The 115,516-nt window shown below is 36.1% G+C and overlaps 7 protein-coding genes and 1 pseudogene across 18 annotated transcripts; 4 read left to right on the top strand and 4 right to left on the bottom strand.

Moving 5' to 3' along the window:
- Positions 1 to 39,954: 39,954 nt before the first annotated feature.
- LOC131942837 (DNA polymerase epsilon subunit 3-like) lies at positions 39,955 to 40,834 on the bottom strand (annotated as a pseudogene).
- Positions 40,835 to 41,420: 586 nt separating this feature from the next.
- LOC131942838 (maestro heat-like repeat-containing protein family member 1) lies at positions 41,421 to 72,396 on the top strand. Of its 3 annotated transcripts, XM_059302778.1 has the most exons (42): positions 41,421 to 41,613; positions 49,057 to 49,202; positions 49,679 to 49,810; positions 50,030 to 50,192; positions 51,580 to 51,678; positions 51,872 to 52,023; positions 52,279 to 52,419; positions 52,704 to 52,796; positions 52,890 to 52,968; positions 53,461 to 53,574; positions 53,931 to 54,004; positions 54,089 to 54,211; positions 54,519 to 54,623; positions 55,105 to 55,249; positions 55,542 to 55,582; positions 55,838 to 55,979; positions 56,725 to 56,757; positions 57,907 to 57,998; positions 58,308 to 58,415; positions 58,562 to 58,681; positions 61,013 to 61,135; positions 61,718 to 61,867; positions 62,305 to 62,427; positions 62,843 to 62,922; positions 63,345 to 63,582; positions 63,904 to 64,008; positions 64,102 to 64,237; positions 64,365 to 64,477; positions 64,571 to 64,723; positions 65,003 to 65,157; positions 65,334 to 65,499; positions 65,777 to 65,911; positions 66,367 to 66,449; positions 66,769 to 66,906; positions 67,005 to 67,122; positions 67,743 to 67,889; positions 68,282 to 68,470; positions 68,858 to 69,013; positions 69,124 to 69,258; positions 69,364 to 69,466; positions 70,004 to 70,069; positions 70,831 to 72,396. In XM_059302778.1, the coding sequence occupies exons 1-42, from the start codon at positions 41,556 to 41,558 to the stop codon at positions 70,911 to 70,913; spliced, it is 5,055 nt and encodes a 1,684-aa protein (XP_059158761.1). In that variant the 5' UTR covers positions 41,421 to 41,555; the 3' UTR covers positions 70,914 to 72,396. The 3 variants fall into 3 exon arrangements, with proteins under 3 accessions (XP_059158761.1, XP_059158762.1, XP_059158763.1); XM_059302779.1 differs by lacking the exon at positions 56,725 to 56,757; XM_059302780.1 differs by lacking the exons at positions 41,421 to 41,613; positions 49,057 to 49,202; positions 49,679 to 49,810; positions 50,030 to 50,192 and adding an exon at positions 51,121 to 51,171.
- A 437-nt stretch (positions 72,397 to 72,833) lies between these two features.
- LOC131942855 (uncharacterized protein C18orf63) lies at positions 72,834 to 77,466 on the bottom strand. 2 transcript variants are annotated; one of them, XM_059302811.1, is made up of 13 exons: positions 77,329 to 77,466; positions 77,034 to 77,112; positions 76,808 to 76,864; positions 76,373 to 76,484; positions 75,903 to 75,944; positions 75,699 to 75,775; positions 75,436 to 75,545; positions 75,153 to 75,249; positions 74,810 to 74,895; positions 74,354 to 74,534; positions 73,449 to 74,216; positions 73,098 to 73,178; positions 72,834 to 72,968 (listed from the first exon to the last, which is right to left on the bottom strand). In XM_059302811.1, exons 1-13 carry the CDS (start codon positions 77,457 to 77,459, stop codon positions 72,834 to 72,836), a joined length of 1,956 nt encoding a protein of 651 aa, XP_059158794.1. In that variant the 5' UTR covers positions 77,460 to 77,466. The 2 variants fall into 2 exon arrangements, with proteins under 2 accessions (XP_059158794.1, XP_059158795.1); XM_059302812.1 differs by having other exon boundaries at positions 77,034 to 77,095; positions 77,329 to 77,420.
- Positions 77,467 to 78,627: 1,161 nt separating this feature from the next.
- Positions 78,628 to 85,981, top strand: LOC131942849 (HEAT repeat-containing protein 3-like). Its single transcript, XM_059302797.1, has 16 exons — positions 78,628 to 78,868; positions 80,564 to 80,736; positions 81,448 to 81,535; positions 81,685 to 81,779; positions 81,884 to 81,993; positions 82,180 to 82,323; positions 82,542 to 82,678; positions 82,987 to 83,089; positions 83,224 to 83,324; positions 83,442 to 83,504; positions 83,628 to 83,710; positions 83,864 to 83,997; positions 84,210 to 84,295; positions 84,529 to 84,672; positions 84,860 to 85,033; positions 85,365 to 85,981. Exons 1-16 carry the CDS (start codon positions 78,725 to 78,727, stop codon positions 85,464 to 85,466), a joined length of 1,881 nt encoding a protein of 626 aa, XP_059158780.1. The 5' UTR covers positions 78,628 to 78,724; the 3' UTR covers positions 85,467 to 85,981.
- A 363-nt stretch (positions 85,982 to 86,344) lies between these two features.
- Positions 86,345 to 99,272, bottom strand: LOC131942850 (valacyclovir hydrolase). 6 transcript variants are annotated; one of them, XM_059302802.1, is made up of 9 exons: positions 91,369 to 91,456; positions 90,814 to 90,857; positions 89,325 to 89,425; positions 88,434 to 88,597; positions 88,110 to 88,263; positions 87,389 to 87,520; positions 87,112 to 87,235; positions 86,413 to 86,744; positions 86,345 to 86,380 (listed from the first exon to the last, which is right to left on the bottom strand). In XM_059302802.1, exons 1-8 carry the CDS (start codon positions 91,429 to 91,431, stop codon positions 86,636 to 86,638), a joined length of 891 nt encoding a protein of 296 aa, XP_059158785.1. In that variant the 5' UTR covers positions 91,432 to 91,456; the 3' UTR covers positions 86,345 to 86,380; positions 86,413 to 86,635. The 6 variants fall into 6 exon arrangements, with proteins under 6 accessions (XP_059158785.1, XP_059158784.1, XP_059158786.1 ...); XM_059302803.1 differs by lacking the exon at positions 91,369 to 91,456 and adding an exon at positions 99,237 to 99,272 and having other exon boundaries at positions 86,346 to 86,380; XM_059302801.1 differs by having other exon boundaries at positions 86,593 to 86,744; positions 90,814 to 91,375.
- On the top strand, positions 91,317 to 97,019 carry LOC131942851 (uncharacterized). 2 transcript variants are annotated; one of them, XM_059302806.1, is made up of 6 exons: positions 91,317 to 91,419; positions 92,816 to 93,324; positions 94,462 to 94,659; positions 94,884 to 95,066; positions 95,147 to 95,279; positions 96,844 to 97,019. In XM_059302806.1, the coding sequence occupies exons 2-6, from the start codon at positions 93,205 to 93,207 to the stop codon at positions 97,017 to 97,019; spliced, it is 810 nt and encodes a 269-aa protein (XP_059158789.1). In that variant the 5' UTR covers positions 91,317 to 91,419; positions 92,816 to 93,204. The 2 variants fall into 2 exon arrangements, with proteins under 2 accessions (XP_059158789.1, XP_059158788.1); XM_059302805.1 differs by having other exon boundaries at positions 91,347 to 91,485.
- A 709-nt stretch (positions 99,273 to 99,981) lies between the features above and the next one.
- LOC131942842 (uncharacterized) lies at positions 99,982 to 107,610 on the top strand. Of its 2 annotated transcripts, XM_059302786.1 has the most exons (7): positions 99,982 to 100,236; positions 101,270 to 101,481; positions 104,505 to 104,606; positions 104,786 to 105,001; positions 105,292 to 105,531; positions 106,747 to 106,893; positions 107,140 to 107,610. In XM_059302786.1, exons 1-7 carry the CDS (start codon positions 100,161 to 100,163, stop codon positions 107,275 to 107,277), a joined length of 1,131 nt encoding a protein of 376 aa, XP_059158769.1. In that variant the 5' UTR covers positions 99,982 to 100,160; the 3' UTR covers positions 107,278 to 107,610. The 2 variants fall into 2 exon arrangements, with proteins under 2 accessions (XP_059158769.1, XP_059158770.1); XM_059302787.1 differs by lacking the exons at positions 106,747 to 106,893; positions 107,140 to 107,610 and adding an exon at positions 106,483 to 106,690.
- An 11-nt stretch (positions 107,611 to 107,621) lies between these two features.
- On the bottom strand, positions 107,622 to 112,830 carry LOC131942843 (type 2 phosphatidylinositol 4,5-bisphosphate 4-phosphatase). 2 transcript variants are annotated; one of them, XM_059302788.1, is made up of 9 exons: positions 112,716 to 112,830; positions 112,477 to 112,552; positions 111,509 to 111,687; positions 111,125 to 111,231; positions 110,646 to 110,739; positions 110,447 to 110,493; positions 110,204 to 110,294; positions 109,981 to 110,035; positions 107,622 to 109,779 (listed from the first exon to the last, which is right to left on the bottom strand). In XM_059302788.1, the coding sequence occupies exons 1-9, from the start codon at positions 112,749 to 112,751 to the stop codon at positions 109,700 to 109,702; spliced, it is 765 nt and encodes a 254-aa protein (XP_059158771.1). In that variant the 5' UTR covers positions 112,752 to 112,830; the 3' UTR covers positions 107,622 to 109,699. The 2 variants fall into 2 exon arrangements, with proteins under 2 accessions (XP_059158771.1, XP_059158772.1); XM_059302789.1 differs by having other exon boundaries at positions 112,789 to 112,810.
- Positions 112,831 to 115,516: the final 2,686 nt, after the last annotated feature.

The raw sequence follows: 115,516 nt of genomic DNA, 5'->3' as shown, positions 1-115,516 counted from the left end.
CAGGCGATTCCGCCCCGGGCTAGACTCTGAGCACTGTGACTTTTATGTTCGCGTTAGTGTTTTCTTTGTGTTTAGGTTGGGTTTGCGTTAGTGGTTGCGTTTTGATTTGGTTCGTTTTTGTTCTTTCTTTTTTCGTTTTCGTTTGTGTTTTATTTTCTTTGCGTTTGTGTTTGTATTTGTGTTTGTGTTTGTGGTTGGTTTTGCGTTTGTATTTGGTTTGTTTTCGTTTGTTTTTTCGTTTGTGTTTTTTTCTTTGGGTTTGTGGTTGGTTTTGCATTTGGATTTGGTTTGTTTTCGTTTGCTTTTTCGTTTGTTTTTTTCTTTGTGTTCGTATTGGGTGTTTGTGGTTGTGGTTGGGTTAGTTGTTAGGTTTTTGTTTTCGTTTGTATTTGTAATTGTTTTAGCGTTATGTTTGCGTTTTGTTGTTTTGGTTTTGGTTTGGGTGTGCAATGCCGGGTTATGATGATTACTAAACACACAGGTAATGGTCTTTAACAGAAAGGTTTTTCACAGAAGCCAGAGCAGGGCCTGGCCGGGACGGCTAGTATATATATGTATCGCAAAGTTAAAGTACGCACTCTACTACTTACCTTTCTAGTCGGACATGCCTGAATGAACTAACCTACTTAAGACGGAATGAATCTAACAACCACGCACTGAAATAAAGCCAGGCTATAGAAGCGCGCCGTGTGGTCGGTCCTATAGGGCCAGGCTTGCAACAGCTATTTTAACTGGTGTCATGATCTCGGTCGTTAGACTAAACAGTCTAGTGACTAGTGTATCAGCTGACAGTGGGCAGTTTTTGGTCCGCGTCCACTATTTTGTTTAGAAGGCGTTGTTTGTACCTATGTGTTAGGCAGAGTTTCTTTCAGGCATTTCTTCGGGGGTACGACACCCCCCCAGAAGCACGTCTACCACCCCTATCCCCACCCTCAATGAAATATATATATATATATATAATATATATATATATATATATATATATATATATATATATATATATATATATATATATATATATATATATATATATATATATATATACCGTGCGGCGTCAATTCGGCCAATGACGAAACGGCCCCGTCAAAACGACCCCGACAAAACGACCCCCGTCAAAACGACCCCGTCAAATCGGCCCCGTCAAAAGGGCCAGCGACATATGGACCCCGTCATATAGGCTCCCGACAAATAGGCTCCCGTCATTTAGACTACCGACAAATAGGCTCCCGTTATATAGGCTCCCGACAAAAGGGCTCCAGTCAATAGGCTCCTGACAAATAGGCTCCCGTCATTTTGGCTCCCGACATATAGTCTCCCGTCATTTAGTTTTTTCCACAAAACGGCCCCCCGTCATTACAACTCCCGACAAATAGGCTCCCGCCATTTAGTTTCTCCACAAAACGGCCCCCGTCATTACGACTCCCGACAAATAGGCTAGCGTCATTTTGGCTCCCGACAAAAAGGCTCCTGTCAATTTGGCTCCAGACAAAAGGACCACTGACACAGTGGCGTAGCTACCGTAAAGCTAGCGTAAGCAAGGCATGGGGGCCCAAGGCACATAGGGGCCCTTTTCCCTCATGAAAATTAAAACTTTTACAATGGAATTTTAATATTTGTTACATATAAATAATTTTAAAAAAGAAAAAGGTTAAAAGTTCCAAAAAGCCCCCCCCCCCCCCACCGTTTCGGCAGTGGGATTCAGTGTTTGTGGGTCAAACAGAGCCCAATCGTTATAATAACACTACAGGCTATATCACTTTGTCGTGCAAGACATTGAGAGAATCAGCCTATAAATAAACTTTTTAGCAGTAGTAGGCAAGCATAATAAATAGTATAAATACAAAATCAGGACATATAAAATACAAAAATGTTGCCTTCAGAATAATTATATATTAAAAAATATCCATCGTAAGTAGAAGTTGATCTCTTCGTTTAACTCCTCTGTAGCCTAACGCAGAGGCGTAGCGAAGGCGAGGCGGGGGGTGCGGACCGCAACGGGTGACACCATTTAGGGGGGGGTGACACCAACGGCAAAAAATTGTAAAATTTATAGCATGAAATGCCATTTTCCAGATCCATTAGTTAAAGTTAAATAGTCTTCTAAGTACAAATCGAAAATTATATCAAGAGGGGGGGGGGGGGGGGGGGGGTGACACCACGACGTAAACGTAAACTATAAAGAAAACAATGCTACATCCAACTGTATTATAAACAGACTGTAGATACACATCGTTACTATTAAGTCAGCAGTGATTAAAGCTTAAACACGTACGTGTACCAGTATGTGGCATATATATAAATTTTAGGCCTATGTAGGCCGACACACACACACACACACACACACACATATATATATATATATATATATATATATATATATATATATATATATTATATATATATATATATATATATATATATATATATATGCTTTGTTTCCTGGGAGGGGGTGACAATACGAAGTGCCGCACCGGGTGAGACCCGACCTAGCGACGCCACTGGCCTAACGGCTGACGAAGGGGCCCACTGATAATTTTTGCATAGGGGCCCAAAAATCCTAGCTACGCCACTGCACTGACAATACCGTTTCTGTAGAGACTAAGTCTCCCGGCAAAGCGGTCTCATTGAATATGACATCTGCCAGTGGGACCCCTTCATCAATATTCTTTAGAGTTAGCTTATCCAACACTCTTATGTAATACAACGTGTGCATCTCTTGTTCGGCAGGTCTTATTTTTATATTAGTTTATCTATTATAAAATATAGTATGTTTTAATTTAAGGGTCATCTATCTATGACATCCATAATTGAGTCGGTTATAGGCTGTTCCAACTCATTGTGTGGGGGAGAAGGGTCCACGCTGTACCTTCCTAACTGCAATATGCTTGTACAGGGGCGTAGCGAGGGGGGGGGGGGGCGGGGGGGTGCGGACCGCACTAGATGACACCATTTAGGGGGGGGGGGTGACACCGAGGCAAAAAATAGCAAAATATATAGAGAAAAAGTTGAGGGGGTGGGGGTGCAAATCGAAAGTTTGGGGGGGGGGGGGGTGCAAATCGAAAACTTGAAAGTTTGTCCCCGGGAATGGTCGCAACGCCTCTGGGGGGGTGACACCATTAAGTGCCGCACCGGGTAACACCCGACCTCACTACGCCACTGTGCTTGTAGGTTATCAAAACAAAATGCTGTTATGTTAACATCATGTATATCATACATTTACACTTCTGTGCTCGCTTTTAAGCAACAGATCTTTTCTGTTGTAAATTAAACATTATCAAAACTTTAGAATTGGTGGAATTTAGCTGTTAAGGGCTCGATTTGTTTGTGAATTAATGTTGGTTCATGAAAAAATAATTTCATTCGGGCATTAAAAAGAGGTTATGGTGGTATTGGAGGTAGGACACAATGGTTACTTTTATGCCAATAGTGGTCATATCATTCATTTTTCTGGAGCCAATATGTCGGGAGTCATTTTGTCAAAAGCCAATATGTCGGGAGCCCAATTGCCGGGAGCCAATATGTCGGGAGCCCATTTGTCGGTAGCCAAAATGTCGTGAGCCCATTTGCCGGGAGCCCATTTGTCTTGAGCCCTTATGTCGGGAGCCAATATGTCGGGAGCCGCTTTGTCGGGAGCCAATATGTCCTGAGCCTATTTGTCAGGGGTTAATATGTCGGGAGTCCATTTGTCGGGAGCCTAAATATCGGGAGCCCATTTGTCGGGAGCCTATATGTCGCAAGTCAATATGACGGGAGCCCATTTGACGGGAGCCAATAAGTCGGGGCCCTTTTGACGGGGCTATTTTGACGGGGTCGATTTGTCGGGAGTCGATTTGACGGGGTCGTATTAACGGGGCCGTTTTGACGGGGCCGATTTGTCCCGGGCCGTTTTGACAGGGCACCATATATACACACAATACTTCAACTTATACTTCAACCAATGACCACCCAGTCCGGAAATTTAAGTCCACCACTAGAAAGTTTCAAGTCCCCCACCCACCTCCCGGAGAAAAATGTCTGAAAGAAACACTTGTGTTAGGCAAGTTGGGGCGGCTTTTGTATCGAAGTACCGCGCGTGATTGTGTGTATGTGGTGAATGTATTTCCTTGTGGGGGGGGGGGGGGGGGGTTAGATAAGTGACTAAGCCTTTTGTGTTTCTTACAACATAACAATTGCGATAAGCTTGTTAGCATACGTTAAAATTGTTGTTATATGGAGAAGGGAGAGAAAATGTGTAATAGGGAAGGATATTTGTAATCGTGTGTGGAAAACGTTGCACTGATGGGTAAGAATTCGCTTAAATAGTGTGATACAGTGGCGTAGCCAGGATTGTCTCAAGGGTGGGGGGGGGGTCCAATTTTTACCCGGGGACAAACTTTTGATTTGCACCCCTCCCCCTCAAACTTTCGATTTGCACCCCCCTCAAACTTTTGATTTGCACCCCCCCCCCTCATACTTTTTATATATATACCGAGGGGTCTATGGGGGGGGGGGGGTTATGACCCCCTAGCCCCCCTGCATACGCCACTGGTGTGATATCAATTAGCTTGTCTAGATAAACATTAGACCACTAGTTGTTGTAGGCTGTATGTAGTCAGTGGTTTGAAGTAAAATTGTAAAAAAAAAATTCTGTAAAGTTGAAATTTTAATCTCACATGTGCAATGCAAATCAGAATTGTTTTCCAAATAATAAAATCAATTTTGTTTAGAGAACGCTTGTAGTAGCTTCAATTTTTTTAAATTCAACAATGCCAGAACATTCTTGTTGTTGGGGGGGGATGGGGGGTGGGGGGGGAAGTGCTGTCGGACGTCTAACCCAGTTCTTATGGGTACCTGTCTAGAGTTAGGGGGGTTAAAGACGGATGGTCATAAAACTGACCACACTAACTCTTCGTACGCACTGGCAACAAACTAGACTAAATCTACTGTATCGGCGCAACTGATTTTAAAAAAAAATTTTTTTTTTTACTTTCTCTTATACTAAAATACAGAGTTTTATAATCGTGCACAAAAATCACATGAAATTTTGACAGTTTTCATCGTTTTACACCTCAGTACTTCATCATATAGGGAGTATAGGGGACCTATTTTAATTGGGCAAAAATTATAAATGCAGATTTTTCAAAATGTCAGCGTTCTATGCGTAATCGAGTCGGAAAAACTGGGCTTTGTAATTCTGTCGGTGTATGTGTGTGTGTGTGTATGTCAGTGTGTCTGTGAACACGATAACTTGAGTACCGTTACAGCTAGGTTGATGAAATTTTATATACAAGTATAATATCAAATTTGTAGTTATGTATCAACTTTTCAGCGATTTCCGGTAACTGGAAGTGGAACTTATTCTACTTTTGGTTTTTCAAAAGTCTATAACTTGTCTACTATTTCAGATAGATAAACGAAATATCACAAATAAGTAAAAGATTTAATTCTCCGTCTTCTTTCAAATTTTGAGTAATTTCAGTTGACCGGAAGTAGTAATTTTCGCTATTTTTCCGATTTCTCAAAAAAACGCATGTGAATTTATTAAGTACTAGTAATATTCTATTATACAAAGATTGTTTGGCGCTCACTTGGTGCGCAATTCTTTTTTCTACGAGATTCTATTCTATTTTTTAATGTTTAAGTAATTAAAAATCGATTAAAAATCATGCCTATATCCCGAGTTGCCATCCCCCGTAGTGTTATAAAAGAATATTCGAGAACGTTTAGGGGAGATCACTCCCGTTTTTTAAAAAGGAGGAGTGATCACTGTGGGTATTACCATACATGGGTCTTGTATTTCACAGGGGCGAGGACGCCAAACTTTTTCCAAGGTTATCTGCTGGCCAACAATAACCTCATTTCCTGAACTCATTGATCATGGTTATTTACATCTATTGTTTCGTTTTTGAGCTTGTCCCTTCTTAAAGGGATCCAAAATTTAAATTTCGACTACTACATGTATCCTAGCATCATAAAATGAAGGAATTAATATATATCCTGGCTTTTAGCTTAACAATTTAATGTGAATAAATTTTTAAATAAATCTAATATTAAATTGTATTATAAAAATATAAATATCACAGTATTTTAATACAATAAAAGATATTATTTGTTATATTTTTATAGACATTTTCATAAATTTTATTCTTATATTTTTAGGTATTCTTTTTTTTTCTTACTATATATTTTTTTAACTTTTAGTTTGAAATTGTTCCCCTTTGCTAATATGTTAGTTTTAATTTTTTTTAAATGGGAGATAATTAATTCCAATGTTCTCGGTTGTGGAGAAACTAAATCATCAGCTGACAAACCCTGCTAACATTGAATTACTTAAGGGTGATGCACGAAATACAAAAAAGGAGAGTGGGTAGGTGATTGCTGACTATTTGGGTTGCGGTCAAGTCTTTTTCAAATACAAACGTTCTGTTTTAACAATGTTTTCTTCCTAGGTCAGCATGTTCGTATATCTGTCTCTGGGTGCTTTTACGGGCACTCTTTGGTGACAATTAAATATTAAAAAAACATTTAATCTAAGATTTACGTGTAAATGTCGTTAACCGTGAACTATAACTTAAATAACTTAAAATGTCTATATCCCGAGTTGCCATCCCCCGTAGTGTTATAAAAGAATATTCGAGAACGTTTAGGGGAGATCACTCCCGTTTTTTAAAAAGGAGGAGTGATCACTGTGGGTATTACCATACATGGGTCTTGTATTTCACAGGGGCGAGGACGCCAAACTTTTTCCAAGGTTATCTGCTGGCCCACAATCAGGGGCGTAACGAGGGGGGGTGCGGACCGCACCATTTAGGGGGGTGACACCAAGGCAAAAAATAGCAAAAATTATATAGAGAAAAACTTGAGGGGGGCGTGCAAATCGAAAGTTTGAAAGGGGGGGGGGGGGTGCAAATCGAAAACTTGAGGGGGGTGTGCAAATCGAAAGTTTGAAGGGGGGGGATGCAAATCGAAGGCGCCTCTGAGGGGTGACACCATTAAGTGCCGCACCGGGTGACACCGGACCTCGCTACGCCACTGCCCACAATAACATCATTTCGTGAACTCATTCGTTTGATCATGGTTAATTACATCTATTGTTTTGTTTTTGAACTTGTCCCTTCAAAAGTGAATTTTTACTTTCACGTATCGAAAATAAAAAGAAGGAATTAATAATATTGTAGCTTTTCGCTTAACAATTTAATGTGCAGATATTTTTAAATAAATCTAATATTAAATTGTATTATAAAACTATAATTCTAACAGTATTTTAAAACAATAAAAAATATTATTTTTTTTATTTTAATAGAAATTTTTATAAATTTTATTCTTATATTTTCAGGTATTCGTTTTTTTTTACTATATATTTTTTTAACTTTTAGTTTGAAATTGTTCCCCTTTGCTAATATGTTAGTTTTAATTTTTTTTAAAGGGAGATAATAAATTCCACAATATTTTCTTCCTAGGTCAGCATGTTTGTATATCTGTCTCTGGGTGCTTTTACTCTTTGGTGACAATTAAATATTAAAAAAACATTTTGAATCTAATTTATATTAAAAGATTTACGTGTAAATGTCGTTAACCGTGAACTATAACTTAGATAACAACAAGTAAGAGACGTCTTAGTGATCGTCCCTGTGATGCGGGAATGTTTTATGTATAGTACTGTTTCTAGATTTGTGGGGAATCTTTACCCTCCTATTTAGAATCATCTACAGATACCCCAGTTTGAAATATAGGAACACTCGCACAATTCCAACTTCAAGGATATAGCGTCTTTTTTAAATTATTATATGCACAAGTTCAAATATCCTACTCCTAACTATACTGGCATCTGTTATCCTATGCTAATACTTTCTAAAACCTTTTCAACTATTTGACCCTATGCTTCAAATATTATAAACTTTAAACCCTTAGATGTAACCTCAATAGCTTATCCCCGATCTATGTTCTTGTTTTAAAACATTTTTCATTTCAATTATTAAAACAAATACAACATTAACACCCGTGTTTCTTTCAGACTTTTTTACTTTCTCGTATACGAAGTATAGAGGAATTATTGTAATCGTGCAAAAAACAATTGAGATTTTGACGTTTTACATCTCGCTGAGTCGAAATAAACCGGGAGTGATCTCCCCTAAACTTTCTCGAATATTCTTATATAAAACAACAGGGGATGGGAACTCGGAATATAGTTATGATTTTTAATCCATTTTAAATACATAAACTTTTTAAAATAAAATAGAATCTCATAGACAAAAGTATTGCACACCAAGCGAACGCCGAATAAAGATGTTCATAATGGTGCGCAATATTATTACTACTATATAAATTTAGATGCGTTTTTGAGAAATCGGAAATAGCGTAAATTAGTACTTCCCGTCATTGGAAATTACTCACAATTTAACAGAAGGTAGAGAATTGGATCTTTTACTTACATGTGAAATTTCATTTATCTATCTGAAATAGTACTCAAGTTATAGGCTTTTGAAAAATTCAAAGTAGAAAAAGTACCACTTCCGGTTATCGGAAATCGCTCAAAAGTTAATCAGGATCTACGATTTTGATAAAATACTTATATATGAAATTTCATCAACCTAGCTGTAACGGTACTCAAGTAATCGTGTTTACACACACACACAGACACACACACACACAGACACACAGACATACGGACAAGATTGCAGAATTATGTTTTTCCGTATCAGTGAGGTGTAAAACGTCGAGATTTGTAAAAATCTCGATTTTTTTTGCACGATTACAATACTTTCTCTATACTACGAATATACGAGAAAGTAAAAACATAGTTTTGCAATTTTGTCCGTATGTCTGTGTGTGTATGTGTGTATGTCTGTAAACACGATAACTTGAGTACCGTTACAGCTAGGTTGATGAAAATTTATTTACATGTATTATATCAAATTTGTAGTTCTGTATCAACTTTTCAGGGATTTCCGGTAAACGGAAGTGGAGCTTATTCTACTTTCAATTTTTAAAAAGCCTATAACTTTTGACAAGGAAAATGCACATCGAAAAACTGATCACAAAAATGTCCGCAAAGAAATGTATTTTCTTTCAATCAAACATGCATAGATATTAGAAAAGAATGACTACATGTACATTGTAGCATAATAAAACTTTTTTTTTTTACAAAATATGACCATATTAACGTGTGTTATTAAAGTTTGTTTTTGCGAATTTTTCTGCGTGCGCAGTTTTCGGTTGCGCTTTTTTGTTAGCGCATTTTCTGGAAAGCTGTCTCTTTATTTTAAACTTATCATATGCTATAATCTGTAGGACCAGGGGGGGCGGGGGGGGGGGGGGGGCGGGGGGTGCGGACCGCACCGGGTGACACCATTTAGGGGGGTGACACCAAGGCAAAAAATAGCAAAATATATAGAGAAAAACTCGAAAAAATCGAAAGTTTGAGGGGGGGTGCAAATCGAAAACTTGAGGGGGGGGGGGGGGTGCAAATCGAAAGTTTGAGGGGGGGGGGGGTGCAAATCGAAAACTCGAGGGGGGGGGGTGCAAATCGAAAGTTTCTGGGGGGGGGGGGGCGTGCAAATCGAAAATTTGAAAGTTTGTCCCTGGGAAGGGTCTCTATGCCTCTGGGGGGGGGGGTGACACCATTAAGTGCCGCACCGGGTGACACCCGACCTCGCTACGCCACTGTGTAGGACACCCTTACCGACCCAACTTTGATCGGTATCTAAGTAAGAATATTGCGCCATATAGCAAGTTTAGTGTTTGCTATTGGGGATTATCCGGTAATGGGGATGCTAACCTTAACTATCAATTTGTTGGAATTGTAAAAACAAGTCACATGAGAGGTAATTATTTTATGTACCTAGAGAATTCAAGCATTTAAAACTTAAATTTATGCTATATAGATTAATTCAACGTAGTTTATCAAAATCGTAAATCCGTATCAACTAATAATATTCTATTATACACAGATTGTTTGGCGTTCACTTGGTGCGCAATTCTTTTTTCTACGAGATTCTATTCTATTTTTTAAAGTTTAAGTAAATTAAAAATTGATTAAAAATCATGTCTATATCCCGAGTTGCCATCCCCCGTAGTGTTATAAAAGAATATTCGAGAACGTTTAGGGGAGATCACTCCCGTTTTTAAAAAAGGAGGAGTGATCACTGTGAATATTACCATACATGAGTCTTGTATTTCACAAGGGCGAGGACGCCAAGCTTTTTCCAAGGTTTCCTGCTGGCCCACAATCAGGGGCGTAACAAGGGGGGGGGGGGGGTGCGGACCGCACCGGGTGACACCATTTAGGGGGGTGACACCAAGGCAAAAAATAGCAAAAATTATATAGAGAAAAACTTGAGGGGGGCGTGCAAATCGAAAGTTTGAAAGGGGGGGGGGTGCAAATCAAAAACTTGAGGGGGGGTGTGCAAATCGAAGGCGCCTCTGAGGGGTGACACCATTAAGTGCCGCACCGGGTGACACCGGACCTCGCTACGCCACTGCCCACAATAACATTATTTCGTGAACTCATTCGTTTGATCATGGTTAATTACATCTATTGCAGGGGTCGGCAACCTGCGGCTCGCGAGCCGCATGCGGCTCTTTTGATATCAAGATGCGGCTCTCCAGCTCCTTGAACAAATACTAATAATCTTAATAAAAAAATAACATATTTGAAATAAAATAAATGTTAGTGGCTCTTTAAAACCAGGAAAATTTTGAAAATTGTAACTTTTGGCTCTTCCGCTTCAAAAGGTTGCCGACCCCTGATCTATTGTTTTGTTTTTGAACTTTTTTTTTTTCCTTTTTTTTTTTTTTTTAACTTGAAAAGGGATCCAAAAGTAGAAATCAATTTTCATGTATCGTAAAATAAAAGAAGGAATTAATATATATTCTAGCTTTTCGCTTAACAATTTAATGTGCAGATATTTTTAAATAAATCTAATATTAAATTGTATTATAAGATTATAATTGTAACAGTATTTTAAAACAATAAAAAATATTCTTTTTTATTTTTATAGAAATTTTTATAAATTTTATTCTTATATTTTCAGGTATTCTTTTTTTTTTTTACTATATATTTTTTTTAACTTTTAGTTTGAAATTGTTCCCCTTTGCTAATATGTTAGTTTTAATTTTTTTTAAAGGGAGATAATAAATGCCACTGGTCTCGGTTGCGGGGAAACCAACTCAACCGCTGACAAACCTTGCGTACATTGACTTACTGAAGGGTAATGCACGAAATACAAAAAAAGGAAAGTTGGTGAGTGATGGCTGAGAAATTGTGTTTAACATGACAAGTACTGTTTGGGTAATTATCAAGTGTTTTTCAAATACAAACGTTTCGTTTTCACAATATTTTCTTCCTAGGTCAGCATGTTTGTATATCTGTCTCTGGGTGCTTTTACTCTTTGGTGACAATTAAATATTAAAAAAACATTTTGAATCTAATTTATATTAAAAGATTTACGTGTAAATGTCGTTAACCGTGAACTATAACTTAAATAACAACAAGTAAGAGACGTCTTAGTGATCGCCCCTGTGATGCGGGGATGTTTTATGTATCGTACTGTTTCTAGGCTTGTAGGGGATCTTTACCCACCTGTTTAAAATCATGTACAGATACCCCAGTTTGAAATATAGCAACACTCGCACAATTCCAACTTCAAGGATGTAGCGTCTTTTTTAAATTGTATGCACAAGTTCAAATATCCTACTCCTAACTATACTGGCATCTGTTATCCTATGCTAATACTTTCTAAAACCTTTTCAACTATTTGACCCTATGCTTCAAATATTATAAACTTTAAACCCTTAGATGTAACCTCAATAGCTTATCCCCGATCTATGTTCTTGTTTTAAAACATTTTTCATTTCAATTATTAAAACAAATACAACATTAACACCCGTGTTTCTTTCAGACTTTTTTACTTTCTCGTATACGAAGTATAGAGGAATTATTGTAATCGTGCAAAAAACAATTGAGATTTTGACGTTTTACATCTCGCTGAGTCGAAATAAACCGGGAGTGATCTCCCCTAAACTTTCTCGAATATTCTTATATAAAACAACAGGGGATGGGAACTCGGAATATAGTTATGATTTTTAATCCATTTTAAATACATAAACTTTTTAAAATAAAATAGAATCTCATAGACAAAAGTATTGCACACCAAGCGAACGCCGAATAAAGATGTTCATAATGGTGCGCAATATTATTACTACTATATAAATTTAGATGCGTTTTTGAGAAATCGGAAATAGCGTAAATTAGTACTTCCCGTCATTGGAAATTACTCACAATTTAACAGAAGGTAGAGAATTGGATCTTTTACTTACATGTGAAATTTCATTTATCTATCTGAAATAGTACTCAAGTTATAGGCTTTTGAAAAATTCAAAGTAGAAAAAGTACCACTTCCGGTTATCGGAAATCGCTCAAAAGTTAATCAGGATCTACGATTTTGATAAAATACTTATATATGAAATTTCATCAACCTAGCTGTAACGGTACTCAAGTAATCGTGTTTACACACACACACAGACACACACACACAGACACACAGACATACGGACAAGATTGCAGAATTATGTTTTTCCGTATCAGTGAGGTGTAAAACGTCGAGATTTGTAAAAATCTCGATTTTTTTTGCACGATTACAATACTTTCTCTATACTACGAATATACGAGAAAGTAAAAACATAGTTTTGCAATTTTGTCCGTATGTCTGTGTGTGTATGTGTGTATGTCTGTAAACACGATAACTTGAGTACCGTTACAGCTAGGTTGATGAAAATTTATTTACATGTATTATATCAAATGTGTAGTTCTGTATCAACTTTTCAGGGATTTCCGGTAAACGGAAGTGGAGCTTATTCTACTTTCAATTTTTAAAAAGCCTATAACTTTTGACAAGGAAAATGCACATCGAAAAACTGATCACAAAAATGTCCGCAAAGAAATGTATTTTCTTTCAATCAAACATGCATAGATATTAGAAAAGAATGACTACATGTACATTGTAGCATAATAAAACTTTTTTTTTTTACAAAATATGACCATATTAACGTGTGTTATTAAAGTTTGTTTTTGCGAATTTTTCTGCGTGCGCAGTTTTCGGTTGCGCTTTTTTGTTAGCGCATTTTCTGGAAAGCTGTCTCTTTATTTTAAACTTATCATATGCTATAATCTGTAGGACCAGGGGGGGGCGGGGGGGCGGGGGGTGCGGACCGCACCGGGTGACACCATTTAGGGGGGTGACACCAAGGCAAAAAATAGCAAAATATATAGAGAAAAACTCGAAAAAATCGAAAGTTTGAGGGGGGGTGCAAATCGAAAACTTGAGGGGGGGGGTGCAAATCGAAAGTTTGAGGGGGGGGGTGCAAATCGAAAACTCGAGGGGGGGGGTGCAAATCGAAAGTTTCTGGGGGGGGGGGGGGGCGTGCAAATCGAAAATTTGAAAGTTTGTCCCTGGGAAGGGTCTCTATGCCTCTGGGGGGGGGGGGGTGACACCATTAAGTGCCGCACCGGGTGACACCCGACCTCGCTACGCCACTGTGTAGGACACCCTTACCGACCCAACTTTGATCGGTATCTAAGTAAGAATATTGCGCCATATAGCAAGTTTAGTGTTTGCTATTGGGGATTATCCGGTAATGGGGATGCTAACCTTAACTATCAATTTGTTGGAATTGTAAAAACAAGTCACATGAGAGGTAATTATTTTATGTACCTAGAGAATTCAAGCATTTAAAACTTAAATTTATGCTATATAGATTAATTCAACGTAGTTTATCAAAATCGTAAATCCGTATCAACTAATAATATTCTATTATACACAGATTGTTTGGCGTTCACTTGGTGCGCAATTCTTTTTTCTACGAGATTCTATTCTATTTTTTAAAGTTTAAGTAAATTAAAAATTGATTAAAAATCATGTCTATATCCCGAGTTGCCATCCCCCGTAGTGTTATAAAAGAATATTCGAGAACGTTTAGGGGAGATCACTCCCGTTTTTTAAAAAGGAGGAGTGATCACTGTGGGTATTACCATACATGGGTCTTGTATTTCACAAGGGCGAGGACGCCAAGCTTTTTCCAAGGTTTCCTGCTGGCCCACAATCAGGGGCGTAACAAGGGGGGGGGGGGTGCGGACCGCACCGGGTGACACCATTTAGGGGGGTGACACCAAGGCAAAAAATAGCAAAAATTATATAGAGAAAAACTTGAGGGGGGCGTGCAAATCGAAAGTTTGAAAGGGGGGGGGGGTGCAAATCAAAAACTTGAGGGGGGTGTGCAAATCGAAGGCGCCTCTGAGGGGTGACACCATTAAGTGCCGCACCGGGTGACACCGGACCTCGCTACGCCACTGCCCACAATAACATTATTTCGTGAACTCATTCGTTTGATCATGGTTAATTACATCTATTGCAGGGGTCGGCAACCTGCGGCTCGCGAGCCGCATGCGGCTCTTTTGATATCAAGATGCGGCTCTCCAGCTCCTTGAACAAATACTAATAATCTTAATAAAAAAATAACATATTTGAAATAAAATAAATGTTAGTGGCTCTTTAAAACCAGGAAAATTTTGAAAATTGTAACTTTTGGCTCTTCCGCTTCAAAAGGTTGCCGACCCCTGATCTATTGTTTTGTTTTTGAACTTTTTTTTTTTTTCCTTTTTTTTTTTTTTTAACTTGAAAAGGGATCCAAAAGTAGAAATCAATTTTCATGTATCGTAAAATAAAAGAAGGAATTAATATATATTCTAGCTTTTCGCTTAACAATTTAATGTGCAGATATTTTTAAATAAATCTAATATTAAATTGTATTATAAGATTATAATTGTAACAGTATTTTAAAACAATAAAAAATATTCTTTTTTATTTTTATAGAAATTTTTATAAATTTTATTCTTATATTTTCAGGTATTCTTTTTTTTTTTACTATATATTTTTTTTAACTTTTAGTTTGAAATTGTTCCCCTTTGCTAATATGTTAGTTTTAATTTTTTTTAAAGGGAGATAATAAATGCCACTGGTCTCGGTTGCGGGGAAACCAACTCAACCGCTGACAAACCTTGCGTACATTGACTTACTGAAGGGTAATGCACGAAATACAAAAAAAGGAAAGTTGGTGAGTGATGGCTGAGAAATTGTGTTAAACATGACAAGTACTGTTTGGGTAATTATCAAGTGTTTTTCAAATACAAACGTTTCGTTTTCACAATATTTTCTTCCTAGGTCAGCATGTTTGTATATCTGTCTCTGGGTGCTTTTACTCTTTGGTGACAATTAAATATTAAAAAAACATTTTGAATCTAATTTATATTAAAAGATTTACGTGTAAATGTCGTTAACCGTGAACTATAACTTAGATAACAACAAGTAAGAGACGTCTTAGTGATCGCCCCTGTGATGCGGGGATGTTTTATGTATCGTACTGTTTCTAGGCTTGTAGGGGATCTTTACCCTCCTATTTAGAATCATCTACAGATACCCCAGTTTGAAATATAGGAACACTCGCACAATTCCAACTTCAAGGATATAGCGTCTTTTTTAAATTATTATATGCACAAGTTCAAATATCCTACTCCTAACTATACTGGCATCTGTTATCCTATGCTAATACTTTCTAAAACCTTTTCAACTATTTGACCCTATGCTTCAAATATTATAAACTTTAAACCCTTAGATGTAACCTCAATAGCTTATCCCCGATCTATGTTCTTGTTTTAAAACATTTTTCATTTCAATTATTAAAAAAAATTCAACATTAACACCCGTGTTTCTTTCAGACTTTTTTACTTTCTCGTATACGAAGTATAGAGGAATTATTGTAATCGTGCAAAAAACAATTGAGATTTTGACGTTTTACATCTCGCTGAGTCGAAATAAACCGGGAGTGATCTCCCCTAAACTTTCTCGAATATTCTTATATAAAACAACAGGGGATGGGAACTCGGGATATAGATCTAGTTATGATTTTTAATCCATTTTAAATACTTAAACTTTTTAAAATAGAATAGAATCTCATAGAAAAAAGTATTGCGCACCAATCGAACGCCGAATAAAGATGTTCATAATGGTGCGCAATATTATTAGTACATTATAAATTTAGATGCGTTTTTGAGAAATCGGAAATAGCGTAAATTAGTACTTCCCGTCAACGGAAATTACTCAAAATTTAACAGAAGGTAGAGAATTAGATCTTTTACTTACATGTGAAATTTCATTTATCTATCTGAAATAGTACTCAAGTTATAGGCTTTTGAAAAATTCAAAGTAGAAAAAGTTCCACTTCCGGTTATCGGAAATCGCTCAAAAGTTGATACGGATCTACGATTTTGATAAAATACTTATATATGAAATTTCATCAACCTAGCTGTAACGGTACTCAAGTAATCGTGTTTACACACACACACACAGACACACACACACACACACACACAGACACACAGACATACGGACAAGATTGCAGAATTATGTTTTTCCGTATCAGTGAGGAGTAAAACGTCGAGATTTGTAAAAATCTCGATTTTTTTTTTTTTGCACGATTACAATACTTTCTCTATACTACGTAGATCTATATACGAGAAAGTAAAAACATAGTTTTGCAATTTTGTCCGTATGTATGTGTGTGTATGTGTGTATGTCTGTAAACACGATAACTTGAGTACCGTTACAGCTAGGTTGAAAGTTTGAGGGGGGATGCAAATCGAGGGCGCCTCTGAGGGGTGACACCATTGGGTGCCGCACCGGGTGACACAGGACCTCGCTACGCCACTGCCCACAATAACATCATTTCGTGAACTCATTCGTTTGATCATGGTTAATTGCATCTATTGTTTCGTTTTTGAACTTGTCCCTTCTTAAAGCATGGCTTCTTAAAGGGATCCAAAATTTCAAGAGTCTACTTTTTTTTTCACGTAACGAAGTAAAAAGAAGGAGTTAATATATATTCTAGCTTTTCGCTTAACAATTTAATGTGCAGATATTTTTAAATAAATCTAATATTAAATTGTATTATAAGATTATAATTGTAACAGTATTTTAAAACAATAAAAAATATTATTTTTTATTTTTATAGAAATTTTTATAAATTTTATTCTTATATTTTCAGGTATTCCTTTTCTTTTTTTACTAAATATTTTTTTAACTTTTAGTTTGAAATTGTTCCCCTTTGCTAATATGCTAGTTTTAATTTTTTTTTAAAGGGAGATAATAAATGCCACTGGTCTCGGTTGCCGAGAAACCAACTCAACCGCTGACAAACCCTGCTTACATTGACTTACTGAAGGGTAATGCACGAAATACAAAAAAAGGAAAGTTGGTGTGTGATGGCTGAGAAATTTGTTAAACATGACAAGTACTATTTGGGTTGCGGTCAAGTCATTTTCAACTACAAACGTTTCGTTTTAACAATGTTTTCTTCCTAGGTCAGCATGTTCGTATATCTGTCTCTGGGTGCTTTTACTCTTTGGTGACAATTAAATATTAAAAAAACATTTTGAATCTAATTTATATTAAAAGATGTACGTGTAAATGTCGTTAACCGTGAACTATAACTTACATAACAACAAGTAAGAGACTTAGTGATCGCCCATGTGATGCGGGAATGTTTTATGTGTCGTACTGTTTCTAGGCTTGTAAAGAATCTTTACCCTTCTGTTTAGAATCATGTACAGATACCCCAGTGCAGTAGCGTAGCGAGGGGGGGGGGGGGAATATGTCCCCGGGCGCCGACCTTAGGGGGCGCCAAAATGGGTTGGAAAAATAAATCGAAATCTTGAGGGGGGTGCAAATCGAAAGTTTGGGGGGGGGTGCAAATCGAAAAGTTTGTCGCCTCTGCCCCAGTGTGAAACAATTGTAAAAAAATAATTGTAAAAACAAGTCACACGAGAGGTAATTATCTATGTACCTAGAGAATGCAACCTTTTAAAACTTAAATTTATGCTATATAGATCTAGATTAATTCAACGTAGTTTATCAAAATCGTAAATCCGTATCAACTAATAATATTCTATTATACACAGATTGTTTGGCGTTCACTTGCGCAATTCTTTTTTCTACGAGATTCTATTCTATTTTTTTTTAATTTAAGTAATTAAAAATTGATTAAAAATCATGTCTATATCCCGAGTTGCCATCCCCCGTAGTGTTATATGAGAATATTCGAGAACGTTTAGGAGAGATCACTCCTGTGTTGTTTTTTTTTTTTTTTTTTTTTTTTTTTTTTTTGCAATTAGTAGATCTAGACCCAATTTCTAGAGCCAATCACAAACCCGTACAAAGATGGTGAGGTGTGCTAGTAAAGTAACCTTGACGGGGTAGTTCGCTGTACGACGCGAGGCCGGTGACTCACGTGAAAACTGCACGAGTGGGTCAAGTCTAGCGTCACATTCTATCGTGTCTAATGCCAAGAGAAAAGTGTGGCCACAGGGTGCACAAAAGTTGTGAATCTAGACGTAACCTTTTGTGACGCATTCCGCGGTGTTTAGTCACGTGATTAGTCAGCTGGTCTATCTGAGTGTTTACAGAATGTGACAAGATGAGTGTTTGTAACATCGTATCGCTGTCAAGTATTCTAGAACTATTTTGTCTTTTACATGGGAGTATACTCCCCGCTCAGCATTCACCGACAACAAAGTCCTAGGGGTTAGGGGTCGGACTTTTGTGATGATATGTGCTGAGGGGGTCAGAGTGTAAAGAGGGGTCAGAAAGTGTAACTTGGGGGTCAGACAGTGTGACGAGGGGGTCAAACAGTGTGACGAGGGGGTCAGACAGTGTGACGAGAGGGTCAGACAGTGTGACGAGGGGGTCAGACAGTGTGACGAGGGGGTCAGAACGTGTGACGAGGGGGGTCAGACAGTGTGTCGAGGGGGTCAGAATGTGTGACGAGGGGGTTAGAACGTGTGACGAGGGGATCAGAAGGCGAAGGGCACTAACCCATTTTTAGAAATGTTTGTTTCTGTTGGTATGGATTTTAGGGTGTGACTTAAGAAAAGAAGTAGTAATAGTGTCAGTGCTAGAGTCAGTGTTAGAGTCAGTGTTAGAGTCAGTGATGTAATGAAGATTCGGTTTAGGGTCAGGGTCCGGAAGTAAAGTCATGGGCGCTGTTAAGGTAGCTATCAGTGTTTCTTCCAGACTTTTTTCTCCGGGGGGGGGGGGGGGCACTTGAAATTTTCGGGGGGGGGGGGGGCGGTAGACTTTCTTCGGGGAGGGGGGGCGGACACTGTTAAAAGTATATATTTTCTATATAAATTATATAAATTTCATTTCGTTCGGGGGGGGGGGACGTTAGAATTTGCCTGGAAGAAACTCTGGTAGTTATGAAAGCATACAAAAAAAAACTACACCTATAAGTGCTATTGACGATTTAGTAATAGGCTTTAAGTGTTTAAAAAGTGCCCCGATATTGGCCGCGCATACCCCTGCTCCCCTCCTAGCGCCGCCACCGCCTCCCAGTGAAGCTGGAGTTTGAGCGTGTAATCAGTGATACGTGTACACCATTATCGCGCGCACGTCTTGTAGCAGTCGTGACGTGACCTGTAGACAATTTATCTGAGACGATTGTCTCCGGCCGGCCCTGTGGTATCTTGTCAAGGGCCGATAATACAGCGTCGGCTCGGGATGAGTTGTCGTTCTTGGTGGGGTAATGTACGCCCCTTGCTGCGACATCGTGATGTTTTCTTTATCTTGTTAGATTGTCTTGTGTAACTCAGGGGTCAAGCTATTGACGGTGGGGGGGGGGGGGGGGGAGTGGATAGGCTATACGGGACAACACACATAAAATATGTTCCCAGAGAAATATTTAGTCACACTATACCCCCCCCCCCCATCCCCTAATCACACATCGTTACAAAATCACGAACACCCCTCCTCCACCACAGGTGAGTGACGTCATTTATGAACGACCCCGTAACTTTGAATAAGGCTCGTGCATTCAAAACAAACTACAACTACTTTATGTTTCCAACATGGAACTGAAGTGTATAGAGTTTTTTTCTCCAATCTGTATCTTTGTTAGGGTTTTACGTTAGATTAGAATTAAGATTAAGGTCAAGGTTACCGCAGCGACAGTGGGGAAAAATATTTGTGGTGCTTTGAAACCAAAGAGAAGTGCAGATAATGTTTGTTTGTGAGAGGCTGAAGTCTGTCTTTAAACAGCTGGTGGGGGGATTGAGAGGACCGAGCTGGTGGGGGGGGGGGGGGGATTGAGAGGACCGAGCTGGTGGGGGGGGGGGGGATTGAGATGACCGAGCTGGTGGGGGGGGGGGATTGAGAGGACCGAGAGTTTCCTGGCCATACCGTGACCACGCGGATACTAGACAGGTTAGGACTAGGTCAGTCTGTAGGACAAACGGCTGTAGGACCAACGGTTGTACGACCAACAGATTTAGGACCAACTTATATGGGACAAACGGCTGTAGGACCAACAGATGTAGGACAAACAGATGAAGGACCCACGGCTGTAGGACCAACGGCTTTAGGACCAACAGATGTAGGACCAACAAATTTAGGACCAACGGCTTTAGGACCAACAGATGTAGGACCAACAAATTTAGGACCAACGGCTGTAGGACCAACAGATGTAGGACCAACGGCTGTAGGACCAACGGCTGTAGGACCAACGGCTGTAGGACCAACGGCTGTAGGACCAACGGCTGTAGCCTGTTGTTGCTGTTGTTTCCATGTCCAAAATACGGGTCACAAGTGGCGGGAATTATCCCTGGAAAACTGAGGCCTCTTACATAGATTTACTAGAGGCCTTTTGGCACGGCGGTAGAGATCCCCGGCACGGCGGTAGAGATCCCCGGCACAAGATAGAGTTCCCCGCACGGCAGTAGAGATCCCCGGCACGGCAACAGAGATTCCGGGCACGGCGGTAGAGATCCCCCGCACGGCAGTAGAGATCCCCGGCACGGCAGTAAAGATTCCCGGCACGGCAGTAAAGATTCCCGGCACGGCAGTAAAGATTCCCGGCACGGCGGTAGAGATCCCCCGCACGGCAGTAGAGATTCCCGGCACGGCGGTAGAGATTCCCGGCACGGCAGTAGAGATCCCCCGCACGGCAGTAGAGATTCGCGGCACGGCAGTAGAGATCCCCGGCACGGCAGTAGAGATTCCCGGCACGGCAGTAGAGATTCCCGGCACAGATCCCCGGCACGGCGGTAGAGATCCCCGCACGGCGGTAGAGATCCCCGGCACGGCGGTAGAGATCCCCGGCACGGCAGTAGAGATCCCCGGCACGGCTGTAGAGATTGCTTAGTACGGCAGTAGAGATCCCCGGCACGGCAGTACAGATTCCCGGCACGGCGGTAGAGATTCCCCAAACGGCAGTAGAGATCCCCGGCACGGCAACAGAGATCCCCGGCACGGCAGTACAGATTCCCGGCACGGCGGTAGAGATCCCCGGCACAAGATAGAGTTCCCCGCACGGCAGTAAAGATCCCCGGCACGGCAGTAGAGATCCCCGGCACGGCAACAGAGATTCCGGGCACGGCGGTAGAGATCCCCCGCACGGCAGTAGAGATCCCCGGCACGGCAGTAAAGATTCCCGGCACGGCAGTAAAGATTCCCGGCACGGCAGTAAAGATTCCCGGCACGGCGGTAGAGATCCCCCGCACGGCAGTAGAGATTCCCGGCACGGCGGTAGAGATTCCCGGCACGGCAGTAGAGATCCCCCGCACGGCAGTAGAGATTCGCGGCACGGCAGTAGAGATCCCCGGCACGGCAGTAGAGATTCCCGGCACGGCAGTAGAGATTCCCGGCACAGATCCCCGGCACGGCGGTAGAGATCCCCGCACGGCAGTAGAGATCCCCGGCACGGCAGTAGAGATCCCCGGCACGGCTGTAGAGATTGCTTAGTACGGCAGTAGAGATCCCCGGCACGGCAGTACAGATTCCCGGCACGGCGGTAGAGATTCCCCAAACGGCAGTAGAGATCCCCGGCACGGCAACAGAGATCCCCGGCACGGCAGTACAGATTCCCGGCACGGCGGTAGAGATCCCCGGCACAAGATAGAGTTCCCCGCACGGCAGTAAAGATCCCCGGCACGGCAGTAGAGATCCCCGGCACAAGATAGAGTTCCCCGCACGGCAGTAGAGATCCCCGGCACGGCAGTAGAGATCCCCGGCACGGCAGTAGAGATCCCCGGCACAAGATAGAGTTCCCCGCACGGCAGTAAAGATCCCCGGCACGGCAGTAGAGATCCCCGGCACGGCAGTAGAGATCCCCGGCACGGCAGTAGAGATCCCCGGCACGGCAGTAGAGATCCCCGGCACGGCAGTAAAGATTCCCGGCACGGCAGTAGAGATCCCCGGCACGGCAGTAAAGATTCCCGACACGGCAGTAAAGATTCCCGACACGGCGGTAAAGATTCCCGACACGGCAGTAGAGATTCCCGACACGGCAGTAAAGATTCCCGACACGGCGGTAAAGATTCCCGACACGGCAGTAAAGATTCCCGGCACGGCAGTAGAGATCCCCGGCACGGCAGTAGAGATCCCCGGCACGGCAATAGAGATTCCCGGCACGGCAGTAGAGATTGCTTAGTACGGCAGTAGAGATCCCCGGCACGGCAGTAAAGATTCCCGGCACGGCAGTAGAGATCCCCGGCACGGCAGTAGAGATCCCCGGCACGGCAGTAGAGATTGCTTAGTACGGCAGTAGAGATCCCCGGCACGGCAGTAAAGATTCCCGGCACGGCAGTAGAGATCCCCGGCACGGCAGTAGAGATCCCCCGCACGGCAGTAGAGATCCCCGGCACGGCAGTAGAGATTCGCGACACGGCGGTAGAGATTCCCGGCACGGCAGTAGAGATTCGCGACACGGCAACAGAGATTCCCGTAAAAGGGTATTTCCATGACAGCTAATTTAACTACATATTTATCCGAGTATTTTATTTACAAAAAAAAAAAAGTAAGGGATACAACCTAAAAGTAAATCCAAGTTCACAATAGCCCTAATAAATACCAAGAAATCCATTGGTGATTTTTTAAAAATCATTACTGTTTATTTTATTGTACATGAATATTTTATGAAAATATACAAACCATTAGTTTAATGCGTTTTTTTTGCATTGAAAAAGTATTATTTCTCTCTATTCTAAATATGAAACCATAACTTTATTAACTACTCAATTTATTGAGCATTGAAAGTTTTTTTTTTTTTAATTAATCTTCTGAACTAGATGGACGTGGTGTGATATTTGGGCCTTTAAAGCATCTAAACTTTTTATTCCGCTAACGTTGTATTTAAATGAGAAAAGTAGACGACTGTTGTTATTCAATGTACAACTGTCGGTTCTGGCGTAGATAAGATTTTTAGGCCGCTATGCAAAAATTATCAGTGGATCCCCTTCGTCAACCTTTAAGCTACAATGGAGTTAAACGAAGAAATCAACTGCCACTTATTGATGGAGGATTTTTTTTTAATATAAATATTCTGTACATTTTATAATGTATACGTCCGTATTGTGTATTTATACTTTATTAGTATGTAGCTTTGTAAAAATCTTAACGGCTTACAGTTAATTTGTTTTTTTAAGTAAACAAACACAGTAGTATCACAAGGCGGGGGTAGAGGTGTGGTCCGCATAGGATGACAACATTTAGGAGTGACACAATGACAAGACATTGTACAATTTGCTGCCAAAACTAAGTTGTATCCAGCTAAAATAAAAATAGATTAGTGAAAGAGGGTTAACACTTCTCCGAAAACGCAAAATTGTTGGGGACGATGGGGCAGTGGCGTAGCCAGGATCGTCTCATGGGGGGGGGGGGGTTCAAATTTTTTCCCGCATTATAAATGTATATATCAGAGGCGTAGCGTCCCTCCCCGGCCCCCGAGGACAAACTTTTGATTTGCACCCCCCACTCAAACTTTTGATTTGCACCCCCCCCCCCCCTCAAACTTGGGACCCTAACCTATACCTTGCTTACGCTAGCTTTACGGTAGCTACGCCACTGACATAAAGGTTCACCCACTAGCAAATTTTCCCTTCTACCCGATTAACTGCTTTCATCTGTTTCCGGGGGCAAACTTTTCGATTTGCACCCCCCCCCCCCCTCGAGATTTCGATTTGCACCCCCCCCCCCTCGATATTTCGATTTGCACCCACCCTCAAACTTTCAATTTGCACCCCCCTCAACCTTTCAGTTTATTTTTCCAACCCATTTTGGCGCCCCCTAAGGTCGGCACCCGGGGACATATGTCCCCCTCCGCCCCCCCCCCCTCGCTACGCTACTGCCATATATAGTCTACAAGTTAAAAACACATAACTAATGGAGATTGGGGAGACAAGGTTTGTAGGTTTTTAATTAAATGACAAAATATTACAGACCGATGATAGTAATATAGCAAATAATTTGAAAGGTTAACTACAATCCTATATTGTAAGTCCTTTGATATAAGCGTCAGTGATTGGAGGTATGGAACGAAGTGGCCTAGAGGTAGAGAGCTAGACTGCTAACCCGAAAGTCTCGAGGTCGAATCCCGGGTTCAAGTCAGTCGATTGCCCCTGAGTCCACCCCACTCTATTACGTTAAGAAAACAAAGACGGCCGTGCATAGTGCTGACCACGCTATCCGTTCATATGCCGAGGTCTCTGAAACAGATGAACTCTACTTCATCTGCCCAATGTGACTCGGGAAAATTAATTAGGTGTAAGTACCATACAAGACCATACAGACAGAAGTTTGTGGGCACAAACGTATAGATTGCCACTACCGAGACTTTCCAAGCACGTCTATCGTCACTATTTAAACAACACAAGAATGTATATAGTCACTATTTAAACAACACAAGCACGTCTATCGTCCCTATTTAAACAACTCAAGCACGTATATCGTCACTATTTAAACAACACAAGCACGTATATAGTCACTATTTAAACAACACAAGAAGGTATATCGTCACTATTTCAACAATTCGAACACGTATATCGTCACTATTTAAACAACACAAGAAGGTATATTGTCACTATTTAAACAACACAAGCACGTCTACCGTCACTATTTAAACAACACAAGCACGTCTATCGTCACTATTTAAACAACACAAGCACGTATATAGTCACTATTTAAACAACACAAGCACGAATGTCGTCTCGAGGTCTATTTAAACTATATAAGCACGAATATCGTCACTATTTAAACAACACCAGCACGTCTATCGTCACTATTTAAACAACACAAGCGTCTAATAGCCACAATGTAAACAATATCGGCGCGTATATTGCCTCTATTGAAATGATACAAAAGCCTAACGACTGTCATAAAAAGCGTGCAGCCCCTAATGAAGTAATTTATGAGCGCATAAAACACAATACCTTCTGAATAGTCCAATTATCAACTCGGTTTGATAATTGGTGCGACACTTTAAATTTGACTTTTAAATGAGACAGTCGTGTATTAAAACAGTAAAGAAAATCGATAATGTATTCTGTTGAAAGGGTGGGGGTGGGCAAAGTTAGGTCAATGTAACGATAATGTTTGATTGTTTGCTGGAACTTAATGCGTGCTATTTTTTTTTTAATTGTTTGAAATTTTCGGAAGCAATTTTAACTTTTACAATTTTCATCGATGTGAGTTTAGGGAAGTAACAAATATCGTTTTTTTTTTTAAATTAAATATCATCATTAACGTAATGTTTATCAAATAATTATACAACTTGTGGTTGTCTTTAAATCACTCACTTTTGCACAATTCTTTCGCGTGTATTTCCAACGTTGGGATGCGGGTTATTACACGTCTAAAACGTGATATATAGAGCTGAAAACACACGATTGACCACTAAACACTCAAATAATGAGTCTTGTATTAAACTTGTGACCAAGTGTTGTGGCAGATAGAATCGGGGTTTCTTTCATTGTTCTCCGAGGGGGTGGCACATGAGACATTGGGGAAGGGGGGGTTAAAGAATAGTTTCTATACAAATTATATATTTTGTCTATTTTATCCAGGAGGGGGGAGGCGTGTTTCTTTCAGACTTTTTTCTCCAGGCAGGGGCGAGGGGTGGAGGAGGCACTTGAAACTTTCGGGGGAGGGGGGCTAAATTTTTACGGGGGGGGGGGTAAAAGTATTTATTTTCTATATACATTCTATTTCTTTCAGGGATGGGGGCGGTGTTCCCTCCCCCTCCCCGAAAAATACATGAAAGAAACACTTAGGAGGAGGGATTGCGTGTTCTTCTCCTCCCCCCCCCCCCCCTACCTCGGGACAGATGTCTTAAAGAAACACTGGCAAGCATTATAAAATTACTATCATGCGAACAAACGCGTTAAGCGTTAACGTTAGGAAGCTGTGTAATACATTTGATCTAGTGATGCATTTGGTAGGCCCACTTAAATGTACTAGAACTCTATGGCACTATAGATACACTATCAGAGATACTAACTTACTAGGACAAACACGTAAAAAATGTATTAGATCTATATTACACAGTAGTAGAGTGTGAGTCTAATAATACTTACGTGAGAAAATATTCCACGGACACAAATACTCCGCTGTGTGGTGACACAAATTTTCCACGGGGTTAAAAACTGTTGACACTATGTGGTGACAAAAATACTCCACCGTATTGTGGCTGTGGCAATAATACTCCACTACGTGGTGACACTATGATGTGGTGACACAAATTTTCCACGGGGTTTAAAAACTGTTGACACTAAGTGGTGACACAAATACTCCACCGTACTGTGGCAATAATACTCCACTACGTGGTGACACTATGATGTGGTGACACAAATGCTCCACTATAGAGTGACACAAATGCTCCACCGTGGTTTAACAGAAATGCTCCACTATGTGATGAAACAAATACCACCCCGAATTGTGACAAGAATACTCCACTACGTGATGACACTACCATTTAATGGCACAAATACTCCACCGTGGCTTAACACAAATGCTCCACTATAGAGTGACACAAATGCTCCACCGTAATATGCCACGAACACTCCAAAACGCGGTGACACTACGTGTGGTGACACACCAGACAACTCCACCTGTGTCTAGCAAGTTAGAACAACAACACAACTGACATCTCTGTAGACAGTTTCTCGTATTGTAGGCTATACATTATACAGCCTACCAGTCGCAGCTACAGCTTTTAAAAACGTAAGAGTAGTCGCGCTTGTTAAACAACCGTACTAAGAAAACATTGAATCCATACAACACAGGGAAATAACTCTCATTGAACTGAAAGTTTTAGGTCCTATACTGTAGAATTAAAACAATCCGTGTTAAGAAAACATCGAATCCATACAACACAGGGGAATAACTCTCATTGAACTGAAAGTTTTAAGTCCTATACTGTAGCCTAGAATTAAAACAATCCGTGTTAAGAAAACATCGAATCCATACAACACAGGGGAATAACTCTCATTGATCTGAAAGTTTTAAGTCCTATACTGTAGCCTAGAATTAAAACAATCCGTGTTAAGAAAACATCGAATCCATCCAACACAGGGGAATAACTCTCATTGAACTGAAACTGTTAGGTCCTATACTGTAGAATCCAAATAAAAATAAAACCCACGATATTTAGCTCCCCTTCTCGCTTGGGTTGATCATACACACGTAGAAGAATGCCTAGCAGAAACGGTCCGTATTGCCCGAACACACCTATCACCGTCCCACGCCCGCTCAATCATGAAGCAGACGACAGTACAGATTGAAGGCGAGGCGAATCCACGACGGCCCTCTACCTGTGGGGCTGGTAATCATTTTATACGCAGTAACACAAATTTATGCGCGATTGGGTCTTCCTTCGGCGGTAGATTTATTTCTGACGGTTATAAATAACTCGGACCACGTGATTTTCAATATTAAAGTAGGTCAGGGCTATGCAAAGCCGTGTTTCTGTATAATACGAACACGGAAAATTAGAATTTCTGTGGAATTTTTAAACTTCAAAAAACTTGGTTGATTTAAACCCAAGAATTCCCGCCCCTCAGTGTATACTACCCCCCCCCCCCCCTTCAGGCTTTTTTAACGACGTGACCTTGAGCGTGGCAAATGTGGGTGGCAGTGACAGCGGAGTTATGTGTTTTAGGGGATCTGTATCAAATGTTGCCCGGGGGGAGAGGGGGGGGAAGACGGGAGCAAACAGGACCTCCTATTGTGCTGGGGGCAGGTACATTTTTTGTGTGAGGTCAGATCAGGAATGTCTGTCTGTCTGTCTGTCAGTCTGTCAGTCAGTCAGTCAGTCAGTCAGTCTGTCTGTCTGTCTGTCTGTCTGTCTGTCTGTCTGTCTGTCTGTCTGTCTGTCTGTCTGTCTGTCTGTCTGTCTGTCTGTCTGTCTGTCTGTCTGTCTGTCTGTCTGTCTGTCTGTCTGTCTGTCTGTCTGTCTGTCTGTCTGTCTGTCTGTCTGTCTGTCTGTCTGTCTGTCTGTCTGTCTGTCTGTCTGTCTGTCTGTCTGTCTGTCTGTCTGTCTGTCTGTCTGTCTGTCTGTCTGTCTGTCTGTCTGTCTGTCTGTCTGTCTGTCTGTCTGTCTGTCTGTCTGTCTGTCTGTCTGTCTGTCTGTCTGTCTGTCTGTCTGTCTGTCTGTCTGTCTGTCTGTCTGTCTGTCTGTCTGTCTGTCTGTCTGTCTGTCTGTCTGTCTGTCTGTCTGTCTGTCTGTCTGTCTGTCTGTCTGTCCTTACAGAAATTTCTGCCTGCATGTTAAAAATGTAGTGTCCTCCCCTACATCTCGTTACCTCAGCAGTCCGCTGAAGAATATCAAAATAGTATTTTCCCTTACATATTCAAGAAACGTTGAATTAATCTATACAGCACAAATATAAGTTTTAAAGAGTTGCATTCTCGAGGTACACAAAATAATTACCTCTCATGTGACTTGTTTTTACAATTCCAACAAATTGATAGTTTAGTTTGGTATCCCCATTACCGGATAATCCCCAATAGCAAACACTAAACTTGCTATATGGCACAATATACTTACTGAGATACCGATCAAATTTGGGTTAGTAAGGGTGTCCTACAGATTATAGCAGATGATAAGTTTTAAATAAAGAGACAGCTTTCCAGAAAAATGCGCTAACAAAAAGCGCAACCGAAAACTGCGCACGCAGAAAAATGCGCAAAAACAAACTTTAATAACACACGTTAACATGGTCATATTTTGTGGAAAAAAAAGTTTTATTATGCTACCATTTACATGTAGTCATTCTTTTCTAATATATATGAATGTTTGATTAAAAGAAAATAAATTTCTTTGAGGACATTTTTGTGCGCAGTTTTTCGTTGTGCATTTTCCTGGTCAACTTTTAAGTTATAGGCTTTTGAAAAACGGTAACGGTACTCAAGTTATCGTGTTTACAGACATACAGATATACACACATACAGACATACGAACAAAATTGCAAAACTATGTTTTTTCGAATCAGCGACGCGTAAAACTTCGAGATTTGTCAAAATCTCGATTTTTTTTATTGCACGATTACAAAACTTTCTCTATACTTCGTATACGAGAAAGTAAAAAGTCTGAAAGAAACACGGTTGTTGATGTTGTTGTATTTGTTTCAATAATTGAAATGAAAAGTGTTTTAAAACAAGAGCATAGACCGGGGATAAGTTAATGAGGTTACATCCAGAGTTTCTTCCAGGCATCTCTTCGGGGGGGCTTTGCCAACCCCCCCCCTCCCCCCGAAAAAATTTTACCCCCCCCCCCCCCCCCCGAACGAAATGAAATTCATATAATTTATATAGAAAATATATACTTTTAACAGTGTCCGCCCCCCCCCCCCCTCCCGAAGAAAGTTTACCGCCCCCCCCCCCCCCCCCGGAGAAAAATGTCTGGAAGAAACACTGGTTACATCTAAGGGTTTAAAGTTTATAATATTTGAAGCATAGGGTCAAATAGTTGAAAAGGTTTTAGAAAGTATTAGCATAGGACAACAGAAGCCAGTATAGTTAGGAGTAGGATATTTGAACTGGTGCACATAATTTAAAAAAAGACGCTATATCCTTGAAGTTGGAATTGTGCGAGTGTTCCTATATTTCAAACTGGGGTATCTGTACATGATTCTAAACAGAAGGGTAAAGATCCCCTACAAGCCTAGAAACAGTACGATACATAAAACATTCCCGCATCACATGGGCGATCACTAAGACGTCTCTTACTTGTTGTTATCTAAGTTATAGTTCACGGTTAACGACATATACACGTAAATCTTTTAATATAAATTAGATTCAAAATGTTTTTTAAATATTTAATTATCACCAAAGAGTAAAAGCACCCAGAGACAGATATACGAACATGCTGACCTAGGAAGAAAACATTGTTAAAACAGAACGTTTGTATTTGAAAAAGACTTGACCGCAACCCAAATAGTCAGCAATCACCTACCCACTTTCCTTTTTTGTATTTCGTGCATCACCCTTAAGTAATTCAATGTTAGCAGGGTTTGTCAGCTGTTGATTTAGTTTCTCCACATCCGAGAAAATTGGAATTAATTATCTCCCATTTTTTAAAAATTAAAACTAACATATTAGCAAAGGGGAACAATTTCAAACTTAAGGTTAAAAAAATATATAGTAAGAAAAAAAAAAGAATACCTAAAAATATAAGAATAAAATTTATGAAAATGTCTATACAAATAACAAATAATATTTTTTATTGTATTAAAATACTGTTATAATTATATTTTTATAATACAATTTAATATTAGATTTATTTAAAAATATCTTCACATTAAATTGTTAAGCTAAAAGCCAGAATATATATTAATTCCTTCATTTCATGATGATGAGCAATACTTGTACGTGTCAAAATTTTGGATCCCTTTAAGAAGGGACAAGCGCAAAAATGAAACAATAGATGTAAATAACCATGATCAAACGAATGAGTTCAGGAAATGATGTTATTGTAGGCCAGCAGATAACTTTGGAAAAAGTTTGGCGTCCTCTCCCTTGTGAAATACAAGACCCATGTATGGCATTGTATGGTAATACTTACAGTGATCACTCCTCTTTTTTTAAAAGCGGGAGTGATCTCCCCTAATCTTTCTCGAATATTCATATATAACACTTCGGGGGTTGGCAACTCTGGATATAGACATGATTTTTAATCGATTTTTAATAGCTTAAACTTTTTAAAATAGAATAGAATCTCGTAAAAAAAGTGAATGTCAATATGTGTATAATAGTGCGGACAATTATTTGTACCTTATACATTCATATGCGTTTTTTTAAGGAATCGGAAATAGCGTAAATTACAACGGAAATTACTCAAAATTTGAAAGAAGACAGAGAATATAAGATCTTTTACTTACATGTGAAATTTTATTTCTCTATCTGAAACAGTACTCAAGTGATAGGCTTTTGAAACATTGAAAGGAGATACAGAACTACAAATCTGATATAATACATATATATGAAATTTCATCACCCTAGCTGTAATGGTGATCAAGTTATCGTATTTATATACATACACACACACAGAGAGAGAGAGAGAGAGAGAGAGAGAGAGAGAGAGAGAGAGGGAGGGAGGGAGAGAACACCCCATGCGAATGGCTATCTCTGTTTTTGTCAATGATGGAGCGGTAGTTATCATTGACTCTGTCATTGATAATTTCATTGAGTCTTTCATAGAAAATAGTGTTTGATCGGCTGGAGAGAAATACGGACACAATTGCAAAACTATGTTTTTCCGACTCAGGGATGTGTAAAAAACGTCGAGATCTGTGAAAATGTGCATTTTTACTTTCTCGTATATACGAAGTATAGAGAAAGTCTTGTAATCGTGCAAAAAAAAAATCGAGATTTTTGCAAATCTCGACGTTTTACATCTCACTGATACGGAAAAACATAATTTTGCAATCTTGTCCGTATGTCTGTGTGTGTGTGTGTGTGTGTGTGTGTGTGTGTGTGTGTGTGTGTGTGTGTGTGTGTGTGTGTGTGTGTCCGGGTGTAAACACGATAACTTGAGTACCGTTACAGCTAGGTTGATGAAATTTCATATACAAGTATTTTATCAAAATCGTAGATCCGTATCAACTTTTGAGCGATTTCGGATAACCGGAAGTGGTACTTTTTCTACTTTGAATTTTTCAAAAGCCTATAACTTGAGTACTATTTCAGATAGATAAATGAAATTTGATATGTAAGTAAAAGATCTAATTCTATACCTTCTGTCAAATTTTGAGAATTTTTCGTTGACCGGAAGTACTTATTTACGCTACTTCCGATTTCTCAAAAAACTAATGTAAATTTTAAAAGTACTAATAATATTGCGCACTATTATGCGCTTTTTTATTCGCGTTCACTTGGTGTGCAATTAATTTGTCTACGAGATTTTATTCTATTTTTAAAACTTTAAGTATTTAAAATGGATTAAAAATCATGTCTATAGCCCGAGTTCCCATCCTCTGTTATTTTATATAAGAATATTCGATAAAGTTTAGGGGAGATCACTCCCGGTTTATTTATTTTTGCACGATTCCAATATTTCCTCTATACTTCGTTTACGAGATAGTAAAAAGGAAAATATTGTCAGCCTTTTTTTCTATGTCCAGATATAGCGCACGCCAATGACTGATTGCGATTTAAATCCAGCTGCACATTTCAAGTGCCCGTTTATTTTATGCATAATAAACAGCAGCATAAAGAACAGGAAACCAAATAAAACTGCGCAGTAAATTTAGACTCACCGCCCAAACCTCCGTCATTAAAATAGCGAAACCGGAAACACACAAAGATCGCCGCCAAAAACAAGATGGAGGCATCCGGCTGTGGTCAGGCATGGAGACACTTAGCCCTAGACACACACACAAACACACACACACACATAGGCACACGCTTACACACACGCACACACACACACACACGCACACACACGCATACACACACACACGCACGCACACACACACACGCACGCACACACACACACACATACACATCCCCAACAAGGGTTAAGGAATGGTTTAGATCTTCAGATTTCAGATGAAATGTTGACAGCTAGCCAGTGTGGCGTCGAATGCATGGAAGCAAAGCTACACTTACAGGCCCCTCACCCTTACCCCCCCCCCACACACACACACACAATTGATCGATATGGGCCTCCTTGTTGTAGTTGTTTTAATTCTTATAGGTTGTCTTTTATAAGTTACCTTTTCGAACCTGATGGGCAGGTGAAGTAGAGTTCATGATTTTTGTTATCTTGACATACGACGGGATGGTGTGGTCAGCACAGGCACCTTCACTTTCCCTAACGTGGGTCAGGTACCCATTTTGGCTGGGTGGACACAAGGACACCCTACGGACTCAAGCGCTGGATCCGAACTCTAGACTTTGGAGTCAACAGTCGTGTAATCTACTGCCCGACCACCTCATCGCGTTGTCGTATATAACACGATCACAACAAGAAAAGTTAACTCTTGTTTGGGTATTTTTGTGGAGGGAGGGGGGAGTTGGTTGGACTGCACTCGAAGATTATACCATATCTAGACGGCGTGTGTTCTGCTGAAAAATTATTTACAACGTGGGCGACACATTAAAATAATGACACGCCTTTGTAGTATGATTAACAGCAGTTTAAAATGTATACAGCAGTTTAAAACTACTAATAAATTTAAATTTGGCACCCCTCTAAATTGTGTCACCCCTCTAATTTGTGTCACTTCTCTAAATTTTGTCACTCTTTAAATGGTGTCACTCCACTAAATGGTATCACCTCTCTGAATGGTTTTTGGTGTCACCCGTCTTCCCGAGTCGGATGGCGTCACCTAGTGTTAACTGATGCAGTTATCTCTAATCAAATTTTAATTTTGTTATTTTTCCACTCCCCCATGGTGTCACCGTATACGGTCCGCAACCCCCCCCCCCCCATCCACCCCCACGTGTGACGCCACTGACCACACCATCCTAATTCTGGAACTGAACTAGCTTTCACTCTACCCAACACAGCTGTAGTCAACTGGACCAGGATCTGAGGATCAGATCAGTACTGACGGGCGGGGAGGGGAAGGTGGACTGTGTATTCGTGTAGTTTAAATATTGGATCTCGTGGAGTCGCTGGTTTGTACAAGATCTTTGAGGGGCCTCCGCGGGCGTGGGACAAAAGACATTTCAAGTCGTTTTTTTTTGTGGGATATTGGAAATAATTTCGCCGACTTCTGGCGCCTCTAAATACCGAAAGAAAGAAAAAAACTACGAGGTGTGACCTCCCTTTTCCTCGTTGATATTTTTAGAGTGCTATATAAGGTCAGGTTGAGGACGTGGTGGGGAGGGGGGGGGGTGGACAGAAATGTTTCGCATGATAAACTGTGAGTCTGGTGTTAAACGAAACATAAATGTGTCTAGCTTGACTATATGGATGCTTTTTTTTCTTCAAAGGTTAAAGAGATTTAATAATCGTCTACTCCGCCCCCCCCCCCCCCCCCGCCCCATTGATAAAAACTCGAATCAGTAATACGGAACAAAACAATTATTTTTTTTTTCTATCTGGGAAACCCTCGCGTGAACTCAGTGACTCCCCGACTCCTAAACCCGTGTGATCTCAGTACAATCAAGTAAATACCGACCGACGCCACCAGCTGAGACTAAACATCACGTGACTTGGCCCACAGAGGTTCCGGTCGGGGGAGTTAGGCCGTTTAACCGGCACGGTTATTTGTCCACAAAGGTGGACCCAGTTGTAGGAGCAGCAGACGGTGACGAGGTGTGAATGGGCTGTCTCGCCGTGGGTCCCTCCGTGAATAGCAGTCGGCGCAGTAGAAAAATAATCAAGCCTATTTCAAGTACCGCGGTGATCAAAACCCGCGAATTAAACCATGAAAAAAAATATATAGAAAACGTTAAAGTTTGTTGAGGGTATTTAATAAGGGAAAAATTAAAACCTTTGAATAGGCTGGGGTTTCGAGTTGAGGCTATGACACCGAAGACTTGCCGAAGAAGTAAGTTATATTTAAAATTTTAAGCTACGCTGCGCTTTCTACAAGAAATGAAGCAGACTTTACGAGTGATATTTCTAATTTAGTGTAACACGGTTAAAGTTTTAATCAATGTTGAAAGGCTTTGGGCGTGCCATTTGTATGGGTTTGGTAAATCACTGCTCCAGTAAATGGGAAATATATTGACAACAGTTTTGAATTGTTATAAGTGCAATATGTAAGCAGTAGACTAAATAACGCAAGGTTATGATAATGTGGGGGTGTGTACAACTTGCGTAACGTTACTTTGGGGGTGTGAAGGAGGGGGGGGGGGGGGGAAGTGACTGCTATTAGTTTATACTATAATTTTACTTACGTTTTTAACAAAGAATGGCGCTTTACTGTATGTAAGCGGTAGTTGGTGAAGGAGGCGGTGACTAAATGCAAAATAGTGGCCGTGGTGTTAAGTGATTGGTGTTAGCTACACCATCGAGAAATGGTGACACAATTCAATAGGGGAGACAGAAGATGTAAAACTTAAGTAAATCTTTTTTTTATGTTACAGATCATCTATGCTTGGTCGTCAAGTCAGTTCAGAGGCGTAGCGACCCCTCCCGGCGCCCAGGGACAAACTTTCAATTTGCCACCCCCCCCCCCTTATATTTTTTTATGTTTAAAATTAAAAATAGCAGCTAAAATGAGCTTATTTTGGCGCTCCTAGGATCAGCGCACGGGGACATATGTACCCCCCCTCCCCGTCGCTACGCCTCTGAGTCAGTAAGCTCGTACATACAGAGAGCTGTAACTACACATACACAGTCATGAAAACACAGTCACATACACGCATCGTAGTGACACACATAGTCACCACACACACATCGTCACCACACACACATCGTCACCACACACACATCGTTACTTCGTCACAACACACACATCGTCACCAGACACACATCGTCACCACACACATCGTCACCACACACATCGTCACCACACACACATCGTTACCACACACACATCGTCACCACACACACATCGTCACCACACACACATCGTTACTTCGTCACAACACACACATCGTCACCACACACACATCGTCACCACACACACATCGTCACCACACACATCGTCACCACACACACATCGTTACTTCGTCACAACACACACATCGTCACCACACACATCGTCACCACACACACATCGTCACAACACACACATCGTCACCACACACATCGTCACCACACACATCGTCACCACACACACATCGTCACAACACACACATCGTCACCACACACATCGTCACAACACACACATCGTCACCACACACACATCGTTACTTCGTCACAACACACACATCGTCACCACACACACATCGTCACCACACACACATCGTCACCACACACATCGTCACCACACACACATCGTTACCACACACACATCGTCACCACACACACATCGTCACCACACACACATCGTTACTTCGTCACAACACACACATCGTCACCACACACACATCGTCACCACACACATCGTCACCACACACACATCGTTACCACACACACATCGTCACCACACACACATCGTCACCACACACACATCGTTACTTCGTCACAACACACACATCGTCACCACACACACATCGTCACCACACACACATCGTCACCACACACACATCGTCACCACACACACATCGTCACAACACACACATCGTCACCACACACACATCGTCACCACACACACATCGTCACCACACACATCGTCACCACACACACATCGTTACCACACACACATCGTCACCACACACACATCGTCACCACACACACATCGTTACTTCGTCACAACACACACATCGTCACCACACACACATCGTCACCACACACACATCGTCACCACACACACATCGTCACCACACACACATCGTCACCACACACACATCGTCACCACACACACATCGTCACCACACACATCGTCACCACACACACATCGTTACTTCGTCACAACACACACATCGTTACCACACACATCGTCACCACACACATCGTCACCACACACACATCGTTACCACACACATCGTCACCACACACACATCGTCACCACACACACATCGTTACTTCGTCACAACACACACATCGTTACCACACACATCGTCACCACACACACATCGTCACCACACACACATCGTTACTTCGTCACAACACACACATCGTTACCACACACATCGTCACCACACACACATCGTCACCACACACACATCGTCACCACACACACATCGTCACCACACACACATCGTCACCACACACACAATGTCACCACACACATCGTCACCACACACACATCGTCACCACACACACATCGTCACCACACACATCGTCACCACACACACATCGTCACAACACACACATCGTCACCACACACATCGTCACCACACACATCGTCACCACACACACATCGTCACAACACACACATCGTCACCACACACATCGTCACAACACACACATCGTCACCACACACACATCGTTACTTCGTCACAACACACACATCGTCACCACACACACATCGTCACCACACACATCGTCACCACACACACATCGTCACCACACACATCGTCACCACACACACATCGTTACCACACACACATCGTCACCACACACACATCGTCACCACACACACATCGTCACCACACACATCGTCACCACACACATCGTCACCACACACACATCGTCACCACACACACATCGTCACCACACACACATCGTCACCACACACATCGTCACCACACACACATCGTTACCACACACACATCGTCACCACACACACATCGTCACCACACACACATCGTTACTTCGTCACAACACACACATCGTCACCACACACACATCGTCACCACACACACATCGTCACCACACACATCGTCACCACACACACATCGTTACCACACACACATCGTCACCACACACACATCGTCACCACACACACATCGTTACTTCGTCACAACACACACATCGTCACCACACACACATCGTCACCACACACACATCGTCACCACACACACATCGTCACCACACACACATCGTCACAACACACACATCGTCACCACACACACATCGTCACCACACACACATCGTCACCACACACATCGTCACCACACACACATCGTTACCACACACACATCGTCACCACACACACATCGTCACCACACACACATCGTTACTTCGTCACAACACACACATCGTCACCACACACACATCGTCACCACACACACATCGTCACCACACACACATCGTCACCACACACACATCGTCACCACACACACATCGTCACCACACACACATCGTCACCACACACATCGTCACCACACACACATCGTTACTTCGTCACAACACACACATCGTCACCACACACACATCGTTACTTCGTCACAACACACACATCGTTACCACACACATCGTCACCACACACACATCGTCACCACACACACATCGTCACCACACACACATCGTCACCACACACACATCGTCACCACACACACATCGTCACCACACACACAATGTCACCACACACATCGTCACCACACACACATCGTCACCACACACACATCGTCACCACACACACATCGTCACCACACACATCGTCACCACACACACATCGTTACTTCGTCACAACACACACATCGTCACCACACACACATCGTCACCACACACACATCGTCACCACACACACATCGTCACCACACACATCGTCACCACACACACATCGTTACTTCGTCACAACACACACATCGTCATCACACACACATCGTCACCACACACATCGTCACCACACACACATCGTTACTTCGTCACAACACACACATCGTCACCACACACACATCGTCACCACACACACATCGTCACCACACACACATCGTTACTTCGTCACAACACACACATCGTCACCACACACACATCGTCACCACACACACATCGTCACCACACACACATCGTTACTTCGTCACAACACACACATCGTCACCACACACACATCGTCACCACACACACATCGTCACCACACACACATCGTCACCACACACACATCGTCACCACACACACATCATCACCACACACACATCGTCACCACACACACATCGTCACCGCACACATCGTCACCACACACACATCGTCACCACACACACATCGTCACCACACACACATCGTCACCACACACATATGATCACCACACACATATTGTCTCCATACATACATATCGTCATGACACACAAAAATCAATACACATACATGATCATCACACACATATCATCATTACTCTTACACCGTCAACAACCACTCATCGTGACCACATACACACATCATTATCACACACATCATGACCACACACACACACAATTGATCACCACCCACATTTCGTCGCGTCGCATCGTTACCACACATATTGTCACCACGCACATATTGTGTTCGCACACACATTGCAACAACACACATCGTCATTCCACACACTACGTCATAACTCAGCTCACCACCACCCTAACAAATTGTCACCACCCTAAGACATTATTTTAATAATTCATTCTTTTATTACGTCTTTTTTTTACGCCTCAGACATGTAATTTACAGCGTCAGTTTGACTTGCGTGTTCGCTTTAGTATTACAGTTTTCATCATTGGCTTGTGAGGACTGATACAGATTTACAATAGTAAAACTTGTTTCTTACATGTAACCTACTTTCATTCATTTAAGATGGTTTACTTATACATATACCTAATACAAAAAGTCTAATTACAATTTTATTTTAAGAAAAAACAACCTGAAAATGCAAATGTGTTTAAATGATGATTCAAGGGATTTTTTTCCCCATCGGCGTGGTGGGCTGACGGGGGGGGGGGGAGGGGGGGGGGAGGTTTTGGGCTTTAAGTAGAGCTGAAATAAATTTGGGATTACAGAGAATTAAAATGATACAAATTTTAAGCAACCACATAAGGATACTTTTTTTTTTTTAAGTTTTGAATTTATTTACAAAAATCTAATACAAACAAGATTGTATGAATAATGAAATAATATAAATTCCTAGCATACATTCATGCAATTCAAAATGTCTTGTTCAAGCTGTCAACAAGCCCCCCCCCCCCATTACCTCAACTTGCTGTCACATAAAAAAAAACACCACTCATCCCTAGCACACCCACACCAATAATCCACATCCTCCACAATTTCTGGGCTGCTCTCACTGGTGTCGTTGTTTAATGTGATTTCAAAGTCTGCGCTTTTAGATTGACAGCTGATGTGTCATCTTCATCATCAGTGGCGTAGCGGCACTTAATGGTGTCACCCCCCCCCCCCCCAGAGGTGTAGCGACCCTTCCCGACGCCCGGGGACATACTTTCAATTTTCGATTTGCATCTCCCCCCCCCCCCCTCAAACTTTCGATTTGCACCCCCACCAAACTTTCGATTTGCATCCCCCCCCCCTCCACCCTTGTCGGGATTTGTCAAATTTGCTCTAAAAAGACTTTTTAACACTCGAATTAATCACTTGTGGAATTATCATTTTTCTCTATATATTTTGCGTTTTTTTTTTACCTTGGTGTCACCCCCCCCCCCTAAATGGTGTCATCCGGTGCGATCCACACACCCCCCCTCGCTACGCCACTGTTAATCACTGACTTCCTCCACTTCCTTGTCACAGTCCTCTATTATCTCTGGGGGGGGGGGGGGGGCAGGGGCTGGCTTGGGTGCTTTGTCTTTCTTTTTCTCAGATTTCGCCAAACGGAAAGCTTCTTGGCACTGCTGCAGAGGCTCAATAAACTGCTCAAACTCCATGTCTTCCATAGCACTTAATACATTGAGCGTTAATTGTTTTTCGTGTGTTTTTTATAGCAAAGTTATTGGAACAAGATGTTGCATAGAGAACAAATACACTGGCCGCTTTAGATATAGCTAGCCTGGCTTGCTTAGAAAATTGACACCTCTGGGACTGCATCCTTAATTATTCGAGTAACAACTGCATTGGACAAATTTTAAAAAGTGCTAATAATAAACTAATATTGTCGAGTAGCGATGAGACCTCCTCCAATCGCCCTAAATCTGAAATTTACCAAACTGTATATAAAATGTGTCTATTTTTTACAATGTGTGTATGTATATTAAAACTATTATATATTTATATTTTAAGCAAAAAGCCTCTAATATTTAGTACCCAATTTGAACACTGGTTTAAGTATATATTATCTATATTAAGTTAAATAATTTACGGCTGAAAGAAACGTGGAAAACATCCATACGCAACAGCATATTCTGGCTGCTCGAGTGATCGTTACTGCTTAAAAACTTTATCATTTTATCTCCCCTTTTGTTATTTAATAGTCTAATCTTTAAAATAATTTATCTATAAAAATTGAATGTAGTCTAATTGCTGCATTTTAAAGTGATCGAAATTGGTGACAAGACTCGGTCACAAACTGATAGAAGACATTCAGAGTTGTGACCTAAGAAAAGACTAGTAAAAGAGCAACAAGATCATCTTAAATAGAAACTGAAGTAAATTCTACTTTCGTTTTTATTTTTAGAATTTTTTTTTATCCGGAAGTTGATATATCACATGATTTGTAGTAAGAAGGTGGAAGCAAAATATTGACAAAATGAAGTTGGAGGGATAGGATTACCAACTTGTTTTATATTTGACACCTTTATGATTGATTATTAAGTTAACTGCTGAAAAAATCTCAACACTTAATGATAATGCCGGGACCTGAAGAGGATGGGGTTCGCTCTACTGGAGGACAGGTCGATGGCAAGTATTTTTTCTTCACCCTTTCAAAAACGTTTTTAATAAAAACGTTTTTAAAACAATTTTCTTTAGTGATCCATTGCTGTATCGAATACTGAATGTGAATAAAGAATACTATCTTAATTAATATTTAATATTAATATAACAAAATATAATTGTATATAGACTATAGACCTTCTCATTATAGTCCTAATAATAATTAGGCCTAATTATTAAAATTAAGTAAGTGTTACGTTCTGGGTTCATTTCAAATCAATAACAACGCTTCGTGTTTAACTTCACTACTTATTCGTCTCAATGCCTTCAAGCGTAACAGAACAGCCCTCGTCCTAACCGCTACTAACCCGCTGACTGCCAACTAACTACTCCTGACAACCATTCACTCCAGCTTTTATACCGCATTCGACCTTGGGATAACAATACACAAACACACCGGGGTTAACAATATTCTAGGGTAAACTCAACTCACACACTCACTCTCCCCTAATTCTAGATCATTCTATCCTATTCTAGTCTAACCTACACTGACCCGTAACACTACCCCCCACCCAAGTATTTGTAGTACATACTACAAATACTAACTAAATCCCCAAATCCTAAGTTAACCTAGAGGGCGAAAACAAACAGAGACAAAATAGATAAATAGATAAATAAAATAATTTTAAAAAACAAACAAAAAAAATAAAAAATAATGATTTGACAGGTATACTACACCAAGAGGAGAGTAAATAAATAATGCATTTATACATCTCTTTGTACATGAATCCAAGACAAACAACCGAGTAAAAATAACCGAAAAAAAAACAGCAAAAAAAAACAAACAAACAAATCTGTGGTTTAAATTACAATTTACATCTCAGACTCCCGATTTAAAATTTCTTGACAAAAAATCCGCTAGAAGATTATCCCTCCCCGGAATGTGTTCTATAGTAAATTTATATTCCTGTAGTAGTAAGGACCAGCGTGTCAGTCTGGCATTATTGAACCTACATTTATGAAGGTATTTTAGAGCACGCTGGTCCGTCTGCAGTACAAAGCTAGCGTTGTATAAATACAACGCTAGTTTGCCTGTGGCCCAGACAATTGCTAGGCACTCTCTTTCTATAGTAGAGTACCGAGTCTCTCTCGGTTGGAGTTTTCTGCTGATGTATTTTACTGGTCTCAGAACCCCATTTCTCATTTGCATCAAGGCTGCCCCGATACCTCGTGACGAGGCGTCGGTCCTGAGAATAAATTGCTCATTAATATTAGGTAAAATAAGAAATGGTTCTGAGTTCAAGTGTTTCTGGACCAGTCTTAAAGCACGGTTACATTCATCTGACCACACGACCTTTTCAGGTTTACCCTTTGCTAACAAGTCTGTCAGTATTGCGTTGGCCTCGCTGAATTCTGGTATAAATTTAGCATAATACCCTATAAGACCCACTAATGATCTTACCTCTTTCTTTGTGGTGGGTATTGCTACGTTTAAGATTTTGTTTACCTTGTTTCTCTCTGGTGTCAGTAGCCCCCTCCCCACTATGTGCCCTAGGAAATTAATTTTTTCAAACCCTAGCTCTAATTTGGCAGGTCTTACTGTCAGGCCCGCGTCCCTCAATCTATTGAACACCGCCTTTATTGCCATAAGGTGTTCCTCCCATGTCTCGCTGTAGATACAGATGTCATCAAAAAATGACACCACATTTTCCAAGTCTTTTAATACGACTCGCATTAATCTGGCGAATGTGGCGGGTGCCGTGCATAGGCCAAAGGGCAGGTAATTAAACTGAAATAGGCCCCAGGGTGTGACAAATGCGGTGAGTTTTTTGCTGTCATTTTGCATGGGGATCTGCCAATACCCTTTTGTGAGGTCGAGTTTAGTAAAATATTTTGCCCTATTTAATTTAGCGAACAGCTCATCTGTATCTGGGATGGGTTCCGCGTCGTAGACTGTGACTGCGTTAAGTCTCTTATAGTCTACACAGAACCGTGTCGACCCATCTTTTTTCTTAACTAGTACTACAGGTGCGCTGAAGTCGGAGTCGGACCTCTCTATTATCCCCAGTCTCTCCATTTCGTCCATCTCTTTCTTCATAAGCTCTCTTCGGGCGTATGGTATGCAGTAGGGTTTCGTTCTTATTGCTCTGGTGTTGGTCAGTTTTATTTTATGTTCTAGTAAACTTGTTTTTCCAGGTAAGTTGCTAATTACAGCTGTGTACTCTTGGATAATTTTGTCTAGATCTGTCCGCTGTGTTTTTGTCAGGGTGTCTCCTATTTTGATATCACTTAACTTAGTTTCCTCCAGTATGTCAGGAGTTTTTATTGTGTCCAATGGAATACCCGGTTCCATGTCCTCCTCATCTGTTAGTGATACTTGGTTTTCTTCTTCTGCCTCCACCACTCCTGACACTGCCGCTAACATGGGGTGTCCCTTGCTGTCGTCTGGTTTTTGTCTGTGATGGTACAGCATCATCCGATTTACATGGACCACCTTAGTGCTGTCCCCTGTTTTAATAACATAGTCCAAGTCTCCGATTTTTTTTAAGACTTCGTAAGGTCCCGCCCACCTTAGCTCAAGTTTGTTTAATAGTTGGGGCTTCAGTATCAGTACATGATCCCCCACTTTGATATCTTTGGTTGTGGCTGATCTATCGTAGTAGCTCTTTGCTTTATCTTTCTCATTTTCTGATTTGCGGGTTGCATAACTGCATGCCGTTTGCAACTGCTGCTTAAGGTCCAGCAGGTAGTCATATGCAGCTCTTGTCTTATATTCCCTTACTTCTCCTGTGAGGATATCCTTTAGGATGCTCATCGGGCCCCTCACTTTCCTGCCGAACATAAGTTCGAATGGCGGGTAACCAGTGCTTTCGTTTGGAACTTCTCTGTAGGCGAAAAGTGCTGCTGGGATGAATACGTCCCAATCATCATCCTTGTCTATAGCTACTTTCTTTAGCATTTCCTTCAAAGTTCCATTCCATCGTTCTACCGCCCCGTTGGCCATGGCGTGATATGCCGAAGCGTGAATGATTTTAATCCCCAACATTTTAGACACGGTGCAGAAAATTTCCGACGTGAACTGGGTCCCGTTATCTGAGAGTATGACTTCCGGGAATCCCATCCTCGTGAAGATGGAGAGTAGCGCATCTTGGATCTCTGCTGCCGTTACACTTTTCAGCGGTACGGCTTCTGGCCACCGTGTGCATATGTCTACGGCTGTGAGTATGAATCTGTTCTTTTTTTTCGTTTGAGTTAGTGGCCCCACAATATCTACGGCGATTTTCTCAAACGGTTGTCCCACTACCTCAGTTCTACCCAGAGGCGCCTTGCCACCAACATTCTTTTTGCTTTTCTGGCAGACATCACAACTTTCGCAATAACGCCTGATATCCTCCCCTGCCCCTGGCCAGCTAAATTGTGACAGAATTCTGGCTTTCGTTCTTGCTACACCCATGTGCCCCGCCATAGGTGTGTCGTGTCCTAATTTCAGGATGGTGGGCCTAAGTCCCCTTGGGATTGCTAGTCTAATCTGATCTTCTGTTTTGCTGTGTTTTATGATCTTATATAATAACCCATCTATCGTTTTACATTGTTTGCCCTTTTCCGCGAGCTTCCACCACCTAGCTAATGTTTTGTCTTCGCTCTGTTGCGTTTTAAAATCTTTCGATGTCGTTATTTGGTCTAAAATCTTATGCCCCGGCTCATTTCTCTGGTTGCCCCATGCTCTAAGTTGTCCTCTGGTTTCTACCGCCGCTAATGTTAGCGAATCTTCCCTCGGTAATTTCGCGCCTGCTACATTCCCTATTATAAGTTCAGCGGGTGGATCATCTAAAAGGACGGCAAAGAACTCTCCCGTAAGGTATGGTGTTTCTATGTTGACTACAGCTCCTGGTACTCTTTTCTTATCTCCATCCGCGGTCTTAATGGTTATCCATTCTTTTGTCCATCTATTCCTTGGGACTAGAGCTTTTCGACAAGCTACGACTACAGAGCCCGTATCCCGTAGGACGGTCACCGTCCTCCCATCCAGTTTTCCTGCAACTATAGGAAGTGACCCTCTGTCGCTTATGAATCTCCGATTAGCTCCAATGTTCCCTACAGGGACAGCGCCCTTTACTTGACTTAGGCATTGTCCACAGTCGCCGCACTCCCCGCTGAACTCTGGTACTAGTCATATGTCTTGAATGTTCCTGAAGCCTACCCTTCTCCCTCTGTACTCATGTCTACGATTGGACCGGCACCCCGCCGCTATGTGCCCCTCAGCCCCACAGTTAAAGCATGTGATTGGGCTTCTTCTGGGACTAATATTACTACTCGGCCTAGGTTGGACCGGGCTTTGTCCTCTTCTCTCCCGTTGAAGGGTGACTTCATTTCTTGTGACCCATTCCTCTCTAATGGGGCTCTTAGATCTAGGTCTTAGGGTTTGTTTGTCCTTGTCCTCTCTAAAGGGATTCCTAGATCCTGATGCAAGTGCCATGGGGGCAACAAATGCGTCTTCTGTCACGTCGATCGGTTTTAATTTTCTGTCTGGGTAGATGTCAAAGTAGTTGTCACAGGCATTTTCTACGTCTGCTATTGTCCTCGGGTTTTGTCTGAGGATGTGCTGTCTTATGTCTTGTCCGACTGTTCTCACTATTTTGTCTTTTAAGAGTAGGTCAAACAGTCCGTCAAATGTCTTGTCACACTTGCTAGCTTCGACCCATCTTCTCAAGTAGTGTCGTACCCTCCTAATGTAACTCCCTGCTCTGTCTTGTTCTGATGGTTGGGCGCTATTAAACTTATCACTGTATCCTTGCTCCGTCAAACCAAAGTGTTTTAGGACCTCCCTTTTCAGCTTCCCATAATTCTCTTCTGCTCCTAATTCTGTTAACCACGATTCGCAGCCTATATCTAGCAGAACTTTCCTAAACTCGTGGCACCAAAACTTATCTTCTAAACCTATTTCTCGGGCTTCCCTTTCAAAAATGTCAACCACCACCTCCATATCTGTTTGGTCCCTACTGTTTCTCAGTCCAGTCAGCTTAATTCTTGGGGTCTGTGCCCTACCCCTGCCCTTTATGTCTTCCTCCCTGTTCCCCTTCTCCATTGCTAGTTCCAGCTCCTTCAATTTTAGTCTTTCTTCTGATTCAATTTTAGCCCTAGTTACGGCCCTGTCTGCAGCCCTCTCGTCCCTTTCAGCCTGCTGCCTAGCCTTAGCCTCCGCCTCTAACAATTTAGCCTCAGCCCATTCCAACAGCTCCCTTCCCTCTAGTTTACATCTTTCCCCTAACGCTATAAAATGCTCTAGCGTTAAGCCTTCGCTAGCCATCTCACCTTATCCACTTAGGATTGGGTGCCAAAATTGTAATACCCAATATAATGTTAGGCAAGGGTAATCCCCGGTTGTGAGTACCGTGCCCCAGACTAATTCAAAAACACTTACCTCAAATACAAATCTGTTGTAGTAGTCCCTTCCCCTACTTTAGCCCTTCAAAACAATGGTAAATCCTGTAATGGCCGGGTCATGTGAAGACGAAGACCTGGATCGACAAAGACAAAAGTCCTGTGACGGCAAGGCTCTGTGCTGGTAAAATCCCAGGATGGTAGAGTCCAGTGATGGCGACTTTCTGTTCTGATAAAGTCCAAGGATGGTAGAGTCCAGTGATGGCGACTTCCTGTTCTGATAAAGTCCAAGGATGGTAGAATCCCGTGATGGCGACTTTCTGTTCTGGTAAGGTCCAAGGATGGTAGAACCCAGTGATGGCGACTTCCTGTTCTGATAAAGTCCAAGGATGGTAGAGTCCAGTGATGGCGACTTTCTGTTCTGATAAAGTCCAAGGATGGTAGTCCAGTGATGGCGACTTTCTGTTCTGATAAAGTCCAAGGATGGTAGAGTCCAGTGATGCCGACTTTCTGTTCTGATAAAGTCCAAGGATGGTAGAATCCCGTGATGGCGACTTTCTATTCTGATAAAGTCCAAGGATGGTAGAATACCGTGATGGCGACTTTCTGTTCTGGTAAGGTCTCAGGATGGTGACGTCTAGTGGTGGTGACGTCCAGTGGTAATGACGTTCTGATTGCGACTTTCTGTTCAGGTAAGGTCCCAGGATGGTATAGTCCAGTGATGATGACGTCTAGTGATGGTGACGTCTAGCGATGGTGACGTCTAGTGATGGTGACATCCAGTGGTAATGACGTTCTGATGATTGCGCTATCTTTACTTTAATACTGGCCACCAGTTGTTACGTTCTGGGTTCATTTCAAATCAATAACAACGCTTCGTGTTTAACTTCACTACTTATTCGTCTCAATGCCTTCAAGCGTAACAGAACAGCCCTCGTCCTAACCGCTACTAACCCGCTGACTGCCAACTAACTACTCCTGACAACCATTCACTCCAGCTTTTATACCGCATTCGACCTTGGGATAACAATACACAAACACACCGGGGTTAACAATATTCTAGGGTAAACTCAACTCACACACTCACTCTCCCCTAATTCTAGATCATTCTATCCTATTCTAGTCTAACCTACACTGACCCGTAACAGTAAGCCTAGGAAGTTTCGAAGTTAGTATAAGTATAAACTTACTATAAACTATAGTATTAGTAGCCTAAGACAGTTTTCAGTTCAAGTTTAGTTTAGTTTAGTTTAGTAGGTCCTACTTGTGCTTACTACTAACTACTAATTTTTTTAGTAATTATATCTAGTTAAAATCCTGTTGTGACATGGGCTGTTTACCAGTGCTGTGGTCCCAGTAGTAGAGTACTTACTAACTTAAGTATTAAGTATAAGTATTAATTAAGTAATAAGTTACTTAGTTAGGCCTAAGTACTTAGAGCTTTATACTTTATAAGATTATATCATTATAGTCTTAGACTCTAGCCCAGGGGTTCCCAACCTTTTTTTACTCTAGAGCACATTCTAAAATCGACAAACTCCTTCCAGAGGTGTAGCGACCCTTCCCGTCACCCGGGGACAAAATTTTCGATTTGCACCCCCCCCCCCTCAGACTTTCGATCTACACCCCCCCCCCCCCTTCCATCCCATTCAACCTTTCAATAATGTTTATGAAAAAAATTCATCCTCTGTCAAATAGTGAGTGGCGGGCACATACGAATCGTCCAGCGGGCGCCGGGCACGGGGTAAAAAAAGTAAAAATGTAGCCTAATTAATTAATACTGAATTGGAATGACTGGGATTTTAAACTTTTAATTAGGCCTATTAATTAATTATGGTAGGTAATAGTTTATATAGTACTACTAACTAGTCTATTACTTCTATAGAGTATTATACATAACATTTAGTACTCTTTAGTCTTTTCCGAATTCAGTGCATGCAGATATTTTAACATTATTATCTGAATTATCAATTTACAACATATCTGGCATTCTGGCAATAACATCTCACAACTGGGGCAATGCTAATTTGCTGTTTCTTTAATTCCTTAATACATGTTTTATTACAACTGACATCATACTGTTTACAGAAATGACTTTGGCTCTCATTGATGCTGCCCATGACAATGACCAAACTACCAGAGAGGTCATTGCCAATTCCCTGTTTGACTTGGGAAGGAAAAAACCAGCTCTCATCCTCAGCACTTGTCACACGTACCTTAAGAAACATTCAAAGGTAATTCAGGTTTACAATAGACTTACTGATGAAGATCATCCTCTGGAGTTCTTCTTCTTCTTCGTTCTTAATTTTTAGTGTTGGAAGGGATCGAGCTTTTGCCGACTCGACCATGCCTCCTCTGGAGTTACTTTCTAGCCATTTTTATTTTGAAAATGGCATGTTAAAAAATGTGCTAATTCAAATCTCAAAGATTTTTGTGTTGATTGAAATATTTCTTACAACTTAATTACTAATATCCAAATTAATGTAGAAAGACAAATCACCTGTAAACTCAAGGCAAAAAAAATCTTGGAAAATATTTTATTTTCCAAAAGCTGGGATACTTTTTTCTCACTGCATTATGTCAACACAAACAACATTATACAATACATCTAAGCAAAACAATGTTACTAATAAAATTGTCTGCTCATAAAAAGAGTAGCAAAGTAGTTAAAAGATGCTTATAAATGACATTTAAATCTATCTATTGACAGCTTTCGCTTGAACATAGAATCATAATTCTCAACACAGTTGAACGGATTGTGAAGGAAACTCTGGACTCTGTCGACCTGAATTTGGCATCCAACTTGATCAAGCAAGCATCGTCTGAGCTTACCCAGTCAAAGGTCAATTCTATAATAAGTGTTGATATTTTCTCGTTGTAAATTTAACTTTAATGTAATTTATTTAAAACAAATTTTTAATAGTGTAATTCTACTATTAAAGTTTTTCTCTATTCTTTTTTTCCTTTCTTCTATGTGCTGCAAATGTAGAATTGTACAACTAATATAAAACAGTGTACTTTATATTTTATAACTGTTTGATTTGAATTCCCCTTAATCCAGGAAGTTTCCCCCGAATGGCAGACGGCAGCCAGTGGTGTGCTGGTGGCGCTGGGCACCAAGTACTGCAACGAGGTGATGGGAGAGATGCTGGAGAAATTCCAGCCCGGTGTTTTACCCCATTTTTTTGTGGTCCAAACCATTGGGAACTTGGCAGCAGCCAATGGTAGAAGCTGTTTCTTTTCTCTCTCATTGTTAGTTGTAACTCTTCTGTTTTCAAAAACATTAGGTGAAAACACTGTTGTAAAAATTATTGTGTTTATTTATTGTATAGTGTTTTACCCCATTTTTTTGTGGTCCAAACCATTGGGAACCTGGCAGCAGCCAATGGTAGAAGCTTTTTCTTTTCTCTCTCATTGTTAGTTGTAACTCTTCTGTTTCAAAAACATTAGGTGAAAACACTGTTGTAAAAATTATTGTGTTTATTTATTGTATAGTGTTTTACCCCATTTTTTTGTGGTCCAAACCATTGGGAACCTGGCAGCAGCCAATGGTAGAAGCTTTTTCTTTTCTCTCTCATTGTTAGTTGTAACTCTTCTGTTTCAAAAACATTAGGTGAAAACACTGTTGTAAAAATTATTGTGTTTATTTATTGTATAGTGTTTTACCCCATTTTTTTGTGGTCCAAACCATTGGGAACCTGGCAGCAGCCAATGGTAGAAGCTTTTTCTTTTCTCTCTCATTGTTAGTTGTAACTCTTCTGTTTCAAAAACATTAGGTGAAAACACTGTTGTAAAAATTATTGTGTTTATTTATTGTATAGTGTTTTACCCCATTTTTTTGTGGTCCAAACCATTGGGAACCTGGCAGCAGCCAATGGTAGAAGCTTTTTCTTTTCTCTCTCATTGTTAGTTGTAACTCTTCTGTTTCAAAAACATTAGGTGAAAACACTGTTGTAAAAATTATTGTGTTTATTTATTGTATAGTGTTTTACCCCATTTTTTTGTGGTCCAAACCATTGGGAACCTGGCAGCAGCCAATGGTAGAAGCTTTTTCTTTTCTCTCTCATTGTTAGTTGTAACTCTTCTGTTTCAAAAACATTAGGTGAAAACACTGTTGTAAAAATTATTGTGTTTATTTATTGTATAGTGTTTTACCCCATTTTTTTGTGGTCCAAACCATTGGGAACCTGGCAGCAGCCAATGGTAGAAGCTGTTTCTTTTCTCTCTCATTGTTAGTTGTAACTCTTCTGTTTTCAAAAACATTAGGTGAAAACACTGTTGTAAAAAAATTATTGTGCTAGCTCTTTTTAAAGTGTTTTGCTATTAGTGGCACTGTCATTGCTATGTTACCATTGATTTCTACATGGCCTAGTTGTAATTGAGCCTGATAAGAAATCATTGTCTGTCTGTCATTCATAAGGTGCTACCTAGTTGTAACTATGGTAACAAAGTGTAATCACTGCATGGTGCCACCTAGTTGTAATTAAGGTGACAAAATGTAATCACTGTATGGTGCCACCTAGTTGTAACTAAGGTGACAAAATGTAATCACTGTATGGTGCCACTTGTAACCATGGTAACTGAGTGTAATCATTCTGTCCACCTCCCCAGTGTATGACATGGTGCCCCATCTGACGGCAGTACTTGGGACAATGCTGCCCATGCTTGGCCTGGCTAAGTATGACAACATGAGATGGGTGTTTGCCTCAGGTGAGTCATCCACATCAGTGTACTAATATAATTTTTGTCTGATTCAACCACTTACATTTTGTCTCACTATTTCAAACGATTTTGAAGTCAGCTACACTGTATATCTACTTGTAATATGTTTTTTAAATAAAAAATAAAAAACTGCCATTCAATGCACTAGTTATTAACTTTAAACATGGTCCTTACGTTCCAGCCATATCAAAGTTTAGTGAGGCAATCCTTGAGTACTGCGCCAACCTGGATCAAGCTCCGGATAAATCGGTATCCACAGATAGGTTTTCAGCTGAAATCTTTTCAGCTTATGACATTTTGTTCAATGTTTGGCTGCAGTCAAAAGAGGCAAAGGTTGGTTATCAGATTATGGCCCTTTCATTGAAGGAGCTAAATAGTTTTATGTTGAAAGATTTAGTAATTATTTAAATATTTACATACTTGCCAGCAATAAGGTTAGATAACTAGTATTATGTAATTTTCAAAGGAAATATTTTTATTAACAGATTATTTAACTTGAGTATCCAAAACACAAATGTTGTAAAATTGAATACAATACATTATATTTTTATGAGTATGTAAATGTATTCCTCTGGTTACTATTTTTAGCTGAGGCTTACAATAATTGAGGCCGTGGGTCACATGACTCATGTGATGAGCAAGGACAGACTACAAGAGCAGCTCCCCAAAATTTTACAAGGCATTTATTCCCTGTACAAACGTCACCCTGAGCCATATCACATTACACAGGCAAATACCTTTTTCTGAACTTGTTAAATCTTGTGTATAGAAGTTAATCACTTGCTTTACATGTATTATGAGTTTGCAGCTTTTTTTAAATCTTAGAATTTTATCACCCCAGGGCCTATGTATGTTGTGCTAGCAGTTTAAAATTAATTTTTTAATGTTTAATTCGTATTATCTCCAGAGCCTATGTTTAAAATAACTCTTGTCATATTTGTTTCTCCAGGGCCTGTGTATGGAGTGTTAGAGTGCTAGCAGTTTAAAATAACTTGTCATATTTGTTTCTCCAGGGCCTATGTATGGTGTTGGATGCTGTTTGTGTGGAAGGAAATTTAACACTAGAGCCTCATTTTGACAATTTAATCAACATTTTGTTTGCACAGGTAAATATTTAATACTGCGTTAAAAGCATATTTACACATTATGTTTGTACAATGTAAACTCTGTTCAACTTGTTAAACTATTCTACTTGCCAGATTTTTCAACCTGTGGATTATACAAACCAAATGAGTATGAAAAATCACAATGAACTACTGAGATCATTTGCAATAATGGGTAAATATCTTTATAGCTATAATTCAGCTTATTGACATAAACTTAAATATTTTTGCATTCGTATTTTGTCTTTACACTTAATAATTTCAAAAGCATTGTAAAAATTCAGTGATCAATGTCTTTGTTTATTTACATTAATAAGCAAATGAGGTAAAGAAAAATTTTCAAAAAATAGTTTTAAAGCAGTGTGAAGTATTACCAATTTGCTAACCTGAAAGTCAGAATCACGAGTTCCCAGGGATTAAGTCCTTGAGTTTATTTTCAACTGCACCCCTCTCCCATACACATCACATCACACCCAAACCAGGATGAAGTAAAAGCCTAGTGGAAACTCATGGTTTATTTGGTGGGAATCAAGTGTCTTAGGAATGCACGATTCTTTATCCTACCGCCTAACTTTTAAGAGCATTTAGCTGGTTATATCTTATTAGAGAGAGAAAGCATAAAGACCTCTTTTTTTATATATTTTTACATCTAAAATATGTTTTCTAGCTCGAGCTTTTTCTGGCAAATTGGTGGGTGTTTTGTTGGCAAAGTTAGAGAGCAAGGATGAAAAGATCAAGATGGGTATCCTCTCCATATTTAAGCATGTCATTAATGCAGCAGGTACGTCACATACTTTTTTCCTTTGATCACACACTATTGATATAAAGTAGTTTTTTTTATGTTTACAATTCAACATTTTTTGTAGATAATCCATTTTAAAAAGATTTCTGAAAATGTATCTTTTTTTTTGTTAAATTATTTTTTTTATTTTTTCAAATTTAAACTTTATTAGCTTCAATTTCTCATCTTGATGGAATTTTTTTTTTATATATTGATTTTACTAGGTCAACTGAAGTATTATTTATCAAACATTAAATAAGCCTAATTTAAAATGTTGAATTTTAAATAAGCTTTATATTACTTGTAAATGTCACATGATATTGTATTATATTCCTTTCTTTTCTGTCCAACTTTAGTGTCTGCTATGGAAGATAAAAAGGAAGTGATTGTATCAGGCCTGCGAGGCCTGTGCAATGAAACAAACAACAAAGTAAGCTCCGCATCAGCTTTATATCTCTTGTCCTCGTTCCCCGTCAGTCCCACTGATCTCAACCACTCCCCTTATTCTAACCAGGTTAAGAAAGTTTTTGCCCAAGTCATCATCGCCATGGCTCACCATGGTTACCTGGAGCTTGAAGGTGGACACCATATGGTGGAGTTTATTGTTAGGCAGTGCTCTCTAGATGAGGATCCTAAGGTAAGGGGGAATAACCAAGATTCTAAAATAGTTTTTCTCTAGGATACTGAAGTTTTTCTTTCTTATCTGAATTAAATAAATTGAATAATCTGTAGTAGACTTAAGGGGGGGGGGGAGATTAATTTATTTAAAATATGTAAATATAAATGGTGGTGGTGGCTAAAAATTGCCTGCTTCTTGCAACGTGGTGCTAAATTAAAGCGCTTTGTAAATTGTCGTTTCTTTATTTTCATTCTCATTGTTATTTCTTTGTACATTCAGAAAGTTGTTTTATTTAAAAATACTATTTACCCTTTTTTCTCTATAGGGAAAGCGCTCTCCAGATCCAGAATATGTCAGCAATGAAGCGCTCCGTCACATGTGTGACAATATTTTACAGCTGGTCACAACTACAATAGACAAAATGGAAATTGTAAGCCACTTCTGTATTCATTTTGTTTAGCTCTATCCCTGGTTGTGTATATTTTGTTTAACAGATGATTGAGGATGACATTAACATTCAGTATCTCTCAAAACTGTATTCCCTTTACTTTAAGGAAGAAACATTCATCTCTATTTAATATATTGACAATAATAAAAGTTATGTCAGAAAGAAAACTAAATATTTACTTTTTTTTTACCTTTAAAATTACATTAATTAGATTTGGTTTAATTTGTTCTAGAAGATAGTGAAAGCTATTTCAAAACAGTTACCTTAAGCTTTTAAACTGGCTAACTATTTGTGTGGAATTTGAGACCTTTAGGAATTTTTTTTATTTTGTGTAACCCAATTTGTCTAGAGAGTTATGAAAAAGATAATCTTTTTGTGCTATATATGTTACCTTTTGCGCTATATAATGCAGGTTCATTAAGCAAACATTTGCAACTATTTTCTCCTGATTGTCACCTACCAGGTCTTGTGGCCCTACCTGCTGGAGCTTGTGGTTCCAGAACAGTACACGGCTTCAGTTGGAACTGTCTGCAGATCATTGGCCTACCTCGCCCACAAGAAAAGAGAGGAGAATGCGCAGGACTTTTGGATTGATTTTGAAACCCAGCGTAATAAAACACTTTTGTTTTTTACACATCATTTGTTTTTATGAACAATGATTTGGTATAATAAAATTTGTCCTTATTTTTAAATTTCTGCAAATATTTAAAGTAGATTAATGATGTACACATATACTATAAAAGTGTAAATATAATGAAATCTGTTGATTAAAAATTAAGTAAAACATTTCAGCAAAAATATTTTCTATGGCTAATATTTACACACATAATCTAGATCTATACACAAGCAGAAAAATTCATTTATGAAATAAGTTCCTTGTAATTTGTTTCTTTATTTCAGCAAATATTCCCAAACCTACCCAGCTTATTGCAAGATTAATGGTAAATATTTTGTTTTCTTCATGTGTTTTTGTATATAGTAGAGAATTAGGGACTAATCAATGGAAAAGTTGCAGCTAAAATTCTGTGTTTATTTCTTTCTCAAATTTTATGAATAAATCACTTCATCATAACAAAATTTCACACAAAATCCAGTCTTTATCAGCTCCCTTCACTCTGCAAGGCATTTTTTTAAAGCTAATAATGCACAAAAGTTTGGATTTTTGTGTTGATCTAATTGATGAAACAATTCTACAGGTGATGGCAGGCCACCCAAAAAGTGGGCGTGATCGAGGCATTCATGTCCTGAACCTGATGAAAAATCTGTCCCCAAATCTCCATGACAACATTGTTGGACTGTGGGACGCTGTCATTCCCAAACTCAACAGCTATTTAGACGGTATTTGTTTTTCTTCTACCTCACCTGTAAAACATTTTATCTAAATTTCATAAAAGCATTTATAGTGATATTTATTTACTAATTTAAAATTTAGTGTATTTTGTTTTTTAAACTTATCAAACTAAAATAGAAGAGAAATAGTCTAATATAAATAATGCCCTTTAAACAAATGTAATTTATTTTACAATTTTAACTTTGTAAATTTTGATTGAAGTATTTTCTCAAATTCTTTTTCAAGCTTTGGGTATATTGTTTTCTTTATTTCACTACCCCAATCACAGTTTTTCATGTTTTTTCCCAGTGTTTCCCCCACTGCTTAAGAGTTTTTGTTAATGTTTTTACATATGCACATAAATGTCACACACTAAAAAAAGAAGATACTACATATTTCTTTAATCACTAAAACCTGTAGCTTTTTAAACAATGTAATGAAAACTAAAGTTTGTATTTAATTTCTGTGTGTTATGGAGTTAAACTTATTACTGTATGCCATTTGATTTTTGTTTTGCTATAGTTGCCTGACAACTGTTTTATTTTACATTTATGAAATATTTTAAAAGCATAAATGAAGTGCTATAAAAAAATTTTAACAGTAAAAAAACAGATTTTATTTTTCCCAGAAACATTCAGCTTTTCCTTTTTTTTCATCCCTAAAGTGTAATTAGTATTTTGAAATATTAAAATATATATTATTTACTGATTAGTAACTGTAAGTCTTAACTTTGTGTTGATTTTACATTTCAAGGTCCCAAATCTAAGTATGGACATAGTGACTATGGTATATATTTTTGTTACTGATGGTTTATTTACTTTATTCATGTTTCAGTTCATAGTTCTATTTTTGGCTGGGAGATCATTATCTGCTGTAGTTTCATTATTAGCTTTGTATTGAAGGGAATTGCTTTTAAGTTGCTTTTAAGTATTTATGTAAAATGCACTCAATTATTTCTGTCATTTTAATTCAAATAGTTTACACACCTGTATAAGCCTCCCCTTTTTTTGTGTTACCTTGACACCTAAATTTAATAAAAATATTGAAATAATTTTAAACAATCAATACTTAAAAGGCATCACATTTATTTGTGACTCTAGTAGCTTTTGATGTTGGGCTTTTTTTGTTTAAGTTCTGGTTTTGTTAGAGTTATGGTTCCTGCAGCATTAATGTATGCTTCATGTAAGCTAATTGATACATGGTGAGACCAACAGATAATTTTTGGAATTTAGTGTTTTGAAAATATAATAAACCACACTAATATTCTGCAATATTAGCAGCCGAATTTTGAAAGTTTTTATAAGTTTGTTGTTAAATGTCTAATATTCAAATTTTTAAATTTGTTACAACTTATTTATAAACAGTTTATTTAAAAATGTTTTACATGTTCATCACTCACTTGTTTTAAGTATGTATTCTTTAAGTTTAAAACTTAACCTTTAATTTAACATTTTACCCAGTACCCGAACCATAATATTTATAAATTTAAGTCAAGAATTCAGCATCCTATGGTTGTAGTTTAATGTTCCCCATCCTAGTGCTTTACTCTTGTATAGCTGCTTCCTTTTGTTTTGCTTTTATACTTTTCTAAGTGACTGTTTGAACTGTTGTACAATTGCTTAGACTTTTACAATTAATTTTACTATATAAAATTTTAATCTGTTTTAAAAATAGTATTAATAATATCAGTAAATAAAGCAATAATTTATTTTTTCTTAAACGATAAAAGGACTTTTTGACCATTATAAGATGTTACTTAGTAGATTTTTTAGTAAATAATGCACCCAGTGTTTCTTCCAGAGTTTTTCTCCGGGGGTGCACTTGAAAATTTTTTTTTTGGTGGGGGGGGGGGGGGCACTGTTAAAAGTCTATATTTTCTATATAAATTATATTATTGTAAATATGATTGTTAATATGATGTTATTTAAAAACTAGGACCAGAGAGTGATGAGGAAGAAGAAAAAGATGCAGGGGAACAAGAAGCTGAAAAATGGTCTCAAAAGAACTGGGAAGATTTACTTCTCAAGGTCAGTGCACTGAAATTCTGGTGTTCTAAGTTTTGTCACAGAAATGTACACACTTTAGTAATTTGTTTTTTTGTTTACATGTTTGTGAACTATGTTCTTTTTGTGTAGTAGTTCTTTCTCTCAATTCACATCCAAATGCTAGCTATAGATAGAAAAAAAACAACTAGATACTATTTGTAGCACTCGATGAAGGCTTGTTATTTTCTAACATTTTAATATCTCATAAGAATGTATTGATGTGTGTAAACTGTTTTAGTTATCTAAATGTTTAGCATATGGTCAATATTGATAAATCCAAGCTATGTTTAGATGCTGTCTAAAAGCCTGGATGTTGTGGATAATGAAGAGTGGATTGCAGAGCTTGGAGAAGCCTTTGGCCAACAGATTCCCTTGTATACCAACTATGTGGATGAAAGGGTAAGGAGCTCATTTGCTAAAGAAACAAATAACCTTTTTGTTATATTGTAAATAGCAGTTATGTCCCCTTCAGAGACATGCCTGGAATTATTTAAATTCCAAATACGATTTTTAATGTTTAATTCCTATTTTTTTATTAATTTTAGAACTTTGCATTCAAATGCCTTGGTATTATCATGCGAAAGTCAACAAAAAAAGATTTTGTCAACAAACATCTTGACCTTATCTTTTCAACAATTAAACATCTTGACCAAGTTGAAAGGGAGGTAAGTAGTCTGTTGTAGTTAACAATAAAAATTGTTGTAGTTAAATATTGATTTTCAAAATTCAAAAGTGTTGCTCTAACTTCCTATCTTGTGTAACAAATATGTTTTAAAATTGTACGCTGGATCATTCTTTTTTGGAATTATACTTGATAATTTTGTATCTGCTTTTTAAAAAAAGTTTTGAATTTAACCTTAAAAAATTGTTTGGACTTGAATAATCAAGATCAAGCCTCATTTTTTTTTTTAAAACAAGCCTAATAAAAACTTTTGGTTTATCATTCGCATTTTCTTTTTTGAGTGAAAGTACATAAAGATAATTAATAGACAAAATTACTTTCCAATGATATTAGGTTATGCGTGTTTTTATGGTGTTATTTATTCTATTCTTGTAAAATGATGAGATGTTTAAAGTTCTTTTATAATACCCCAAAAGGAAATTTTAGCAACAACATCTTTTATGCACAACAATCTCACACCATTGTCTTCATGTTGATAAATGTTACCTTAGAGATTCGTCCAATCTGAAATATTTTATCAACTATGGTTCTACATTTCATTCCACCATTTTAAGTGACATTTTTTCCTAAACTTTTCTTGAAGAAGAGGCAACAGATAAGAGGAGACTTTGAGACCAACTACCCGTTCATGGTTTGGTTTTTTTTTCTTTCCTCCTGCATTTTCAACTAATCAAAGAGTTCCCTTACTGACATTGTCAACATAACATGTTCATTGGTGTTAACAGATTTTTTTTCTTGATTGTTAATTACAAATTGTAACAATTTAGAAAGATTAGTTGCATGAGCCTTATGTTTTGTCATAAAATTTTGCATGTTATATAAAAATTATTCTAAAATATGTCAGATTCCTTAGCAAAAGAATTTAGCTTAGAAATTTAATGAGACACACTTCACAGTTTTTGTAATTTTAAAAAAAATAAAGATTTGAAGTTAAAATACTTGAGAGAAATTCAAAAAACGTGGATTGAAGGAATTTTTTTTTAAGGATTTGAGGTAATTGGAAATTGAAATGCATCTAAAGTGAATTGCAGTTCAAGTGGTATAAGGAGTCTATAGGCTGAAACAAAATCAGATCTGTTAGAGTGCTGGAGTAACATAGCCTGGTATGAAGAATCTCATTAGTAGTGTGCTGCTGAGGGAATAAAATGTAACTTTCAAAAACACTGAAGCAGCTGGTATTTTTGGAGAGTTTGTTCTGGACAACAAACTCTCAGGCACTCCCCCCCCCCCTCCCCCAACAACCAACATTGGTGGCTGTGAAGCATGCAACTAACCACTAAACACAAAGCTCGTTAAACTAACTAGCACCAGGTTTCAGAATGTTATGCATCCCATCCTTATGCACATTTTATATAATTGATTTTACACATTAAAAAAGAGTACAATTTTTTTTTATATTAAAAAGAGTACAATTTTTTTTTATATTAAATGTCTGAAACTTAAAAGATCCGTAATTTTTCTGACTAGCTGACTTGTATGTTGGTGTTGTTATATAGCTTGATGTTGATACACACAGCTATTAAATATGACACACTTAGTGTCTGATGTACATATGAATATTTTTGTTTAGTGCATCTATAACCTTTCAGGTCTGTTTAACAGCTTGACTTTGTACATTTCTAATGCAGATTGGGTTTGTTGATGTCACAGTAAAATTGTAAAGTTTGAAACTATTTTTATAATACAATATTACTGTCTATTGTTGTTAAGATTTATTTGATCATTCAATTAGTATAATGATAAAACTCAATTATAATTTAAATTTTTCTTGCATCTTCCAGTACTTATAAAAGAAATCCTTTTATGGTTAAAATTTAGAATTATCATTCAGTAAATAAACCACTGACCATGTTTTTCTTGTGAACGCATCCCCAGGGGTGTGCTATAGCCGTGCGTTGGCTACACAGTGTCCCCCCACCTGTAAATAAACCACTGACTATGTTTTTCTTGTGAATGAATCCCCAGGGGTGTGCTATAGCCGTGGGCTACACAGTGTCCCCCCCCCCACCTGTAAATAAACCACTGACCATGTGTTTCTTGTGAACGCATCCCCAGGGGTGTGCTATAGCCGTGGGCTACACAGTGTCCCCCCCTCCTGTAAATAAACCACTGACCATGTTTTTCTTGTGAATGAATCCCCAGGGGTGTGCTATAGCCGTGGGCTACACAGTGTCCCCCCACCTGTAAATAAACCACTGACCATGTTTTTCTTGTGAATGAATCCCCAGGGGTGTGCTATAGCCGTGGGCTACACACTGTCCCCCCACCTGTAAATAAACCACTGACCATCTTTTTCTTGTGAATGAATCCCCAGGGGTGTGCTATAGCCGTGGGCTACACAGCCTCCTCCCATCTGGACACAGTCCTCACCAAGCTGGACAAAGTGGCCAAGAACGACATGACCAAAAAATCCTCTGGGATCCTCGGGATTCTGAAGGTATTTTATAGAAGTTATAAAACTAAAAATAAGAGTTCTGTTTTGAGCCTGATAGGCCATGGAAAAAGTGAGTAGAGTTCTCTTGTTTCTGTGACCTCAGCATATGTAGGGATAATGTGCCCAGCACTATGCCCAGCTGTCAGGTACCCATCAGAGCTGGATAGATTTGGGGATATTCTACAGACTTGAACCTGCTTTCAAACTCTAGATTTTCAGGTTTGCCTACGTTGTCTCTACTGTTCAACCAAGACATCAAATGTAAAATTGTAGTTAATCATTTTAAAATTGTAGTTAATCGTTTTTAGAATTTATAACATTGCAGGTAACAATTTTGAAAATTGGAGGTAATCAATTTTGGAATTTAAAAAATGGTGGGGTTTTTTATTTATTTTAAATGAAAAGTGATCATTATTGAAAATTTTAAAATTACTATTAATCCTTTTCAGAATTTAAAAAATTATAGTTGGCCATTTTTAGAATTTTAAAAACTAAATTAGCAAATATTCTTTCTAAATACTTCTACCAACAATTTCTTTTGTTTGAATAGAGCCATCACTATTGGAAATAATTATCTATATTTAGGACAAGTCAGAGGTGAATGTAGAACAGGTCAAGGCCACACTCATGTTGTGTTATGGATTTGTGGCCCTTTACTCTCCACCCTCCCTGATCATATCTAGGATGGAAGCAACAATCCTACGCTCAATATCTCCCTACTTCCCTACAGTCAAGGTACGCAGATTTTATTAAAAATTTATTCAAAATTTTACAGTGATTCATTGTGTTGCAAACATTGACAATCAATTTTATAATTACATTTTTATGTTTTACCAAGGTTTTGTTAAACAATGATTTTTTTAGATTGTGTATACATCAGTAATATTACAAACGTTGCAAACAGTGACTTCTATATTTGTAATTCTATGTTTAAATGTTTGTCAAATCTTTTTTATGAAAAATTGCCTATTTTAACACAAATTTACATTCATTTAAAGCAAATATACGATGATTTTATTTATAGTAGGAATTTATTTTTAAATTTATTTTAATATTAAAGTCATAGTCTAATTATTAGGTAAATAATTTTTTTCCCCATAAATTTACTTTTATTTTGAAGTTTTGTTCATGCTTTGTTCCAAATGATGAGTTAAATTCAAACAATCCTCCAGGACACGAGTGTAAAACAGAACCTGATCAGATGTGCTGACCTGATAGCTCAAGCTCTGAACCCAGATCACCTAGAGCAGGAATACAAGTTTTCAACCAGAGGAGAGTTCTTTGTCCACATGCAGGTCACTCTCAGATTCACATTGCTAGTCTCGTAGGCAATAACGTATATAATGTGATTTAAGGGAAAAAAGATACATTAAAAGGATTCTATATCTTACAATTTCAGAAAAGTAAAGTTGACAGATTACTGTATCTTGTATTTTAGAAAAGTAAAGTAAAGTTAGCAGATTTCTCAATCTTTTATTTAGATAGTACAGTAGTCAGGCAGGTCTATGCTTTGATTATTCTGCTTTCTCTTACTATCTTAATCTGACCCACTGCAGTTTTTTCTATAGTATACCCTTCTATTCTCACAATTATTTCATTTTCTTTTGAATGAATATTTACTAAAATATCTTTTTTAAAAAGATGATTTGATATTTGTAAAGAGAAATTATTCAGGCCAGTGTTTACATTATTGTGTGATTCCTCTTGCAGACGTACATCAAAGCTGAACCAACCACACACCTGGGGACAGACACCAGGACACTGGCCATGAACACCTGCGCCAACCTGATGTATCCTAACACAGTAGTAACACATGCTAAAGTTTTGTTTGTGTGCCGCTGGTTGCTTCCTTATGATGTTAAATTTTGTTTACTGGATGGTTGAAGCGCATTGTTCTGTTACCAAAATTTTACACTTTTTTAACCAGCATCTTTAAATACTTTAGGTACAAGTAAATAGTATACATTCATGGTATGGTATTTTTTTTGATGATGCAATAACTAGGTCAGGCATGCATTGGTTAGCTTGAACCAATAAGTTAGACCTGTGATTGGTCAAACTAGATCATGTGATCAGTGGGAGATTCGAAGACTAGACAAAACCATGACAGGTTTCTTTAAACTTTCCTGCTGGTTGCTGTGCGGTTTATATTTTTTAAGATTTCATAAAGTCCTATATTTTATAAAAAAAAACAACCTTGACCTCTGAATAGTAAACTGGAGCCAAAGTTATCAGAAGCAGAAGTGTTTGACCTGGTGCAGACGTGCACTGACAGCCTGTTCCCCATGTCTGCCACTGGCATGCCGTTCAGGAAAGGGAAGGAGGAGAGCCCAACAGAACTGCTGGAGACGGAGGCCATGATGGAGGCTGCTTTCAGTGCCATGCATGATGTCTTCAAGGAAATCATCAAGAAGGACTGCACACCCTCTGGTTTGGAGAGTATTTTCAAGGTATTTTTAAGTTTCAATTAGTTTATCAATAAAAATTGAAGCAAGAAAATCATGAGAAAAAGTCAAAACAGATAGACCTCTTTTTTTTAAAAAAAAACCAGTTTCTTCATTTGCATTTAGAAGAACATTGTTAGAAAGTTTGTATGTCATAACCAATGTTTTTATTTTTTAATTTTTTTTTAAATTGATTTTAATAATACACTTCATATAAACAATACTTATCTGGCAACTTTCAGTTTGTCATAGATTATATAGTTATAAGAATATAAGGCTATGGTACAGAAATAATTGACTTGAAACAATCTATCTGGCATCTTGCAGCATCTGGCCCAGTGGATGTTGTCGGAGCAAGAACATGAGAGAGAGCGAGCACTAAACACCTGGCTCATCGTGCAGAAGTTTTACCTGGACATTGTGGAGGTCAAGGTTAGCTGTTCTATATTATGTTCTACATTTAGTGATCTCAGATAAATATTTAAAGAACAGCTGAATTAAAAGATAATTTTTTTTTTTCATCAGCACCCCCATGTTCTAGACCAGGAAGGGAATTTCCTGGCCCGCCTCATCCCCAGGTGTACAGATCCTGTGGTCAAGATCAGGCAACTGGCCATTGACTGTGTGCATTGCACTTTGTCGATAGCTTTAAGACATGAAGGTCTGAACTTTTAAAATAAATTTAGTGTTAATAAATACATATACTGACTAATATGTGCACATAAACTAACAAATCACATTGTTATTAAATGTTGGTTGTAAAGTGATGTTATGGTGACCCCGTACAGGTAACCCCAATAACTCCAAAGACGCCATGATTGATGCCATCCCCACCCTGAAGGAGAGGTTAAAGAAAAGTGACCCCAACATCCTGTTTAGTGTTGTGAATGACCTCTCCAAGGTAAAAGGTCAATTTTAGTGTTCAACTATCTTAGATGATGAAACAAAAACTTTCTTACAGAAAAAGTTCAATTCACCACCTCCTCTGTGTCAGGTTATAGCCAAAAAGCTACCAGCTGATTGCTTGGTCCCATTCATGGAGATCCTACAGCAAGGTTTACTGGATGTCCAGTCCTCCAGTTCTTCAGGTGCTTGTGTTGTACTGAATGCCGTCATGAAAATAAGAGGGCCAGACATACGCTCAAAAGTCAGTATCACGATCACTTTATAAATCTTTGGTTGTTGTTTTTTTACAGTCTTATGAAATAAAAAGTTTTAAATGTATTTAGTGTAACAGCATGAAGAAATCTATATAATGAAATACTTTGGTTGAAACAGCTAGAATATTTTAAAACTCTATTAATATTAAAAATAAATCATATATTATCTTGGGTGTATGCCAAAAGGTCAATATTTCTTGCATGGATTATCCTTATCATATTTTCTTTGCATTAGAATAAATGTCACTATTGATTTTTTTCTCTAGGTTGAAGTTTTCCTTGAGACTCTGTACGAGAAACTCTTTCAAATCCAGCACCCCCAGACTAAAACAGGCACCCTACGTACCATCCGTACGATGGCCACCCACCACCTCCTGCCCACACTCACCTCTCTGTTGACATATCAGCTGCCTTATGATGAGTACGTTTCTCCTTCATTGTTGTTATATGGGGGAGGGGGGTAGAGTAGAAAAAAATATTAACTGATAATCTATGAAAGTGTATAGGTAATCTATTAAAGTGTGAAGTTTTTTTTTTTACAATGAAAAATTATATAGTATACCGTATTAAAAATATTAATTAAACTTTTTTTTTTAGCAATGTTGTGGAAATTTGGAAAATTCTTTCCCAAGAATCAAATCTGACTGCTTTAATTCTGGATCATTTTCTGGAACTTCTGCAAAAGTCTTTGCCTTATGAGGAAAAGGCAGATCCTAGAGATAAAGAAAAGACAATCAAAACTGCTACTGTAGTGCCTTTAGCTGTGAGTTATCCTGCGTTTTACTATTTTATCAGAATATATAAGCTGTTGTAAACAGTTTTGAATGACTCAAACACAAATATACAGCTGTGATACAGACTGAAAATATATTTACTTCAATTGACTTGGATGGATTAGTGTGATAGTGCATGTCTTAGCTGTCTACTTTTTGTTTAAGTAATCCTACTTTATGTTTTAGCTCTCACATTTATGTTTTAGCTCTCACAACTGTTTTAGCTCTCTTAATATAATACATTTATATCTGTTGTTGTCACCACAGGTAACCTATGCCTTAACAGAAATATTCAAAGTGGAGGAGACGGAGGAAAATGTGACCAAAGTTTTCCCTCGCCTGTTTGCTGCTCTCATGGTCAGAGTTGGATCCTCCGTCGCAGCCAAGCCACCAAAAGAAAAGGTGAGAAAGTCATTACATTTAGTTCTACACAATCTTGCAACGTTTTATCAGTATTTTTGTTCAAATTTTTCTTTTCAATGCATGTTCTGTCACTGCTTCCAGAGACCATTCATGTGTGCATCCAACTTCCTAAAATATTTACACAAGATAGTTGAATTTTTATTTAATTTATGCTTATTTTCATTTTTCTCACTCCTCTTCTTCTTGTATTTTAATGAAGCCCCAAGTCAAAGCTTAATTTTTTAGTGTTATTACTAATGTTTCTGTATCTTTTTTTCTCACATACTTGGACTACATGGAGCAGCATAAAAATGATTGATAGTCCTGGAGTTAGATTAAATTAGCAAGCTTAAATTTGCTTGTTCAGTTTTCACTATTGAGACAACTTTATTTTCTGTGACAATTACATGTTAGTAAATTACCTGCAGCTAAGTGTCCAATTACATTTCCTTTAGAAACAAGAACTAACAGAATCAAAGCCAGAGAAAAAAAAGAAAGGAGTTGTTGAGAAAAAGCCACAAAAAGTTGTCCCCATTCAGTAAGTTGTAAGAATGTTTAGGAAGTAAACCTTTAACTTATGTGTTAATCAAAATAATGAGAGTATGTGCAGCCAGTATCTTTCTGATTGTTCCCTTTAAATTTTTTGTCATTTGGAATACATATTCTATTGATATTTAAACATTAAATAAGTTTTTAAAATTATTTTTTAATCGATTATTATTTCATCTCCTTAATTCTACTAAATACCAAAAATAAAAATATGTAAATAATCTGAATGTATAGTTTAAAATTTTAAACATTGAAAAAAAAATGACAGTGATTTCCCCTGTTGACTTGTCCCTTGTTTGTTGTCATAGGGTAGCCACCACTGCCCTAAAGACATTCCTGGAGCACACCAAGATGACTGACATGCTGGAGCAGCTAGAGAAAGATGGGGCCTGGTCTCTCATGGAGGATGAGGTCGAGTACCCAGAAGCCATCACTCTACTGGCCAGGTAAAGCTAATAGTGCCACTCTTTTTTTTTTAAAACTAAGATTTCTAAATTTTCAGTATACCTTTTCAAGATTTTAAATTAATTAATATTTCCCACAGGGCTTTATTGAATGAAGAGAAGGAGACTCACTTAGCGGATATTGTCAATTCTCTGACATCTGTGTTGTCAAGTTTGTATGAATCACAAAGAGTAACTGTTGCTGCTTTCTTTGCTGAGGTGAGTACCTGACAACTTTTATCACTGCATGGGTCAGGACTAAGATCTTTGTAAACAGCGATGTCCAAAGCTCTTTTAACCCTCCCAGTTTCTCTTATTGTTTAACCTACTCTTGCCTAAAATGAAATAAATCTTAAATGATTAAAAGCTTTCTTAGAACAGTATGCAATTTCTAAATGCAGATCAAATTTGTTTCTACTGCTAAAAGTTTTCCTCCAATTAAGAAAGTTTTATGAAATGCAACTTTAAGCCTCAGGAGAGAAAACTCCAAAATCAAATAACTGCTGCCTTGTAGTTTTTCTTTGTTGGACAAAGCAAATCCAAAAAGGGCTGATATCGAGGTCAATGGTCTCAATGGCGCATAACCAGTTGGCAGGTATACTTAATTGTGTTGGAGGCATGGTCGAGTCGGCAAAGCTCATGGTTGTTAAATTCGAAAAAAAAAGTCATGAGTTCAAATCCTCTGGCAGATAAGGCTTGATCCCTTACAACACTAAAAATTAAGAATGAAGAAGAAGATGTAACTTTAAGTTGGTAACTATTTATTTGCTTGAAATATGTTTCATCTGTTCATCTTTGTTCTTTAAACTAAACAATCAATTTTTGACCTCTATCCCCAGTTGATAAACCAGAAATGTAAAGGTGATGAGGGGCTGATAACTCTGATCATGAACAGCTTGTTGGGACGTCTAGTGGACGAATCCCACATTGTCCGCATGTTGTGTGTCAGAGGCCTGGGAAATATTGCCAGTGTAGGGAAGGCCCAGGTCAGTTGGAATGTTAATATTTTACAGTGGGCAGTTTGGGCATATTTTAAATAAAGTAAAAGTGGAATACTGTTCACCATTTGGAAACATACTGTACAGTCCATTGGATAAAGGGGCTGTGTGACCTGGTCATGTGAAGTGATTGTATGGTTATTATTGTGTGAATTAGGCTTTACTTCCCCTGATTTGAGTCAGGTATCTGAATGAATGAAGTTGGAAATTTAACTCATCACTTCTGGTTGGGCAATCATGCTTTCTACTACCTGACATGCAAGCTCATAAATTTTTAATATTATATCTATTTGCTATCTCTGTATATAACCATTATTTGTGATAGTTTTGTTTTCTGTGCTAAGGTTATTTACACAACTATTGTTGCATTGTGTACACAGGTCCAGAAATATGCTACAACAATTCTGTCTGCCATGATGGCTGGGATGGATGACAAGGAAGACCCAGAAGATTACATCACCATTGAGGCCATGAGTGGGCTCTCACGCATCCTGGGGGAGATTCAAGAAGAACACATCCGAGCTATTCTCATTAACGTTTCTCTGAAAATTAGGCCTTGTTTTGAAAAGGTGATGGGGTTTTATTTTTATAACCTCATTCTAAATACCTATACCTCTTAAAGTCTTTATTTTAAACTCAACAATATAGTCATATTTCTCTGAAATATTCTCCTTTGTGCAAACTAATAAATTTATCATTTTTAAAAGTAATATATTTATTATTCAAATAAAAAGCCATTCTCATATTATTTTTTATCTTAGATAATTATATTTATAAACTTCAGGAGTTAATGAGGCTAGAAGAATTAGAAACACTTTTAATTTTTGAACTTTTTAAAGCAATTGAAAGATGAATATTATTGCTTTGGAACTTTTTTTAATTTCCTAATAGATTCATTAGAGTATTGTGATAAAATGTATTGGGATATTAACACTATCTGATTCCCCCCTGCCCAGGAAAAATGTGCAGTTAGAGCCCAAGCCTTCAAGCTGTTTGGTAACTTGTCCAGGTTTGGGGATGGCCCTTCAAAAGCTCCTTTCTTGGAACAAATCCACAGCAATTTTATCAGTCTATTGTTACATTTGAATGATAAAGAAGAGGAAGTTCGACAAGTAAGAAAAAAGTTTTAATTGTTTCATAGATAAATAATGATGATTTTTTTTTGACAGATTTACAACTAGAGTCATTGTACCAATTCAATAATATGTTTACATAATTTTAGTCATGTAAATACGCACTACGTCATCTGGGTCCACTTATGGGGTCAGAAGTGATGAATGACAAATTCCAGCGCCATCTGATGGAAGATGGTCACCTTCATTATGGAGAGTTCATGAACGACCTAGCTAAACTAGTCGTGAGTAGTTTTCTTTGCCTTCAGATATTTTTAAAAAATTATTGTGTTGCATTGCATCATTATTAAAAAAGACAAGTAAATTCATTTATAAAATAACCTTTCTAGATCCAGGATCTTAAAGAGAAGATCAACTTCTATGTCATGGGTTGTGTGTCATTTTTCAAGAGCACATGGCCTGAAATAAAAAGCAATGCTGCTATGTTTATTGGTGAGTACACAAGTCAGCCAAACTATTTAACCCTTTACAGTCCGGTCTGCCCACAGTCACCCGAACTATGTATAGTAAATTTATTTACATGTAATAACTGATGTCTCTTTGGTAACTAGATTTTGAAGATACCAGCGAAAGCAGGAAATAAGTTTTATATATGTTGTTTTCTTGTTGTTCTATCTCTAGTGGGTTTTTTTCTATATTTCTAAAGTCAAGAATTTTTTTTTCAAAATTACAGGAATTATTTTTTAAATTGCCATAGTTGAAAAATGCATTGTCTTTTCGCCTGACCATAGGGGAAGTAAAATAGTATTGATTTCCTGGACGGGGAATGCTTAACCAGTTCTTTGATCTACTATTGTGCTTATTTTTAAAATCCTGGGCAGTAAAGGATGAACCAGTTGTAAAGAGCTCATTTATCTAATATTAGAATAATGTAGTTGTGTCAAATTTTTAAAAAATTATAATGTTGAATTTATAAAATATGAACATGTTTAAAAATATCATTTATGATTGTTGTTTGATTTTGACCAGGATTCTTGTTAGGAAATTTACCCAAAGACATGCAGTCAAATATAACCAAGGAGCATATTTGTTCAGGTAATAACTTAACTCTTTAGCCTACTATTTACAGTAAATGTCACCCTTTATACTGGAGTGAGTTACTTTGTGCATCAAGATAAGCTTCTTTGACCTAGAGATAAAAATAGGAGATCTAGGATATCAGTTTTTTAAATTTTAATTATTTCTAATAATTATTCTTTTTTTTTTTGTTGTAGAAGAAATGTTATTAAAATCTATCAGTATTTAAGCTGTCTTCAAAAAAAATAGTGAACTAATAATGTTAATATCCTTGGTATAAATTCAAGATTTATCAGAAACACATTTTAGATAGAGCTTAAAGTAAAAGTATTGTTACTCTGCATCTATTGGTCAGTCCCTAAACAGTTTCTCATTAAATCAGTAATAATGCTTTAACACTTGACTGTCAAATTTGGTGGTACAAAATGGTTCCCTACCTTTTCAAGTCTGATGTTCCTTATGTTATAGTTATAGTAACAGGAAGATCCAGTAAAATTCATTTGTTTCAATAGCTTAGGTATATGAGGACCATGTGGTCAACACTATGCCTGATTAACTTTACTGCCCCCCCCCCCTCCAAATTAAATCAGAATTGGGGAACTAAGAAACTCAAATACTAGATCACAATTCTAGGCTTGTGGTTTGCAATAACTTAATATGAATCAATTCATAAAATATTTGTATTGTTGTAATAATTGAACACTATTTAAAATGTGTATACAGTCCAAAATACAATGAGAACCCTGTGTAACCTATGCAACAAAATATTTTGTCTTTAGCTCTGATCCTGCTGCTGAAAGATTCGTCCCCACTGGTAAGGTCCAAGGCAGCTGAGGCTATGAGTCTGCTGTACGAGTATTAAAAATGGCATTCCTCTTAACTTAGAACTTGCTGAGAATGTCCTTCTATTGTACAGGGTTATGTGTTGATGTAAAGTGTTACACTGAATAATCTGTTTAAAATTGTGATACAATAATAAGTACTACCTGTGGTGAGTAGTAGATGTTGTGATGGTTTAGTGATGATTGCTAGTATAGTGCAGATGCACCGGTATTTGGTTTGTGTTAAAGTTAGTGCGACATTTTATGTATAGTGTGGCTATAACAGTTATTGCCATGACATATCTTTTTTTGCTATACAGCTGGATGATTGTAGCTGAAAAATACTCTTAACTTAATGCAGTCCCTTGTTAATGTATGTTAGTCTATGTGTATGGTGATGAAACAAAAATGTATACTATTGTATTTACATGAATAGTAGCAAAAAAAAACAATTTGTAATTTGTAATAGAAATGCTTCTAATTATTGCTCTCTTTTAAATAAAATTGCTGTCTATTGTTACAATTTACATTTGTTGTAGGTTTATATTCCTCATTTGTATTGAATAATAATTTCATACATGCATTATTTAATCAACTCATACTCTGTTCATGTGTTATAGTCCAATTAATTAGCATTAGTCATAATCTTGTATCACATATTAGTCACAAAGAGGTGAGTAGTTATAGCATGGCTGTCAATGGCTCTCCATTGACCTGGGGAATCAGACTCCATGTGTCTTGTATTTCCACCTGATCATTGGGATAGCTAGCACTTACAAATAGTATTAAGCAACAAGATTACTCTTTTTAAAATCAAAAGTAACCGATTGACTTGGCTGAAAACATTTTACTTAATATTAATACTGCTATTTTTTTTAACACCATACAGAAATAAGTAGGCCCAAGCCTATTCTTTTTTTTTTTTTAGAAATAAAAATCACAATTAAGAATTAACATGAATGTTCTAAAACTGTGTTGGATTATTTGACAATTTTTTTAATAAATTAAAATTACATTACCTTTGTATGAAATGTATTTTTCTAGGTTGAATGTTTATCAAGCATAATATTATAATTCAATTAGCCTAAATGTTATTGTTCTAAAAAGAGATAATCTATAGAATTTATTGCGTGGTACCATGTCTTTCAAAACGTCTATTTCAGAAAAAAAACTATCCACAGACATTGTCCCATTTTGTTGATATACTTGTTTTTGTATATACACACAGTTGATGTGATTACAAACCTTGATGTCAGTGATTTTTGCCATACACTTTTACTCCTATGTTGTTTTTTGTTTTGAGATATCAAGTAGAATAAAAATAATTCTACCTTATTACAAGAAAATCCTTAACAAACTTTTGTGCTCTGTAAACTAATTAGCATGAGAGAAAATTAATTTGTACCAGGAGGGATACAGGGTTTCTTTTATTCTGTGTTGATGTGACCATGATGTGTACTGATTTTACCTGTGTTCTTTATTATTATGAAACTACCTATTTGTTATGATTATTACAATAAAATGGGATGAATTTAAAATGATTTTTCTTTTTCAATTTAATGATTTCCAGCAAAATGTTTCTGTCCGAGTATGTTTTGATTAACTAACTTGATCTCTATGTCTCACAACTATTATCTGATTCAATGCTAGGTAAGTCATACTTGATTAAAAACTAATGTTTCATGGTAAAACTTTTACAGACAACTTAAAAGGAAAGGTTGCAGAGGTTGGTTTCCTTTTCAACATGCAGTCTGTTCCTTTTTACCCCCAATACATCTTTGCCCACAAGTACTTTAGAATAAGCCATTTTGTGGGTAATTTTTGGTGTACAACTACAACTCACATAAAATCTGCAGTTAATGTTTTTACAAATATTAAACATTATAAATGAAATAAAACAATATTTTAAACCTAAATATATTTCTCAAAACAATGTGTTAACAAATACAAAAGCACAATTATTACTGCTCTGAACAAGTAATGTTCAGGTACTTGTAAGCTTTTTCTACCAGGTCACCCTTCTTGTCTTTGGCCTTGCAGATTACCCCCCTTTCTTTCAACCATGCAGTCAGGGTTACTGTGTTCACCTTGTTCAACTGTATTAGTAACAAGAATTAAAATATAATGATAAAAATGTATAGACCAACTAAAAATAGTTATCAAATCAAAATATCAAGTTACATACGTAATTAGCTTTTACTGTGAATATGAAACTTATAACCAACCTGATTAGCTCTTGCTAAAGAGTCAACATCTAAAGACTGAACCTGAGGTTTAACTCTTGGTTTCTTAGTGCTTATCTCTCCCTAGGCACAATCATGAAAATAATAAATGGTCAATAGTTGAAATAAAAGCAGGTCATGCCTTTAAAACAAAATGTGGTAGATCTACAACATACATCAAATGAAATAAAACTCATTTTATATTTACCATATACAATCTCAGGAAACTTTTGCTTTTTAAATTTAGATTATTTAAGCAACCTTAGCACCTATTAATATAACTGCCTAAAATACAACGATACAAGTCCTACTTTCAAATATTAATACAAAGAAGATAAAAGATATCTGTCCTACTTCTTGATTTTCCTTCCTCTTTTTTCCTTTGCTTTTGGAATCAGTGAGGCTGCTGTTACTAGCTTGTGATAGGCTGATTCCACCCTCCTCAGCTTTACTGTTGTAAATGTTTTTACAACTATATCCAACATTGGTTGCCCTGATGGACTGCTGTACCTTACTGATGCTAGTCAGTGTAGTAGGTTTATCATGAAGCTGTACTAATGATGGGGCTGGCTTTAGTGTGGTAGCTGTGGGCGCACAAGAACTGCTAGCATTTACTTTAACAGTATTATTTGATTTAATGGTTGTATCTTTAACGGGGACATGTGTGTGATCATGATATGGTTTAGTTTTGAAAATAGGAACGATTGGATCTTTAGCAGAACTAGGTCTATTGCAGCTCTGTGAAGAAAATGGCTTTGTTTTTGGTCTGAACAAAGGCACAAATTTTTGCTCTGTTTTAAGAGAGTCTGATGTGTTTTCATGTCGAGTGTCTGCTGACAGAGACTGTTGTGATACGGTTTTGTCGTGACATGGTGGGGACAAGTTTGTGTCTTCGTTAAAACTAGCTGTAGAGATGAACTGTGATTGGGCTGCCGACAATTTAATTTCTTTGTTCAATTCAGGTCCATTTGGTTTATTGCTGGCAATGTCTGTAAATCTTTCTTTGATTGTCTTCTTTTCTCCGTTACAGTCACTGTTAACTTTTGAGCAGGAATTTATATTTCTTACTGGACCAGAAACTGTTTTGACAGGCCTTGCAGATAAATTTATCCGGTCAGAGGGCTGAAACAACAATTAAATGCTAAAATGAAAATTCAAAATTATTTTTTGAAATAACACAGCTAAAATAAAGTGTATTTTTTTTAAAATAAAAAATATGAGTTGACAAGTTATAAAGAAAAGTAATCTGTCGATATCACCTCTCCAGCTAAATGCAATGATGGTGCAGCGTAGCGAAGTTTTGGCTGAAATCTCAACATGCTGTTACAAACTGATGACATTTTACTGTGGAGTTCTTGTAAAAATGCAGTCAAGATAGGTTTGGGATCTGTGCGTTGAATGATTTGCAATGGGCCTGGTCTCAAGCAAGCACTGGGATAACTGTACTTGACTTAAGCAGAATTGTGTACCATATTGGTCTATATAAACACATTCTAAATTTACAGAATCTCTATACAATAACTAGTTAAATTTCATCCAAAAGTAACTTTTATCAGTATTATTTCATTATCACAAATGTTTTTTAATATAATACTTATACAAGTTTTACATGGCCAAAGAATTTTAAACTTTAACTTTTATTGTGATGAATGTTTTAAGTAATTCTACTGTTCAGTTGAGGCTAAGACTACAATGTTCTACAAACACAAGGATACGTGAACCTTTTACCAAGACCAGAGGGAAGGAAACTGACTTGACAATACAAAATGTCTTCATCTGTATCTGGAAGTCTGTAGCCATACTTTTCATGGTGAGGATAAGTAACTTTTAAAACTATACCAATTTTTTTTTAATGGTGATGATAATTAACTTTTAAAACTATACTAATTTATAGTTTCTTTTAAAAGTAGTAAAATTTAAAGATGTTCACAGAATGAATAAATATGTTTTTATTATTATTATATTACTTTTTTCTAAAAATCAAATCAATACACTGATCTTAAGTAATATGTAAAATGTTTAAATACAAAAAGATTTCAATGAATAATAAAACATTACCATGTTTTTCCAATGCCTCTTCAGGTCATTGTATGAGCTAAATGGACTTCCATGTGGGATGGTAAGAGACAATGTGGTAATTCTACCTCGCTTCATACTAGAAAAAAAACAAAGTGACTTAAGTTAAATACAAGATTATAAAAATATAAATTAATGTACTTGACTTGGATCAGAAGCATATATTATTTTTTAATTTATAAAATTATTCACTTAAATTTAAAAAGAAGTTGGTGATACATTTTATGTATCCTTTAGGGAAACAATCTCTCAACCCTAGTATCACCTTGGTAAAACATGACACCAACAATCAGCAATAGATATCTCTCCAGCATCACCTTCAGTTGATTTCAGTATGTTGATCATCTCTTGCTGGCTAAGATTTAAATCTTCAACCTAAGAGTTAAATATTGGTTACTTTCGTTATTCATTTGTTTTTCTGGCAAACAAACAATATTTTTTAAACAAAATTAGTATTTGTTTTAAAATAAGAATAAGGAAGCTACTCTAGCTTTCATCTATCATCTAAACTTGACTTATGGTATACACCTGCAATGGTGAAAACTTGACAACAGTTCCAATCAGGGAGACAAAAAGTTCATCTTTGTTGACAACCAGATCCATTTCTGTTAATACATCATATAATAATAACAACAACACTGTTAACAACAAAAACACTGCTGAAGTAAAATTGTCATCTTGAAGTCTGAATAAGGAAACAAAACAAAAGCTGTCTCTTATGTAATAACTTACTTATAGCATTTATAAATCCAACATGCACTAGAAACTCTCTCCCTGAAACATTCAAATAAATAATACTGTGTGTTAGGCTAAGTAAAAAAAATATATTAATAGAAATAAGATTTCATGCAGCTTTATTTAGTTGTTTAAAAAATGTCTGTCTTTCTATAAGCCAAATCTGATTTATTATATAATTCATCATCATTATCATCTTTGTAGTTAGTGCCCTAGACACATTAAGTTGAGTTCATCTGTTTCAATATACAAAGGGATATTTTAGTCAGCACTATGCCCATTCACCTTTATTTCCCTAACATGAGCCAGGTACCCATCAAAACTGGATGAACTCAGACAGACTTAGGCCAGGGATCCAAACTTGTGACTTTCAAGTTATCAGTCATGATTGTGTTATCAGTCATGAGCATCATATAATCATCAAAATAGATATTTTTAAAAAAATACTCTCTTGTTCAAAAGTTTACCTTGCAAGAACCAATCCCCTGCTTTATTCCACACAGGAGCCAGCTTTGCAATGATTGTGTATTTCAAGCATGATTGGTACAAATATGGACTAACCCGGTATGGTTTGCTGAGCTTTAAAAACATGAATGCTTGCAGATTAATGACATAGTACATTGTTATTTAATTTTGATAACATTATTAAAATAATTGTGTGACCCACAACATCACTCATCTGATGTTAGGTTTAAAAAAAATCTCTGGTTCTAGCCTCAATTTTGGGTATACCCTCTATGGTCCAAACACCACATTCTTTTTTTTATAAATCAAAAGATATTATTTATGATTAAATAAAAGATCCAATTCATTTGACAGATTTCCATGTTAATCTATTGAAGATTATGTATGATGAGTATGTTGAAAGTTTAGACAATTACTTCCCAAATTAATAAGATTACCTGCATTCCTTGTTTTTGAAGTCTTTGTTGTAATCTCCCAGTTTTGAAAAAGCTTTGCTGCAAACAGAAAAATATTTATCTTGAGGTGTACATCACTTCAGTGACAAAATAAATATGAATTTAACATAAGTAAAAAATAATAAACTAGACTACATTTTATATTGAGTTTATTTGATTATGTGAAAATAACTAAAATATTTGTACATTAATGTACATATATAGTCACCTTCATAATGATATTAAAGCTGTTATCACAATCATAAGATGGAGTAGCTATAACATCTGGCTCTGTAAATATGATTTCCCTAAAACATTAAAATAATGTGTATTATAATATATAATTATTTTCTTTAGAAAGTATCTCTTCTTTATAATTATTAGATATAGAAATAAAAGTAAAGGATAAATTAGCATGTATTTGTCAAATAAAAAGATGCAACTAAGATAAACTGCATGTCAAAATATAAAATCTTAAAAGAACAATTTTTAATGTTTTTTTATTTAAAATGTAATTGAGATACCTGCATTTAATTATGTGTGGCTGTATAGCTAGAAGTGGACCAGTTACAACACCCTGGGGTTTGATGGTCACTGTGACACAGCAAAGTTCTTCAAGGTTGGGTGGTGATGCAAAAAAGATAATAGGCTCCATTCATATTTATTTCTAGAAAAAAATATTTTATAAAGTGAGTTTTCATAAATGATATCACATGATTATATAAAATGTTCACTCCATACCCCCCCTCCCCCCCCCCCACCCAAATTCAGTAAATGTCACAAAATTTAGCCCATTAGTGGGTTATTAGGAGAATAAAACATCCTCACCCCATTTGAAACTTAATTTTTAGATTTTCATTTAAATGGTTCATATCAGATTGTTACACTTAAAAAAAACTCATTGAAATTTGAATAGTGAAATCGTTGCATAATCTGCTGGCCACAACATGGTAAAAATGTTTTTGTTAGAGTTTAAGCCTGGCTGTTTAGAGTTTAACCAATAGCAGACATCACACTACTACAGGGGTCTCCAAACTTTTCAGTCTGAGGGCCGCATTAACTATCAAATTTCAGTTCGGGGGCCAGTTTCTTCCAGGAATGTCTTTAATTTTTCTGGGCAAAGTTCCTCGGCTATCACCAACAAACGTTTTTTCCATGGACAAAAAGATCTCTGCGGGCCAGATGAGAGGACATCGCAGGCCGCATCCCGTAGTTTGGAGACCCCTGCACTAGATCTACTTATTACGATCTAGTCTACTAGATTCTATCTATTCTAGACTAATTCTAGAGAGAGAGGGAATACATAATTATGATAATACATATAGATCTATTTATCATCAAAAAAAGTAAAAAGTAATTCGAAATTCATACTCTCCCCTCCCCTAAAGTAAAGTCCTAAAGTCTTTAGTAAAGATAGTTTCTAATCTAAAGCCGACTAAAAAGTACTCAAGTCTAAAGTAAGCCAAGACCCCCCCCCCCTTCCCCCCTTCCAATTTAGTTGAATCTAGTAAGTAATCTACTACTACTAAATTCAACTAAATTGATAAATTGTTTTTTTTTATTACGATAAAATCATCTGTGGTGCCCCAACGACCCCAATAAATAACTAGATAAAATAAGGGTTAAAGGATAATTTGTCGATTGATTACTAATCGTCTAGATCTAATAATGACTAATAATAGTAGATAGTAGTAGTCATACAATATTATTTGTGTACAGCTAGCAGACTATAAACCTTATTTTTAGATAAATTGTCAAATTAGAATAAATATTTGTGTGTGTGAAAATAGCATTTGGGTTATTTAAAAAGTGTAATCAATGCAAACACATGGTAGAATCTAGAGTTTGTTTACGTTTACAACTCGCTGCATGCAATTTCATTTCGGTTTTCGATCTCGTTGTCTTTTGTAATATTCAGCGATGGGGAAAAATAAAACAAAACGATTTGGCGCTATGAAGCCCAATCCTACTGGGATAGTAAGTGAAAAAGAACTCGACTTGGAAGCTGAATTATCTGGAGATCACGATTCTGTACCGTCATCCATTTCCAACATTGTGGAAAAAGTAGGAGCAGCGTAGATTTTTTTTTTCGGTCCTTAGGGTAGGGGTCATCCATTTATATTTAACTAATTCAAGACGTCCACACGGAGGTTCGGGTCCTATTGAACATATGAGATAATTGTCGTCATGATTTTTAAAGATATTTAAAAATTATTAATTAAAATTATTTATTTATTTACCTGAACTCTCGCCTCCATGATACGTTGATGTTGCATATCATCGCAAAAATCCAGGAATGAACAAATAATAGTTAGATCTACGTCACACCTCAGACTACCTAAAAAAAAAACAACTTTGGGAGAATTTTTACACCGGTGTCCGATGATAGAATCTTCTTTTAAAAAGGGGTGTTAGCCCAGTGTTAGGTTACTGGTAGTTTAAGTTAACTAATTACTAGTAATTAGGTCGACATAAATTTTACGAAGTGACTACTCAGAAGAAGATTTTTCTCCCCAACGTCTCCACTTAGTCGGCAAAAGATAGCTGTGGCTAGGGTTAGGGCTAGAATGAGGATTAGGGATAGGGTTAGAGTTGGTGTTAGGGTTCTGCGGTTGTAAACACACGCATGCGCAGTACCATCGAAAACATCACCGTGAACGCAAGTCGTAGGTTCTCTCCATTGCACATGCGTATCTTATTCCGGCTAGCATCAGCCTAAATTTTATTGGACACATGGCTGGCTAATGCTAGCCCTATCCCTAACACCAAACCTGGTCCTACCATACACCTAAGTGTCCTAACCCTAATTTCAAATTTCTAACCATAAAATTAGTCAAGATTACAATACTACTACTAACAACACACCTATTTTATGGGAGAGTCTAGTATCGGACACTCACACTGGTATCTATAATCATCCAAAACTTCATCTAAAATATTCACTAAGCTCAGTCAGCACTTAGAAAAAGTTGGTATGCCTAGATAGATTTTTATTGTAATTTTTGAAAGAAAAAATGTGAACATGATGATGATTCAACAGCTTTTTATTAAATTCAGTTTTAACATTATTGTAAAAGCGTGTTAGCACACTTTCTGGAACCCTCCTAGCCTCTTATTTCACAAAATTCTGAACCTGTCCTTGAAGTGAGAGGTTCTTATGACAACCCCTAATCCTAATACCCAATAAAATAGTACCTCTTTGAAAACAGAAGTATAGGTCATGAACTGATGGACATCTTGCATCTTATAAAGGCTAAAATTAATTATTAACATACATCTGATTACAGAGAATAATACTTTTTTAACACCCCACCCACACACACACACACAGTGTTTAATACTTTGTATGAGTTTTTAGTTGGTAATGTGAAAATCACTGAAAAAAATAACATATTAGGCCTATAGGGTTTGCTGTTTAATTTTAAATCAAAGTAACTTTTCTCTCTACGTTCTAGATTTAAGTTTAGTATGTAGATTTAGGCCTAACAATAAACAACCAAAAGATATTACATCTGTATTTCAGTAATAGGTATACAATACATGTTATAAAAATATTGGACAAAAATGTTGTGTATGTCCTAAATGGATGACCCCTTACTTTACTAATACTAAACTTACTTTTTAATACTTTTTAATTATTTTTAGAATATTAACTCTTCTCTGGATCTATTTCTAATAGCAATATAAAGTTACAAACTAGACAATAGGTCTATATGTTTAACATTATTTAATAATTAACGAATAAAACAATTTTGGCAGTTGCAGTCACCAGACACAGAAGAGAGGGCCTGTGGATGTCAGCTGATGGCCAGCATTGTTTCACAGCCAAAAGCTATTGGGTATTTGCTCAAAGAAAATGTTGTGAAAATTACAGCACCATTGTTTCTTGATTCTTGTCTGGAAGTACAGAAAAATGCTTTGGGTGCTTTAAGGTAAAGTGCCATTTTTCATGTACTGCTACTACAGTGTGTTAGAGCAATTTAAACTAGCTAGTGTTTACTTAAGAAATTTTTGAGCCAGGGGTCATTTTGACAGACTAATATTCTATCAAAATTACAAATTACCTCTGGTCCAAAAATGTTGGACCTGCTATTGCAATAACACCCTTTGTCAATATTGCTATTTCAGTGAATGCGGCTGCTTTCACCTCTTCTTAAAACTTGTTGCTAAATCTCCTTTATTATTTTAATGCAGAACTATAAAGAAACAGATGATCTACATTTCAATACCAGAAAATGTTGGTTTTTAATTAAGAAATTAGGTTTTTTTTGTTTTTTTTAGAAGTCTCTGCATTAAAATTAAGCTCACATCTACTACTTTTAAAGTATATCTGTTAGCTTTAAAAGAATAATATAACTGAAAGTCTACAAAGATCTTTTTTAAAATTAGTCAAGCACTTTTTGACAAAAAATCGGCACTTTAAGGTACTGGTTCAGAAATCTATTTTTAGTCAAGCTTACACCCTTAACAGTTTTTATTTCTTTGTGCTGATTATACTGTTTTCTTGAATTGGATATGCTTCAAAAATGAATAGATTGAATTTTTTAGAAATTAAATTAACCTATTAATTAAGCCCAGTTAACATTTATAATGTATAGGAAAATATGTCAGTGAAGTTGTAATAAATCTTTCTTTATTATTAGGAACATGAGTGTGTACGGCCATTCAGATGTTTGTGAAGTGATGATTGATAATGATATACTCACACCACTAACAGCTCTTATAAAAGAGGTATGAGGGTCATCAAATAATAAATCACATTTGTTGTTCTGTGTTCCGGTCAATTAGGCTATATATACTTTTTTGTGGTAATTCTAGTACGTCACTTTTTTCCTGTTACTTGTGTATTCATATTTGTGCAACACTTTTTATTTCTCTAGTTTGGCAATGGCTGGATACCGCAGAAAGACACAGCCAAAAGTGACACAAGAACTGATGTGTTGATAGAAGCTATGGAGCTGCTCTCTAATTTATGGTGTGTTTTTGTGTTGTTGTTTCTTTTACTATATCTTATTGACAAGAACATGTCAAACAAAAATTAGCACATTGTAAAAAAAACCATTTCATTTTGTTGAGCAGTGAAAGTCATGGTGCTGCTGTCAAATGGTTCAACAAGGAGAAGTTGGTTGTTGTGCTTTTACCTATGCTGAAGCCAGATGTTTTTGGATACTCTTTAAGTATTGCTGTTGGTGAGCTCTTACTTTGTTAATCTTGGTGTTGTGATTGCTAATTTTACACTGTAGAGTGAATTTTTAAACAAATAATCATGTTTATATTCATATTTTTTTAGTTATCTTGTGCTCTTCGGTGTTAAAAAGTAAAAAAAAAAATTTTTTATTTAAACTTTTAAATAGTTTTTTTTTTGTTATCTTCAGCTCGTTGTTTACATATAGTCAGTGAAAACAACCCTGAGGTGTCTGTTGTTTGCCAGCAACAGGAAGTTGTCTCTCAGCTCTTACAGTTGATTGCGGAGGTGCCTAGTGGCATTGATGCTGTTTTATTAAAAACATATGCTATAGGTAGGTTGTGGAATCATACACAGCACTTTGTATGTCTGATGCAGTCATCTCTCTTGCGTGAATGGCAGAGATTATTAATTGTTGTTTAACGTGAAGTTTTCTGTCACATATAAACTTGTAACATACTGTAAGCTTTACTTTGATACTGTAAGTTAATCATTATGATTATTTGGTTATTATTATTTTATAATTGGGTTTCCATTTTGTCATTTTAAAAGGAATTGTTATGAACTTGTCTGAAGTGGATTTAACTGCTTACTACAAAGGGATAGTCACTACTATAGTTGGAGTTCTGGATTTAGACAGTTATTCTGTCCTAGACACAGCCATCAAGGGGAGTGAAGATGCAGCTGAAGTATGTTTGATTTTTTTTTTTTTTAGATCTTAGTGTAATCATGTTAAAATACATTTTCAACTTCTTTGTGTGATGTATGTTTGAGTGTGGGTAAGTTATATATCCTTTCATACATGATGGTTCTCAAGGGCAGATAAAGTAGAGTTCATGTTTTCTTGACTTGTTGGGATTGTATGGTCAGCACTATGTATCTGTGGGTTAAGGCTTTTGAGTTAGCAATCATATCTTGTACCACGCACTATGTCATAAATGTACTTATAACATGAATCTTACTTTATTGTGTGAAATTAATGAATGACTTTGTTTAGAATGCCTCGCATGAGAGTGACGTGACGTGGCCTGAGGTAGACAAACTGTTAAGTGCCCAGGCTGTGAGCCTTGAGTTGCTGGCCAATCTCTGCTGCTCAGGTGGTAGGTTTGGAGAGTAAACTAAAACAGTTATTACAATATTTCATATTACTTGTAATCTTTATATCAATTTTTTTTTGATGGAGCAGATATTTTTGTTTTTATCTTGATGTCATTAACTATTTTTTTTTTATCAGATGAATGGGAGGATCAAGAATGTTCAGGGTCAGGAGAGTCTTCTGACGACCAGGCAATGGAGGCAGAAAGTATGGATGATGTCGATGATGATAGTACTGCAGTGAGTGTTAGATTTGAAATATTTATTTTTTAATGAGGGGCTTTTATGTTTGTTATTTTATTCATGATTAAACTATACTATTAAAATAATTTCAGTGTGTATTTGAACCTTTTCTAGAATGCACTTTGTCTTCCAAGCGAGATAACTTCTGTTTTTGCTGAGAATGATATTTTAACAAAGGTAAGTCTGTTATTAAGAAGTTTTGTAATATTGTGAGCCTTTTTCATGTACATGAAAATTTTGGTCATAACAGTTATTCTTTTTGTTAGTTCATAATCAAAGTGTTGCATTTTTTATAAATAGGTTTTACAGAAAGCAGCAGCCTTGTCTGTTGAACTGATTGCCAAACTAGGAACTTCTTCTTGTGGTAGAAACACTTTAAAAAAGTAAGACGTGATACATATTTAAGTATTTTATTAGATGATTTTGGTTTTGAAACATCATTTAGTAAATCAATTGTATTCTTTTTTTATTTTTAGATTAAAAGTCCTGTAAACTAGAGTTTTGTTTAAATTGCATTCACTGTTTTTTATTTTTAGATTAAAAGACCTGCAAACTAGAGCGTTGTTGTGTTTTAGCAACATTGTGGGAGCTTTGGATGAGTCTTTAATTTCTGAGTCAACCCTAACAACAATTTGGGCTAGTCTGTACAGTTTAGTCAGTACAAATGAAGGTACGGATTGTTTTTATGATTTATGTTACTGACATTATTACCATATAAACTACTACAATGTGAAATTTGTTTTAAGTTATAATGCTTGTTTTTAGCAACCATTTTGTTTTCTAGTGTTTAGTAAGGCGAGCAAAAAATAATTACTTGCCCCAACAACAGTGCACATTGTTTTATAAATTTGAAAAAATGTGAATTCTATATAACTGTTATAGGTTCTTCAGATGGAGATTTCTCATGGGCAGTGACCAATGCCATGAGAGCAGTAATACAGCGTTTATCAGACATTCATTCTGCTAGTGTGAGTTCCCTCATTTTTGCTATTTTTTCAATGTTTGAAATTCTAGTTATGTAGTTTTAATACTGATTATGAATTTGAGAAATAAAGTATTATACAGTGGATTTTGTAACGTATTTTTGGAATAGCTTTAGTGCTTTAAATAACTTAATGAAAATAGCAGTTAAAGTTTCATTGTTTTCTGTGTTCATTCTTTTTTTCTCATTATTCATGTTTCTCTGGGTTTTTCCTTTCAGTTTTGCGATATGAAAGAGTCTGATCTAGACTTTATTGTGGGTCTGGCTAAAGATGGAGACAACAGGGAGACCCAGATCAATGTGGTTAAAATTATTTCAACTATTGGGTGTATTTTATCAGCTGAACCCAGCCCCATACTGAAGGTATTGATCAAGTGCTGTTTGCCTAATAATTCTGCACTCAAGACTTAACACTAATCAAAAATGGAACAAATCAGTTGTAGTTACTCTTTTTACCAATTTTATTCATATGAATAAAATTAAAAACTTAAATTTAACACACAAAAAATTAAACAATACCATGTATAAAATGAATTATTTCTCTTGACAGAAAATAGGGACTGTACTTCTGGAGGTGGCATCAAACAATGCAGACATAGTTGTTGTATCTGAGGCACTGGACTCACTCTTTGATGTGTTCAAAGAGGATAACACAAATCAGATTGCTAAGGACATAGGACTTGTAGATAAACTAAGATCTATGCAGCCTTCCTTCAGAACTAAAGTAAATTACTTTTATGATAAACCTCATGTGTAATTATTTGCTTAAGAAATCAGCATATTTGTAGGGCACATTAAAGTGGTTTTTTTTAAATTAGTAATGTATTATAAATGCATATTTTGAAAATTGCTTAGTTAACAGTATCACATGATTTAGCAACATAAAATTTAAAAAAAAATGAAATGAAAATATTTCCCTGACTCTTTCATTTTATATTAAAATGCACATAAAAACAATTGCACTGTAGATAAAGTGTAACATCATTGCTAATGGTTGGTATGTAATTAATCAAAATATTTGACCTGTTGAAAAATTATTCTTTACATTTTTACAGGTGTCAAGCCAACGAAAAAAGTTTGGAGAAAATTATGCAGTTGTCATGACAGCCAAGGCGAATCTTTCAGGATTTATAAAATACAAACTCTCGCATTCATAACAATTTTTACTATTTGTTTTAACTATTTATAAACAGCTCTGTGAATTATATTGTGGTCAAGTTAAAACATTGTTTTAAAGAAAAAACACCATTAGGTGTTACAAGTGATATATATACAAATATTTTTGTGAATAAAAATCATCCACAGAATTGGTCCATATTAGTTAACTGTCTTTTGCAAAAAGTATATAGAACTGTCATACAAAAGTATAAAACACAATTTCCTGAGGTATTAAAATGTAAATTTATGTAAATAAATAATGGCATATTCAATTGACTTTCCTTTTTACTTGCTATAAAAAATACATAATCTATAACAGGAACAATTTTTGAGTTTTTATACCAAGAAATTGAAAGACCATTGGCTTTAGGCAACTTGGCTTGTTTAAAAAGTTAGTAATATCATTAACAGTGAGGTATTTACTTTCAAATTAAAGCTGTGCATACAACAATAAATTTAGGATCCCTGAGTTTTTACCAAAAATAATTTGATAATTTTTTTTACATGTAAATAAAAATGGGACAGAAGAAACTTTACAAACATGTTTTATATAATTTTAACATGATACATACACAATTTAGGTTGTGTGATTCAAATTTTTAAAATACCACTTAGACCAAATGTTAAAAAAAAAATTATTTATAAAGACGCTTTATATTTACACATTCTGTTAGATTTTTTAAAATACTTATTTTGAACAGTACAACACAAATCAAGTAAAATGTTCACATGCTTTGTGCACTATCACTTGTGACATCCATAGTTTCCAAACATCCCTGACTCTAACAACAAATCTTATCTAAACTTTAGGTTTCCTGTCCCCAACAGAACAAGACATATCTAAACTTTGGGTTTCCTGGCTCCAACAAAACATCTCAACTTTGGGTTTCCTGGCTCCAACAGAACAAGACATCTAAACTTTGGGTTTCCTGGCTCCAACAAAACATCTAAACTTTGGGTTTCCTGGCTCCAACAGAACAAAACATCTAAACTTAGGGTTTCCTGGCTCCAACAAAACATCTAAACTTTGGGTTTCCTGGCTCCAACAAAACATCTAAACTTTGGGTTTCCTGGCTCCAACAGAACAAAACATCTAAACTTAGGGTTTCCTGGCTCCAACAAAACATCTAAACTTTGGGTTTCCTGTCTCCAAAAGCACATGACAAATCTAAACTTTGATGGTGTTTCCCTCATCTAGAAACTCCTCTGCCAAAACATTAAATTGTTTGGGGTGTTGTAAGTGCAAGTTGTGTTTCCCATCAGGCCATTCTATCAACCTGGAAATACAAAAAAGGGAAATATTAATTAGTACTTGTAGCTAAATGTTACATTGGATTGATAAGATGTAGAATACAAATAATATTTTTAGAAAATCTTATATAAATGAAAACTTGGAAATAATTAAAGTTACATAAATGTATCCTATAAAAAAATGTTTGTAAAATTCCTCATCAAACAGTAATTAAGACTACATTTAACAAATAAATTGATAAATATAAGACTCTTAAAATATCATTACTTCTGTCAAAGAAGTGCATTTTGCTATTTCTGAGACATCAATTATACTATGCTAGAGGCTGGCTGATTATTTCTACACTTAGAACATCTTTTGTCAAAATGTTAATTGTATAGAAAGTGTCTTACTTGCAATTAGGAATGTGTTTCACCAGAAATGCAGCATGTTCCTGTGATATTATGGAATCTTTTTGCCCATTCACAATCAGGGTTGGGCATTTAATGTTGGGTAAGCTGCCAATACAAATGTCACCTAGAGGATATGGTTTTTAATATTTATAGCTTTTTGTCTACATTACATTTTATTAATGACTTATTTAAAATTGCATATAGATAAAAAAAAAAATGGGAATACTGTTAAAAAATATTTTAACTTAATTTGCTTAATTTTTAAGTAAGAACTAACCATTTCTTTGTGTGAAGTAATTGTGAGTTGCATGAACCCAGGCTTTAGATTGTTTTGTTAAGTATTCTTCTCCATACACCTCCGTGTAGGCATCTCTCATTTTAGGACTCCAGTCTTTTACTTCTTTGACAGCTGAAAAAAAAGATAAGTTTTTTTTTCTAGAGTGTGCAGATTTAAAGGATTAATACAATCTAGGGTTATTGTAGGAGATAAAGTGATGAGACAGTTATAGTCATCAATGAGAGAGCCGTTTTACACAATGAAAAGAATTGAATGAGAAGTATGTGACGTGGATTGTCTATAACAAAAATGTGTAGGCACGGAATGTGTGTGAGAGTAGCCTAAGCCTTGAAAGTGGTGTGCTAGCAAGACAAAGTGTGTGAACAAAGTGATGTGTGAAGCAATGTGGTGTGGCGTCAACATCGTGTACCTACTCGTCAGTTTTTCTTCCTGTCATGTGTTCTTGTGATTGATGATAATTATACACCCATGATACTGATTCTCGTTGTGGATTGTATTTATGTATAATTGCTACACCTGGCCCAAACGAGCCAAAAATACATAAGAAGCCAAGTGTAACAAATATCTAATAAGGAGTTACATGTGATGCCATCAATAGATGTTTGAATGATTTTGTTTAGAGCCTCTGAATTAACTTACATAAAATATGGTTCAAAATGTTTTAATTTACCACTTAACTTTCTATACAGTGGATACTTACAGTTACAAAACTCCAGATCTTGTTCATTGACGTAAGCGTTGGCACCCCATACGAGCAGTTTCTGAACGCTTCCAGTGTAGTTGGCTGCGAGTATTAAACCCACAGTGCCACCATCACTCCAGCCGAGCACGGAGTAGCGGGGAATCCCAAGACTCTAAAAATATTTTAGTGACAATACATAACAGGTGCAGTAGAGATGAGATGGAAAGAGAAAAAAGACTAGAGTAAATAGAGTTAAACATTTTCATACCTGATGGAATGTTAAATTGGTTAAAGTTTTAAATCCCTAAGAAAAAAAATAATGTCAATATGTAAGTGACCTACTTTCATAAACTGGGCTGCGTCCTCAGCATCTCGCTGCATGTACATTAAAGGCCAGTCACGGTCTGGTGGCCGACTCTTACCAAATCCTCTGGGGTCAAAGGCTATCAAAGTATATTTCTCACTGCTAAGCCCAGTCAGTTGCGGAAGAAAAATTCGCGAAAAACCTATACAAAATTAAGTTTTCATGTAAAGGATAAAACTATACCAATGAAAAAATGTGATGAGAGGAACAGGTTAACTATCATGACGGTATATCGTGTACACTGTAACAAAGTTCATTGTTGATATGGTTGTAATCTTGAACTTGGGACAGGGGACTAAAACTGCAACTATCACAGCTACAATCCACTAAACAATCTACAACACAATAAGAAGAGACAAGACACAAGAAGAGACAAGACACAAAAAGAGGGCAAGTCTTTCTAATGAATGTGCGAGGCACAAAATTCAATTCACAATGGCATATCATTGTAAAGAGGTAAGCCATCAAGGGACCGCCAAAACAAGAAAAACCAAACACAAATGTAGGAAAGAGATCACAAATATTTTCAAAAACCTGCAATCAGTCATGGGGTTTAAGAATTTTAAGTGGCAAATTTAATCCTCTCTGGTGCTCAAACTATTAGGGATTAGCAACATAAAAGACTGTACATAACCAGAGAGAAAATGCGAAAACAAAGAGAGAATTAGGTAGTTAAGCATAAAAAAATTTGACATAAAAAGGTTGGAGAGATGACCAAGGTTAAGATAAGTGGGTTTGACTATATTATTATCTAAGTGAAAAGTTCTAAAAAGCTAATTTAAAACTTAAGTTAAAACTTAAAGAGATCTCAAAAAGGATGTTAATGAAATATGTGGTATAAAAAATGTTCACTATGTCAAACAACTTACCTAGAGCCCCAGGAATCAATAGAACATGATGTTCTCCTTTGCCTATCACTTCATAGTGGAAGTCTATACCATCAACATTTTTCTTGTGGGAAGTTAATACACTATTAAAATTAAAATACTTATTTATAAATTTTAAAATAGCCACGTGAGTTATAACAATAAAAAATATATCAATTAGTACCTAGATCTAAGCATTACATACAATTTATAGGATAACTTTTAATAAGTTAAAGATCAAATAACATTTGTCTAATTGTAAGTATTTCTTGTAATGCTAGATAGTATTTATAATAATATTAATTTTAATTTATTAACAAGTGTAAAGCAAATTAAGCTAGGTTTAACACGTCTAATCTCTTCTGAAGGAATTACGGCCTGTCCAATCAACATGGGGGATAACCCTCTTACTGCTAAAATGCCCTCAGCTGTTTAGCAGAGTACTGGGTGCTACCAGTGTCTGGCTAAAATAAAAGACTAATAAAAATAACTAAATAAGTAATAGGTTGTTAGTAGTATTGTGATATGTTAAGTGCTGTGATCAGAAATTAGAACTAGGGTAAGACTTGGGTTATGGTTCACAATGACATTGGTCTTTAGTTTGAGCCCAGGGGCAGATGTGGCTCGATAGCAACCAATCTTTTGGCATCTAGAATCTACTATCTAGTTAAGTAGTGTCTGTCTAGTATTTAGGAGAGAAAACTCCAAAATCCAACAACTGTGACTTGTAGTAGCAAATCCCCAAAGAAAAGCAGGCTGAAATTTGAGTAAATGGCATATCCAGTTGACACTTTAATAAATTAATATTAACGAGTCGACCCGCTGCGTATCATATGCCGCTATTTAGTTGTTTTTTTTTTCTACTTTTCAGTAATGTATAATTTGTGAATTCGACAGTACCAATGCTGCCACTGAAAATATTTCCTTAAAAACACTAAACCCCCCCCCCTCCCCCACGTGAAAGCAGCCTCCTCTTAGTTACCTCCTCTAAGTTTAAAATCGTTTCAAACTAAATTATCTGCCCCTAATAGCCGTCACTAAACCCGTCTCTATGATTGTAAAATGTAAATAGCGTGACCACAGCTCACCAGAGAATGTGGGGGTGGGGTGGGGTGGTAGTGATAGTGATAGAGAGAAAGAGAGGGGACTGCAAGGAGGCGCTTGCAGCTTGTTTTCTAACAGCTCCCAGAAGAGAATTATATATATAGATTGTGTTGGAAGAAATCCCAGGGGAATTTTATACATGACTAGCTAATGTCATTGTCAATGCAAACCCTGTCCTTAAGGCTTAACCCCAACCCTAGTCCTACCATACTGTCCATACGCCTAACCCTAAAATTAGTCGAGATTACATTACTACTAACAACCCAACATCGGGGCAACATCGGTACCTAAAATCATCCGAAATCCCTTCCCTAATGTCACGTAATGTGAGTAACCAACCAATTGTTTTGTTGTTAATAATCAATGTTTACAAAAAAAAATTACAAACCTTACGTCTCTCTGAGGTAATGATGTCGATGAAATCTGACATGACTGAAATAAGATTAGATTTTCGTGAAAAGGACGCTTAAATAATGACCAGGAATCAACGTTTAACCTCTTAACAGAAGGTTTATTCCCAAGACGTTTAATTATACAAAACAATCTTTTGGCCATTTCTCATTTTTCGATTACAAAGCTTGTAAAAGTAAAGTTGTTATTCTTCTCAACGGTGTAGTAAACATAACTGTTCAATTAATTTTTTCCAAATAGTCTAAGTAATTAGTTTAAAATTAATCGCTTTAGAAAGGATGCATTTAGAATATAATCTGTACTCTGCTTGTAAAGTTAATTTATACTAAGTTTTTGTTATTTTAATAATAATCAATAATCAGCAGTGGGCCAATTTTATATGGGTAGTATTTTAGAAACAACCGTTACTACTTTTAATAAAATTGGAAATTTCCAATCAAAGGGAAATCATTCTTATTTTAAAAATTAAGAAAACCAGTGATTTTTTCTTAGCCTAGAAGAACAAACTGAAAACAATTAGGATTCGGCTTACACAAAAATTATATTTATAATTAGCTAAAACTAGATTTAGATCTAGATCTATGTGAGAATCCATCTTTCTACTTGATCTAGTCTAGTCTAGATCTATCTATCCAAATCCTGTGACCAGGTTTTTAAAAACCTTTTATTTCAGACCATTTCAGTAAAATGTTCGTTTAAAATTCATTAAGTCAACTTCTCCCAGAACTTAAGAACTTGGTCCAAGTTCTTTAGTTCTTGGTTCTCAAACAGCTGAGTAGGGCTTACAGTTACTTAATTTACTTAAGAACTGATTTATACTATATGTTTTAAAAAAGAATTTCATTATTAATTTTATAGATCTTATGCCCGTATGGTGTACTTATTACTTATTGTTTAATTAATTTACATGACAGATGATCTAGATTCTAGTTCTAGATCTAGTAATACTAGTATATTACTATTATATTTAATTATATTAGTTTAGTTACATATATACTATATACATAAGTTAATACTTAGACATACTTAATTTTATGATATAGACGACTATTATTAGAATTATAGACTATAAACTATAGACCTATGTCTATGAATTTAGAGTAATAGTGAATGGCTCATTTGAAAACATTTGTATGCATGTATGAAATATATGTATGTCTATAGACTATAGGCCTATATATATTAATTTTATTATAATACATTACTGACTACCATTAATTCAATGGATAGGCCTACCTATAATAAAAAAAGTCGTCATTGTCTATTGTATATAGGCCTATTATTTGCTAATTTAGTAAAGCATTATCATTTATAATGATTATCCATTTTTAAATGAATCTCCCAGTTTTACCATTATACTTCATATGTATTAATAAAGATTAATTGCTATAGCAATAAATTAATTAGAAAAAAAGTCAAAAGTTTACACTAAATAATGATAAAGTTGATTACAAAAAAGTTTATTTTTCTGAAACAATATACTTGTAGCGAAAATCTCAGTGCAAAAGCCCGGTGAAACACATTTAGTGGTTCCTAATTTAAAAAGAATTTCAGCTGATGCCTATGTGAAAATGCATCAGTATTTATAACAAACTAACCATTCCATGCTCGCCCTAACCAGCTTGGTAACTGAAAATGAAATCCATGTTTTTGATCACCTAATCTAAGGGATAGTCCTAACCTTATTCATTATCCAGCCTAAACTTAACTTCAATGTAACTCTTTCTACTGCTTATCAGGATTCCTGAGATATAATCAGAATAAGCTGTATTGGAGTGAATGTTGCTAAGATTAAAAAAAAGTTTGAAGAAAAATCATCAGCTGTAAAAAGTTACAGTATCATTTGTACTTGCTAGCTGTATTCATTATATTTTATTTCACATACCCTTAATACACTAAGTAACCTGACTTTTTGTATCCATAATTACATCCAATAGACCTATATTGATAATTTAGCAAATGTACTTTTTGCATTTCAGGTCAGCATGGAAATAAATCTGCAACACTTAAAAAACATTTCAAAATATGTTGCCAGTCTCTGCTTTAGCTACAGAATTCCTTTAAGGAAAGCACATTTTTTAATTAAAAAGGATGAAATTAATCAAATGTGTGCTGCAAACACCTTCCCTTCAGACCTCAAGTCTTAGAAAATAATAAACATTATTCATCAAAAGACAAAGTATATACAGAAAGTGTTGTGAATTCAATCAAACAAACAGACTTTACCAACAAAGTGCCTACAATTAGTGAGCCACATAGTGATTCACTTTCCCAGCAAAGTGTATCTTTGAAGGATTCACCTTTTCTTTTGAATGATGACCCAGAAATATTGTGCACACAAAGTATTGAGAAACAAATAAGAGATTTAATGGTAATGTGGCAAGTAAGAACTGCAGTTGATTTGTTAAAAGCTGCATTGAAGGATGGAGAAAAACCTGACAGACAGATTATTGCAGGCATGCTACAGCAAATAGCTGTTCTAGGTGAGGTTAGTATAGTATTACATTGAATTTATTTATGTGTAGCCACATTCAAAAATCTTATATAGCCATAAGCCTCTCTCATTTTATTTAGTTGCAACGTCTGTTTGTTTGTTTGTTTGTGGGTTTCTAGCAAAATTTGTAACTCAATATTGACCCACTACTAATGCAGTGATTTCCTTCAAACTTTCCAAATACTTTTTTCTTTGTTGATAATACAAGAATATCTACTTTTCAAATTGATTAGATGTGTAATTAGTCATTAAAAATGGTGAGATAACTAGCTAGATGCTATCACCTGATCAGCTTGCTGAGCTGTGGTTCACACGAAATGTTTACAATTCTATAGACTAGTCAAGGTTGTAAATGCTATTAGGGGCAGATAATAGTCACTTTTTCCAAGCTTTTACATAGTTCACAACATCCATATATTGGTTTGTGGCAATTGTTGTAACTCAATTTTGATCAATATCTAATGCAGCGACTTCATTCAAACTTTACAGATACATTCACTTTCAAGGGCTATTCATGAATATCTATTTTTTATTTAATTAGATGATTAATTAATCATTACAAAATTAATAAAATGATTCAGGAAACTAAGGATAATAGAGAACAAATTTAAGAACTAGTGATCATCTATGAACAATCATGAACTGTTGCTTTCACGCCTGAAAGTACCCCAGGCTTTGAGGCACAAGAGATCACAAGCCACTGAACGTGTTTTAAAGCAAATATTTTTAGTTTTAGCCTATGTAATGTTGATTTCATAAATTATGAATCTCTTTAAAAGTAGAAAATAAAACAAATATAAAAAACCCTTATAACAAAATGCTATTAAATACACTGAAAATAAAAAGATATGACCAATTTGCTTTCTTTAATAAATACTAAGTTGCAAAAATATGTAAAAAATCTCACAAGCCAGGAAAGCTTTTTTTAAAGAAAACAAAGTATTTTCGTTTATTATTTTCAGTGCATTTAAAAGTTAGTTGCTAAAAGGTTTTTATATTTGCTTTATTTATAACATCAGCATTATAAAATTATACTTTGTTTTAAGTTTTCATCAAATTATAATTTTTAAAAGTTTTTTTTTATTAAAATTACATACTTTTTGTAATGTATAATTTTCTATTCTGTGTCAGGTTGATACTTTAAAGGAGCTTCATGAAGTGCTGAAAGTGGAAGAATTAGTTACTCAAGTTTGGTTCTACAAGTGTTTAAGTGATGCATACTGCAATAGTGGTAGGTTGGAAGAGGGCATCACCATGCTGAGACAAGAGTATGCATCTAACTACAACCTTGAGGACGTTGACATGTTTTTCATTATGCTCACTGTAAAGGTTGGTCATAAGTTCAGGAAGGAAATCAGTATCTGCTTATCTAATATGTTTGCAGATTTTTACATTTTAATTTCTATTTTAATAGAAATAAAACTTACCCAAAAATTTTATTTTCTGGCTGTTTTCATGTAGTATTTAAATATATTTTAAAGCTGGAAATAAATCAAGTGTGTGCATATTTTTGTATTGGTGATTTTTAATTCATCAATGCTCCCATTCCACAGGCCATCACTCACTTTCCTCATAGACTGGCACTGATAGAAGACATCATTAATACTCAAGAGACAGAAAGAAAATTAGAATTATGCGCTACCTACTGGCTGTCTTTTGTTTTAGCTGAAAAGTTCGATACAGCAGATACAATGTTAAAAGATTATTTGTTTCTGAAAAAAATGATTTCACTGCAGGTAGGTCCAATAAAAAATCGATTAATGTTTTAGTTGAAGTCTTAAACCACTGAGTTATTCTGAAATGTTTTAATCTTCAGCTTTCCAAGCTCAAAAGATCATCATTTGAAGTGGATTACAACAAAGACAGAGTCTTGGTCTGGCTGTTCCAACAACCCTACATTACTAAGGGTCTAAGAGCCAGCTTATTTGATTTTTTTATTGTTCATAAATGTAAGTAAAGTAAAAATTAAAATCAGGCTAGTTGTCTCTGACTAAAGAATACTTTACTATAAAATATTTTTTTTTAAAAGTAACTTGGAAAAATTTCAACTTTGCTAGTTTATAGAGACCAAATATTTCAGATAGCTATTATTTATGTCAATAATTTATTTAAAATTCCACTACAAATGTGTTCACTTGTTATTTAATAATTAGAAATAATTACAATTCCCAAATTGATAACCTAGTTGTTTTCCCCATCCCAATTCCTATTATTTTAAAAAATCTTTAAGTGCTGAGCAACATACCATATTGTACTGATAAATTCAGTATTAATTTAGCATTGACAAATCTTTACCTTGATTACTGTATTTCCACTAACTTTAAAGAATTTAGAGTTAATTAAAGTAGTTTGTTTTTGTTTCAAACTTAAATATATGTGCACATTAAAGTAGCTTGATAGTCATTATTGATATTTTTTTTAAAGTCTCTTTTAGATCTTTCTTTTAAATTTAAATAGTATATTTCAATGTTTTTATTTCCATTAACAACAAATTGCCCAACCTCATTTAAGGACAGTTTAAACCCCCTAATTGAATTTTAGTAATTAGACTTACTTTACCAAGTTTAAATAATGTAAGGTGATGATGAAATCATAAGAAAAGCTAATTTTTGCTCTCAAGTATTGTATATATTCATTTAAAATAAATTAAGTCTTAAAATTTGATGAAAAACAGACTTCATCTTGTACAGAGTATAACAAAAACTAACGAAGATATTCAAATAAAACTTAGCACCATTTATTCCCTTAAAAATATAATGAACTAAAAAAATTAAGTTGGCATATCAAATTTTGTTTTTTTTTTACATTTTTAGTCATCGGGCTGAAAAATAACAAGTGTGAGGTCCAGGAAAAAAATTGTTTTAAAAAAATCTATAAAATATACAGCTATTGTTTTAGTTCAATTTGTTCTTCTAGCATTCAGTTAAGTGTGCGCAGAATTTAGTACAAGTATATTGAAAATTGTCGGAGATATGATGTACACAAAAATTATTTTTCAAAATTAATGAAAATTTTTTTTTATGGAATTTACAATATTTATAAGCAAAAGGTGTGTTTTCTTGTGAGATTTACAACACCCTACTTGATTTAAAATAAGTAAAGTAAGGCTAATTTCAAAAAGTCAAATTAAAGGGTTTAAGCTGTTGTGTAATGTTGTTGAATTGGTTGTTTTTGGATGACAATGATACAGTACACTAGCACACAGCAAGAAATATGAACATTTTGTTTGACCTGCTGTTACTCGGATGATATAGCCTGTCCATTATCAGTGTGTATGATCACAAATACAAATGGTAGCTGCAGTGAAAATCAGTAATAGGTCAAGGGACATTACTCAAGCAATACTTAATAAACAGTTACCTCCCTTGTAAAAAAAATTCAATGAGAATTTCTTTTGTGAATGAATTGTGTACAGACTTGGATTTTGTTTCATATTTCCCGACTAGCTAACTAACATGCAATAACAATGTTTTATTTAAAACCATTTACTTGAATTATTTTTTTATTTGATAGGTAGAGAAAATGAGTGGGATGAAGCTTTAGAGCACATCTTAAGTGCCATGGAGCAGGGAAAGAAAGTTCACAAACAGACATTACAGATGTTTCTCTCTAAATTTCTCAGTCACATGTCTAAGCTGAAAATAGAACAGCTAACAGACTGGGTAGATAACCAAAAGAAAATGTGTTAAATATTTATAAATATTTCTGCTGCACTGACTACCATTGTTTTTAAATCCATTTACAACTATATTAGTTGTATTTTGTAATGTGATATATATCTATATATATATATATGACAAAGACATGAATTTTACTGTGTTAACCATTAGCAAATAAAAGATTTTAGACACCAGCTTTTAAGCTTTATTTATCCCTGACCCATATTCACTTGATGTAAAAATGTGTGAAGTAGTTGTTTTGAGTGAAGTCAATACCACTCATCTTTGAGAGTCTCTCCCTGAAATATGTTTGTGGTCACAGTGAAAATGACTCTGAGAACTGTAGATATTTAAGAAATTAAAACAAGGAAGAAAAGTGATTGTAAGTAACAATGGTGCAACAGAGGTGGAAGCAGGTTTCAAAGATAGTGTCTTCTTTTTATGAAACCTCTGCACAAAAGGAGTGAGAGATCCACAACAGCCCATTGTAGGTTGTGGTTGTCGTTTCAATGGGAAGCAGCTTTAGAGTCATAAAAGCGTATGCACTGGAGACAATGGGAGGGAGTTCTGTTCAATGACGCTTTTTGATGAACTTTTGAATGTAATAACTATAACCCATCATATTTTTTTTAGACACCCACAAAAACTTGAACCTGACAATCCACAAAATTTGTATCAATGTAGATGTCATAAAATTTTATCTGAAGAAGGTTCCTAAAGGAAAATTGCAACTTACATTGATAACACTTTATAAAAATGTCTATTTATTTCTTATACTGTTTTTTTCCAATTGTAAAATTCTTTATTCACAAACCTTATCTATAGATAACAAGGTTTAAAAGTTGTGGATATTGTTTCGTTTATGTTCTCTAATTAAAAGAATGACAATTGAATTCGCATAATCTATGGCAAAAATGTACAGTACCATGAACATTCTCAAATGGCAATCGAGCAAAAAATTATCAATATAATTATTATTCTTACATTGTTTACCATTCCAGTCATTAACTGTTAATTAACTCCCCATTGGAAGGCCTTCCAGCCAATGATGTGTCTCACATCGGGGGGGAAGGGGAGGGGGCATGAGGACAAGGAATCCCACCCAGTAGAAATTAGAAATTTAAAAAACCTACAGAAATGCTAGATACATAAATAACAAAATTTTGGCCTGAAAGGACACCATAATTTTTAAAAGATAATGTCAAAATGTTCTTCTGTTAGGATGTGAATGCTGGGAAGCAATCGCCACTACCATCTGATCACTGGATTCTTTCCAAAGTGCCTGCAAAGGATAAAAAACATCCACTGGCCTACCATCTCCAATGACAGATTAATAAAGAAATGGAAATGGAAGCTGTTTCAGAAGTAATTGAAAAAAGATGGGAAGGATGGGCCATGTTTTAAGGATGATTTTACGGGATACTTCCAAGAAAAAGAAAACAGTGAAGGCCTGAGAAACAACTGACAAATGCATGACCACCTTAGGGAGCTGCTGACAAAGTTTTTACTAGAGAGGTGGAGAGAGATTTCTGTGGTGACCCCATGTGTCCTGGGTCCAGAAGGGAAAAGATAAGAAGATGAAGGCAGTACAGAAAGCTTCAGAGATTGAAAGAAAGAAATTAGCATTACTGGGAGGCAGTTAAAAAAAAAAAGAGTTGGACAAACAAGTTATTTTAAAAAACCTGTTTACCTGGGGGAAGGGGGGGGGCTTTTTAAGGGTGGCAATAGGGTGTGGGTAAAACAAAACCTAAACTAGCTCTATTAGTAGTAGTAACTATTACTTTATTGTCAGAGAATTTTAAATTAGTTACAATAATCATAATGCCCTATAAAGTCCAAAAGTGGGACGTTGGTGTCACCCTACCCCTACACAGTGTAAGTCGTAGGGTGACAGTTACACATTGTCAAAAATGTCTGTTTGATCACTCACTGAGTATTCAGTCACTATATTTAACTATATTAGTATATTATTATACTATATACAATTTTTAGAACAAAGTTGATGCTGAATTTCAGAATTTAGCTTGCGTATAGAATAGTATTTTTTTTATTAGTATAGATTATAGATAGTAGATCTAGATAGATTTCTAGATTTTGTGATTTAGCGATCTAGTAAAATTTAGTTAGATCATCTACTACTAGATTTAGTCTAGATTCTAGATCTAGATAGTAAAAAAAAATATTTGTTATACATAAATAAATTTATAAAATATAAAGTTTTGCTTTTAAATTAAAAATAAAGCTCACTTGACTTCCTCCTGGGTATGTTGACATTGTAATTTGTTCGAGCATTTAATCAACTTTTTAAAATAAATACAGCGCTAAAACTATTTTATTTTTAAGGCAAATTTCGCGCACGAAACAAATTAATCTAAAATCTAGATATAATCTAGAATGTACCAAAATTACAATTTTCATTTCTCAAACGAAATTTTAAAATATCTTATTATCTGTATAGACTTTAGGCTTAATATCTAACACTAGTTATTCTAATATTAATAAATTATAATTTTCCTAACAAATAAAAAGCGTTCCGTGCCGTAATTTTATTATTTTATGATTTAGACCGAAATGGGTTAAAATTAGGCCTAATATTAATAAAATGCATTAAATTAACCTAAAGCTAGAATTTAGAACCTAGATTTCCGAATTTATTTATTATTTTTAGAGTTAAGTCTAGTTTTCTATTTTTTTGTCTGCTATGAACTATGAATCTTGATAGCAGTGTAATGAGTGTTACTTTTAACAATCTTAATCATGATTTCAATGTCAAATGTTAGTCTTTTTTTTTTAATTTCTTAAATTGCATAGATTTTTAGTCTAGATCTAGAACTCTAGATTAGATCCACTTACTGAAAATAATATTGATCTATTTTCTAGACGATTTTAACTCTCCGTTATTTTTTTTTTATCAAAATGTATAGGCCCGATTTTAGCTGTTTGTTTATATTTTGACAACACAATCTACATTTAATCTGGCCACATTTGCGTTTCAAAACAAACATTTTTACCTAAAAAATAACATTATTTCGCTATCCCAAACTTAACTTTAGCTACCTAGTCTAGATCTAAATCTAGATTTAGGTTAAGAATCTATTGTTTTTTCTTCTTCCTTTTTTAGAACTTACTCTAGATCTATATTCGAAGGCAGATCTAGATTAAGGATGAATAATGGTTTCTGAAGTTGACGTTTACACATGGATTGCAGAATATGCATGCAGACACAGAGTTGCTGATCTCTTATCTTGTAAATCAGAAATCTGTTTTTTTGTATTTAGTATTACTGTATTTTACATTAGTCATTAGGCCAATGTTCGGCATCAGTTCGTTAGCCTGGGCTGAGAAAAGAAGATGGATTTAAACCCCAAAGTGGCTTAGCTCCCCCTTCATCTATTTCTTACTAAGTCTTACTTATAATATTTCAGATTTCTAGATCTAGAGATCTAGTAGATCTAGATCAATAATTTTTGGCTTTTTCCTCTCAAATTTTGTTTGAGTTAAATTTTTCAAGATGTCATATAGATTCTAGATTAATAATAAGTAATAAGTAGGCCTAATAATAAATAATACAAAAATTACCAGATAAAGTTTTTATAGTCTTATGTTTATCTAACACTGCAAAAGTTCTAATAAATAATATTAAATATTTATTTCCCCTTTTAAAATATTTACACATCAGTAACAGTGATTTAAATTTTCTCAGTCGTATTACTTTACTGAAGTTCCAGTAAGATGGCTTTGACTTCTAACAGCAGTACTGACAAAAGATTTTAGTATTAATCTTTAGTAGTTAAATTAGTAGTGTATATGCCTGCTAGTGGTCATCTTATTATGACAACTTCACTAAGAATGGGAAGGGGAAGTTAAGCAAATATGAATTGGGTGAGGTTTGTGGCTACAAGTTAACCAAGTGTTTTATTAATGATGGTTCTGCTCTGCTGAAACAGGTTCCACTTTTGAATTATGACATGGGGTACTCAAAGAATAGCCATACCATCATACAATTGATTTTGATTTATCAGGGTACCAGTATCAGATTATTGGGTCAAACTGTAAAGAACATATTTGGGACTGTATTTTAACTTAACATATGTTACAGCTTTTTTTATTGGATAAAACTCCTCAACCTAAATGGGTATCACTTAAGCAGAAACAACCAAAGCCTTACAGAAGTTGCATTTGATTTTTTTGTCATTAATTTATGTTAACAGTTATATACATCATAATTAATTACAGCTGTTTACCAATACATCAAAAATAAATAATTTTTTTATCCTTAGGGGTGTTTGATGAGAGTAATAGAGATGCTGTGTCACTGAAAGAGATATCTGATATATGCCTCATACAAGCTTTGATTTGGCTAGCGGTTGTGAAAGATAAGAAAGATAACTATAAAGCAGCAGTTACTGCCCTTGACACACTAGTAGACAAAGCAGCTGATGCTCATTGCTTAGAGTATTTTATCAGACTCTCTCTGGGACTCCGCTTTAAAGTAAGTCTTATTTAATTAGAAATCAGTCTTTGACTTGTTATATTTAATTAGAAATCAGACTTTTACTTTCTCACCGACTAATGTTCATGGTGTTTTTAAATCACAAATTGTCAAAGTACAGATTGAACAGGAGATGTAATTTAACAAAAATAATCCTTTACTAATAGGTAGTCCAAACTGGCGAAAAAGTGCGTTTTAGGGTCAGTTTTTGCGGTTTTCAAAAATAAAATTTCACTACTTCTAGTTGTCCTATAAGAATAAAAATTATATGTCAATAAAGTTTAAGCCTTTATCTGTCGTAATCTGGTATTTTTATATCTGTAACACATGTTTGAATGTGTTTTATATTTGTTTGAAAAGTATCAGTTACGTCAACAAATTTCACCGTTTTGCGTGTACCGATCGACCCCACACTGTTTCATTTGGTTGCGGCTTCGCGACGAAGCATCGTAGAAGCATAATCTTAATGTCATTTTAAAGAGCGAATTCTAGTCTATCGGTTGATGTATAAATTGAAAAAATAACTTGCTTATTTCATTTTAAAAAATCAGTTTTTAAACTTTAAATGACGATATATACACGAAAACAAACTAATTCTGTTTCAATCTTTACACCGATGTAAAGTTCACTTTTATAACTACTTTGTGTTGTAAATTCAAGTCTTTCTGATTTACGGTCGCGAAGCCGTACCCTCAATAAGCATATAACCCTCGAGTCAACTTTCAGCCCCGAGTCAGTTGCTCGCCGAACGGTTTTAAAGGTTGACGACCGATGATGCTAAACGGATTTTACCCTTGCTAGAGCCTTCAAACAAGTTGTAAGTATCATTTTTAAAGTTTCATTTCCATTTTAATAAATGAATTTTAAATTTGAATGTCAGTTTGGTTTAATTAGCACACGTTATTAATGTAAATTTGAACCCTACTAGTCCACGGTTTTAGCGCGTGAACTACGCTTGTACACATGGTGTGTTTAAACGTGAAGCTATTTAATTCAGGACATTCTAGGGACTTAAAATATGGATGCACTTAACTATTAGATGCTAGTGTTTACTAATTCTTTAAAATCTATCGAATGGGATTAATGATAGGGTCGTATTACTACAGTTTATCTGGACTATCGCGTCAAAATTATGAATCGACAAATTCAAAATGGCCACCAGACATTTTTGGTTACTATGTGGACGAACTCAATTATTTACAGGGAACGAAGGTTAAATACTTATAAAATATTATTGAAACACAAAAGAAACTTATAATTGTAATAACTATAAATTTTTATCAATTTATTTAAAACAAAAGACACTAAATTTTAAGGACTAATGTGATTAATTTTTAATTTTCTGTTGTGCACTTTGATTCTGATTCCCCTGCTGAATAATGTGAAATGGTCTGCGCCAGTCTCCTTGATAAAATGTACCAGATCAATTTTTAGATGGTGGTGCAATTTAACAAGATTGTACATGTTGTGACTTAGTTTTAAATGTTATATTAGTTGTAAGTGTAAGTAGTACTAGTAGTATTTCTCATTATTTATTTATTTTATATGTATATAGTAACACTGAAGGACAGTTAAGTTGTCCTATATGATGTTGAGAACCACAGTATGGCATCTTCATCATTGGATATCTCAACCATTGTGGCACAAACAACGAATATTTCATTCAATAGAATTAATGTTCAAAATATACTATCAAGTATAAATTTCTTTAAACAAAAAGGTGTTTTCAGGCTTTTTCATGTTTCCAGCTACAGTCACAGGATAAATAGTAGGCCTACACAATAGGCTAGTAGTAAATCTAATTATATTTTATTTAATCACTAAATCAATTATTTATTCCATAGCTGGAGACATTTATGGTGGCCTATCCAGAACTTTCCTTACAAGGGAAGGGAAGAAGGCCACCCCCCCCCCCCCCCCCCCCAACTACAGTTCCCAAAACATATCACTTACTCTTTATGCTCCACAAGATCAAGGTTGAGGGAAACAAGACATACAAAGATGTGGAGTTGTCGTTTTAAAAACTGTTCCCCCAAAGCAGTTATCAACCCGATAGGTTTGAATGTAGCAGCAACTGCTGCATTACTTGTAGGCATCACGTCTTTATTAGATTACATTACATTACTCCACTAAATTTTGATTCTGTTTCTCCTGCTATAGATAACTGTGGCATTTTTTTTAAATAATATTTTAACTCATGTGATTTTTGAAAATAATGAACACATTATTCCTGTTAATGTTACCAACAAAATAGTTTTAGAGTTATTCTATGTCCAAAGCAAAAAAAAAAAAAAAAAAAAAAAATTATAAAAATAAAAGTGACCAAAACGCATTTTTGTCATTTTCAATTATTTTTTTACCTTAGAAAGACTCATTTTAGATAACTGAAAAAAATTGGGCATATATATTACAAACTTTGCAGTAACTTTACCAATTTCTACACTTCTATGTTATTTAGTTTAGAAAATATGGGTTCTCAAAAATGGCACTTTTTAAAAATCAGTTTTTTACCAAATTTTGCTTTTTTAAAAATCGCATAACTTTTTTATTTATTAAGATATTTTTATAAAATTTGTGGCATAGAGCTTACAATTAAAAGTTCTTTCATGACATACTCACTCCAGAAGTCTGCAATCAATAGTTAATTTCAGTTTGGACCACCTATTACTAATGAGTAAACTTGTTTTTCCTGCCTGGATCATTCAACATGAAGAAAAGGCCAAATGTTATGGCTGGGATACTAGTAAAATATTGGCCTGCCAGCATTCTAATTAAGCACCCTTGCTTATTTAAAATATTTTCAAATAATTTTTTTTTAAATATAATTAAAATATTTAATAAAATAATTAATATAATAATTGATATTTAAAATCATGTTAATTATAATTTTTCCTAAAGTAGTAAGTGCTTGCTGTAGATTCAAATTTTTATTTGTATTTAATTTCCAAATGACATTTTGTGCTCTTGTGATCAACAGTTTTATCATGACCCGCAATGTTTATTTTAAAACCTTCCATTCACAGGATGTTGTTCACAGTTTAACAGAGGATGTTCAGCTTAAACTGAGAGAACACTTTCCAGGGGGAACCTTTCAAATAAAATCACAGTATCTCAAAAATGTTTTTGTAAGAAAAAAAAATGTCTTGAAACTTCTCTTATTAATTTTAAGTGGCTATTATTTTGCATAATATCAGAATAAGATATCTTAATTAGATTTGTTATTATTGACTACTGTTTCATTTCTTCAAATATTATTAATACATGTTTCTGAAGTGTTGTTGTATATTTTTATTTTATTGATCAGACTGAAAATGAGAGCTTTGATGACTTCAGTAAGACTGTCCTTGTTTTTGTGGACTATTTTACACACATCACCCCATCTGCAATCAAAGAACTGTTAGAAAATTATCATGCACCACAGTCGATGTTTGGCACCCAACTCACAGAAAGCTTAAAGCAATTAACTAAATACTTATTTGACTGTTTGTTGAGTAGGCATCCATTAACTAAACTGGAAAATGTAATTAATATATTTCATATATTCTTTCTTTTTTCAATGAAAAATATACTTAATTGTAAAAACTTCTAACTGAAAAAAAAAGACTATTTAAACTAAAGAGGATCAATTTGTCTGAATTTTATAAGGTAGCATCTAATTTTTCCACTTTTTGTATAGTTTAGATTCATTTGGTTAATAAAAACCTTTGATTAATTAAAAATAGGGTTTACCCTTTACAAAATTATTTAAGGTTAAACTTTTTGTTTTACCACATTTTGATTCACCATTGAGTAAATTTTTTTATTTTACAGCTGGTCAAACAAGGTGTCAGGAAACAGCTGAGAGGTAGACCAAACACTTGGAGCAAACTGTTGGTGGAGAAACTTTCAGGTGTTAGCGAGCTGAGTGACGAACATGTCAGGAGCTTGTTCCTGGGCATGCAGTTGAAGAAACACATAGCTAGCTGTAAGGACTCGGGTGGGCCCAGTAAAGAGTTGCAGTTATATGAGGCTATAGTGCCTTCTTCAGTAGAACATGAGAATGATACACAGGTAAATGAAATAAAAAAATTAATTTAAAAATATTTTTTTTGTGGTATATGTGCTAGTTATTTTGTACAATGAGACATGTTCACAAGTCATGTTGTTCTGTGTTAGTCCTTCAATCAACATATCTTGGCTAAAGCTCTAATTTAGACTGGGAGGGATATGAGGCTCGTTAGCTGGGGACAGCCACTCTTCTAGGAGAGACGACTCCAAAATCAAACAACTGCTGCCTTGTAGTTTGTTCTTGGTTGGACAAAGACTATGGAAGCAAATCCAAAAAGAAAAGCAGGCTGAAATCGGAGTCAATGGCCTCAATGGCGCATAACCAGTTGACACGTAATCTTTAATTGTGATGGAAGCATGGTCGAGTCGGCAAAGCTCATGGTTGATAAATTCGAAAAAAAAAGTCTCAAGTTCATACCCTCTGGCAGATAAGGCTCGATCCCTACCAACACTAAAAATTAAGAACGAAGAAGAAGAAGATTATGAAAACCCCCCAGAAATAATTGTTTACTGAAGTAAGCCACAAGTGAATACTTTACCAACATATACAGAACAATCAAAAGAATTTTTCATCAGCCTTACCATGACTGTATAACACATGTTGAACAGAGCAATACAAATTGTATTTTAGAGACAAGAGAAAAGATGGTGAAAACATCAGTTCAAATACAGACTAAAGATATAGTACAATTGTATTTTAGAGACAGAAAAGATGAGTTTGTTAAAATACAGACTAAAGATATAGTACAATTGTATTTTAGAGACAGAAAAGATGAGTTTGTTAAAATACAGACTAAAGATATAGTACAATTGTATTTTAGAGACACAGAAGAGATGAGAATGTTTGTTTAAATACAGACTAAAGATATAGTACAATTGTATTTTAGAGAGACAGAAGAGATGAGAATATTTGTTCAAATACAGACTATAGATATAGTACAAATTGTATTTTAGAGACACAGAAAAGATGAGAATGTTTGTTCAAATACAGACTAAAGATATAGTACAATTGTATTTTAGAGACACAGAAAAGATGAGAATGTTTGTTCAAATACAGACTAAAGATATAGTACAATTGTATTTTAGAGACACAGAAAAGATGAGAATGTTTGTTCAAATACAGACTAAAGATATAGTACAATTGTATTTTAGAGACACAGAAGAGATGAGAATGTTTGTTCAAATACAGACTAAAGATATAGTACAATTGTATTTTAGAGACACAGAAGAGATGAGAATGTCTGTCCTGAAGTGCTAGATGTTCCAGACCTGCGGAAACATGTGAAGGCCAGCGGTTTGCCCGGATGTGTTGTTAAGTTAAATAGGGTGCAAGTACCTAGTCAAAATCAGCAACTTGCAAGACAGGTAAATTGTAATGCCGTAGTTTGTTTTCTTCAATTCGGTTCGTAATGTCATGTTACTTTAATATAATAAAAATGTTTTGAAAATAAACGTTAAGTCACCCGAGGGACTGGAAAATGGTGAACTAAAGAAAACGCTTAACAAATATACATCTGATGTTGTCAGTCTTAAACCTAGGTGTCATTAAAGTTGTGACCTATTAGCTTAAGTTTTTTAAACTCAACTACTTTACCTTTATTTTTTTCTTAGACCCATCAAAAGAGTAAGAAGAGAAGTAAACTGGTTGATTTTAAAACCGATGATTACAAGAAATATTCAAAGAAATTTTGTTTGAGAAACTGTCAAGTGTTTTTAAAAAAACTTCCAAAGATCTGCAACCAGAAATAAAACGGAATGGTTTTAGAACGGAAGTGTGCAATAGCCTCATGTGCCTTTTAAATGTGCTTTAACATCTTATGATATTAACATACGGGTAATTTGTGATAAGTGCAACATGTTGCTTGGTTTGTGTTGAAAATGTTTTAAAATTCTTAAAAATGTTTGTTTTAAAATGATTAATTGAAAATGTTTGTTTTAAAATGTTTTTTTAATTTGTTACATTGTATTATAGATATTAAAAATAGTTATAACAAAACTGTTTCCAGAACATTCTTTACCTTCAAAAATCCAACTATGAAGACAAATATTGCTACATTACTTTAAATACTGAGCAGATTGAAACAATATTCAGGTGCATTAACAGACAATTTTATTTAGTATATTAAAAATAAAAAATTACAAAAAGTAAATTTCATCTAATACTTAGCAGATTTTGTGCAGACATTTTAGTTTAAAAAATGTATGCACAATCAACCATTTCTGATCATCACACAATTATGTTCTTGAAGCTTAATGTAAAATGCTACCAAGGAAAACTAAAAATATTTTTTAGGAATAATATTAGCTCAGTTCAGTTGTTTCCTAAGTAATGTATACATATATATATTGGTATATATAGTTGGTTTACAAAACATTTTTAAACATGAAATTTGTAATAATATGCATATTTCAAGTACACTTGCAGCTGAAAGTTTATATTAAACAAAATGGGTGTCTAGATTATAATTATTTAATTTGTACACCATTTTATTTTCTTGTGCTTTTATGGCAAAAAAAAAATTATTCTCCAAAGCAACTTAATAGATGCCTCCTTTTCACAAGCATTCATATCCTTAATCTAACAGCAATCAATCAAATTAAAAACCATAATCATAAGAAGAAGACTGTTCTATCAAGTATTGCACTTCTTGGAAACAATTCTAAGCAAGCTTTTCAACTCATTACTTAGCAGAGTATTCAAAATGTATTTACAAGACTAATAATGGCAGCAAAGTAAAGTGTAAAAATAATTTACATGAATTCAAACTTTCACAGAATCTTCAAAGAACAGATCTAATTGACTACAAAAAGGCTTAAACATTATTTGTTACCACATATGCCAAGCTAACATATAAGCAATCAGTATACATGAAATTCAATGAACGAAGTCTTGGAATGTTGCACTGATAGACTGAGTAAATGTAAAATATACCGATTTGTTGACTAGTCTTACAGTAGTTAAGAAATTCAGAATCTTTAAGTATCGACATTTTCTATAATTTATTTTTTTGTTTCAATGTTATATGATAATTAATAAATTAATCTCATAATATGGTGAGATTTTTACATTCAACATGTAATTATTATAATAGAGTATGTAAGTTATAATGTTCATCTTTTCTATAATTAAGCTATACAGTATACTTGTAATATCTCAGTGTGTTAATTATTAGTTATAAAACTAGAAACAAAAATATGACAATATTTGAGTACAAAGCTTTTGATTATCAAATTAATATAAAACACAAAAAATGGAAGTGGAATTAAAACTATTTGTGTGATAATACAAAAAGATTAACAAAAGAATGGCAAACTTTCAAATTTCAAAAGCATACTAACAGTAATAAGCAAAGGAAAAAAATGTAAAGTATTTTTTTTAAATATCTATTAAATATAAAAAAAAATAATCCTTAAGATTATTCAAAAAATTATTGTTAAAACAGATTGTTAATTACTTTTCTCACTTTTAAGCTGAAATATTGGACTTTTGATTCAAAAAAATTGTTAGCCTTTAGTTCAATTATTTTCTAAAATACTAGATCTATATAACCGTTCAATTATATAGTTAAATCAATTAATATAAAAAAAATGTTAGTAAATTTTAAACTCAAAAAAATTATTTCTTTGAAATAATGAAATTACATAAATTTAATGTATTTCAATATACATTTGTAGTTTTATCACAGTATGTTAAATGTATTTTTTTAAAGAATGAACAAATGACTTATGAAATCACAAAAAATGTGTAACAACTACAATAAATAGAAATATCAAAGTATATAAAGACATGTCAACAACTTCACAGCAGTAAAAAATATTTGAGTTTGAACTACAATACTACACTAATATTTTAGTTTTACTTAAAAGGAGCAGCCTTTAAACAAAATTCTCCAATAAAAAGAAATACATTTTTTATTTTTACAGTTATTGTTATTCTCAATGTGCTTTTAATTTAATTCTAATCTTTTGTCTTGACGTTAGATAATTTTATTGGTGCTAATATAATTCAAAAATAAAAGCACACCACTTGCACATCTTTCAACTTGCTTTCTGCAAATCTAAATATTCTACTTCATTTTGGACATAAGTTTTTACATGTTTAGCCATAGTTCTGCCATTTTCTATGACTCAATACACCACAGCCGATGTTTGTAGTGAGTAAGAAGGGAGACTACTGAAGAAGTGGGCTGGTCCTCAATAAGAAGTAGTAGACAGATCGTAAAATGCACAGCAAACCAAGCAGAAAACCACCTAAAAGTAGAACCACAATGCATAAGAATTAAAAGTTTTAATGTGGCTGATCTGCAAGGATGTAAATTGTGTGGTATGCATAAATTTGGTCAACATTAGTTTTAAATTGTGTGCCACAAGTGCTGCAGATAACACTACTTTGTTAAATTAAGAACTTAATAAACTTCGATTAAACTTAGAGTAAATATATATGGATTTTACCTATCCAAGAAACGTATATTCCTCCATGTAAGTGAGCATATTCATACGTTCCAATCTAAAGAAAAAAATATTCAGTTAATCATTTAAAAATTAAAAGGATACATTTCTACTTGAACAAATCACCACCAAAAAAAGTTCACTAAAGTGTTAAGCAGATACACAATTCTACTTTCACTTTTAAGCAGTCAAATTATAGTATTCATAGCAAGATGGTTTTACTCACTGTGATACCAACTGCTACCCCAATAAAGAGCAGACCAAGGCATAAGAAAAAGATGGCTCTGCTTTTAGCATAGTTATAACCAGCTGCTGATCTGGAGAAGCAAATGTCAACAAGCCGTTACAAAAACAGGAATTTTTTCTTTCAAATAAGGAACTTAAGTCTACAAGGAAAAATAAAGAAAAATCAACTGGTTTGACTAAATATTTGCTTTTTAAATTTACATTTATGTTCTACTAAACTTACAGACGACGGCAATGAGGGCATCTAGCAAATTTTCGTATAATGCGAAGCTGAAAAAATGAGAGTTATGGTTTTAATAAAAAAGAAAAATCAAACAATATTGTGCATAAAATATTCACAAAGCTGTTTAAACTTTCTCCAACTTTGTTAAAATGATGCCTACATTAACAAAAAATAATAGCGTAAAAATTAATGAACGTACCACAAAAACCTGGCTACAATAAGCACATGTGTATCTGGTTGTTACTACTTGATGGATAGGATCAGATGGTGATGGCAGAGTTATCACCCTTTTGCTAATAAATAATGAATGTGTAATTAGAGTACAGCCAGATTTTCTTAAATATCTAAACCTAAATGCATGTATCAATTCATCATCATTTCTTCCTGTTTGTGCCCAAGACAGAAGAAGTAGAGTTCATCTGTTTCAAAAACCTTTACAGACAGGGGGGATAGTGTGGTCAGCACTATGCCTAGCTGCTTAAGTTTCCCTAATGTGAGTCTGGTACCCATAAGAGCTGAGTGGACTCAGGGACCTCCTAAAGACTCAAGCTAGGAATCCGAACTAGAGCTTTTGGGCTAGCAGTTCTGAGCTCTACCATCCAACCATACTGTCTCTGTGTATCAATTATATTTATTAAAACTATGTAGGACTTATCTAACAACTTATCTAACAGTTACCATGTTTCCCTTGGACAAAGAATTTTACTGGCACCAGACCGGCATACCAGGAGCAGATTACAAGGACATCGGATGTACTTTTTGCCTGGTGGTGGAGCTCTGATAGGCTAGAGCAAAAAAAATATTCATATAATATTTTTTAAAATAAAGTATGCAGATTGCTAGGTAAAAGTTGGGTAGCATTTTTTTTTAAATGAATGGGGAAAAAATAAGCTACTAACACAATCACAATTATAAATCAGTAGGCTACTGTTCATAACTGTTTGAAAATGCAGGGAAAAATAGATTTTCAGTGTTATTTTCACACTGGTATGAAAACAGTTAAGTCTTTCATACAGAAAATAAGATGCAAAATTACATGAACAAAGACAATGGTGTTCTTACTGTAGCTTCATTACAAACAGAACATTTGACAACAAACTGATGTTGCTTCCCTTCTAGGCTGATGATGGCTTGACAAACTTTACAGTTTATCATAGGAATCCCTCCCTGTGCAGTGGGGGTGTATGGTGGAGGAAGTTCATCTGTGCCCACTGGAAGTGTTGCTGCTTCATTGCTTTGACCTGCGAAAATTAGATATTTGAAAGAGCTTAAACATGGGATTGAGGACAAATATTTTAAAACTTGTGATGTCAACTGTTACTTTATATCATTAATTATACTTTATACTTTTAGTGTAGCACTCAAAGATCATGCATATATTAAATATACATAATACACGCAGCTTATCTTACTAAAGTGAAAATTCTGGTTAAAATTTCAGCACTAGTAGATGACTATTGCTTTTGTTAAAATGTTGTCCGCTTTCATTAGTTACAGTTACTCATTAACTTAAGTTACTAGTCCGGCAGTCAGGCCTGAAACTTTGCTTTAGATTTAATTTTTTTTTTTTTTACTTTTGAGTCACTTTTGACTTTTATATTTTATAGCCTATACTATAATATATATTATATAAATATAAATAATAATTAAAAATATATTTAGCCTATATTATTTATTATTTATAATATATTGTTATATAATTCCAAATTTCAATTTTGTAGGCCTATTATTTTAATTTAATTTATAGGCCTAATAATAATATTTTTCTAGTCAACCTACTCTTACTAACACTACCCACTACCTACACTGTAGGCTACAGTGTTTGTTAATTCAGTGTCTCCCTCAATCAATTCATTGAACTGAGTGAACTCAGTGTTGAAGGCTGAGTGTTGGTTGAGTGTCGGAATGTGCTAACTTACACTCAATTACACTGTCAACAGATTAACTTAAAACTTAAGATCTCTCTAGATTCTAGAAGTAGCACCTGAGAAAATTAATATTTACTTTTGTTTTTTACTTAATGTTCTTACCCTGCTGAAGATACGGAGGTGGTTCTGGTATATTACTTTCATTCTGAAGCAGGGGAGTCCTCTCACTATCAGCCATCTTTAAAATAAAGTAATAATAGTTATCACGTGATGAAATTCCGATTCTATTTTAAGGATAAATTCCAAGGCCGTTTTGCTTAGCTTAGGGCAGGCTAAGTAAAGTACATTGCAAAATTGCAACAATAAAAGAACTAGCCTAATAAATAAAGAAAAGCAAATGCCTTATGGTATTTCGTTTTATATATTGTTAATATCATCTAAAACGTTTAAATAAACTAAAATTTGGTTAATTACTAGCTGCCAGTTAAACCCTATACTTTTTTTTAAATTAAAAAAAATTGCCACGATAACTCAAGTTCACAACACACATCACACGGTGGTCATTTTTTTTCGCGAACACTTTTCAGAGCTTCAGTTGTGAATCGTTCACGCATGTGACATAGGGCCTAATGGATAGTTCATAACAGATGTTATGAGTCGACTTTTATATGACTTTTATCCAACCTCCAACTCGCCCTACCTTCTACCGTCACAATTAAATTAGTCACAAAAACCCACATCCCCTAAAACTAAAATGATCAACAAATTCCATCCCAACCCCTCAAACAACCCGATTTCTAACCAGTGGTTCTTCCAGACTTTTTTCTCCGGGGGGCACTTGAAATTTTCAGGGGGGGGGGGCGGTAGACTTTCTTCGGGGGGGGGGGGCGGACACTGTTAAAAGTATATATTTTCTATATAAATTATATAAATTTCATTTCGTTCGGGGGGGGGGGGGGGCGGTAGAATTTTTTCGGGGGGGGGGGGGGGGGGCTTTGCCTGGAAGAAACTCTGTTTCGAACGCAATAAACGTATCTTTCGCCACCTTCGTCTTTTAAAAATACGAATCAGAATATAACATACTGCTACGCAGCAGAGGCGTATCGACCCTTCCCGGCGCCCGTGGACAAACTTTCGAATTGCACCCCCCTCAAACTTTTCGATTTGCACCCCCCTCAAACTTTCAATTTGTTTTTCCAACCCATTTTGGCGCCCGGGACATGCCCCCCGCTCCCCCCCCCCCCTCGATACGCCTCAACTACGTAGTGACGTGCAGTATCGTAGTTACAGTGCGACCGAACGAAATGAAATTTATATAATTTATATAGAAAATATATACTTTTAACAGTGTCCGCCACCCCCCCCCCCCGAAGAAAGTCTACCACCCCCCCCCCCCCCGAAAATTTCAACCCCCCCCCCCCCCCGGAGAAAAAAAGTCTGGAAGAAACACTGACGGTGTGTGATGAGGGGGTGGGGGGGGTGTTCAGATGGTGACGTCACACTTTTGAGTTATAAAAAGTAATGCTAGAATACGAATTTTAGCCGTTATTTCGCGTTTTAGAAAACTGTTTCAATAAATAAAGTACAGAGTTAGTAGATCCCTTTCGAACCAGGCGGTCCATGGGACAAATGAAATAGAGTTCACCTGTGTCTGTGTGATAAGCACATGTCTATCAGAAAGTACAAACAGAACGTTATATTTTATGGAAATAACATACTTCATTGAGGCTTGATGCAACCTGGAAAGTTCATTGTATATAAAAAATTAATGTTATGAAGGAGCTTTAATCTATAGCCTACACATAGACCCTATACAACTATTTATAGGTTTTCAAGCAGTGCATGATTTATATCAAATTCAAAACATAGGTAGCCTATATATTTTACTGGTGCACAACATGAACATCAACATCACTGAGTTCAAATAACAAAATAAATTAAACTATGATTTTCACACAAAAAGAAAAATACTTAACTTAATCCTCTTTGCTCCTTATGGAACATAGGGCCTCCACCGGCTATTAATGCTGCAGTCTCCCAAGACATCTCTGTTGGCTTCAGTTCTTTGAGAAGACTCCGCCTCCAGGTCTGTTTTGGGCGCCCTCTATTTCAGATTTGGCTTCAGTTTCTGTAACTATATTTTGCTTTATGTGGACAAGTATTATAGTTAGCCCATCGCACAACCCCCAACCTGGAGGACCAGGGCACATCGTTTGGTCTGGCCCCTACCCACGCAGATCTGTCCGACTTGGTTAGACCTGCCAGGAGCACTAGGCTCCCGCCGGCATAGCTCTGTGGGTCGCTGGGGCACACAAGCCATCCCACCACTTCAAGGCGGTGTGCCATCAGGATGGAAGAACAAAAATACCGTAAATCGATGTGCTTCAGCTGTTGTCTTTTGGAAACCAGTCCAGAAACACGCATTTTCACCTTGAATTCAGCGAGCGTGGTGTTCTTGTGTTAGTGTTAGCCATCTCCATGCAACTTAAAGAAGTGTTCTCTTAGTTTTGCAGGAATTGCTCAACTTGGCATTGTAAATCATGCAATCAGGACTTTTTTTTAAATTTGCTCAACATAGTAAAGTATAAAGGGATTTAAATATTAAGAAATAAATCACACCACGTTCTATCAGGATAGTCATAAGTCGACTACTGGATCACGAGATACTTGCCGTAAAGCGGTGCTTCTTAACCTGGGTTAGATAGAACAGCAAAGGTTTGGTGAATCAGCCCCAGGGGTTTGGTGAATCAGCCCCAGGGGCTTGGCGAATCAGCCCCAGGGGTTCTGCGAATTATATCTACTTTCTCGCAAAGGTTTCTGTCATAAGCCTTTCTTTAATAGACGTCTCTCCGGCCGTGGTGTGGGCGATTGATTAAGCAAGATTGAATGGACAAGGGGATCTGGTAATACATTAATCAATGGTCACACTGAATCATGGGCGTCCTAGAGCACTGAGCATCACGGGCTCTCTCGTGAGCATAAAACAGTTTATGCATTACTCTGCAACATTCATGTGATTGCCTAGAAACTTTGCCAGTACACTACTGTAGTAATGTGCAGTTGGGCGCCCTGAGACCTCCGCGGCTACTTAAGCACATGGGGTCCGCTGTTTAAGCTTCCTCCACATGGGTTCAGAGCAGAGGCGTAGCGACCCTTCCCGGCGCCCGGGGACAAACTTTTCGATTTGCACCCCCCCCTCAAA

Source organism: Physella acuta, unplaced genomic scaffold (assembly GCF_028476545.2).
Source record: "Physella acuta isolate Inbredline_101_S28 unplaced genomic scaffold, ASM2847654v3 ptg000429l, whole genome shotgun sequence".
In the NCBI taxonomy this organism is placed as follows: Eukaryota; Metazoa; Mollusca; class Gastropoda; family Physidae; genus Physella; species Physella acuta.
The sequence above is the reverse complement of the archived record's forward strand: the minus strand, read 5'-3'. Positions and strand labels throughout refer to the sequence as shown.

What these genes read in the sequence shown, in the direction of transcription:
- LOC131942838 (XM_059302778.1), top strand. Translation starts at nt 41,556, where the DNA reads ATGATAATGCCGGGACCTGAAGAGGATGGGGTTCGCTCTACTGGAGGA. An exon ending in GAGATCATTTGCAATAATGG is followed by an intron (nt 52,969 to 53,460) that starts GTAAATATCTTT and finishes TATGTTTTCTAG; the next exon opens with CTCGAGCTTTTTCTGGCAAA. An exon ending in GGGAAGATTTACTTCTCAAG is followed by an intron (nt 57,999 to 58,307) that starts GTCAGTGCACTG and finishes AGCTATGTTTAG; the next exon opens with ATGCTGTCTAAAAGCCTGGA.
- LOC131942855 (XM_059302811.1), bottom strand. Translation starts at nt 77,459, where the DNA reads ATGGAGCCTATTATCTTTTTTGCATCACCACCCAACCTTGAAGAACTT. An exon ending in GGTCTTGGTAAAAGGTTCAC is followed by an intron (nt 74,535 to 74,809) that starts GTATCCTTGTGT and finishes AGTCAAGTACAG; the next exon opens with TTATCCCAGTGCTTGCTTGA. An exon ending in CTTTAGCAAGAGCTAATCAG is followed by an intron (nt 72,969 to 73,097) that starts GTTGGTTATAAG and finishes TTACTAATACAG; the next exon opens with TTGAACAAGGTGAACACAGT.
- LOC131942849 (XM_059302797.1), top strand. Translation starts at nt 78,725, where the DNA reads ATGGGGAAAAATAAAACAAAACGATTTGGCGCTATGAAGCCCAATCCT. An exon ending in AATGCTTTGGGTGCTTTAAG is followed by an intron (nt 80,737 to 81,447) that starts GTAAAGTGCCAT and finishes CTTTATTATTAG; the next exon opens with GAACATGAGTGTGTACGGCC. An exon ending in TAACAGCTCTTATAAAAGAG is followed by an intron (nt 81,536 to 81,684) that starts GTATGAGGGTCA and finishes TTATTTCTCTAG; the next exon opens with TTTGGCAATGGCTGGATACC.
- LOC131942850 (XM_059302801.1), bottom strand. Translation starts at nt 90,980, where the DNA reads ATGGCCAAAAGATTGTTTTGTATAATTAAACGTCTTGGGAATAAACCT. An exon ending in TTACCTCAGAGAGACGTAAG is followed by an intron (nt 89,426 to 90,813) that starts GTTTGTAATTTT and finishes TAATTTTAATAG; the next exon opens with TGTATTAACTTCCCACAAGA. An exon ending in AGATCTGGAGTTTTGTAACT is followed by an intron (nt 87,521 to 88,109) that starts GTAAGTATCCAC and finishes CTTTTTTTTCAG; the next exon opens with CTGTCAAAGAAGTAAAAGAC.
- LOC131942851 (XM_059302806.1), top strand. Translation starts at nt 93,205, where the DNA reads ATGGTAATGTGGCAAGTAAGAACTGCAGTTGATTTGTTAAAAGCTGCA. An exon ending in AAATAGCTGTTCTAGGTGAG is followed by an intron (nt 93,325 to 94,461) that starts GTTAGTATAGTA and finishes ATTCTGTGTCAG; the next exon opens with GTTGATACTTTAAAGGAGCT. An exon ending in AAAAAATGATTTCACTGCAG is followed by an intron (nt 95,067 to 95,146) that starts GTAGGTCCAATA and finishes TTTAATCTTCAG; the next exon opens with CTTTCCAAGCTCAAAAGATC.
- LOC131942842 (XM_059302786.1), top strand. Translation starts at nt 100,161, where the DNA reads ATGGTTTCTGAAGTTGACGTTTACACATGGATTGCAGAATATGCATGC. An exon ending in CATTAACTAAACTGGAAAAT is followed by an intron (nt 105,002 to 105,291) that starts GTAATTAATATA and finishes TTTATTTTACAG; the next exon opens with CTGGTCAAACAAGGTGTCAG. An exon ending in AACATGAGAATGATACACAG is followed by an intron (nt 105,532 to 106,746) that starts GTAAATGAAATA and finishes ATTGTATTTTAG; the next exon opens with AGACACAGAAGAGATGAGAA.
- LOC131942843 (XM_059302788.1), bottom strand. Translation starts at nt 112,751, where the DNA reads ATGATATTAACAATATATAAAACGAAATACCATAAG. An exon ending in ATTGTAGCCAGGTTTTTGTG is followed by an intron (nt 110,494 to 110,645) that starts GTACGTTCATTA and finishes TCATTTTTTCAG; the next exon opens with CTTCGCATTATACGAAAATT. An exon ending in AATATACGTTTCTTGGATAG is followed by an intron (nt 109,780 to 109,980) that starts GTAAAATCCATA and finishes TTCTACTTTTAG; the next exon opens with GTGGTTTTCTGCTTGGTTTG.